The 142,003-nt window shown below is 38.5% G+C and overlaps 2 protein-coding genes across 6 annotated transcripts; both read left to right on the top strand.

Annotated features, from left to right (window-relative positions):
• The first annotated feature begins 44,933 nt into the window (after nucleotides 1-44,933).
• HBS1L (HBS1 like translational GTPase) lies at nucleotides 44,934-103,127 on the top strand. Of its 5 annotated transcripts, XM_041469804.1 has the most exons (18): nucleotides 44,934-45,091; nucleotides 47,687-47,752; nucleotides 49,542-49,682; nucleotides 51,797-51,991; nucleotides 77,759-77,867; nucleotides 85,985-86,241; nucleotides 86,713-86,878; nucleotides 87,836-87,953; nucleotides 90,544-90,690; nucleotides 91,328-91,402; nucleotides 92,165-92,282; nucleotides 92,493-92,561; nucleotides 95,794-95,898; nucleotides 97,899-97,989; nucleotides 99,600-99,708; nucleotides 100,327-100,427; nucleotides 101,350-101,494; nucleotides 102,461-103,127. In XM_041469804.1, exons 1-18 carry the CDS (start codon nucleotides 45,049-45,051, stop codon nucleotides 102,470-102,472), a joined length of 2,067 nt encoding a protein of 688 aa, XP_041325738.1. In that variant the 5' UTR covers nucleotides 44,934-45,048; the 3' UTR covers nucleotides 102,473-103,127. The 5 variants fall into 5 exon arrangements, with proteins under 5 accessions (XP_041325738.1, XP_041325740.1, XP_041325739.1 ...); XM_041469805.1 differs by lacking the exon at nucleotides 47,687-47,752 and having other exon boundaries at nucleotides 44,941-45,091; XM_041469807.1 differs by lacking the exons at nucleotides 44,934-45,091; nucleotides 47,687-47,752; nucleotides 49,542-49,682 and adding an exon at nucleotides 69,882-69,946 and having other exon boundaries at nucleotides 51,854-51,991.
• A 2,435-nt stretch (nucleotides 103,128-105,562) lies between these two features.
• On the top strand, nucleotides 105,563-116,610 carry ALDH8A1 (aldehyde dehydrogenase 8 family member A1). The gene is made up of 7 exons (XM_041469910.1): nucleotides 105,563-105,706; nucleotides 109,729-109,876; nucleotides 110,255-110,410; nucleotides 112,120-112,269; nucleotides 112,883-113,139; nucleotides 113,936-114,097; nucleotides 115,503-116,610. Exons 1-7 carry the CDS (start codon nucleotides 105,569-105,571, stop codon nucleotides 115,953-115,955), a joined length of 1,464 nt encoding a protein of 487 aa, XP_041325844.1. The 5' UTR covers nucleotides 105,563-105,568; the 3' UTR covers nucleotides 115,956-116,610.
• Nucleotides 116,611-142,003: the final 25,393 nt, after the last annotated feature.

Here is a 142,003-nt window from a genome sequence, read left to right as displayed (position 1 = left end):
GGCCTCGACGGCGCGCCCGCAGCCCCCCCTGCCCGCCCCTGCGGCTGCCGCTGCTGGAGCTGTCGGGACGGGGACAGCCCCTCTCCCCCGTGCACGGCGGGTGGGGAAGGCGAGTCTCGCCGTGGGGCGAGAACTCTCGGGCGAGACCCCGCGACCACCCCCGGCCCACGCAGGTGCCTCCCGCCGACGGGGGGAGGGTGGGCCTTGGCGGGTGCACCTGCTCCGCTCCCTGCGTGGCGTGCGGGCTGCGGCGGCTGCAGCCTTCGGGGGCAAACAACCCCCGCTGGCAATAGAAAGGGAACTCGGAGGGGCCCGGGGCTTGACTGCGGTTGCCTGGCCGTGGGGGATTTCTGCTATAGTTCCCCTTGCTGCTGCCCGGCGTGGATGCTGCCTGCCGCCGCCGCGGCGGGAGGGGCGCCGGGTGTCCGATGAGCTCCAGAGAACACGTTTTTTGATACAGAAATGAGTCAGGATGTGAAAAATGGCGAAACATGCAAAGTTCCCAGGCTGCGCTGCTGCTTGAAAAATCATGGCTTTGCAGCGGTTTCGGCGCACTGGCCTTTCCTCAAAGGCCCGCGGCTCATCAATGAGCTGCCGACGGGGCGGACCGGGGCGGGGCCGCTCCCGGAGGGCGGCAGGGGGCTGCGGGGCGGGGCGGGCCCGGCCGTGCGCCGGGCACAGCCCGCGGGCAGCCCGCACCGCCCCTCCCGCGTGACGCCAGTCACCGGCCGGGCAGCGGGGCATGGACACGCAGCCGGGAGTGTTCCCCGAGCGGACGCATCCCTTCTTGGGGTCACCTCCTGCTGAATTAGCCGGAGGGCGCGCGTCGTTGCTGTTTTGCCCTACCCAAGCCTCCGGTAGGAGGTGCCGTGCCTACCGGCCTGTGTTTGCCTACCTGTGAAATGGGTCTGCTGCACCGGGGGCCGGTGTTGGTGCCGAGTGAAGGGGCTTTGTACCGTGCCATGTCTGCAAAGCATTCCTCTGCGAGGAAGTGTGTGTGTGGGGTTAACACTGATCGGGAAAATTGAAGACTAATTCAGCTCTGTTCTACATCTTTCTGTAAAATGCATTTTGGCATCAGCTGAGAACAGGGTTACTCATGTCCACTGGATTTTTAAGTTGTTTTGTAGTTTGGGGGTTTTTTCCCCCAGTAAATATGTCTTTGGGCAACGAAGGAAATCAGGAGGCCAGAGAAAATACAGAAGGATGTCTTAGTGTCCACAGTATTGCCAGGTGTTTGGGATATTACTGTTGCAAAATCAAAACTGATAAGAAGCCACAGGAGTGTAAATTCTGTGTGTGTAAAATGTTCCTGAGCCCTTTACCAAAAGTTATTTAGAAGTAAGAGTGTTTTCTGAGTACTGCTCCAACAGTGGAGGTTGCTTACGTACACAGAAGGCCCAGAGCTGGGCCTGTCACCAGTGCAGCTGTGAGGATATGACAGAATTCACTGTTAAGGATATGTGCTACTTCTCTGTGACTGAAAATGAATGTTTCACTGAAGTGGTGTGGTCATTTTGCCTACTGTATCCCAGAGAGGTACAAACAAAACTGGGCAAGGTTATCTCTTCCTTCTTCTGCAGGAAACACTTTCCCTTATTGATTTTTGCAAATATTTCAGTGTTAACTGAGATAAATCCAACATCTTCCCGATTTGGATGTAAATTTGCTGAATAAATGCAAAGAATGTCTATTATTGCTCTCAAGAGAGTTGTTAATATGCACAATTTTCTTCTGACAGTTTTTTTGCAAGACTACATTTCTTTTCCAGTGACTCTGAAGAAACACATTTTTTTTCTCTGAAGAAAAACGTTTTTTTCATCCCAGATTGAAAAAAAGAATCCACTACATTTGGTTTATAAGATTACATAAAATTGCAAATAAAACATATCTTACTGTGTTCAAAACAGAGAGGGAAATGACGCCTCTGCTCCAGGTTTAAGGTCAATCTTCCACAACTCACTCTGCGTCTATAAACCCCACTAAAATCAGTAAGGTGTGTGCATGCACTCCACCGATGTTGCTTCATTCTTAATGTTTAAAATTTAGCTAGAAACAAGCCACGACTCTACTATTTTGCTTTATTTCCCAAGCATCTGTAGCTTGGGGGACTTGGATGTGTGAGGGTTCTTTATAATATATTTTTGCCAAAGCCCAAAAGAAAAATCACCCTTCTGCATCTCAACTTATGTATCATGCCTTAAATGTGAAGTAGCAGACTTCTTCTTACACTACCCTTCCAACTTTATTAATTAGTGATGTCTCTGAGCCTATTTATAGTAATTGCATCAACTGACAGAGTAATTGTAAACAGTGTAACTGCATGTTCTGGAGGGATTTTTTTCCCTTACATGAATTATATAGATAATTTAATAAAAGTAATTATATAAATGGTAAATACAAGTTAAATTACTTTATTTCCTGCACCTCCACTACAAACATAAACCTCAAGATGAAGTTTAAAAGCCTGTGAATAAAGTTTCAAGAATCCTGGTTAAACATCAAATCTGTTGATGTCAATCAAATCTACGTTGTCTTCTTCCTTACTGTTTTCCTGTTGCGATCTGCTGTTCAGCTGGCATGGCTTGGGCTTGCCAACGTCAGTTAACTAGGCATAACCAGAGAGAAAAGGAATCCTGAAGGAAATTCAGCTGTGAGAAGAGCAGTAAGCCTGAACACCAGGGTTTTCCAAATGTACACGAGATAGTTGCATACTTTTTTTTTAGACTTTGGAAAATCTCAGAAGCAGTCTCTACCTATGTGTTCCTATTTTTTCTGAGTTTGCCACAGAATCTGCAAGGAATACTGTGAAAACAGTGTCTAACAACTTGTATGATCACATGTGGTTTTTTTCCTATCAAAAGCCTTATAAATTGCCACCTTTCCCTCTGGTACAAATATATCTTAGAATTCAAGAAACATTTTTATAAATGTATGCTTATCTGTGCTTTGTTGTTTACTTTCTGCATTTCTTTTAGCCTGTGTATCATAAAACAACAAGGAACTTTCACTTTTTTAGTTTCACTTTTAGACTGTAGTTACGGTAAAGTTTCAAATGCAGTTGTGGTATTTTTATAATTGAAAATCAGGTGATTTTTGGTATTTTGGCCAGAAATGTTTTTAATGAATATTGTTAACACATCTGAAGCAAAATAAAAATATATGTTTTCCTTTGATGTAGACTTCCTCATAAAAGGAGATAAGAAGATTGATTAAAAGTTATGGGGAAGGAGGCAGGAGACTGGGGCTTAGTGCCTCTTTTATCATGTATTGAATTATGTCTCCAACAATGTGCATTAACATTTTTGTTCCAGTAACCTGTTCAGTGTGTGAGGGCCAGGCTGGTGCCTTCCTGAGGGATACCTGCCTCAAAGGTAGCTGGATATGTTAGCACCCAGATTTGCATGTGTGCTGGGACTCCAAGAACAACAAACACTTAGGTGTGAGTGGCAACCACCTCCCCTGCTGAAAATGGACATAGCCTGGTCCTGGGTAAGGCCAAAAACAGATAGTGACAGATGTGGGCCAGCAGGAGATGCAGCTCCCTCCACACCATCATGCTCATGTTTTCTTGCAGCCAGGCAAAAGAAAAAGGAAAGCAAGAGAAAGGGTAGGAAGCTGACTGGAAACTTTTAGCAGCTGGAAACAAGATCTCTCCGAGGGTATGCATCCCTGTGCTTAGAGAGAGAAGGGGTGCTGGGCTGGCTCCTACTCCAGCAATGCAGATGGTGTAGCCTAGATCCTTTAAGTCTGTACCTCTGGTTTCTGCACATGCAGGTTTAGAGTAACCACTGTTACCCTGATTCTAGCACACAACCTACACAGAAAACCCAGTGTGTTCTGGTGTACAACAGAAATGAGGTAGAAAGGGTTCAGACTTACCAGTTGATTGCATTATATCTTTTTCTTTATTTATTTTGAAAGTATAGTTGACCTTAGGTCAGGTAGCAATAAGAATTCAATGATAAGGTGAAACTGAATCAATTGAAATTTTATAGAACTTGATAAAATTAGGATCTTGAGTGAGGGAGCAAAGGTAAACCTTACACTCATCAGCAGAGGCTCTTTTTTGTGGTAAACCCTCTTTGTTTGTGTATGGCTTGAAAGGATAGTAATGCCTGAGGCCTTCCAACTGCAAAAATAGCTTATTATAGGAACTGAACATATGTTGTACAAAAGCTGGTTTTTCATTTGTTCTGAAACAGCACGGTACAGTAGGTGCAAAAGGAGGCTTGGGGGAAGTGACACCAGATCTCTGGACACCAGCAGAACCCCATGTCCAGTTGGCTGCCCAAGCACGGTGGGCTCAGTGGTGTTCCAAGAGCAGGACCTCCTCTGAAAACTAGCCTGTCCATGTAATGCCTTTCCATGTAATTCCTCATCATCACACAGAGCAATCTAATTTCTTTTTAAAACACAGTACTAACAATAAGAAGCATTCATTGCACATATTGCAGCTTCATCTTTTTAACCTGCAGCGGAGCACTGACATTCAAAGTAATAAGAAAATTTGCTGTATGGTGGGTCATTGACACTGTAAGTTACCAGAATACCTGGAGCAATACAGCCTTTCCAACTACTTTCATCACACACAAGACTATGTGATTTATTGACTTTGTTTCACTGCTACCAACTACTACTTGAAAAGCCATAATGATGTTTATTTATTTATTTTTAATATGAAATATGATGTGATAAAAATGTTAGACAAATTTGACTAATAACAGAGGGGAGGACAAATAAGTGAAAACATATGCAAATAAGCTTATTTCCTTAAATGATTTCTTTAAGCATACTAATATGTCAAAGAACAGCAATATGCATTTCCAAATGATAAAGTAAACCTATTCACAAAAGAAGTGATTTGCTCTATGTAGATGTTTACCTACAAGGGTGTGGTTACTATAATGTATGCCTGGCTGGCAAGCAGAGAGGCTTTTGTTCCATGGTTGCTTTCAAAAGTGTCCTCTGAGGGAGGTGCACCTTTGCACCAGTTTAACAGAGAATTCTGTCTGTTCCTTCTCTCCCATTTTTGCTCTTGTAAATGCAAAGCAACTCTGGTGATGTTTCTTGAGGTTCTATAGATAGTCCTTGCTGTACCTGAAAGCAGAGCTTAATCCATAAACTGTAGCAGTGTAGGTGAGAGTAAACACGTGTAAGTGAGTTTGGCCACTTATGTGTGCAATGCACAACACAGCAAGGTCCTTATGGACACCAACAGCTTACATTTAGCCCTTTTTCACTGTCATGCAGCTGGAAAGGCCTGGTTCCCCATTACAGCAGTCTTTCTTCCCTCTTGTTCTATTGACTTGATAAATTGGAAGGAAATACAAGGTGATTTACACCACTTTAAATAAAAGCATGGGCAGACTCCCGTCAAGTCCATTGTCTCTAAAATTCATTAATTTCTCCTATTACTAGAAGATACGTAAAGGAGATTTATCTCCATCTGTGGTTCTAACTCACTGGTTGAAGTCATTACTTAAATACTTTCTTTTAGATGTTAACCATTATTAATCTCATTTTTTAGATTTGTCATGGACACTTACGCTTTTCACACAAAGCCCTATTTCCCATGTAGTCTTTTATTATCTTATTAAAATATTTTGTATTTTATATGCTTAAAACCTTGCTCCTTTCAGACCTTCTCCCATCATTTAACTGACTGAATATTGTGAAGTAGAATCAATCTCTTCTTTTTCCACTCTCCTACACACTTACTCTACTGCTGTGGTAGAGTACTGTAGGCTAGCTACTACAGCTTTTCATTTTCACCATATCTGTTTTACGTCCTCAGGTCCTATGTCACTCTTTTCTGTATTAGTCAGTAGGAGGTGCCAAAATATTGGCAAGAAAAGTAATTTTTTCAGGCCAAGACAGAATTAATCACCTCCATTTCTGTGTCTTGCAACCCTTGTTACTCACTGCTGTTTAAGAGGTAGTCAAATTATGTTTGCAGTAAAGCTGTGTATACAAATACAGCAGTGCTCCTTCCTCTCTTCCTTGTGCCCACAAGGAAGGCCATTCTTTGTGCTGTCTTTTAATTCCATGAAGTTACTCCTGCATCACACTGTTAGCTTTTAAAGAGTTTGCTGGATCTTAGAAGCAAGAACAAGTGGTTGAATAGGTGATTACTATCACTTAGATAACTCTGAAGCAATCACTAGGTTATTACTAAATATTTGTGCCCAACAAAGTTTGGATATGAACTTTGAAAATGTGTTCACCAATTTTTTTTAGCAATAATTCTTCAAATTGCATGTTTGCATGCACTGCTTTTTCAGCGGAAATAACTTCTGTGACCTGCAAAAATATTTCCAAAGGTATCTTGTAAATGTCAATTGACAACATCAGCCAACGTGTGGTTTGAGACCTTAACCAGATAGGAAAAGGACAGTCAAAAATATTGAAAAAGCTGGTGCTCAGCTTCTTGAAGAGAGGGCACCTCAGCAGTACTGGGTGCTTAATTTTCATTAGGGATTTGAGCCTTTATGGAGTTTACATGGCAAACTTGGCTGGAAAATTATCCATGGTGGCTAATTATAAAATGGAGATGGTTTAGTGGGCCCATAAAGAAAGTGAGTAGAGCACCAGGTCTGTGGCCAGAGTGACATGCTGGCAATGCTTGGCTTTGGGTCCTCTGCTGTGCAGTAACTACAAAGATAAAGTATGAAAATGAAATCAGCTTTGAAAGACAGGTGTCAAAGTGGAATTTTCTGTGCTTTCCTTTACTTCTCCCTTTAGTGAAGCCTGGTGAGTTATATAGAAAATGATACTTGGAAGACTCTTTCATACATTGAGATACCCTGTTCTTTTTCTGTGCACTCTCTCACACGTGTAAAAGAAGCCATTAACTTTCACATTCACCCTTCCAGTGCTTTCATTACAGTCATTACTAATGACTGCACTTTCTGGACATGATGGTGTTTGTATCCCTATTCTTTAATGTTTTATTACTTCTGTTTTGTGCTTCCCATATGTTTCCGGGGAGAATTCCCTTCTTTCTTTTACTTGTCTTGTTTCTGCTTGCTCTTTCTATGTATGCCAATTAATAATGAAGGCTCTGCCTGTTCTTCCCCTCCCTATGGCACAATGTGGTTTTCTCTAGCTCTCACTTTTTGTGAAAAGTAGGCCATCTACTGTTGCTTTCTAGTATGGATAGCAGATTCTCCCAGCAAATGGCCATGCCATGCATATAGCTCCAAACTGGACTTCACAAGTGCCTATTCTCCTGTTTATTGGCACTGCGTATTTTGCAGGCAGATTGTGATGTAATAGTTTCAATAGCAAACTGAAATCTTAGTTCTTTTTTTCCTTCTTTTGAATAGTAACCAATATAATTGGTTCATGTTCATCTGCCATAAACCAAGTTTTTAATTTTGTTATCTAGATAGTATTCAGTGTTCTAGTTTGCTAATCTAAAACTTTTCCTAAATGAACATTTTTCATAGTTATACATCAAGCACCTTTCCTCTTTCCCATCCCCAAGGAAGTTAGAGGGCAAGAGATGATCACCTATTGATTTAGGCAGCTATTAGAGACAGTTTTTGTCAGTTTAGCACATCTTTGTTGTGGGATTTTTTTTTTTGTTTTAGTTTGGGGGTTTTTTCTTTTCTTTTTTTTTGTTTTTCAGTGTGGTTTTTGAACAGAAAAGTGACTTTAAAAATTGAATCTTGGTAGTACACATTCTCCATATGTCTTCTGAGTCATATCTGTATAGTACACTAATGAAAACAAGCTCCAGTGTTGTCAGCACTGTAAAACACAAAGAGCTTTGAAAGGGGAGCTGGCCCATCATCTGCCTGTTGTACCACCAGGTCTGCATTTTGGCTCTGCATCTGATTCCTCAGCTCTTTTTGGAGATGCTACAGAAACTGAGCATTGACAGTGCTCAACTTTTTATCAAAGGTGAACTTGCTGTGGGGGCAATTGTTTGGACTTCATTTTGATGGGGATATTATTGCTTGATTAGAATCACATGCAGCCAAATACAGCTTTTCTGGTCTGTACTTTTAGGTCAAAGATTGATATTTCTTCCTTTCCTTCCTATGAAAACTGACTAAGGGGCTTATCATACAACATTAATTTTGTGGGAAAAAAAATCCTTTATTTAGTCCCCTGTTAGTCTTAGTTCTGCAATAAAATATTTACTGCTTGGTTCATTAAGAATAAAGCATGAGTATAATAATTTTATTATGCTCAGTTAAGTTTTTATTCACTTGCAATTACATATTATTTCTCAGTGCCTTGTCTCTCTTTTCACATTAAACTGTCATTAATTTTTTTAAATTTCAGTTTTAGCTAAGTTGCAGTTTTCATGGATGTTCCCTTTTCTCAATTAGAAATATAAGGGATTGCAGTTCCTCTGGGGAGGGTTTTTTTAAATATCCACCTACTTTACATAAGAAAAATTACAGAACTATTTCATCTTCTTGAGTATCTGACTCTTTAAACTGGTCACTAACAGAGAGGCAGCCTTCCACTGGGTGCAATTGCTGTGCAAAAGAAAAGGAAAAATAAAGTAGGTAAAGGCACCTTCAGCAGATCTGAGAACGATAAAATTTGGTAGATCCTTAGTGCTTTGTGGGTAGAAATATAAGACAAGTGGAGACAACTCACTTTTCTTTAATAAGACATTTAGGGAACCAGCTAAATTGCTGAGGGCTTCATATGAATAAATAAAGCATCTGTCCTTACTGATCCATCACTTGTCAGATGTTGTTTTAATTTGATGAAGAGGCCAATATTTGCTTATGGCCCCGCTCTCTACTCAAATATAACTGGAGAGCAGGACTCAGCTCTTAGGGTGGGGCACTAGAACTCAACAATGGCAACACAACGGCCAAGTGCCACCATGGAGCTGTGACAAATGACATTTTGATAGACACGTAGGAGCTATCTGATTACACTGGAAGGGCCATTAAAATTAACCTCAGGTGCCCTAAATCTCAGTGTGGTAAGCTAATACACAGGCACAAATTCTCTCCTGCCAGGAACCAGTGCCTTCTAGAGGCTGAGAATGAATGAAGTTGAAGGCATTTACTCCGGGTTAGAGGAAATCTAAGTCTAGAGGAGTTTGGACAGAACTGAGAAACATTTTTAATATTTCCAATATAAATGGTTAAGTATTCAATGACAATGCCTAAATGGGCCATCTCTAGTTGTCAGGCTTAGTCAAATGAATGTCATGAGCTTATCACAGGAGCTGCTTCTTCACACTGCTTTGAACAGAGGCATAAATCCCATACCAGTTCATGCTGTTCAAATAAAACACATTTGACTGAAGCAAATATGTATTAAACTTATTTTTACTCTGTCAGAGATTGCTTTGGTGTCAAATCACGTGATTTTTTTTCTTTAACCTCAGATACCTCTTTGCAAGAAATACAGAGAATGCTGCTGTTGCTGTTAAAAACACAGTTTCAGGTACTCCTGATAATAACAGACTTCAGCACTTTTTGTAGAAAAGTACTCACATGATTTCGCCTGAAACATATTGTTTTTTCTCCTCACATAAATTCTCATCTAAATGTTTCAGAAACAGCTGGACATTGTCAGCATGGTCTGTACAGCCTCTACGTTCTGTAAGTAGGTAGGTCAATGTACAGAGCTTCTTCTAGTGTCAGTCACGGGGATGGCAAGTGCTGCTCTGTGAAGTCTGGTTTGTTTAGCTGACATAACAGGAGCTGATCTGTACGTAACTGTGCCAAGGAAGGATCATCTTGTCTGCACATTTCTCCCAGTCTCTGCCTTTGCTTCAGGACATTGAGGGCTGGTGATAATGCAGTAGAAATGATATCTTGCCAAAAAAGGTTTGAAACCTTGCCCTATAAACCCTGGCCTTTTTTTTTTTTTTTTTTTTTTTTCCTTTTCCAGTAATAGTTCCTCTGGAATTCCCCAGTATGAAAACATACTCTTAACCTTCCTAGTGACATTTTAGTTGTATTTGACAATCACACAGTTCATAAGTGTTTTGGCTAATATTCTAGCCCAGCTGGCTATTTCTCTCCCTCTAGCGCACAAAGATTGATATCCACCCCGCTAGTCTCCCTCAGACAAAGATGGTATTATCAGAAAATCACCTATTTTTTTTTTACTGCCTTACTAAAGTGTCAGAATTCAGAGATTCTCATGCTTTTTTTACATGCTGTAGGCCACTCTAGAAATAGTGAGGTTTTCAGCAGTTTCTGAAGGCCTCAGGGCCATCCTGTCTTCTATTTTCAGCTTCCTCTCCAGGTTTTAGGGATTACCCTAAACCTACAAAAAATATGTTTTTTTTGCTTGTAGCTAGCAAGTCACTACCTTTTGAAAAGGCAGGCATGAGTGTTTACTCTACTCTGTAAGGTATCGGTCAGGCAAATGTAATTCTGTTGGTTTTGACTTTCTCAAAGTTCAATGACCTGTAGAATTCCTTGACCCTCTTGTCTCTGCTTTCTTCCATGCCATAAATATGTTAACATTTTTTTTTTTTCTGTAACTGGGTGACAGGTTGGGATACTCATAGTTATCAAATATTTCCACAAGAAAAGCTTTGGAGTAATTTACCCCAATGCTGTATTAACAGAAATTTTTGTGTAAGGGATGAGTCACAAAAGCTTCACATGATTTCATAAAAGAGAGGAAGGATGGAAGGATGGGAGGGAGGGAGGGAGGAAGAAAGGCAGGAAGGAAAGGAAAGAAAGAAAAAGAAAAGAAAAGAAAAAGAAAGAAAGAAAGAAAGAAAGAAAGAAAGAAAGAAAGAAAGAAAGAAAGAAAGAAAGAAAGAAAGAAAGAAAGAAAGAAAGAAAGAAAGAAAGAAAGAAAGAAAGAAAGAAAGAAAGAGAAAGAAAGAAAGAAGAGGACCATTTTAATTTTGCATTGAAAGGACCAATACCATTCTTTGTCTTACAAGAAACATTTTCAGGCAATTTACTGCTCTACACAATTTTTAAAATGGGTGTTGGAAAGGCCCCATCATTCTGGATTCCTTTTCTTTCTGATACAGATGAGCTGACTGTGCAGAATGAACTCAGGGTTGCTGTAGTCAGCAGTGAAACTCACAAAAGATTCATTTGTAGAATACATGACTTCCACTGGTCTCATATCACACAACAGCACAAAGCCCACCAGCTACTTCCCTTTGCAGGAGGAAAGTGCTCTCCACTGGCAGCGATCTTGCCATGCTGAGAAATGAGATATGATCACTGCACCACTGCTGCATCACTCTCCAGTTTTTCATCCTTCTTGACACTTTCAAGAGATCCGCATTCTTCAGATGTTGCCTTTACTTTTGTATCAGCTGCATTGCTATGACACTACAGCTTAAAAGACTGCAAACCTCTGTCCTGTGCACAGGGTCTCACCCAACACCCCCAGTGTGCTGTCTCCTCTGTAAACTGCCCTTTCCCTTCCAGTTTTCCTGCTGAGTTTCTGAGGGCAACACTGGCTTGTTTTAGCTTGGACTGGCGATGAAGATAATTGTATACTGGCTCTGACAGTAGAAATACCAAGCCTCTTTTAAAACTCCCGTACTTGCCAGGATGAAACCTGCTTTCCAGGGTTCATCACACTTAGAGACACAAGTAATAGAGCCTGAGAAGAATGGCTCTGCATGCTCCTCCTGGGCGCATTTTGTTCAGCACATAACTGAAAAATGACCTTTCCTCTGTCATTTCCTATGTTTTATATTTCTAGCACATGTCTGATCAAGATCATTCTTTAAGTACTGCCTATTGTTTTGATCACATGTGCTTGCTACACTTTTCTGTGTCCTTTCAGAAGCTGCAAATACTTTTGTAGCGTCTGTCTCAAATACCTTGTTAAATGGCCAACTTCCTATTTCTTAGGATCATCTCAGTTGTCCTTGAGTACCAGCGGCATGTGACTAGAAAGCAACCCACCAATCCTTTCCAGAAATAGCAATTACTAGGTTAGTCTAAAATTTAATTACCTTCACAGAGTTAGATCTTAGCAAGCAATTTGCACTACCTTTTTGTCTCTATTAACATCCCATAAAGCTTTATTTAGACATTAAACTATAGCTAAGTTTCTTGATACTTTCAAGATTTTAATTTTTTTTTTCTTTCCCCCCTCCTTGATTAGGAAAGCTATGACTGGCAAACCAATATTCTCTTCCTACACTAATGCAAACTGATGGATGTCTCCCCTATATCTAACTCTCAGTATAAACTTGGTAGCTACCTATGAGAACTCCTTCTATTTTGGCTATTCTGTGAATTCATCAGCATTTTAGTACTTCAGAGTACTAAGGCCAGACTTAGATTTTCATCTTTAGCAAAGTTAAGGTTGTTCAACTTGAAATCACACTGAATAGCAAGTGAAAATAGGGTGAAATGTGGCATAAAGCATGTTCTTTTTGTTCAGCCTGACTCATATTAATTTAGCTCTAACTATCTATTTGAGATAAAATTTATATAAATGGCACATTTCAATTATTCGTACTTCATCAGTTTAACTAAAAATGTTATTTTTAAACTATACGGTTTTTCATACGGACAAACCTCACTTGTGATACACAAATAATACTATTTACTTTCATTTAAATTTTCTAGCTACATACACTGCTTGATGTACTGAGTTAGTAAAACCTACAATCTGAAGCTCTTGGAGAAGTTACTAGGTAATTATTAGAGATAATACGTGGCTGACCTCAGTGTTTATTGATTAGCTGCTTCATTCCTGTATTGAGGTTTGGGCATAAAAACAACAGTTTTTGGCAAGCTCTCTTAGACTGGCAAAGATGGAAGGTGAGGGTAAGAAATCAGTGAGAGGAAGTAAAAGTGTAAAGTAGTGTAAGGAACAGGTTGTTAGATATTGATAGAAAAAGATGTGTACAAATATAATATATACATCAATTTAGACAGAATTCAGACTTAGATGCAACGCTGAATCTGTCTCTTGAAGAGGCCCCTTGCATGTCATATTCCTGCTCCTGTTCATGGCAGAGTCAAAAGGATTTTTCTATTCATCTACATGAGAAAAGGACAAAGCCCAGAACATAACATGTGAAGGTCAATCCCAGGTGTAATGACTGCAAGATCAATGGCCAGCAGAAATTCACACAGGTACAACTTCCTCAGGTGCTCAGGTGTAATCTTGGGCCTGCTGAGCTCACTTGCCAGAGCTTCAGAGAAAAGGACTGCATGCTGCAATTGATGTGCTGCATGATCCAAAGCATATAATCTGTCTTCAGCAGGTCCAGTTTAAGGACTCTTACTCTCTATTCTTAAGAGGACATTGTAAAAGTCAATCCATTAAAGTTCGTGACAGTGACTGAGATGATTGTGATGTAAATCCAATGGAAAGTTACAGAAGCAAAAGAACTCTGAGAGATAGCCCTCTTTTAAAACAGTTTTTTCTGCTCCGCTTCTTTTTGGTTTTTTTTCCACGCAGTGGAAGTGAACAGATACATTAATTTTTCTGATATTTACAGATTTTTATTACACAGTATTTAGGCAATTTTCTAAAAGAAAAGCAGTATTTATACCTTTTTTTTAAGGTCTTCCACATCTCTGGCCTGAGAAAGTTCAGTTTGGGTTCTTCTGTCAGATACTAAGGTCTGTTTCATTCTGGAACACAATGCAACATGAAGGGTATCACTGTCACCCATACAAGTGAAACCTGATTAAATGTGGTGGGACTTCTTCTTTCACTTTTTCTTGGATCATTCCAAACTATTTTTTTTCTTTAAGGCTTAATCACCACAAATGCCTAGACTATTTGTGAGAAAAACGTCCTTATTGATTTTTAATATTCTTATCTTTCTGCTGAGGCTTGAGAGATTTCAAAACACAGGGAGGACCTCTAACAAGGGCACATCTGGTACATATAAACAGCAAAGAAAACAAAGCAAACAGAAATTTGCATGAAAATAATGTTCTTTTGAAACAGCAGAGACAAACATGCAGTGCCATAGTTGTGTCCTACTCTTAGAAAACATCAGTGCTCAGAGCCTCCGTTACAAATGATAATGGCAATATTAATGTGGGTCCTCCTTATCTGAGACCTGCTGAAGTCAGTTAAAGGCCTTCCATTGATTGCAGGGAATATTAGATCAGGCCCTTTCAGAACATATTTTGGTCAACTCTTGTCCAACCGTTACTTCACGTAGGAGAAATGGGGTTTATCTCTCTTCTGCACTCTGGGCTTCTATCAGCAGAGTGACATCCAAGTGAGGGATCCAAGCACCAGAAAAGTCCAGGCTGTCCCAGTGGTGAAGTACAGAGGGTGTGGAAGTTTTTAAAGAGTCTCAACATGATGACACATAAGAGAGAAAGGGAGAGTGAAAATAAATCATAGAGCAAGACTGGAAGGCAAAGATGTAGAAAAGTATAAAAGCAGTTTTTTCTTCAGTTTTTCTACCAAAAATAGTCCAGTCATGTTAAGACGTGAACAGGTGGGAAAGTACAGCTTTGCAGCTTTAAAATTGTACATTGTTTTTCATCTGTAACACAAAAGGGAGTTTGAAAAAAATGAAAAACGTTCCAGCAGGTTTTGGAGCAGGAAGGAAATCATGCCAAATTATTGCTGATATTCAGTCTTTACAGGTGTGCTTTCTTCTTCACCTTGATGGGAAATCCCCTCGTTTAATCTCATGCAGTGTAGCAGAATGTCTGTAAGCAACTTCCTACCTGGTGTCCTTTTCTTCTGCTTTTCAAACCACAGTGGGGCAACAGGAATTAAGACCCTGCAGGTTATGGCATATGGATGAAATGGTATCAGCTTGCACAGCATCTCTGGCAGTGGGGTTCTGGAGGGATGCTGGCAGCCCTGTGCAAGGAAGCATTTAGCAGAGCAGAGGCCAGCTTCAGCTCTTTGCTATGGTTTGTTCTTCTTGCTCCCATACTTTTCAACAAAATTTGCTTTCCCTTACAGGGTGTTGCATTTCAGTAGGGAAGTGTTGGCCGTAGGTGCAATGAGCATTTATTTTATATTATTTCAAAATAAAGATGATTCATGGGGGAAAAGACCTTTGAAACTGTATCCTACCATATCTTGTCACCATTATGCAAACAGAACTGGGTACTAATACCACTGTTGCACATTTTGTTGTTCAAAAACCAAAATGACGAAAAATAAAAGGAAAGGACAAGCATGACCCAAATGTATAATTTCCTTAAGATCATCAGATTGTTTTAAAATATTGAAAAATCAGAAGACACTGTTAAAATGCAAATATTTCACAAGATTTTATTTCATTTTTAGGTAGCTTGAATCTTATGACCATTATCTGCTTCCACATGTTATTTTTCTTGTGGTATTTAATTTTTATTTAATTTGTGTTTTAAGTTTTTTAAAGCTTCTACATTATTGCTACTACGATTTCTGTATTCTGTTAAACATTAGGAGAAAAATAACATTTTGTTCTTCTGACATCATGTAGCAGAACCATTTCAATGTATAGTCTTTTGATACAGTTGCTTTGATGGTTTTTCCAGAAACCTTTTGGAAGTTTTTTTTTGTTTTGTTTTTTTTGGTTTTTTTTTTTTTGTTTTTGTTTTGTTTTTTGGGTTTTTTTGTGTGTTTTTGGTTTTTTGGGGATTTTTTTTTTAAATGAAACATATTACAATATTTTGACACTTTCCCCAAATTTGGAAAGGCAGTTTCTTCTTACCTGGCACTAAGCTGATCATCAGCACCATTCTCTTCTCAGTTTTCACGGAGTGCATATGAAATCAAATATTCTTGTCCATGCTCATTCCCACCCTGACTGTACAGCCATAAAACCAAGTTCTCTTCCCTGTGCACTCACCCAACCACCTGGGACTAGAGCTGAGACATTTTTCCCTTCCCATAGGAACACAGACTCTGGGACCCTGATAAACCTACAGAGCTGGAAAAAAAACAGGGCCATATCTTATTCCACATCTCTTTTAGTAAGATACTGTCTTTTTTCTTTTTTTGATGATTTTTTAGTACAAAGGACAGAATGGGGTATGAATTAATTTTGTATTAATTTTGCAAACATACCTCAAGAAAATGTGTACCTCAGAATATCTGATAACAATTCACATATACATTGCTACTTCTGTATGTGCAAGGAAAACATAAAGAATGGCACTGTAATTTAGAAAATGTGAATTGCTGAAGAGATTATTATAAATATAAATATTCCATTAATTTTATTTTTAATCATTATTGGTTTTCACTGGTTTTTTTCACTCAATAAAGTGTTATAAATAAAATATTCGACTAGAGCAAATTAAACAACATGTTAGAACAAGCCTTGAGAAAAGGAGTTTATTCATTGCTTTTGATCAATTTCCATATCTTTAGATTTTTAGTGTGATGAGAGATATAATTAAACAATTTTCAACAAAGGCCTCATCCAAAATTTGTGGAAGATAGTAGGTACCAGCACAATTACATTAAAATTAATTAAAATTGCTTAATTAGAAGGAGCAAGATTTTGAGCATGGTAACTTGCCTGAGTTTTGAAAATTCAAGCTTTATGTTTTGAGATTAAAATTCCTGTTCATACAAGTACAGCCTGTAAAAAGTAATGAACGGAAAGTAGGATGGAAATCTTGAAGTACTTGTTCAATTAAACAAGGAAAAAATAATGTGAATTACTGAATTTTGTAACACTTTGGCAAGAAATTACAAAAATCGTTGATCATTTCAATCTTCACATTCTGTATATTGATATACTAAACTGATGTTCAGATTAAATGTTATAAAAATAATTTTTCACTGAAAGAGTGGTCAGGCACAGGAATGAATTGCCCAGGGAGATGGTGGAGTCGCTATCTCTGCAAGTGTTCAAGAGGTGTCTGCATGTGGCACTTGGGGGTATGGTATTGGGATGGTTATGGTGGTGCTGGGTTGATGTTTGAACTAGATGATCTTGAATGTCTCTTCCAACCTTGAGCATTCTGTGACTCTGTAAACTGGCAGGGCATTCTGTACATACTATTGCATCTCTTTCTATCATAGCATTAGCCAAAACCTCAAGGCCTAAAATAAATTTGTCACATACTGAAAGCAAAGTATATTTCAGAATACAACAGAATATTTGAGTTTGAAAAAAAAAAATCAAATATTGAACTTGTCCTGCTGATTTGTGATGAAACGAAGTGTTGGTATCTCAGAGCTGCTCAGGGAGTGACACTGAGTTGCACACTGGTGGCCACTTTCTGCAGTCACTTGCGTGGCTTGCCAGTCCTTTGTCTTGAAGTCAGTGGAAATTTTACCATTGAGTAAAATAGGATGACAGCTTAGACTTTTATTTTCTTTTGGATAAATATCTTTCTCAGCATTTCTCCTCACCTCACCTCCACCTTTTTCGCATCCCCACATCTATCTCTTATTTTATATGGCCTCAGCCATTTCATCTCCGACAGACCGCTGTGGGCTCAGTCCAGCTGGTTATGTGCCGCAGGGACTTCTTGTGATCCAAGTGTCTCCATTTCAGGGAGAGCTGTCTAATTGCAATGCCTCTCACAGCCCCATCTCTCTGTGATCAAAATCTGGTATGTGATTTCAAGCTGATTCTGACCAGCCAGGAGGAAGGAGAAAAGAGGAAGGACGTCGGTGCGGTTATGGTGTTAGCCAGAGCCTCTGGGGATAAAGGTGCATTTCCCTGTTCTGCCACAAATGGCTGTCGTGGCTTCAGGCAAATGACTTCAACTACTATGCAGGTCCCTAAAATATTGCTTAGGCAGCAGAATAATGCTTTAAAAGGCACAGTCCTGCAACCACTGATGGTCGTGGCCTAAGCTTCTGCATCTCTCTGCCTGTGTGAGAAATGCTTCAGTGAGAACACAGCTGAACAGTCTGGGTCTGGCTCGTGCCTGAGCTTGACTGGCCAAAGAGCTTTGGTGCTCTCTGCCTCTCCTCCTGCTGGGACAGGGCTGGCTGGTGAATGTCCCTGCTCCCATCCCACCCGAGCGTGCCCTGGGCAAGGGGACACGCAGGGCTGTCACTGCTCCTCACAGTCACACCTTTCAAGGGAATGCCCTGCTCATCCTGCCCCCCTTGCCCTGTGCCCAGGGAATGCAGAGGCTGGGTGTTCTCTCAGGTGGAAGCAGGCTGGGGATGCCTGACAGGAGCTTTCAGCAGCTGGTGCTGGACTCCAGCTGCTCACAAACTGAAACCTCATGGAACATCCAGCAGGTGGACATTGGGCCATCAACACCAACATGCCATGCAGCGCATCCATGCCTGTTGGGCTGCCCTGCTTGCTCCTGTAGATGCAAGAGTGGGAAGTAAGAGCAGCGATGTTCCATGGCATCGTTTTTGTACCCTACCTCCCAGGGCTCTACAGCACAGATCCCCACCCAGAGGGGAGGATTTCACATTGCTTTAAGTTGGGTATTATCTTGCTTAAGTAAAAATTTAATTTAAAAATACATAAATTCTCTCTTGGAACAAAAAATATTAGGCCAAATCATGTGCTTAGTTAAATACATATAATAACCAATATCCTGGGAATTTTCTTCCTCTATCTTTGTAGAAGAGTTGGGGAACATCTTAATCTGCCCCAATTACCTTTACTAAAAGGCAGACAAATATTGTCCTCTATTATTTTAACAAAATGAGTTGGGAAGGATGGGAGTTCAATAACCTGTTTTCAGCGTCTTACGGACTTTTACATTTCCCTATTTTTTTCTTAAGTGAACTCTTCCCCACACCTACTTTCTCACAGGTGTGAGAAACTGATGTACATTTGACCTCCTTTCTCCCCTCTGTTTGCACTCCACCACTGTCAGGTGATTAGTCTAACTTCTCCAAAACTGTCTTTCTGTCTATTTTGTTAAAATATTTTATTTTCATATCCTGACTCTCCTGGTGGTAACTTGAAAAAAATTAAAATACAGGCTTTATTTCATTAAGTAAAAGGATGCATTTCAAGCCATGTTCATTTATCTTTGACAAAATCTTTAGGAAGACAAGACAACTGAAGTTTTTAAGCCCCATTAGCCGCTGAGGAGGGGTGAACAATTTTGCAAGAGCTGGAAACACATACAAAAAAGGCTAAAATATTTTGACTTTTAAAATCTTGTGCAATCAGTCTTGAAGGAGATGAAAGCTGGAGTAGAAATCTAGAATGGCTGGTAATCCAAGGGATTTTTCAGAAAGTATGAGAAAATTTAAAAAATTAGATACAGTTTCAACATACTAGTCAAAATAAACTACAGTATGTTCCTGGGGCACTCCTTGACTAGATGAGAAAGATTAAAGATTGGGGATTTTCCTTGGTTTCAGAATTGTATCATGATGTATTGGATCATGAATAAAATGGATCAAAACTGACTCTCAGTTTATTTTTCCCTTCTTCATTTTAGAGAAGGCAATGTCTGTATATGGAGCACATACCAGGTGCATACAAAAGCAATGTATAGTTTCAGTATGAAAACTATCACCTCTGTGCCTCAGAATCCTGTAACATACGCATCACTTAATGGGGTGTATGTTATGATTGCCACTCTCAGGAACACAAGGGCACAAGAGTAATACAAGCTGACTGTGTCCTTCGGTCAGTTTTGGATTGGGCCCTTGGTTGTCCTTTCTGAACTGAGCACTGGCTCACTCAAAATCCTTGTACAAGCCACTTGGGGAAATCTTTTCTAAAAAGTCCCCCACATTTTGAGTTCTTCTTTTTTTTTTAATGTAGCCTAAATTAGACACCTGCTGGTAAGTCTTTAAAGCCAGACAACCGTAAACAGAGGCATGCAAAGTCAGTGAATACTTTTGAGTCCCTTCAGCCTTACCTCTGTATGGCTGAATAATTTCTGGTTTGATTTGGGAGGCCCAGATGAATTATATCAGGGCTAAATTGTGAAGTTCATGTTTATATGTATAAAATTTGTTAAGTTTGTTTGTTGGGGTTTTTTGGGGGTATGTTTTTCTACATCTTTTTGTTTTGTTTGTTTGCTTGATTTTTTCCCAAAAAGCTGAACAAGATCTTCATACTGTAAAGACTAAAGGTAAGTCCTCAGTCTACTTGCATACCTGTCTGTGCAATATGGCCTGCTTGACGAGATGTATCTCTCAACCAAAGATGAAAGCAATGTATATTCCATAACTTTAGGCACTTAAGACTGAGCTGAACCTCTCACTCCAGTGTTATTGCCAACAAGAAGTCATGATTTGCGACTTAGCTCAAAAATGAAAAGGAAGGTATGAGGAGAAAGCACATCTAGTGGTGACCTTTTTACTGCTAAACTTACCTCTGTCAGAAGGAATTAAAAGGATAATCAATAAACAAAACATTGAAAACTGAGAAATCCACAATAAAAAAGAATATGACTCATGAAAGGTATGATCTTACTTTCCCTTATTGGTAAAAATGAATCACAACTGTGTGTGAGAGCTAAGTGAAAAGAAGATCAACTGTAAATACTACTTTCGTTTTCCTACCTTTTTATCCTGTTCTTGTACCTATGAAAAAGGTTGCTATGGAAAAGAAGTTACATTTTCTGAAGCAATATTCACAGAGGCAGAGTCTTCACAACACTCAGCCAGCTAACCTGGAAGTTAACCTAGGTTCACTCATTTTCTTCAGGTGCCCAAGCTTTTGGTCAAAGCGAATGAGACCAGTTTTTAAGGTTCATCTGCCATTGGACTTAAAGCCAAGATTTTTGCTTTTTTGGGAAACTCCTGTACTCAGCTAGGATGGAGAGGTGGTGTTTTGTCTGAGCAGACTTTTGAATCTTTGATTCTGAAACCTCATTCCGGCAATTTTAGTTTGTTATGTTTGCATAATTTTTATGTTTGGTCAAACCTTCTTGTGTCTTAGTGCCTGTGAATAAGCTTGGCCTTTTTTCTGGGCAGTCTGTGATTGAAAAATAAGGAGAAGAAGTAAGGGTGATTTGACTTTGAAGTTAACAAAAAGTATAGGTATTATTCAGTAACTAAAAGAAGTCCTGCCCCTAAACTTGACCTTAGTGGTTGATATAAAGCCTTAGTCTTAGCCTTTGATATAAAATCCTGAGTGTATGACATGTACCAATGTTCAGTAAAAACAAAAGTAAACTCAATTCTATTGAATAATCGATTTTTTTTTTACAATAAAAGATGCCTTATAAACCAGAAATGTGTGAGTATGTATATATATATATATATATATATATATATATATATATATATATTCTTTTTTTTTAATTTATTCTTATAAACTCCCATAATACTCCCAGGTAAAATATTCACACAACATGGATGGATATATTAATATTTGAACAGGTAGAGCCAGATCCATGATCTCTTATAAATCAGACAAACTTACTTTTTCCAAGTAGCGCTGCAGCCAGTTTTCCTTCACTGAGTGCTACTGTAAATTAATGATGAAAGTGTGGAGCTACTTCCAGAAGACTACTGCCACTAAAGTAAAAACAAGTGCAGTTGTGAGATTATCGTTCAACCTGATCTTTAAATACTTCAGTCATTCTTCTAGGGAAGAGAGTAAAGTCTTCTAGAAAGTGTCCAAAAGGCTTTTATCACCCATCTGCATAGCACTACCGCTTGTATTATCTGAAGTGGTCTTTCAGTCAAATCCATAGGTCCATTTATCAACTTCACAATACCATATGCCTCTTCAAAACTACTCAGCACAAGCAATATCCTTCCACCTCTGATTTAACAGGAGAACCAGAATGGGTCCCGGGCTTGACAAGAGGGTTGAGAAGCAGAATACATCTAAAATGCAATATAATGTGACCAGAATGCTTTTAGGGGCCCACAGTATTAGCACAGGTGGTGAAGGCACCATCAGAAATGTCCCCAGCTCAGAATAAACCAGTGATTCCTTTTTTTCCCTAGCCATGTAATATGTCATCTCTCTGCCGTACTGGGCAATTTCTACTGTACTGTTCTAGTCACTGTGGAAACATGAAATACAACTGGATTCAGTAGACCCAAGGCAGAATCTCATCCACTTGAGACACCGTTTTTGTTTGGTGGGAAGCCACTGATAAGCAGGTTTGAAACTAATTCAGCCAACCTTATCTACCTGATGGTGACCACATCAAGATTCTGCTTCTCTCCAGGAACACCACGTGGACAATTACAAACATTTACTGCAGTAGAAATACAGACTTCTGCTTCTTCCTTCTGTGCTTCTTATGTCTATTACCTGTCAAAGAAATTAATTAATTTGGTGTGAAGTGAGCTGTTCTTGACACACCCTTGTTGCTTTTTTTAATCACTTTATTATCTTTAAGGCTGTTGACGTGGATTGTTCAGTAATTCATTACAGTATTTTTATAGACTGATTAGTTTATGATGCTGCTTGGCATCTTCACATCTTTCCTTCTCCCTTTGTAAAGACTTCTGCCTTCTCTCATTTAACAGAGCTCCTCTTGTCGTCCCCAGGTTCCCAAATGCAATCACTAATATTTGGGAAATTATCTTGGTTAGTTCCAAAATCAGCTAGTTTGGCTACATCAAACTTTTTGTCGTTTTGTCCAGGGTAAATTTCATCTACCTCTATGGGCTAAAACGTGAATTTAAATTTGTTCTTTAACCTGCTTTTTCTGTATTCTGTCTGGTACTCTTCTGTCCTTCTTAAAACATGTTTTTTTCCATGTTATCTGATTGCAATCTGTCTTTCATGTTTGTGTGTATGGGAAGCCATGCTTGCTTGTTTCCTACATTATGTAATGGACTTATACATTGTTCCCCTCCTCCTTCTAATACATTAATAGCTACTTTTTTCCTTGAAGTTTTATGCCTCATGATAATTTAAATATATTTTCCATCTGAGATTTTTCTGATTTTTCCCCACTCGATCATACTTGGAAATGACGCTTATAAATAATATGCCTTTCAATAATACTTGTTGTAGAAGTAGAAATCCTAACGTAAAGGCCAGGAAATACAAGTATAAGTACTTAGCTTGCAAAATAAAGTTGCCAAAGAATGAGAATTAAAGCAACTGGGAAACAGGCAGCAGTTGTTTTACAAAAAGAAAATTACTTCTTCCTTTCACTCAAAGCTTAAAACCAGTAGCTGCGTATTATATGGCACTATGAACTAACTCAAATATATTGGATAAAATATTTGTAATATCAGGAAAATATGGAAAAACACAACTGATGTTTTTGGGAAAATAGTGTCAAGATTATATAAATACTCTATTTTTAACATAATAATCAATATAAAAAGTCTATTTTTTCCTATAGAAGATTATATTTTAGGTTTGACATACAGGTGCTGTAGCTGTATCATGAGATGTGTTGTGCTTATCATGTAACTGACCTAAAATCTTTGAAAAGTATCATATGTACTTCTCAAATAGCTTCTGTGAGTACACATTGTCTCTTGTATGGTCATGTATCTTTCTTCTGTTTAGAAGCCTAGGCTTTTATAAAGAGTCTGTGTTTTGTTTTAAAAGCTGCTGTGATATGCCTTTAAGCATGTTTCATTTGCTGTTTTGACTGGCTTGACTTTTCACTTCAACAATTCAGCTGAATTACAAGTCTTGCATTAATTTTATTTCATCCTTTTGATAACATTAATAACAAAGAAGTCAGTCTTATCAGGTAAGAATCAAGAAGGATTAAGAAGCTGAAGCACGAAGGACAGAACAGAACATGAATCAGGTCTGCCAGATGGAAAATGAAATGATGAAGAGAGAAGAGTAGGGGCTAGTTTATGAAAGAGAGAAGAATGAAATTGGTGAATTGGGAGTTCACAAACTATCAGACTTGCTTTCAGACATCCCAGCCTTTTCTGAGAGGCACAGTGAGTACAGGCACTGCAGTTCTGGTACTGATGACACAGAGAAAGGTGGCTGTCCGTGTTCCTGTACTGCATGAAACTGGGAGCAGGTCACGCGTGGTTACTATGATGAGATCACATGCTCTGAGCCTTGCTGGAATGCCAAGTGTTCAGGGATGCCTACAGTGAAAGGAGAGGAGGTGCATGACCTACCTCCAAGCCCGTTCCCACCCATTCCATGAGGTAATGGTGCTCCAGATGAAGGAAAAGATGTTCCATCTCCCACCTGTCACCACATCCTCTGCCTGTTCTCTGGAGACACATGCTGACCTTCTTGTCCTTGGCCACATGGACATTTTTTTTTTTGGCCCGGAAGAAATAGAATAGTTGGCTGAGGTAGATGGATATCATACAACCGAGGGCAAAAATTAGCTATAAATTTCTGGGTGCTGTTCTGGCCACATTAACTTAAAACAGAGACTGACTTTTTAGCATGTTATTATTTATAACAGAATTTTCAAAACACTGAAGGACAGTTAGTGACTAGTCCCCAGTGAACATCAGTGAGGACTAGACACTAAACTCTCAGCTGCACCTCCCTTCTGCATCACTTACAGGGCTGGCAGAAGGCTAAATCAGGGAAGAGGTAGACTAAGGAGTGGGGTGAGTAGGAATAAGAAAGGGAGAACAGCAACAGCAGAACATACTTGCACCTCCCTTCTGCATCACTTACAGGGCTGGCAGAAGGCTAAATCAGAGAAGAGGTAGACTAAGGAGTGTTGGTGGGGTGAGTAGGAATAAGAAAAGGAGAACAGCAACAGCAGAACATACGCAGGTCTTTAGGTTAAAGGACTATTATATTGACAAGGATTGGCAATCAGCAGTGGAAGTATGGATGCAGGACAACACTTCTGTGTGGTTCTGAGAATAGAAGTAATTTTTTAAACGAAAGAGTATTTCATGTAATTGCAGGTTTCATGTGTTGAAATCAGTTGTTGCTTCATTTGAGTGTTTGCAGTGTGGCTGGTCAATTTGCAGATATATAGCTATATAACTGTATACAAATATATAGCTCTCTCTATATATTTTTATATATATATATATACATCTCCTTGGGAATCCAAGTAGCTTTTCTCTGACTTCTAGTGTTATGTTTAAAATAGGATGATGGCTGTTACTATAATACAGCTTTATCATGTGCATTATTTAAGTCTGCCAAAATAAATGGGGATGTAAAGGAAAGAGAGGGATGGTGGCTGACTCAGTAATGTTCAAACTGTCAAATTTCTCATGAACAAATTAGCTGATCCTAATCTAGTTGACATTGGGAAGCCATCCAGGTTTTTTTTTATTATTTAGGGTTTTTGATATAACTTTTTATTGGAACTGAAACCACTGCTTCCTTGGCTCTGATTACATCCTTCCTCACCACAGAGTGCTTGGTACGGCAAGCAGAGAGAAGTCTTATTCTTGTGCATCCTGCTTGTGCATCAAGACAAAGGGTTTGAGGAATAAGATAAGAAAAAACTCTTTGGTGAAGGCAGCCTGGAGAAGAAAGCCTATGGTAGGATGATGCAGATGTGAGAATGCTAAAGCTTTGCAAGAAGCTTAGGCTAGAGCTGGGCCATTCCATCATATAAAAACAGTCACAATTTTGCAATGATCTATCTGAAACTGGGCCTTTCCCAGTAGAATGTGCTCTTATTTTGTCCTTGAACATCTTGGAATCAAAACCCTGACAACAAATGCACAGAAGATAAGTTCTGTTGTAAAAGACCTTCTGTTGTTACGTGGGTGAGCTGTGCCAGTTTTAAATTATCATGGGAAATCTCTGGATGTGCATATGATATGCTTAAATGTGGTGCTTGGGAGAGCTCTTCAGAAGTCTGTTCTTCAAGTTTTGTTCCTGTTCCAGTTCCAGCAGGCTGGTCCACCAGCTCAGCTTTCTGGTTGAAGAATGAACAATTTGTTACTTAAATACCTTTGGGTTACAGATTAAAAGTGAGGTTTGGCTAAGTATCAGTGCGTGGTTGCTGGATGCTGGGGAAGTAAAAGACGACAACCAGAGGGAAAAGAAGGAATCTCATGTCTTCTGTTCGGAAACAAAGACAGAGAAAAAAGAAAACCCTTAAAAGGGGAAAATTAAGAGTTACAGCAACCACATATTAGAGCTAATTGCCCGGACACTTTACGAAATTTGATTTCAGTGTGGGGGAACTTAATTTGCTCTTGGCAACAGGGTAGAATGCTTAATTCAACTTAACAAAAATACGTTTTTTGAAAGAGGAAACAAGACTGACAGAATTTTGGCATGTCAACAAAAAGCAAGAGTAAAAAAAGAAAAGGATTAGTGAAAAGAAGATCAAGAAAGGATCAAAAATATATTGGCTAGAGTCCAGGAAACATTTGTTACATTTTATAAGCAAAGCTATTCTTCCAAAGTGTGTAGAACAGAGGAACTAGCTGATCTTTACCTAAAGCAATATTGGCCACCCTGTGTGCTAATGAACAGATGTCCCCATAGGAATCAGAAAAGCGTTGATCTCCGTACGGTAACCGAAATGGCATAAACTGCCAGGTCTACATGCATTTTCCTAAATGGAAAATTCAGTAGGGACTTGGACACTCAGACTGATCTATAAGTAAACAATACTGCCCATACATTTAATATAATACAACAAAATTATTTTACCTTTATTAAAAGCTTTTTTTTTTTTTTTTTTAACTTCTATTTCTTGCAACATAAGGACCTGAGCCAATCCATAAAATGTTCAGTCTAATAGAAAGAGATTATTTTTTCCATGTGATATTCAAGTGTACTGTGGCAAAAAACAGTGCCACAGGACAAGAAAGTCAAAATATAGATTAATTAAAAGACATCAGTCAAATCAACACAGGATGGATTAATCAGGAGGTTTCAAATTGAGACCCCTCATTTGCTAGTGGCCAATGCAGGCGTTGAATACTGAGCTAGATCAGTCTTAGGTCTCACCCAGAACAAATATTTTTTGCAGTCTACTCTTGCACTCCTAAGACCTGATTTTGTGTCTGCCATGTTTTTCTAACAAACTTGGGAAAAATTTACTCTTAGCTGCTATTTCCAGGTGAGGGTTGTTAACTAAATAAAGAAGCATTCTGTTATTAAGTCAAACAGATTAGCTCAAGACAAGATCAGATTGATTCAGTTAGTAGTTAGCCTCTTCAATATTACACTGAAAGGGACTAGGAGTGTTCACAGGGTCAGAAATAATACAAGCCATAAATAATCACAAACCTGATTTTTTTTTTTTCAGGTGGTTGCAATCACTGATGTATGCCTTGAAGTAGAATAAAAATTCAGAGCAGAATTATTGGAAGAATTTTCTGACTGTTGGTGCTGCCCACCCAAAATTTTTATGCTACCTGTGTGTAAGAAGATACAGAATGAACAGAGTTAAAAAATTCTTCCTGCAGTATAAACTAGGAAGGGTATAATTTATTTTCTTCAAATAATTTCTCTGCAAAGCAGATTAAACTTGAATGACTTTCTAAAACTATTCAAAGCTATTTCAAGACTGTATTATGTCAGTTTTCAAAGGTGTTGCCTGCAAAATTTTCTGAATACCTTGATACTGCTAGGATGCATTTTTACCTTGCCTAAATTCAGATCAGCTGGGAAAAAAACATTTAGGACACAAGACAGTAGGAACTGTCAAAATGACTAGTAATTGTAGGCCAGAGTCTTTCACTTCTAAACTGTGTCCACATGGACACTGCTAAATGCATCAAATTACTTTGATTTAGCTAAACTCAAATGACCCAGAACTGTCTCTTTCTGATATGGAAAAAACTTTTTTTTTTTTTTTTTTTTTTTCAGTTTGTATTACCTCATTTGGAAAGGGATTCATGCTTGACTGGGAAGAAATTTCTCATACCTGACAGAAAGTTCAAGCTATTTTTATCTGAGCAGTGATACTGGTGTAAGCGACCGACTCAACCTTCCTGTGTAAGTAAGGCAGGAATCACAACTCAAAGGCCATGGAAGTAACCAAGAGTCATAATCTGATGGCATTCTTGTGGTCTGCTGGCATGGGTTCTGTTCCCTTGGTCCAATTCCTGGGAGATGACCATCACCACCAGAATTCCAAGTAATTTACTTGGATCAGTCAGATAGAGCAGTCAAAATCAATTCTCTGCAGTAGAAATGCCCTTCCAAGGTACGAGGAGCAAGTAATGTAAGCAATCTTACCCACTAGAGCCCACTGGTATGGCTGTTTAGAGGCTTAAAAAGAAGAAGAAAATGAAATCATAGGTTTTTGATATGAAAAGTTACTCAAACTATTTATTCACAAGAGAAAAAAAAATTTGAAACAACTGGAGATTGTTATGATTGTTATCAGAGTTTTAAAAATGGCAGTGAATCATCAGAAGTCACTTGCAGTGACTCACACTGTGGCCAGAGCTTTCATATGTGAAACAGGTATTTTTCTCAAAGAATACCTTTTAATGTTTCTTTGTTTATATTCAGTTATTCAGGATATGTCTTTGTCTTTAGTCTTCCCCACGAGTCCATACTATGAACACATTCTGTTCAGTCTCTCAGACTAGATAATTGTGCAACATTATGTTCTGTGCCTCTTCTGGTTCAGCTGTGGTGAGCTTTGGATAGGCAAAGACAGTTCAACTCGCCTTTGGACTACAGTGTGTAGGTACACAAGAAGAACTCTCTTGCTGATTCCCAGGGGATGGGCTGTGTGGGCTTCTGCCCAAGCGCTGAGAGCACGTTCTCTGCCTCCTGCAATCTGGCCCTAAATCCAGTGCCCACTGAAGCCCACCTATGTTTGACTTCACTGAGCTTTGCACCTGGATACTCCTTTAGAGTGCAGCAGCCATATTGTCATTTGACAGTTTCCTCAGAAACATCATCAGGATGATTTGGGGTGTCTGGAGCGATGCTAAGACACTTTTAGGAAGAAGGATGCAGTTGTGCTCCAGACCTCCTTCTTAGCTCCCGCCTTTACTAATCCCCTGTGCAATGGCAGTTCTTACAGGTTCAACAGCAACTAGGTGGGTAGGATTTCATTCTCCTGTAATGCACTATTTACCGTGGTACCATGCTCCCTGCTTCCTTCAGGATATACACCTAAAACCGTTTCACCCCATTTTCAATAACACCTGTTAATTATTCAGTAGAATTTTTTATTTTGACTGCACTCAGTCTCTGGGGAAGAGTCTTGCTGCTGATTTTAAGCATAATTTTCCATTTGGCTTGAGTTTTAGTATTCTTTTCTGTATTGTATATAAGATGCCTGTCTTTGGAATTTTTCATTATTTTTACTATTAGTGAAGAGTTGTACTGAATAAATGTGATATATTAATGTTATTCCTTACAGACACATTTGGAAGATGTGATCATATATAATGAAAGGACCAGAGCTTCTCTGAATATTTCCTTAAAAATTAAAACCTTTTAAAAAAGCAATTTTTAAAGTTGTTGTATAAATTTTTAAAGGAATTAATTACTGGTTAATTTTAATGGTGTTCATAGTATGGACTCATGGAGAAAACTGAAGACAAAGAAATATCCTGAACAACTGAATATAAACAAAGACACACAAGAAGGTATTCTTTGAGAAAAATGCCTGTTTAATATATGAAAACTCTGACCACAGGTAATTACTTCTTTTTAGAGGAATTTATTGTTGGTTTGGTGATTTGGGGAGGAATATTCGTTACCAGTACAATACAGTCTTTTACATAAGAGGCCTGATTCTTTATAAAGGTTTAGTTTAAAATCAAAAAAATTAAAGCTGTAATGCAGTTTTGCCATAAGTTGCCCCCACACTTCTCCCTCCTGGCATTTTTGGAGAAATCAAGGATTTGCTACAGGTGGAGTAAGTGTGCCTTGGAAACGGTTCCTGGGGCACGCCAGCGTTGCAGCTGGGCAGAGGAGTCAGGAGCCCTGGCTAATCTACAGCAGTGACCAGGCTGACTCCCATGGCCCTTGCTAACGCTAGTCTCGTTTACAGTTCTGTCCTTTGTTCGACTCCCCAAAGCTGGCACAGAGTAGCACTTGAAGAGGTGGCTGGACTTGAGGAACAAGTAATTTTGAGACTTCTCTTCTGGTATGGCAGAAAAAAAACTGTGGAGGCTTGTAACAGTGCGGTCTATGGATGTGTTATCTGTGTTCTGGTGTTTGACAGGCTCTTGATGCCGTGATGACTCATAAAAAAAAGAGTTGGCAGAGAAGCCACGATGGGCCATGTGCCCCACTGGTGATAGCAATGAAAAAACAATGTCTTGGACTAAAAGTTTGTCTCAGCCTTTGTTTCAGAAGATACCTTTTGTTATCACTCTTTGCTTTGAAACATATATTCGTACAATTAATTATGCTCAATTTTGGTCTTTTACTAATATATTAAAATCCTTCTGTGACAGTTATTATTTTTTAATTGGACTTGAGATTTTTGCCAGTAGTCTAGAGAAAAGTAGTAATGCTAATCAAACAGAAATGATAATCAAATTTTCTGTGTGCCTATATTACAAGTGCTTTAATTGTACATTGTATTTGTTTATGCAAGTAAACATTTAAATGTTTAGAACAGATGCATATACAGATCAACATATTCCTTAGCTATTTTGTACACATACTTGATTGCATTTAAAGATGCATTTGGGGTATTTATTCATGCATATGCTTATTGAATAGCTTACTGCATGCTGAATATTTCTGATTGCAGGAAGGTTTTGTATTTGTAATTAATAGGTGGTTCTATAAGTAAAGGAATTGATGGCTTCCTACAGATTTGAATCTTTTGTGCCTTAGCCATTTTTACCTGTCTCAACAATAATTTTTTCACGGCTGACCTGTCAGGATTAATGTGCTCTGTGGTCAGCCAGTATGTGTAGGTTCACTGGACAGCAAAGCAAGTATTTATTGGAACTGCTGAGTTCTTCTTTCTTTTGCTCTTCTGCAGTATTAATGTATGATGGTATTCCACTAAGGATCATAATTATCTTTGAGATACTTGCCATGTTTTGAAATGTCTAGAAACTGGCTGGTGAAGTCAGAAGGTAAGGGGCAGGAGACATGCAAAGGAAGAGATAGACCTCTGGACACAATCAAATGCTTATCACCTTAGAAACTCAAGTTTAAAAAAGAAGAGTAAAATTTATGACATTACTTACAGTATCTACTGTAACTTTTCAACAGCTCCAGGACAGAGTTTGCCCCTGAATCTATGGTTACCCTGGAATCCATGGCCTGAAACTAGGTTCAGCTGAAAAAGCAACAACTAAAACAACAAAGTGTTGTATGGCTTTACTGTTGTAAACAAAACCTTCCAAATAAACAGCAGTAAATCAAAGGTTTTTTCTACTTGGTCCTAGACAAAGCTTGATGTAACAGAGTAGGGAAATCTTCCAGTCACATGATGATGTGGGCTATAAATACATTACTCTCATACGGTAGTTCCTCTGATCCAGCCAGAATGACCTATAATTCTCTTTGCTTTCATTGCTTTTACTTGAAAAAATTTTCAAAATGTCTGGTGCTTTTGTATCTCTAACTTTAGTCTTTTGGCCTAACTTTAGTCTTTTTTTTTTCACTTTTTTTCTTGTTTCTAATATTCAAGGTTTCTTAGCACCTGTTGACTGTCTCATTTCCCACAGTTTGTGTCATCATGTGATAACACCAGCTGAAGGGCTGCTTCTAAAACAACAACCACAAAGGCAGCCTGTGGTTTTGAGAAAGGCACATTTTGCAGAGGGTGACATCCAACACTATCATGATGCCACCTGCATCTATATTTGAAGTAGTCTCAAAAGTAATATGAATCATGTCTGACTTTGTGTGAGTGTCAGGTCCAGTGTAGACATTTGAAAAGAAAATCAGCTGCTTTTATAAAGAAGATAAAGCACTGAAGTCAATTACCTTCACCTGGATAATTTGAGGCCCTAAGCATATCATCACATACCACGACTCCTACTCCTTTGCCTTTTCCTGAATACAACAGCCCCAAACCCTGTACCACATTCCCATCCTACCTTGTGATCCCAGTAGCAGCTGTACCCACAGAAGGGCTTTTTGCTTGGAATTGCCCCTTATTCAAGTAGAGTGAACATCTTCCCTAAGACTTCATTCCCTGCCTTCAGACAATGAGTGAAGCAGGAAGTGACACCTGCTACCTGCCTGAGAAGAAAACTCACCCCCTTCATGGAAGACTTACGATTGGGCAGCAACAGTCAAAAACTCCCTCATTCCTCCCCAAACAGCCAGACAAAACTAGGATGGTATCAGTAGGTGTCTTCCAATGTTCAAGTACTTCAGCTAGAAGGGCTGGGTCTTTCACATCACTGCTTTTTCCTAGAGGATATGATACCTTTTGAAAGAAAGGTACTGCCAGAAAGGCCCCCAAGCCATGAGAAATACTAAAAAAAAACCCCAACCAAAAGATGCATGATAACTAAAAAATACTTTCTATTATCCCCTCACATGAATGGGAACAATGAATGGCCTCCTCTGCCCACCTGAACTGGTGAAGAAATTCAATGCCAAAAAAATTAACACTATACTTGAATTCACGCCGAACAGGCACCTACAAAGTAGGTTTGGATATGCCAACCCCCACCTCATAGTTCAGAAATAGGTTTGATTCTAAGACAGCTTCAGAAAACAACTGTATAGAGCTGTGACCAGAATAATTCAGATCAGAATAATTAATTCTCCTGTAAATGCTCAGTATTTTCAATTCTCAAAATGCTGCTTTGCCATATTATTACAATTACAGTGATCCCACAATCAATTGCACCAATTGAATGTTTCCTCAGATGTTACTTTTCCCTGGGATGGACAACACCTGTCCATTTGCTCAGCAAGGACAGTCAGCCCAGCGAGCTGCTAGCCTGCTTTTAAGGACAGCTGCCACACCCCATATGTACTTGGGAGAATAAACAGGAAACAAAATATGCGAGAATTGGGATGCAGGTTGAAAAGGTGAGAATACACATCTTGGAGATCCTGAGGCTATGGTATATGTGCTATGTTTATTAGATACTCAGTAGTCAAGACAAATAGGTGGGAGGAGTGGAGTATGTGGAGAGGGGGTGTTCCACAAATGGCAGAGAAGTAAACTGTAGATGAAGAAACCTAAGAGAGTGGCTGCAAACTTAGATAAAGGTCACAGAGTTTCTCTTACACATGCAAGTAAAACAGGGTCAGAGCTCACACTCATGCACCCTTCTGCAGTTTCTGGTACTTCTACAGTTGTAGCACACTTTGATCCTTGACAACTAGCCCTACAATCCCAGAAAATGTGTGGGTATCACTAAGTGCTAAGACAGCATGCCTGTCAATTCTGGATAAAACAAATCTGGTTGGGATGGGGTGGTGGGGATTTTTGGATCTTGATTCAAGCCATGTCATGTGTTTTCCAGGTCAATGCACAGTTTCCAGTCTGGTTTACCTATAAATGTAGTCCAAAAGACCTGTTCCAGAACAGAGTGGTCAGGGGTTGTTGGCTGCAGGCCTTGACCTCTTTTTCTGTCTTTCAGGAATTTACTTAAGAGATCAGGATAAAATAGTACATCTAAAAGCCATGAATCAATTCAAATAAGAACTGCTTCAGATAGTTTATGTAGGAAGCCAGGTTATGTGATAACATTAGACAGTTCTTGATTTATAATCTTTAAAATGATCTGTACTCCCGGACAAGACAGAAAAGAATGTTTGTCAGAAAGGAACAATAAACTTGCACAGAAACCAGGTAAATAATTTGTGTGAAGACGAAACCTGTTTCAAGGTTAAAGGTAGTTAGTTCCATTATTACTGAATGCTGGAGCTAAGTTGTAAATCAGCAGGTACTTGTGTGTGGGTTATAAATGAACATAAAGTATTTTCTTCCAGCTCTCACTGCTGATACCAGCAAGCCTTACAATCTTCTCTGGCTGTTGAAAGAAGCATAATGAAGTGCAGTATTTCTAGTTAAACAAATCACATGGTTTTTTTGATAATTACTTGCTGTCTTTTGCACATGGGCCGGAGGTTTCATTCACCTTCTTGTAAATGTTTCCTTGTTTTTGCAGAGATCAATGTTTCATTTTGGGATTTTTTTAAGGGGAGACATTTTGATTTTTCAGAACCAGGTGAGGTTTTGAGAGCAGAGATGGAAATACTGAAATCAACCCATTTTTGTTTCTTAGTGGGAGGCCCACAGGAAAGAACAAAAACAAGTTTCCTCAGCCCAGACAAGTTTAGCAAGATAGTGTGAGCTGAGAGCTCAGACATAGACACTGATCATCTGCAGGCCATGTATTTGATGAGCATAGAGCCCTTATTGTTGATGGTGTACAAATCCCCCCAGGAATTGTCACACTAATATTGCATAACCAACCACTTCGTCCTCAGTAGAAAAAATTTACACTGATGAATGGGGGCACTCTTTGAGAAATATCGTCATGTGAATTCTCATGTCCATGAATCAAACAATGGAAAAAATATTATATATAGCTTTAAAAAAAATTATTTACTGATGCTGGCTTAGTTATAATCCTTTATTAGAAGGGACTGTCCTAAGTTATAATTGCACCATTAAGGTGATGGTGTTAAACAGCTGCCTGTAGATCACCCACATTTGTGTGTGTATGTCCCCGACAAACAGATCCCTGAAGGCCACACTTGCTTCTTCCCGTGATCCCATCTGCCTCTTCTGTTACTGAGTCATGTCAACATTGTTGTTCTACCTCCAACCACGTTGCCACTTGAAAGGCTAAGTGTGGGCTTCACTTCTTGGTTTTCCGGACTAAGTTTAGTTCATGAGAGGCTGCTGAAATACAAACAGGTATCATGGAACTGGAGCTCACTGCAGTTGTTAAGGGTGAAGCCAAGGTCACCGACAAACAGCAGGAAATCAACAGCTGAAGTCACAAACATCATGAATATAAGAGCTTTCCAGCATATGGAATGTACCTGTAGCTGGTTGTACTCACAGAGGATGGATGGATGGATGGATGGATGGATGGATGGATGGATGGATGAATGTACAACATGATCCCCAGAATAAGCAAGGCAGTACAGCTTTCCTTGCTGCTCATGCTTTCCCAGCTCATGCCTTCCCTAACTCCTACCATCAGAAAGCCTAATAAAGAGTAGCTGTAATCTAGCATTTGCACACTCTGGCAACTGAGATCTACATTTTTAAGCACAGGCTTACTTTTCTTCATTCATCTGCTGACCTGTGGTTATAAAAGTCTCTCCATACTTTGTTTTTCATTAGACATTTATCCCTCAAGTAAAGAGTAGAAACAGAGTAAGCAACTATGTCTGTGTTGCATAGAACTGGTAGAAATGATTGATTTTTTAAAGTAATGATTTAATCAATTTGCTTTTAAAAGGTTTTTAAAGATTTGGATTCTTTATTATTACAATTGCCCCTTTTCCTTGAAGATCTGGTTGTGGGGAAAATGTATAGAAGAATCCATTATTCCCTTCTTGCCTGGGGCTGCAATTATACTGCTAGACCAGATAGTACCTATTACCTGCCTGCTTCCTGTTATTTTTGGAATGATCTTAAACAAGGTGAAAGTGCTTATTCAGGGTGCGGGAATAGGAAGGTTTTATTTCACTTATCCAAATATAAACTCTGTATTTAGCCAGTATTTTACATGACAAGCTAAGGACCAAAATCAATTCATCTTTATGTGAAACTTACAATAATGTCAAATAAATTGGATGAGACCCTGAAATAACAAGAATTACACATCCTGTGGGAATCTGCAGATGTTGCATTGTCGTTCTCAGCAAACGCTGTACACCATGTGGCAGTGCCTGCAAGCAGCTCTTTTTTCACTTTCTAACCCTCACAAAGTATTTACTGTTCACAGTCAAGTGTGTTATGTCTGTATTAGGCTCAGACTATAAATAGTCACACTGCTTATAACTGGAACAGATTGTTTGTTTGAGCATCCTCATGAAATAAATCATTTTTTACATCAAAGCAACACATTCACCTTTTCACCAGCTAAAACTTTCTCCTCAATACTGCTGATGCAGAGATCACATTTAAACTATATTGAAAGTCTGTCTGCGTTTTGCTTTTTGTTGCTAGTGCAAAGTACTATAAGAGACAAATTTAGCTTCCAGAGAGACAGGACAGCATAAAAATTAGCTATCTGTTTGGGAAAAACTGAATGTAGACCTAGTTTTACAGATTTTGCCCATGCTGAAAGAATTATATGCAATCATGTTGACTTGCTTCAATTATTATTTTCCTTTCTTCATGTATATACCTTTATTATGGCTATATTTTTGTCCTCCATTCTCAATTGATTGATTTTTCCCTGGATATTTACAATAGAAAAACATCTCAACAAGATTTCAATAGCTCACTTTGTGCCCCGGAAGCTTGGAACCAGTGTGACTAACCATGGGTTCTTTAATTTACTTTGGTAAGTAATACAGTTTTCTACCATTTCACACATAGCTTAGGATTCTTTTCAGAATGAGAGCATGACATAAAAGAGAGAAAAATCAGTTCCTCTGGGTCTATACCTGAACAGAATTTTTTTTTTTTTAGAAAGATATGGTAGTTGCATGCAGGTTATAAAGTGAAAGTTTTAAATCCTGCAAACTTAATGTGTAATCACATTAAAGGTGTCTGCAGAGTAAAGCAATGATGCTCATTTGGACAACATTAATTTATTTCAGGAGCCTACAGAAGCCATGTATTTGTACCAATGGAACTCTGCTGTAAGACTTACAAGTGGACTTCCATACACTGACAGTGTTTTGATTGTTTGGTCATAAATATATGTGTGTTTATTTTCATCTTTGAGATACCAATGTTTTACTGCTATTGCTCTTGTATGTCATTTCTGGAGAAGAATCATACTGTTCCCAGTAGAGTAAAAATACAGGAAAAAATACAGATAATCCTTTCCCCCAAACATTTTACAGCCTGAGACAAGCATTTTTTTTTCTGGTTAAAGAATAGTGACTTTTCAACAAACAAGAAGTTTTCTTGAAAATTTCAAATCAATTGATCACAAAATACCTCCTTTTTGGTCTTTGTTTTGAGAAGTGAGGTTTTCTTAATATTTCTCAAATATAATATGTCAAGTCTGCTTTAAAATACTGGAAATAGTCATGTCTTTATTGCAAGGTGAAGTGCTCATACAAGCACACGGTTGTTGCTAAGTCCCCATATTTTTGTAAACTGTCAGGTTTCCTCTCCTGCCAAGGAAAAAAATCCAGTACCATGCAAACCCTACCAAGCAGCAAAACACAAGATATTTCCCCTGACTAAGGCCCCCACAATCAGGGGTCCATGGACCCAGTTGAGTTTCTTGGTCCTCAGCAGAACTCACTTGATGCCTTCCCCTTTGGTCAAATAAAGGCTCAGGACTGGCTGGTTCCAGTGCTCCTCTCCCACCTCCTCAGGCTCAAAGGGGCCCTTGGTTATTTGCCTCCTCTTGGCTACATTTCACTTTTTTAAAAATATGATCTTGTGTTTCCACAGATAACATCCATTGACATTTTCTCACTGCCTGAGGACATAGATAAGAAATTTGCTATACCTATTATTATTATCTTTTGTTGCTCAGCTTATGGTTTCTCTGGCAGTAATAGGGTGTCTAATACAATCTACTCCACTGGAACTCAATGTAAAATTTCGTGCTTTTGTTCTACCAAAATCCTCTTATTTGTATATTCTGTTGGTTTGGTTAGTGTCAATTTGATTAATGAAAGCAAATTTAATTATCTCTATTGACTTCCTGAAGGTTTGGACCAGGCCCCAAATGAATTTTTATAAAAAGATGACAGTTTCTTGTAGTTGGAAAGTATTAGTAGCATTCTGTTGTAGCTTTTATTGGGAATGAAATGTGGATTTCCTCATGACTACAGATGAACTAAAGTGAAGTAGGGATATTTTTTCTGTCACTATTGCAAAGGATGCCCTTACTCATCCTAATAATAACATTTCCAATCATTCTAAACTTTCCTTTAACAGAATTATGTGACCAATACAGAGGGCTGGCATTGCTTCATAGCTGTAAATGATAACCTCAAATTTTTGAAATCCAGCAAATTACTGATGCTTCTATCTAAAGCTTCACCACAATAAGGGTTTTGAGTGGCAAGTAGACATTTTATTATTAAATTTATTGCTACAGGATTAAAACGTATTCCTGATTAAATTTCACTTAATACACTTTTACAGCTTGCAAAGTAGATAATAGTGACTTAATTCACTCACTCTGAATCCTGCAGAGTGTCAATTATAAACCCTGAATAGAAGAACTTCAGTAAGTCCTGAATATCCTACAGTCAATTGAAGCAATATGGATAGTTTTTGACTATTTCTATTAAATATTTTAGACTACAAGAATAATTTATGTCAAATAAAAGAGTTGTTCCACAAGCAGTGAAGGGATGAAACATGGATTCTTTTGCACTGTATCTGTTGTCCCCTAACTAATCTTCACAGCTGTAACCAGAATTGTCTCTATATCTCTGACCCATCACTGGGCCCGCACTATGATTGATGTGAAACTCTGTGTACACACAGAGTATGTAACACTCACTTTTTTACATGTTTTTTCATCTGAGGGATGAAAAATTTTTAATAATTTGAGTTCCCCTCTTACATCTTGCCAATGAATTTATGACGATTAAATATATATAAAAATTTTTTTTCAAAAGTTTGCAAACCTGTCCCTGCCAAAAGTCTCCACAAAAATTACTAACATAGAAGGGAAATTAAGTTCCAGCTTTATTTCCATGAGTGCAGGGCAAAGAGAGACTCTGTTGCTGCAGGGATCTCCTCTATTCCAAGATGATGTAGTTGATATTGTAAGAGGTGTTAGCCTCTGGTGTTAGACAGGTATTGTCTGCAGGAATGATTGGTGCAAGGTACCTGTATGAAGTACAGTGGGAAAATATTTTATCCATAGCAGAGACAGAAAGAAGCATTGTGTCCTTGCATGGTTTGGGGGGAAAAAATTAACGATAACTGAATTTGGCTTACACTGCAATCCTGTTGTGTCTTTCAGGAAATTCATTCAATGGATACAAACATAAAACACACATGGACTTCAATACAAAGATGAAGTCCACCACATCTGCAATCAGCAACAAAATCACATAAAACAATTATAATTTTAAACACACTAAGCAAATACTTATATAGTTAGCCTGTCCTCAGAGACAGCTTAGAAAGTGAGAAAATGTTATTTTCTGATGAGTTGTTTTGGAGGTAGCATGATGTTTAATTAGAACAGCCACATCAGTTCAGCTTTGGACACCAGTATTAAAATATTGATTCATAAGGCCTAAGTCATGTTTGCTTTTATAAAGCACAGGGGAGATGAGTAAGATATCTCCAGTTAAACTGAAATCATGCTGTCACCCACGAGGTAGCTGCTGCAGCACCCTAAGACCAAAAGCTTACATGCTGCTGTTCATAATAGATGGTGTACAAACTTGGAAATTTTGAGCTGGTAATTTTATTTTTTAATTGGTGTTTCTCCTTTACACTTTGTGGCTAATGTTTTCCTATTATCGAGGTCTAGCATATTTTAAGCACCCACCCAATTCTGTGGTATTATGTATTTTTTCTTAAGGTCTGAGTGACAAGTACATTGATATAAATGAATCATCATTTTGCAGGCATAAATTTTTATCAGATCGGTTTTCTAATAGATTTATACATTTAAGACAGGGCATCTGCCATTAAAGATTAGCTTCTGGAAGATAGGATGTTGTTCTAATAGCAAATGATACAATTTTATACTTTAAACATGTGAAACAAACTAGATAGTAAGTGAGCATCTTGTTAAGTAGTTGTTGGTTATCAGATAAGAAAAAATGGAACTAAAAGGATATTATTGTGCAGGATTTCCATTCTCTGCTAGAGTCACTGCTTTGTGTTGCAGGACTGCATTTGACTCTAGGATACACCAAATAGAGCATCTGAAGTGAATTATATCCTGTGATTGCAGGATGAATTAGCAATACCTTCTATGAGATTCCTCAGTGTGCAGTACGTGAGAATCATTTGAGAGATAAAGAGGGACTTGATAATTTCTTTAAGAATCAGCCTTTGAAAGTGAAATTTTTGGGGGGAGAGGAAACAAAAGACTTTAGTCAAAGACTGACATACAGTATCAGTCTGAATGAAGCCACATTTCTTATTCATCAAATGATGCTCCCTGACACGCTTAATAATACCACATAAATCTCTTCAACCCAATGCAGTTTTACAGATTCAGTACTGAGTCTCATGCGGGAAGAAATGTGACTCAGAATAACCATGGAGGTACTGGATTTCTGAGAGAGGCAAGTACAGGGGGTTTCCCTGACTCAGTGGCCCAAAATATATAGCTGGGTTTGTCAAAGGCAGCTCCCAAAAATGTAAACGTGCAGAACACAGAAAACAAAATCAGAGTAATTCTAACATAATTCTTAGACTTTAACAAGCTGTCTTCCCAACAAGCTAAGTATTACTGTGCCTCCTAGAAGCATACATGTGTCAGCATTTGTTTTTTATTTAAACTCTGTAAGAAGAGATCAGTAGTGGAATGTCCCAGTCAGATTTGTGTAATTAATTACTCTGCACAGGAAAGTGATGGATTTCTCAAACTGTATTTACCCTGCTTTGATTTGCAGACTTCTGTAATGTCTCTCAAACTACATTTTCCAGGATCTCAGTTCACTTTGATGTTTTTTTTTTCCTACAGATGCAGTAAAAAAGGTCTCACTGCTGTTACTGAAAGCTTGATTGCATCTCTATGTCCAATCATTACAGACAAATTGATGAAGTCACAGTTTATGGTAGTAGCCAGGATCCATGACAAACTTTTACAAGTGCTTGATAAATGGATGTATATAATCACACACAACAGAATGCTGCCTATATGCACTATAAATATATGTATGTGTCATTATAAATTGCTCTAGTGTGGACACATGCATCATATTCAACCAAGTCATAATGACAGCCTTCTGTTTTGCCTCTTCCTTAGCTCTGCAGCTCCCTTAATTTATCCTGTCACTCACTTATAACAAGAAAAGTAGATGGAATCTCTAACATGAAAATTTTAATATCTTGCAGAATTTTATACAGACTTTAAATATTTACTGTGATCATGTTTAAGTATTCCTATCATCTACACAAGCATGTAAACTGTTTGAATCTTGTTAATTTTTTTAGCCATGATCATTTAAGTTGCTCATTAACTTTGTAGTCTAAGTCTGTGCTGAATGAAAATTGTCTGCTTTTATCAGTTTAAAATTTGCCTTCTTTCAGTTTCAAGAAAATTGAGAAAAACTGTTACTATGAGAAAAAAAACCTCAATAGTTATTTCTGAGCCACTCCTAGTATAAACTTGGGTCGTGTTCCATTTTATGCATCTTCTCTGTAAGACAAACTCTTTTCATCACTTACCTCTCTCTGTACCAAGAATAAACTTCACAGACCAACTAGAAGTGAATGGCACTCTGTTGTAATAAAATATTGGTTTTAATCAGGGGTAAAACCAACAGATAATAGGTTTTCATTCAGTGCTTCACAGTGGCTTTAGCTACCATGTTCTTAGCAACCATGCTTAAATTTGAACTCCTTCTCTCCCAGCTGTGTGGTTCAAGGCAGTTCCCCTCCTTGCAGAGACCTAACTTCCCTTTCTGTGCCAGTATTTGGGTCACTGCAGATGAGAAGCAGTCAGAGAGCCAGCAGGGAGGGAGCAGGGTGACAGGGGAATTTGGGATTGAAATCAAAGTGTTACAGAAAGTATAGATTCACCTAAAGGCACTGAAATATTTTACTCCTTATTGTAACAGGAAGTTTACATTCTTGTGAGGAACACAATGTCGTCGACCTGGCAGTGTTAGGTTTATTGTTGGATTGGACTCAATAATCTTAAAGGTCTTTTCTAGTTTTAATGATTCTATGTTAAACTATACAAATAGGTCACTTTTCTAGACTGAATTGCCATTACATTGCTGTTTGCCATCAGCTGCCATCTAACTTAGCTGTTAATAGATCCTGTTGAAACTGTGTAAGGTCTTGACTTAACATAAATCACTCATATGTGAAACTTGTTGTTCGGCACTGATCCATTCCCAAAGAAATAATAGATATATTTAACAACCTCATTCATACTGTGAAAAATTGGAGACACTTGCTATTTACCATATGTACAAAATGATAATTTATTAATACTCTTTGTTTTCTGACTTTTAAATCATCTTCTGACTACATGGCATCATTTTAGACAAAAACAGACATGTATTTACTGGCTGCAGTTCTTTTGAGCTAGTCAGATCATTTAGCAGCTGGAAACGCATTTACTGACCTTGACAATCTATATTTTAGAACTTAACAGCCACAGATTGCTGAAAAAAGAGGATTAGCAGAAATGCTGCCACCTGGATTGAGACCGGTGATCTTAGTTCGCTTCTTAAGGCACATGCCTTAAAGTAATATATAATCTCAGTGGACAGGAAGAAATGAATGCCAGAAGTGACCCAGTTAGTCATCCCTCAGTCAGAACTGCTGGAGCCAGACTGACAAGGTTCTCTGATGTGCTTTAATTGCTGCTGAAGGAATAATGTTTAGTTATAGAATACTGCTTTGCCATCAGACTTTTCACGAATGTTGCATTCACATATAAGTAGCACTAACTGAGGAGGTATAGCTAGGGCTTGAGGACTAAAGCTCAGTATTTCTTGAACATCTTTCCCTAAAATATTTACATATATCTCAGAATTAAGAAAAGTCAAGGAATAATCACAGTGTATTTATGACTCTTTGAAGATACTATGTATGAAATAATAATATGAAGTTATTGTGCTCCTGTAAGAAATTTTTGGGTTTGGGTTCTTTTTTCCTTACATCTTGTATGATATAACCTATTACACTTTAAATGAAGAAAAAATTTCAAGTTCACTGTTAATGCCTTAGAAAGACTACAAAGTATACAATCTCCTCCATTTGACTTGCCCTTATATTCACCTTTATATTTTTACAACTGTTACTTATTTTCTTGTTTTGAACTAATTTTGAAATCTCGAAAACAATGTTACATTTGACTACCAAGCAAATAAAATGAGCATCCTATCTGTGGAGGTCACAGTAACTGAAGTAATGAAAAAATATTCAAACATGAAAAACTTATTATTTTATAAGCAGATGGTGATTTATGTAAAAAAAAAAAAGCATCAATAAGAAGGATAAAAGAAATGTCTTCGAAACACAATGTTCAGGTGTGAGAAATGAGAACTGTCACTACCTGAAAGAAAAAAAACCAAAACCTAAATGTACATAATTAATATTTACTAGAGTTTTTAACATTTGAAGAATGGGATCGAAGTAATTTCAGAGGCTTTTTACTTTTCCAAAGTAAAGCTGCTGGAGGCAGACTGGCAGGATGCTCTATAGTTATAGCGATGCAGTGTCTCAAGTTACTTCAATGAAGGCTCAAAAGCAAATGCTGGAATCAGGTTTTGAATTTAGAAGTCTGCTACCCTGGCCATGGTAAGAATGGATGATAGCAAGTCTCCACTTTTGTATCTTTGATGCAAGTCAAGAGATTTGGACAGATAAGGATTAGCACAACTACTGTCAAACCTCTGCTGCAGAGAACATTTGGGACACTAAAGGTCAACAGGACACCAGTATTAATCAGAAATCTTTGTTCCCAATTCCGTTTTAATCCCATCACTGTACGGAAGTCATTTCATAGAGCCTAAGCCTTTTCAGCTGCATGTGCTTCTCTGTAGAAATTAGTTAGAAATATGCAAATAATATAAGGAAACAATCTGCTACTTTGCATACTATTTGTATATGAACACAAACTTTTGGCTTATGGTTAATACTCCCTGCCTCTGGCAGTGACCAGGAAGGATGTGGAGTGGCAGACAGTGACAATTTTGGCATGTGGGTAAGGACAAGACAATAGTTAGGTGGCAGGTACAGAAGCAGGGCATGTGTATTCGTAGGGATGTGTGGCTGTGTGGTGGGGTATCAGAGGACACCTGGAGCATGCAGGTGGCTGGAGCGGGACTCGATTTCTAGTATTCTCAAGACTGGATGAAAAGATGGTAAATAAATTATTGAAGGTCTTAAAGATGAAGACACCTGACTTCAGAAATATTAATGGTGTAATTTGCCTAGCAGCTCCCGAGCCCACAGATGAGTGCAGGTATCTGGGGAAAAACTGGGCGGGCAGATATGGAAACAGATTCTATCAGAGCTGGAGTTCATGAACGGACATCTCTATCCCAATTCCCTTCCTCACCAGAGCTTAAGCTCCTGTCTGCTTGTCCTTCCCTGTCTGCCCCAGCAAGAGGAGCAGCTGCAGGGACATTCCTTGGTTATCCAAACCCTTGGCAGTGCAACTGCTCCTGCAGGCTGAAACTTGGCATTAGGAAGTGCCACAGTAATGTGCCAATGTAGTCAGATCAAGGCTCCATGGGGTCTAATGCTTCGACATTTTGCTTCTTAACACCGCCAACAGCAATGCTAATTATTACAGCTTGTAATTACCTAGAACAGCTCATTTAAGCCTGGCCACCAGTCAGTCCCTGGATTGCAATGGCTACTCGTCACCAAAAAGCCAGGTCAGCTGGAGCTGCTTCAGATCCAGAATTGGGAAAGGCCTTGTACTTAATTTCAAAGCCTTTCAAACCCTGCTCCTGTGGTGCTACACACATCACAGACACTTCAAGTGTGTTTAAATAAGCCTACCCTTAGTGAATGTCAGCCTATACAGAATGCTCCCTTTTCATCAGTGATGCAACTGGTTTTGAATAAACTTTAAAACACTTGCTTATATGTGTGCATGTAGAACTTCCCATTTTTGTCTTGAATAAAACTCATCACTGTCAGAAAATGGGCATCTCCTATCTAGATTTACCTTGTAACTCGCATTACTAAACAGACAGCTACTACAGACAGACTCTACGCTACTACACTCTACAGAATCACAGCAACGTTTATTCAGGTTGGAAGAGGCCTCCAAGATCACGGACACCAAATTCGGGCAGGTTTCCACCAGGACAGCTACACCTCGGCTCCAAGCGCCACCTCCAGCGGCCACCCGAGGGTTCCCCCGCCAGCTCGGGCGCTCCCCGCGCTCCCTCCGCTCCCGGGGCCGCCTCAGCCGAGCCCGGCGCGCGGGCGGGGCGCGAGCCCCTCCGGGAACCGCCCCCGGCCCCGCGCGACCCGCCGGCGCGAGCCAGGCGGGACGGGCCGTGCGCATGCCCAGCGGCGCAAGAGGGCGGAAGCGGCGCCCTGCGCGCCTGCGCAAGAGGGGATTCCGCCGGGCGCCGCCGTACTTCAACATGGCGACCTAGGCCGGCCGCGCCAGCGTCAACGCGGGCGGGCGAGCGAGGCCGTCGCGGCCGCTGTCGCCGTCATGTCCCGGCACAGGAACGTGCGAGGATATAACTACGACGAAGGTAGCGGTTATGGCGAGCAGGCGCCGGTGGCAGAGCTGCGGAGCCCGCCGTAGCTGCCGCTCCCTCCGCGCTCCCCTGGCCCGTGCCCCTGCCACCGGCCGGGCCTCCCGTCCCGGCGGCCGCGGGCAGGAGGGTGTGGCGGGGCTCGCGCGGCGGCAGGGGAGGGCCCGGGGGGCTGTCAGGGGCGGTGGGAGGGGAAAAGCCGCCCCCTCACCTCCCCTCGGCGGGGGTTGGACGGGGCTACGGGCGAGGCCTCTCCCCGCCCCGTTCCCGGCCCGTTTCCCGCCCGAGTGGGGAGGGTCGGGCGCACGTGGCCGCTCTGCCGTCCAGGACCTCCGCCTCCTGCCCTGGAGCTTCCACACGGGGAGAGCCTTGGCCTTGGTACGTGGTCCAAGCCACAGCTGCATGGCCTTGAGCTGCCCAAATTGACTCTGCTTTTTAGTAGCGGCACTGACTTGATAAAAGCCTCAGTAGGGTTGAATCCATCCATCTTTAGTCTTGAAAAACTTAAAAATTTGTATTCACGGCAAAACTCTAGCAAAGTGTTAATAGATAGGAGTTAACAGCTGTTACTTGAGGAAGAAATGTACTTCCTAAAGATGGAGTTGTGCATTTAGGGAATAATCTCTTTTTCAGGCCCTGTCTTATTTTACTTACGCTTCTTGCGTGGAGTGACGGAATTTTTCCATAAGAGCTTGGCTTGTACCTGCAGTACTGCAGCTTACTTTGTGCCCTGGCCCCATTAACTTACACAAACTGTAAATCCAAGTATTTTCTTTTTCCCTCAAAGCCTTTATTTTTGTTGGCTTGGGTTGTGGAGAAATGGACACACTTCAGTTCATACCAATATTTTAAAGAGCCGTTTGGTAGGAGAGCAGGAATTTTGTTGCTTCACTTTGTCAGAATATTAAAATATGCCAGATATGCGTCAGCCTGCCTCTAGTCTTCTGTTGAGTGAACAGACTATGAGGTTTTTATGTATTACAGTAGTACAAATTGGGTTTTGCACTCTGATATTGGAATTTCTTGGAAGTTGTAAATTGATGTGAGCTGTGCTGGCTGTGTGTTCCCACCTTGCAGTTTCTGCTAGTGTAAATGCACCTCATATAGCCAAAATCCTGAACTAGATTGGGAATTTTACTGCTTGATTTTGCATCCTCTAGAGAGCATTTTTCATCACTGATTGGTTGAAATGTTGATTTCAGCTGAGTTGCTGGCTTTTGCAAAGTTGAGTGTGCAATCCCTGGAGTTAATTTCACTATTGATACACTCATCAGACTCTTGTAATGAGTTTACTGAGATACACAGTAGCTGTAGCTATTAAGTTGCTTTTTGCTTTTGAAACATGACTGTGAGGTGATGTGTCAGGGCTTTACCCTTGTGCTATATGTTCCTTTGTAATCACACAGAATCATTTATGACCCAAGTGAAATAAACTTTGTATCTTCTGTATTAAAGGCAACATGTTGTTTTTTTTATGCTGCATGTGGTTCTGTAATGCCCAAATGTGAGTTGCATTTCTGAGCTAAATATTTACAGTATTTTTTGGTTTCCTTTCATAGGAAGACTTCTGAGGCCTTAGATCTTCTGGTCTTTATTTGACCATGTTCCATTTTTTCCTCTCTCCTTTCGGAGATATTGTGATCATAACCAAATGTGATATTCCATCTGCAAATATCTTGACAATACAGCTGGAATGCTTCAGTAGCTTCTACTCTGTTCTCTGTAATTTATGTAATTTTTAAATACTGATTTTTATAGTCAGTGCATGCTGTGGTCTGTCTTTTACAACAATAAATAATAGATGTTACTTGTGAAACTGCCAAGTGCAGTAATGTCTTTAATAACAGTTAGTTAATATTTCATTATTACTTAATGAAAATTATGCTATTCTTTTGAGATTGGCATAATACTAGTGTTCATTTTAGGAGAGAAAGGTGCATAACCTACTCTTTGTATTTCTTGGTACCTTTTTTTTTTTTCCTGAGGAAAGAACATTTTAATCTTTAAGTAACTGTTTAAGATACGTGCTTTTTACCTGAAACAATTTTGCATATTCAAAGGGAATTGTGAATTTTTTTTTTTTTTGCCTTGCTGAACTTCATTTGAAAGGTGGATGGGTGTGAGCATAAAGTAGAGAAGAAAGGTGAGACATGCATAGGAGTGGAGTAGAAATGCTGATCTGAGTTGTTGGGAGTAGAAATTGTAATTGAACTGCCTGTCTGGGGTGAAGACTGAGAGGTCAAGGAAAAATATCAAGAGAAGTGCCATGGGTAAAAATTTGTAGAATGTAGAAAGTTTGATTTAGTCTGTGAGGGCAAAGGAGATACTGAAGGAGGAGGTGTGAAGTATGGTAGCTCTTGAAAATTTTCAGCCTAATGAATAGACTATTAAATGTTAAATTGTATTATTGTAAGAAAATTGTTATTGGAACGTGGAAGGTTGTTTCTCACCTAGGTAAATAAACAGAACCTCACTGTACTTCTGGAATACAGGAAATGCATTATTACATAAAACCTTGTGCAAAATATATGCTTTGGATTATAATATTATTTAGAAATTGTGCAGCTTAATCTTGCTGTTTTTGCTTCATAGACTTTGAAGATGATGATGTGTATGGCCAGTCAGTAGAAGATGATTATTGCATTTCTCCTTCAACAGGTTAGTTCAAATAATTATCAAGTATTGTTCATTGATACCTGTTCTGATATTTATTGCTAAATGAAAACAAATTTTAAAAGCTAGTGACGCTTTTGAAAAGTGCCTAGTGGCCATAATCCTGTTACAGTCAGTTGTGTAGTGTTAGGCATTGGACGTTTGAAAGTCCCATTAAACAACTGGCCACATCTTGAGTCCTACAAGTATATGAGCCTAGATGGTTGGAATGTACTTGTTAATGTAAAAATCTGCTCTGTGGGAATGTGTTGATAACCTTGAAACATTTGGTGTCTTTTCCTGTGGTTAGTAGGATCTACCTGGGCTTAACAGTTGTTGTTGTGCAGCTGGTAGTTGATGTCTTCTATGCATCTTTGAGTGGGCAGGGAGTCTCATTGTGGGTTGCAGTGCTGGTCCTCTCATGCAAGGTCACGTGGAGCTAACCAGCCTTCCAGCATTTGCAGTGTTGCAAAGTAGATTTAAAAACAGCAATGGCTGTGTGCTCAGGTAAGGCATAATAGGAGTGGCTCAGCCCAGCTGAATTCAGCTCGGCTGTAGAACCATTAAGTTGTGTTCTCCAGTCAAGTCTCTGGCAAGATTATCAGTTTAGGGTTTCCCCAGATTTGGTGCCAGTGTTTCTAGAGTTGAGTAGGCCCTGGAAATAGTACAGCTGGTGTTGACGTGAAGCCGTGCTACTGCAGGTAACTGGTTTGGATCTAATCCACTGTGACTGTGATGTAGTGTGTGACCTCTGGCCACAAGAACTTGAGATAATTAAGTCTTTAAAACTCTGGTGTTCTCCTGTGCTGTTGATTTCAGTGATGAAAATGTGCAGTGCGTACCTTTTGCTCAAGTATAGACTGATAAATAGCAAAATTAATTCCTGACTGTGCACAGTAATTTTCCTAAGAACTCTGTGTGTGGAAGCTTCAATTATAAAATAATCTGATGTAGATTGTACAGCAGTCTTAACAGTTGCTTCAGTTATTGGGATTGAACATGAAGCAGTGTGTATGCTTTTGGGAAACAGTTGCTAGGAGTTGCTACTTCTGGATATACACCTGCTTTCAGTATGGATTTCAGAGCTGGGGAGAATATTATCTGGCATAAGGCAATTTGTTTACATTATGCTTTGCACATTTCTGAGAGTGTGCAATGACTGGGGCTCTTGTTCAGTGAGGAGTTTTATCTGTGTATGCTTTAATGTAGCTAAATCAGAGTGAAACCAGGCAGTTGTTTAAAGTTTTGTGTGAACACACATTTTTACTCATGGGCTATATTTCTAATGAAATTCCAAGAAAGAAAGGATGTGTTCATCTCCATTAAATTCTTATCAGTAATTTAACAGTCACATACTATAGTCACATACTTTAAAAGCCGTGCTAATTTCATGCTAACTTTTTAAAATTCAAACTGAAAGCAGTTGAAAATTCAGATTCAAAAATGATGTAAGGTTCTGAAGACATTAAGACATAGACTTGTATAGAAATTACTGTTTCTCAAACCTGGAATATAATCTTTCTTGTAATGTTGAACTTTACAGAATTGTTGCATTTCATTCATACAAGGATATTGCCCAGCCTGTAGTTTCACTGTGATGGCAGCTTATTTATATTCTAGTATGCTCTGTGCAGTCCTCAGTTAGCAGCCATTACACAGTAGTGTCTCACTACCCCCTTGAAACCACTGCAACAGTTCAGCATCCTAAATTATTTTACCTTTAGTTATGTTTTGCTTTTAAAGGAGGAAAACAATTTTACTTTTTTTTTAATACTTTATTTTTTACCTAATGCAGCAGCTCAGTTTATTTACTCCAGACGAGACAAACCAGCCACGTTTGCTGAGCCATTAGAAGAAGAATATGGCTGTGAAGGTACTGATGCTGCTGCTGCTGATTGTTTTACACCCACTCATCAGCTGACTGAAGTTGATAGAGGTAATTATAGACAACAACTATCAGAATAATCTCTTACATGAATTAAAGATTTACTAGAATAGTCTTAAATTAATGTTTCTTACTTGACTGACATTGTTCACAATTTTGGATTCTTGTTATAAAACAATACCCGTCTGGGAGATACCTTCAGTGGTCATTCTTCAAGTTCAAAACTACCTTTTGTGTACTACTTGGTACTTGGTTGCATACATTGAAATGTGTTCTTAGTTTCTTACTAGAAATAATGGGATTTTATGTGGAGACATTAGAGCTCAAATCTTGACTCTTGAATATTATAAAGTGAGTATTAGTATTAGAATTTCTTTCTGCTTTGCATTCCAAATTACAGCAATTAGCAGTATTTAAGAGGTTTTCAAAGTCTCTCATTTCCTTGAAAGAGTAGCCAATATTCTGTACAATCTTTTCTTACCCTTACCTTTTGAGTTTGTAAGACTTTAGTTTCCATTCAGTCTTGCAGTCATGAATTCAATGTTACAAGCTGAGTTCTGAACTGAGTGGTTGGGGAAAAATACTTGCTTTTGTTTTTTAAACTTGCTGCCTAATTGCCTAATTACTTGCTTTGTGAAAAACATTCACAAGTCTCTTTCCTAGGTATTAATAGTTAATATAGTTTTTAATGTTTTGGAAATAATCAGTGGTTTTTTTTTTTTAAATGTTGAAAAGATCGGACTAAAGTGTTTTGAAATCTGGTACTTAAAGAAGTTGCAGAAAATTCAGAACAGTGAATTAGAAAGAATTTTAATTCCATATCAAGTAAGTTGGTAGAAGTTAAGCTAATGCTTGGAGATAGGGTAAAATATGATACATTGGGGAATAATACACATGTTTTTACAGCAGGAAATAAAGCTGTGGAGGGCCATTTGAAAGAATGAGCCAGTATAATGGTACAGGTGATCTAGACAGTGCAGTCCTCTGGTTTTGCAGAATGCTTTTGACGGACTCACTTAAGACCTGGTGTTGGAGCAGGAAGGAAAGTAATATTTTAGACTAAAAAAAGAGGGAAAAGAAACCTCAAAATATCCACTTCTACTGTGAAAACAGTATGGTCTCACAAGACCTATTACGTTTGATACAGTATGTAGTGTTGGCCATTAATACAAAATTATTGATGTAGCCAGGGTGGTTGCAAAGAGTTTCACAAGGCTGGGTAGTAAACTGGCAACCAGCACATTGTGCAGGGCTCTGCCCACACTTGTTTTGCAGGGCAAATGTCTGAGGAAGATTCACTTGCTATTTGAATTACAGGTAAAGGGTGCTAATATAAATAACCTCACGGAGGCAGGAATTCTGTAGTATTGAATTCCCAAACTTCTTTATAAACATCTTCCAGGAAGTGTTCAAATAAAAATATGTAGCTGTCCTCCTGTTCTTCAGTTCCCGTTTTCTAAAATCTGAACTGGCAGAAACTGGGATTTCAGGAGGATTTTCTTCTGCTCTTTAGTGTTTGGTTCTGCTGTTTAGTGTATGGTTTCCAGTGAGGGGCAACCTGATGAATTGTCTGTCTTCTGTTGTGCAACAAATATCTTAGTAAAGGCTTATGGTAGTTGCAGAAGTATACTCCAAAGAAAATTGATTTTATCAACCAAAACATATCTTACAGTTTTAGAAAAGATTACAGGTAGTTTGAAACCTGGCATGTTGTTCCAGGCTTTCAATTGTTAAGGCCTGAGGACCCTGGAAATGCTGTTTTACTTTGGGTGTTAATTGTAGCATCTATAAACACTTAAAATGTGCTGTTCAGTGGAATTCTATGTTTACTTACTCTATTGCTTTGGATAATTTTAAGGTGATTATTTGTATTTCTTATCTGCAGTGAAGATAGTTATTTTACACATCAACATATTTCAGTTCTGAGACTTTCTAGATTAATAGTAATATGTTGTTTATTGCAATATGTGAAGAAGGTCAAATATTCTGCAGGGTGTGGGAACAAAGTTTATCAGGGCAGTACATGAGACTGAAATTTTCTAAAGGTTTTAACCCTTAGTGTAACATTTTTCCCTTCTGTTTGCTAATCAGAGGTGTGGTGCTAGGGGTTAGGCCATTGAAGACGTATTTTTGGGCAGCTTATAACAGTGATGTGTTTCTTTCAGCTCGTCTTAATTCATGCCTTGATCAAATGAGAGAAGTTTTGGCAGAGTCCATACCAGAACAAACAATGGTGCAAGCAGTACTGGATACTAAATTTGATGTACAAAAGGCTTTGGATCTTGTGCTTTCACAAGGCTGTAAGCAAAATGTGAAGACCAAGAATAAGGATGCTGTGATTTTAGCAAAGACTACAAAAGGTATACTTAGATTTAATTGCTTACATTCAAGGTGATTCATTTCTATCTACAGTTTAATTTGGGCTTTACAAACTGTGAAGACACTTATCATTGCAATAGTCATTTCTTGGAAAATGAAAGACGACTGACTTACTATATGTGTGTTCTAAAACATTTCAAGGAAAGAGCTTTTTTTTTGAGTCAAAATAACACCTCAGAGTCAGTTTAAATTTGTGACCATCTGCAGTTCATTATAGATTTCTATTTTATAATATATGACTTAACTGAATTAATGTATTTCTTTAAATTTGGAAAGCATCTTTAAATTTTTAGTGATTGTTATTTATTTGGTAAACTGACATCACCCATCCCTAGTATCTCCCTTTTTGGGCAGTGTCTATACAGTAGCTTTCTTATTCTGATTTGTACTTAAATGTCTGTAGTCTTTATTGACATTCTCTGCTGATTCTTAAAGTTCTTTATGTATTTCAGTAGATACGTGTGATTTACATGTAGAACATTCCTTGCCTTTGGATGACACTTAGTAATTAAATGCCTTTTCATGTTTCTTGATTTTTTTTTTTTGGTTGTGCTGTCAACTTTTAAAAAATGGGATATTTCATTGTGACTGGACTTCCATCTGAAAATCATTGGCTATTGTAAGGTAAGGAGACTTACGTTGTTGTCCAGAAATGTGTGTTGATGCAGACAGTTTCTCTTGCGCAGTAGACAGTTTTGCTGACAAAACCAACAAACCTGGTTTTGGAAACTTGACAGCCAAAAGTGATTCAGCTCTTTATTCTTTAACTACAAATTTTGAAAAATCCAATATACCTTCCTGTGAAAGGAAAGGATTGAAATCCTCTTCACTTGTTCCGTCATCTGCATTCAGTGATGATTTGTGTAAAGGATCATTTTGTGCACCTCTGAATAAACAGGCAGAGAAGCAACTACCAGAAAGTGCTAATGCAGTAAGTTTGGTTCCTGACAGTCAAGATGTTTTCTCTAGCATAGGAAGTAACCCACTGAAGTGCAAGGAAACACAGGACTTGAAATCCTTGCTGATGCAGAATGTGGTTTGTGATTCTCTGAGTCCTGATTGTAATAGTAATGCACATTTTTATAGTCCTCCATGTTTAGCAAGTGCTTTAGGAAACTTGGTTCTTGATAATGAAGTCAGTCATACTATAAATAAAAAGAATGAACTTCTTGAAAATTTATCTTCACTTGAACAAAGTAGAAAGCAAGAAAGCCTCTCTTCAGACATGGCTGCTTTGCCAGTGTTAAGATCTGGAAGTACATCATTGGCTGACTTGCTTCAAGAGCACCAGGAAAGCAGTGCTAGCCACTGTTACTCTTTGGCTGATCTTTACACCCAGTCAACAGCAAATCTCACTGATAGGAGGTTGGGAGCCTCATCATTATCACAACTAGTAAATCAACCCCAAACTTCAGGTGGGATGCCAGAGCTAACAGGATCTTTGTCTTCTCTAGCCCATTCTGAAGTTTGTCCAGTAAAGGAGGTTGAGAATTTATCACTCTCAGATTTAATAGCAGAGACTATTGAAATAGATAAAACTCAGCAAAGGATGGACTTGCCCATGCACAATGTAATTGAATTGAGGCCCTCCCAAGGAACCAACATTGATTTAAGTGTCCTTGTAAAAAATGCAGATGTATCTACAGAGAAAAGTGTGGTAAGACAGTCAAATATCTTTAGTCCCGAAACAAAACTTGTAAAAGAAAAGCAAGGAAAATGTTCTGGTTTTGCCAAAACAAACAGAAAACCCAAAAAAGGGCATGGTCTTAAGAGGCAGGATTTGTCCCTTTCATGGATAAAGGCGCTGCGTGCAAGACCTTCAGCTTTTGCTTTAACCTTGTGCCTCCGTTATCCTCCCAAAGGGTATAAGCGGTGCACAGTTGGGATACACAAAACTTTCCTATACAGTAGACAAGTACAAGATGTAAAACCCAAGGAAACTGGTCCTACAATAGCCATAACACCATTTGACTTCAAATCAGCATCTCCTGATGATATAGTGAAAGCTAACCAAAGAAAAGCTTTTACAAGACAGTAGTGAGGGAAAAAAAAGAGGCATCAGTGTTCATATTGAATTGTATTTTAAAAATCAATATAGGACCTATTTATGATCCAGAACTGATTTTTTTATTATTATTTTTTAAATTTACATATTACAATTCTTGCTGATAGGTAGAAATTTGTATGTGAACTTTTAAAGTGCTGCACTGAATATCCTAATTTTTGCATAATTTTCACTGACAGTTTAACATTTTTAACTTTTGGAAAGTCTTGAACTCTACCATACAGATATTGCATGTACAAAATTCTGTAAACACCATTAGACTTCTTGAAATATTGCTTTAGGTGTTGAAGATACAGTTCATTGGGACGAACAGTGAATTATTATTTTGTAAAGTAATTTACTTTTGCTATATGGTGTATAGTTTGGGGAGCAGGAACCTCAGTTTATATCACAACTGTTTTATTAAATGTTCTTAAAGTTAGATTTTCTGATAAAGGTATGTTATTAAACTATCAGTCTTATAATGGATGTTTCCAGTCAATGTCATTATTCTATCTTGATACTGATCACACTATTACAACAAAAATGCCTTTAGTTTTTAAAAGCCTCAAGGACCTCAGGTTTTGACAGTTCTGGTTGTGGTAGTAGATGTGAAGTTTTTGATAGGACCAAATTTGTAGGGGAGCAAGCAATTAAATTGTTGTTGTGCCCCACGACTCCAGTTAGCTATCAGAATGTGATATCCAGCATTTTAAACCAGCAATTTTATAGGTATGTACATGCTGCATGTATTTCATAAGAAGTTTCCCTAGGATTCTGTTTATCCTCAAGCCTTTCAGAGAAGTGCTGAAGTTTCAGTACTTTCAACTGTAGCATGCAAGTCTTTGCTCATTGAAAAAAAAATAAGGCAAAGCCTAAGTGCTGTTTGTGTCTGCCTCTTGTCTTTTTTGATGAAAACTTCCTTCAAAAATGGAAATGCATTCTCTTCTGCTGTTTGTACACATTGCAGTTACTTTGAATCCTTAGATGAAAGATCCAAATCAGAACATTCTGGACTTACTATGGTGCCCTGTTATTCAAATTAGTAGCTGCATGTATGTTTTAACTTTCCTTTTAGTCCACATTATGACCTCTAATATGTTCCCAGTGTCATTGCCAGTATTTTAGATTCAGAACAGCAATAAGTTCAATAGAGATACTGCTGCAACTAGAAAAACGTGTGTTTGTGAACTAATGCTAAACTTGGCAGCTAGTATGAAACAGCAGATACGACTTTCATCTAGTTTTAATCCAATTTTTTTGAGCATGTTAGATCAAAAAAAAAGACAAAACCTTTAGGTTTATTCCTGACTTCAGATTGCACTACGATTTTGTTTCTAAATAAAATAAAACAAAATGAAACATGTTCCAGTTCTCAGGTACAAATTTAATGGTCTGTATATTTTGCTTGTCTGTATATTTGTTTGTCTAGTTGTTGCATCTGTCACTTAGGACTAAGAGCAGTATGATCTCTGACCTTGTGAATGAAATTAATGTTTCTTACTCTAATTAATAAAAGTTTTATATAATGACAGTGCTGCAGTGTTTATGTTCCAGTTGATGTGTTAATTGATCATAACCCATTTGGAGTTCCTTTAAAGAATTAGATAATACAATCCAGTGTATATACTATGATCTGATAAGTTCATTAGCAGGAGCATAATTGTTTCCTGAGAAGACTTTCTATAGAAGTCTGGTGGATACTGATCGTACTACTGATTGTTTTATTGATTAGTCATAATAGCAAATTCTACTGTGTCAAGAATGTGAAATGCTTTTCAGTGATCTCTTTCTCTGCAGTTAATCCAAGCTTTAACTTCTCCCTTCTTAAAAATCCAAGTCTGTTTTTCCTACTCACCAAAGGGTCCTGTTAGCAGAGTTTGTAATTAAAACTCACTTTTCCCAAAATTTTCTGTATTTTTCTAGTAGAGAAATTCTGATTTTTCAACGTAAAATATGAGTGCAAAGTATGGCATTGTCATGCCTGTTGTATTTGTAGGTGGTTTTGCTTTCCTGTGTTTCAGATACTCCAGAAGACTTCATTAATGTCAGCAGAGATTTCTAATACATGTGGGTCTTTTAAAATTGAATAGCTTTGCTTTCCCATCTAAATATTTTATTTTCTCTGTCTGACTTCTCTTTTGATTCTGGTCTGTTTTCGCATTCCCCTGGCTGCCCTTATTTGCATAAAACTCCATAGCATTTGTTATCATTTTAGAGCATGAACTGGACATACAACTAAATATAGGTCCTGTGGATACCATTGGAACAAGTAGTAGGGGGCAATGTTTAGTACTAGAAGCTCAGTTTTGGCATAGTTTTCATGCTGATTAAAGCTTGAACAAGTGACTGAAGCCAAAGAGCATCAGCACTGTATGTTTATCATTGATTTTGCTGTGGAATTGTTACCTTAGTAAACAACTTTGGATCTTGTTAGGCAGCTAGATTTTCATATATAATTACTTTTTAATTGGCATTTGACTCTGGTGTTAGTGGTCATGAAGGAGCAGTATATGCTGTTTAGTGTGTAAACAGTAGGGGAGGGATTTTTCCTCAGTTTGCAATCCTGAATCCTGAAGTGAGCCTTGAATTAATACAGCCCTGCAGGTTAAACATTGGAGAAGGTACCTAAATGGTGGATTAACCTGAATTCCAATTAATTTTCAGCAGAGATTTATTTTCATGCCTAAACAATTTTATAGTTTTGTTTTTCTAAACAAAAAGTATTGTGTCACTATATTTGCTTTTTAAATTAAACAGATTTGATAATAATTTCCTTAATTATTTCTTTAATTATTTACTGAGAATGAGTTGTATGGTATCAAGGACAGGTTTAATTGTGTTAGAATACTGCATGATATGGTATGTGGTATTTTTGTGTAACAAATGTGTTTGACCTTTGCACTAAAGGGTTTGTGCCTAATGAATGTTAGAATTCTAGTAAACTGAATCTGCCTGTTTTATGCTTGACACGGTAAGCTTATTTTATCAGTTTATGTATATAATTCCCCCCCCCCCCTCTTTTTGCAGCTACTCTCTATCTTTGGCTAGTATGGGTTAATTGTTACTTGTTTTGGAATTCACGTATTAACATTGCAAAATACTTGTCTGTGTTTGCATATAAACAGAAAAAGTTAATATTAAACTGCATAGATGTACTGCTACTGTGTACTCCTAAGGCATTTAGTACATCAAGTCTATTTTGTGCATAATTTTCAGATGGCTGCTGACTATTTTTAATACAAAATTGACTTCTGGATGTTGCTTTATGTATGTAAATAAAATACATATTGTTGAAGGACTGAGTTAATTACATTTTCTTTTTAACTTACCTGATGGAAATAGAGTTAAATGTTCTGTAATGTTTATATCTATTGTCCAGTTCTTGTCCAGGTTTGCATGGGCATTCTTTGCACAGAAGATTCCTTTGGAGAAAGTAAGGCAAAATTTGGACAGTTCTCAAGATCTTAAATTTCACATGCAGCAAACTGCTTGAATTTCTAGAACTGGTGCACAATAGTATTTCAAAATGTTATTTTTAAGAGACTAATTGGTGCAGGGTGGTAGTCTTTGCAGTCTTGTGTTTTGTCCTATTTCCTTACTGTGCCATTCAGAAAAATTTTTCTGTAATCAACAATTTCTGAAAATCTGCACTTATGCAAACTGGTACTGCAAAAATGAGTATCTGGACAAAAGATTTGTATGAAGATACGATATGGCTTGTCTTTTTATGAAGCATACGTACTTTACAGTGCCATTTTACAATGGCAGTAGTTCATACATGAGGTAGGGTTATACAGACAGTCACATCTTTTTCAAATCTAAAGTACTCAACTTCTCAAGTTTTTAAAATGTGTTTGTATTAGGTTTCATTATGGATCAATATTTCAAGCAAATATTTCATCCCATTGTAATTCATGTAGTAAAGGTAAACTTCCTAAAGTGCTGAAAGAGGATGGTTCTCCATTTTTTGGGTTGTTGGTAGTTTTTGGTTTTGTTTTGGTTTTTTCTTTTTTTTTTTTTTTTTTAATAGAATTGAATTTTCATGGTTATCTTACTTTTCTTTTTGTTTCATTTTGTTAAAATGCAGACAGCTGATAAACTTAGATTTTATGTTCAATTTACTTCATCCAGACTTCTAATTAGAAGATAGGAAATGACAGTAGTCCAAGTTACCGATCTGCACTGGAGAACAATGTGAGGAAACAAAAAGCCAATGGTGATTTTTTTTATTTATTTAATCACAGTCTTGTCTTCCCAAATTGCTGTCTCAATGCTGTTCAATGGGAATGGATCTCTGTTTTAGTATTGCTGCATTATGCAGCAGTTGCTCCTTTGTGTGGTCTATTCAAGTACACTATATTACCAAAAAGTAAAAGCTAATTGCAATTTGTGATTTTAGATGATTCTTGAGTTGAACAATCTGTATGAAGCTGCTCATCAGCTTCTAGTGTCATCATGGACATCATGTTCTTTATCTGGTTTGTGGATTTGTTACATTGTATGCTTAAAAATGGCCCATTAGAAACAATTGTCAGTGACTTCTGAGGTGTGTCTAGTTCATTGCTCAAATAATTGATTAGTATGCTTAGTGTTGGTAGGATTCCTTTAGAAAATAACCCATTGTCCTATAAGCTTCTGGTAATAATAAGACCAGCATATGACTCGAACCTATAAAATGGTTGTAGTCTGTAGAGATTAAAATGATATTTGAAAGAGAATCTTTGAACCATTTCTTAAGAATTAGACTTATGAAAGCATAGTGAAAATTATTTTACTCTTTTTATAATGAGATTATGGAGATTTTAGAGAAGAGTCGCTCATGAAGTATTTACTCATCATCAGTGAGGTCCTAGCTGACTGGAAGCTGGTGAACATTGTCCTGATTTTCAAGATGGGCATTAAGGAAGACCCCAGAAATTACAGGCCCATCAATCTCACTTCAGTATCTGATAAAGTTATGGAAAAGATTTTTCTGGGAGGTATTGAAAAACATCTTAAAGACAACACAGTCAGTGGTCACAGCCAGTATGGCTTCATGAAAGTCCTGTCTGATTTTGTTTTATTACAAGGTAACATGCCTAGTTGGCCAAGGGAATCCAGTTGATGTAATCTTTTTGGATTTCAGTAAAGCTTTAGATACTCTCACAGGTCCTTCTGGACAAAATGTCCAGCATGCAGCTGGATAAACACATCATGAGATGGGTGAGCTGCTGGCTCGTGGATCAGGCGCAAAGGTTTATAGTGAGTGATGTGACCTCAGGCATCTCTAGTGAGGCTCAATCCTTGGCTCTGTGCTCTTCAACATCTTTGTAAATGACTTGGACACAGGACTGGAAGGGATAATGAGCAAGTTCACAGATGATGGAAAACTGGGAGGAGCTGTGGACTCCCTTGAGGGCAGAGAGGCCATATAGAGAGACATCAGTAAATTGAAGACTTGGGCAGTCACCAAGTGAAGGTCAACAAGAGCAAGTGTCAGATTCTACACCTGGGATGAGACAACCTAGGGACAGGACCTGAGCGAATGGCCTGAAGTTGTGTCAAGGGAGGTTTAAAGTGGATACAAGAAAAAGGTTTTTCACCTAGAGGGTGTTTAGGCACTGGAACAGGGTCCCCAGGAAAGTGTTCACAGCACCAGCCTGACAGAGTTCAGGAGGTGTTTGGATGATGCTCCTGGGCACATGGTGTGACTCTTGGGGTTGGTGTTCTGCAGGGGCAGGAACTGGACTTGGTCCTTGTGGCTGCCTTGCAACTCAGAATGTACTGTAATTTTGTGAATATGTGGAAGTAATAGCTGATGAAGACTGATATTATTTTGATATTTTGAGTCCTTTTTATCCATAACATGAAGGAATGAAAGCTTAATACAGATTTCTCTTTTTTGACTGGTAGCATATGTTCTTGACATGTGTAGCATTTCTTAGGTGCTCTTTTTTCTGGTATTAGTGATATTCAGATATTGCAATTTGAAACACGGTAAGTTGTTCTCACTCTAGTCAAGACAAGCAAAGATTTTTGTTTCAGGAAATGTAGCTGGTATTTATGGGTTCTCTGAGAAATCTTTCCTAAATCCAGATTTCTAAAAAGTATTTATGTGAAAATGGTACCCTCAGTGAAAAACATTTACATTTTCATTTAATTTCTGCATTTTTTTTCTAGCTAAACTACATTTTCATTTCTTTTTGCTTGTGTTAGTGTTACAGAACAAACAGATACTGGTGATTGAGCAAGGTTCTATTCCATTTTAGGCACCATTAACGGAATTGTTAACCACTTCATGACATTAAGATTTTTGATTTTAGTGATGCTTAAGCAAGAAAGAGGTCAGATGTCTGTAAATGTGCAGTCCTTGCAGGAAATAAAAAGCGATGCAAACTGAGTCTGTTTGGTTTGGTTGTTGTTGGGGCAGCAAGGAATCTAGAGTTGAGCTGTCTTTGTGGTGGCACTGGCTATTTTGTTTTGTGGTAATTTCTCAAGAATAGCACCAAGAATAGGTCTATTCTTATAAATATTTAATAAGAAACAAACTTCACAGTAGAGAGTCAAAGTTGAAAGCAAGGCACAGGAAGCTGAAAAGCCTTACTCATGACATGCCAAATAATTAGGAATAGAGCACGTCTCACATTTAAGTCTAGGTTTGTACGTATTTGGCTTTGCTACTTTCTTTTTCTTATAGAGAAGCAGTTAATAGATATTAACAGAGAAACAGGTATTTCTTCACTGACATGTATCTTTGGTTTATGCTTTTTATTAATTCTGCATTTATTTAGGATTTTGACATAACTGGTGATACAGTGTGGGTAGTTTCAAGAAAAGAACAAATAAAATTGCCAGGTGCTTACTTTGCATTTTGTTAATGTTTCAGTTCATTTTCTGAATTTTTTTTTTTTTTTGCCTCTCCTGCATAAGTATCTTCCTTTATTTTTGCTTTACATCGGTAGCAGTTAAAAATGAAAAAATCACACAAACATCACCACAATGTGACTTGATGTAATTAGCTGTTTCTTTTTGCTCAGTTGAATGCAGCAAGCTTTGGTTTTGGTTCAGAATGATACGAGTTTGTCTTCCCATGGACAAATACTTACTTGTTTTCTGTCTTTTTATGTTGCTGTTGGTCATTGTGATAGTGGTTACTTCTTAGTTCAAAGTGTCAGAATGCAGATTATTGGGCTTTAACAGATAACATTTATCACTTCTGGTTGTGGTTAATGGACAAGTGAAGTTGGGAGCCTTCAGTGACCAAAACAACCCAAGCAAAACCAGGCAAACTGATACTTTTGGATTTTATTTATAGGGAGAATTCCAAAGAAGAGCAAACTTTCTGAAGTTTAATGGTGATGTGCAATATTTTTTCATTAGCTTTAGATTTCCTCAGGTTTTGCTGCCATTTATCATATTAGGCTCTGATGCTTTGATTTAGGTAATTTAAAAATGCATTATTTATACATGGGTAGCTGAGAAGAAATTTTTATTCCCAACTTCAGTTGGATGTGGTAACTTTTCTGTAACATTACAATTCTCAAATGTCTGCTATAGAGATGAGAACCTGTTGTACATTATTATACTCAGATATGTTATGCATTTCGTCTGTGACAAAGAAAATGTGTTCTTTTCTCAATGGAAATGTTTGAAATCTGACATGATATATCTTAAATCATGGAAAGTAAATGAGAATTTAAGACTTCCGTGTTTTGGGTAAGAAAAATATATACACAGACTGCAAAGTACTGCATCTTGACACGGAGGTACTGTGTGGGTTTTAGAAAGGAAGTGGCTTATTTCAGGGAAAAATGTGTCACCAGCAATGAAAAGCTTTTTAAAATCCTTTGAAATACATTTTTGAGATTCTCCTCATACATACTGTACACCTACACTGGAAAAAGTGACACTCCAGGCTTTTTCTGAGTTTTCCTTCATGGTCCTCTTAACACTAGTATGGTTTACATTTGTTAGGATGAAGTGTAAACCAATACAAAGTAATTTCCATAGTTGACTGTATTATGTATGAAAATTGGGTGTTTTGCTTGGAAGCTAAGGGAACTTGGATGAAACTAAAAATGATTGTGTCCTTTTTAGAACTTTGGGATTCCAGAAGAACCAGAGATCCTGGGGAAACTGTAGCTCCACTTGTTCTTACAGTGTTCTATCTCAGTCCATTTAGGTCACGGTAAAGATCAGCTATCACTTGGTTTTCTCAGTGTCTTTAGAAGGTAAAGTGAAGAATTTACTAAATTCTCAGATGGGATTGCTGGATTGTTGGGAATGTATGATTGGAGTCAGATTTTTTTAAAAAATCCTGTTTTAAGGATGAATGTATCACTGCTGCTGTAGTGCTATTGTGTATCAATTTAAAGATTGTAAATTCTACCTGAAGTTGTACTTCAAGTTGTACCAGAAGACTACTCAAAGCAAGGGAATGCTGTTGGGAATGCTGACATGGTAGTGTGTCACAGTTGGAAACTAGTGCATATCAGCTCTAGAAACTAGTAAGACATCTAAACATTAGAAGTGGCATATCCAATCCAAAATAGTGGGAGCAAAAGAAGCCGACTGAAATACATTACCTATTGGTAAAAAGGAGCTTGAGTGCTAACAGGAAACTGGCAAAATTCAGAAAATAAGTTAAAAAGTAAAAGCCAGGATGGTGTAGAAATGCTAGCTTTAAACACAAAACTACTCACTACTTTTCTTCTTGGGTGACAAGATATGACCCATTTTTCATCATCTCAACTTCTGTGTTCACAGCCTTTCAGTCTTCAGCGAGAACACTTACAAATATATGAAGTACCGGTTTCCTCCCTTCTGTTATACTTATGATGATTGAAATGGTCATTAAAATTAAAACTCATGAGTCCACTGTCAGAAATTAATGCTTAAAATGCCAAAAGCTTGGAAAACTAGCTGACTTTATTGTGGAAAATACTCGGGTCTACAGAAGTTGTGATGCTGTATTGTCAAAGACACGCAAGAGCTTTGACTGGTTGTTGCTTCAGTTATTTTTCTATGTTTTTTACTGCCTATAGAAGCTCACCCTTAGTGGAAATTTTGTATCTAATTAATTCCAAAATATGAGTTGAAGTTATTTTGGGTACTCCTTGTTGGAGTCCCTGCTGCAACTTTTTGTGGTTTTAGAATCACATTTTCCTATTTTTAATGTTTTCCTCTTCCCTATTGCTGACCCACATAAACAGGAAAATGACTAACTTTGCTTGTCCACTAGACAAGATAGAGTAACTGTGCTTGAGTTGAAAAAAAGGAAAAAAGTGCTACCCAAAGATCTTAAACACTTTAAATGTGTTTAAGAAAATGTGCTTTAAATTTTATGCTTCTGATGCTATTTTTATGATAACATGTATGCAAACAAACTATTGCAAGATTGTAGATGCTGTCTATGTGCTTACAGGTGCTACTGTAAATGTGTAGAGAAAAACATGAAGCAATGAACTTGAATCCATGTGAGTTCCCTTCTGAAGTCATGACAGTGAAATGCACTGCTTCAGGCTCTCAAATGAAATTTTGAAATGGTGATGATCTGCATCTAATAAATCTTCCAAAGCTTGTCTAAAACTATAGGCTGTACTTTACTATGTTCAATAAGGTCGTTTCCCTGATAAGTACAGTTAGAGCTTAATTCTAGGATTTTGTATCAGTTAGCCACTCAAAGGCCTACTGTTAAATAAATCACCAAATTAATGGTAGGTTCTCTAAATCCTTAGCAATGTTCATTATTGCTGGTAGCACCCATAATATATTCCTTAGGGAAATATGTGTTTCTGGTATGTAATTTGTTGTATCTAGGTGTTTGTACAAACTGCACAGCAATGGTCCAGGAGAACTTTGTGGCTTTTCAGATAACTTAAGATTAGTCTCTAAATTTGTAGTAATAGGTGTGTGAACTTTTCTCAGTTAGATACAATTTTTTTCTGCTAATATGTTGGTTTTGATACTGTGGAAGTTCTGGACTGCAGATAAATTAAGTACCTTTCATCAGCCTACTGCATTGATGCAGCTTAATTTTGTTTTGCAAGTTAGATTCAGAGATCTTTAGCAGTTTCACACCTAGCATTCAAATATTCTTTGGATTACCAGTAAGATCTTTAAATAAGAAAGAATGCTGAAGGATTTTTTTTTCTTTTCATTTTTATTAGCCATTGCTTCCTTTTCATTTCTGCCCTTCCTTAAATGTACTCTGTTTATGAACAGGACAAGATGACAGTGTGGCAAACTAATTCTGTTTATTTAGGAAATTAGTAGGGTGCTTTCCATTAGAATTAAAGGAAGCAGCACAAGTAGATGTTGAATGAAGCCTGTTGATCTTACAGTGAAGGCATACAGAAAATTTCACAAAAAGTAACTAGAAGAAAATTACGTGACAGTAAAGTATGACTTAGTAGTATCAAACTTCTTTATCTTAGAGTTTCTATCTCAGGCTTTGAGAATGTGGTCATCCTCTCCTGTATATGTATTTGGTTTTTACTTGTCTTTTTTTAAAGTTAGCTGCTGTTGAGTAGGCTTGTGTGTGTGATAATTGAGTTTTCATCTGTGTAGTGCTGAGGACAAAACTGAGATTGCACTCTTTCTTTCCAAAAGACCGGAGCTGCTCGAGTTTAGGAGGTACATGCAAAAAAAAAAAAAGTGTCCCTAACAGCACAGGAATATCTGCAAAGTCTGTCAGCAAGAGATACTAGTGGTGGTGTAGCTAGTTATATTAGAAAAGCTGAGCTTGAATGCCAGTAGTAAGATAGAATAAAATACTGGTTCACCAGCATCGTTATGAGCAGTCAAGGTCTCTTCCAGTTGTGAGCAGACACATGTGGGATAGCACAACTTCACATACCCCATTATGTTGTGGACAAATTACCAAGATGAGCATGACTGACTTGAAGCCTCATTTCTCTTTGTTTCTCTTCTGATGTTCACCATGAGTGGCAGATAGTATTGAGAGGAGAAGATGTTTAAAGTAATAAAAAATAGGGACAGCATTCTGCTAAATAATAGCACATTGTGAAATGTAATCTCTAGTAGTGAATTGTAGGTGGTGAGCATATTGTAACATATTGATGGTGCACCTACAACCTTTGGTTTCATGATGTAAGAACACTGAAAAAAAAATTAAGTTGGAAGGAGGAAATCTTAAGTGTTTTCTCCTGGTATTACGTTTTTTAAATTGAATGCCACTAGAGTACTTAAACTGTCCCATCTACATAAAAATAATTTGTAAATCTAATATTAAAAAAATATTTTAGGCTGAATCTGATATAAGAAAAAGTGTTAAATTTTACTTTGCTTTTCTGAAATTTCTAGGGAATAATTGTGATCCTGCAGTTATTTTTTTTAACCCCCCCCCAATATGTTGATGTTGAGTAATGCAAAATTGAATCAATAGCATGACACATCATCCCTTAATCAGAAATCTTGGAACAGTTAAGGTGGGGAAGAGTAGTTTGATCGATATTAGTCTTATTTGGAGAAAAAATGCAAAGGAGAAACAGCATCTTGTTAATTACTTTTCTTTGTTGTCTTAAGTGTTTTTGCTTCACTATTTTATGTTTAATCCTAGTACAAGAAGCACTGTCAAAGGGTGTATGTTCACTCAGAATGTTTCCTTTGAACAGATTGTGTGAAGTGTTTAGCTTGACCTAATTTGCATGTGCAAAGATCAATGTATTTTAATTCCTTTTGTGTCTGATTTGTTGTTTTTTTAACATTTACTCTTTCTGAATTGTATAAATTTGAACACTTATTTTTAGCTTCAGAGTAATTGTTCAGGTGGCTTTTAGATGTATGCATTTAACTGCTAAAGATTCAATTTTTAAAAATAAACTCAGTTAATCTATTACTTAACTTTTTACAAGGTTATACATTTTCAGTAGCTGCCTAAGTTTTGGATATTACTAGATTAGTTGGAATAAGAGATTTTGTATAAGAGATTAGTTGCAATAGCAAAAGAGGTAGGATTTTCAAGTTGCAGTACCTTTGAGCTATTCTGTTTTGTAAAACTCTAAATACCATCTCTCCTACTCTATCATATTTGATTACATCTTTGGTAATTAGGTGCCTGTCAGCTCCTAGGTCTGGGAGTTCTGTAGTGGTACCTGTCACCTATCAGAGGTACCTTTTCCATCATTCATGTGTATTACTAGTTAATGTGAGCTGTTTACAGTAGTTAGATATTTATCTTATGTAAATTCCCATTGAAAATGAAAATTTCATTCATTGAAAATGAAAATTCCGGTTTTCCTGGGGACATATGGGCAGGCCCTGTTCTGCTAGATTGCTTTAAAAAGTGAGAGCAAGTATTAGGTGTAACATCTTAGCTCCTATTTCACTTCTTATTCTTGGGTTCACTGAGCTAGCAGTCTTGCATAGGGCACAGCTGTTTCTGAAGGCGAGCTTGTTAGAATGTCAGTCTTGTGTTTTACTGGGTTTCTCTTCACTGGAGCCTGCCTTCCAGCATCATTACTTCCATTCTGGTTAATACTGTCAGCTTTTTCCTTGTCAGTGTTCTCAACTTATTAAAATTACTCCTGATCAAGAAACCCAAACACTAAACATTGTCTTTTGGCAGTTTGGAAAATGACTGTGACTAATTTATTTGGTCAAAGTAATGGCTTTTAATGATTTTTATTTTGGGATTTAAAATAACACACTTGCTCTCACTGTATAGGAGAGAGATTTTTTGTTGGCAATAACTTTTTTTCTTGTTCTTCTATCTAATTGTAGTTTTCAATATAGTGAACCATAATACTCTTTAGTACATTTTTTTATATTATGACTATTTAGAATATTATTTATGTTTCAGAAGAAAATTTCTGGAACTTTATTAATCTTTATTCCTTAGTATCTCTTTCCTCTGTAGCAGTTTTCTTTCGTAGTGAAAGCAGCACAATGCCCTGAAGCAATTCTTCTTGAGTTCGGATCTCCACTATGGCTATGGACTGTGGAATTCAAGAGGCATTTAAGTATTTGTAGCAAAAATGCAACTTAGGTTTGCTTTGAGTTCTGTATATGAGCAAATACTGAACACAAAGATGGTTTTGAACTGAGGCTCACACCCAAAGCTGGTTAGTAGTTACAATGAAATGCTTTTTAGTGGGAGGGTTGTCTCTTGCTTAAGTAGAAGAAAAAAGCCCCCAAAACATCAGGAGTCTGAACATTTACTGTGCTGTGGGTGATACCCATATCATCCACAGTTTCTGTCTGTTATAGTAAAGACTTTGTAGTTAGTTTTGCCACATCCCTGAGAAGTACCCTAACTACTGGCTTGGGAAGATGTCTCCATCTGTGTTGAGTAGGAGGTGGTGGGCATGGCAAAGACAGTCAGGAAGTCAGTTTCATCAAACCAAAGCAAAACCCCTTGAAATACAAACTGTTCCACATAATATACTTCTATCTATTCAGTTCTATTTCTGCTGGCAATCCTATGCCTCCACTCCTAGTCTCTTTACCTTTAATGAAATTCTAGTAAACACTATTTCTTCCTTTATCTTCATTACAGGTAAAGCTTTCAAAATGGGAGTATTTTGCTGACTTTTTGTAAAATGTGTAAGTAGAATATGTCTATTCTTTTGTCTTTTTAAGGGAAAAAAACCCACAAACTGAAAGGAGGCATCTCTGAGGATTTGCTGTTTGATTACCATAACCTTGCAAGCAGAAATGCAAAAGTCACTGTCAGTCAGTGAGTTTCTCTCTTGTACTCATGAACAACTCCTAGTTTTTTTGATTAAATGCATTTGTATTTCAATTTACAGTAATGGATGGGTGTTTGTGTGTACCTAGTGTTATGAGTAATTGCTGTACTGCTGGACCTTGATTTTTTTTTTTCTTTTAACCTATACTCAACCTGTTGAACACTTGCTTCTTTAAAATCACATCTCACATAAGCCCCTGAACTGCTTTTTTCAGTAACTGAAAAATTTTTGGTATGTGATTAGGCTTTTGGCCTTCTGAAGCCAGTCTTCCCCTCTGAAATGTGCCTTGTGCTGTGGCATTGCGTTATGCTGTCTGCATTGCCATTCCCAAAGTCTGCATTGCCATTCCCAAAGTCTGCATTGCCATTCCCAAAGTGAGAGGGTTGAGAATTCAGAGAACCTAAATTTAAATAAGGCTTTAGCTAGTCCTGCCTAGAAGTTCTCACCACACAAAATTTTTGCATTTTTCTGGAACTTGAAATGCTAGAAATATTTACAGCTTAAACAGTTGTGTAGGGCTAATAAATACATTTTCTTGTACAGCTTTAAAAGGCTATCTCATTACGTTTCTTGAGAAAATTTGCAGAATGGTTGTGGAAAAGTTGAACAAGTGTAAGATGATTTTACACTTTAAATACTGTCAGATTGTTTCTATGTTTTTCATGTTCACTGTTCTTAAACTTCTGTTTCATACTGAAGTAGTTCTAGTGCATAAATAAAAGTTGTGAATCAGGAAAACTTTCTTTTTATAAAATGCCTTGCACTCCTTCAATACAATCAACAGGAATGTACTTGCATAAATAACGTCAACATGTAAAGGGTATGATGTTTCTGAATTATCAGAAGGATGTGCAAATAGCACCATCCTCTGGCATTATAATATCAGTTATGAATTAAACCTGAAATTGCTATTTGTTATTTTTGGAAATTTGATATAATTGTAATAGAATGTACATACTGTACTTTCAGTTTTGCATACTCATTTTGGGCCAAGGTTTAACAGAAATTCTGGTAATTTGCATGGACTCTGGGTTCTGTTCAATTAAGTGACTGGCTAAAGGGGATATCTTTTTAGGGTTATCCTGCCCATAGTGCTTACTCTGCTCTTTGCATGACCATTTATGGTAGGAAGTTGCACTTCAGAAATATTAGACTGAGCTTTTTGTAAATCTCAGTGAAAGACAATTCACAGTCATTTAAGAAAAATTCGTTGAGTTAGAAAACACCACCAACGACTTATGGTTGTGTATCTGGGGGAGGGTAAAGGTGCTGTTACAGAACAACTGCAAATATCTAATAAATTATTTCTACAGGAGATCGTAGCTTCAGTTACGGATTGAGAATGGGTATTGTTGGCATTGCTAGAATGCAGAGCAATACACCTCCCACAAATTAGGTTTCAGTAGTTACAGGATGAGTTGTGCTGAGTTATGGTCATGTGAAGGACTGAATTTTAGTCTATTGAACTATAAGCAGTAGGTATGAGAAATATCACAGGGATATCCTTTTGAAAAACTTGGTGGATGAGAAAGTTGCTGTTTTGATAGTTGAGCTCCTATTGGACCTTTACGTGTCGGAAACATCAAAAGGAGACAGCTGATGTTTGGGTACTCTTGAAAGGAAAACACGCACCACCCCCCAGTCTGCCTTTCTGTACAGATCCCCATTCTTTTACAGGGGAGGTGTTGGCTTAGTGAAACTGGAAATCTTAAGAGTTTTGCTATAGCATCAGTGCCTGTCTTTCCCCTAACAGATGAACCATGAATGCAAACCAGACTAATTATCCATGTTTCTGGAAAGGCTGTACCAATGGTCTACATATGGAACTAATCTGTGCATTTCTTTGCTGTCGTGTGTTGCTTAAACATAATTTCATAAAAATTGAAGTGTTGATTTAAGCATCCAAATATTGTGACATACAAGTTTTAAGTTGTGAAAATGCTGAAAGCTCCCAGTTGTAATAGACATGAGTAAAATCTTTTATATAAAAATATACACTGTTCTCTGAGATGTGTTTCTGGCAACATTGGATATTCTAAATGAAATGTGCACCATTCAAGGGAATGATTGCAGTAAGGAGACACTTGGAAAAAGTAGTTGTAATAGGTAACATTAATTTTGTGCTGCTTTCAGGCTTGACCGTGTGTAAATTAAATAAGTCCTGATGGCCAGAAAATTCTCACAGGAAGATGTTTCAGGTGAGAAGAGCGAGACAATGCAGCTGTAACTGACTGCTGGATTCTGTATCATTTGGCTTCATTTGGGGAGGTAGTATTGATGGCAAGAGACATGGTGAGACTCCAAAAATTTTGGCTATGTTTCAGACAGGAAAGAAAATGCCTTGTTATAATACATTTGTGTTGCCTTGTTATAACACATTCCACTCCATCCTCTTCAACCTGCTTTAACATTCATGTCTGTGTCCTTCTAATCCTCTAATTTAGTTGTGTTCAGTTTTTTTGTTGAATTTGTTTGTGTGCCTTAAACACAGTATTTATTTCCTGATGTCATTCCACATTTTTTATTGCAGTTCCATTTTTTCTACTTGATAATTTCAAACTCCTTATCTAGCAATTCCCAGTTTCCTACCTGTTTTTCTAATAATTGGCCATTATTATTTTCCATGTTTGCTCTTTTCCGGACATACTTTGCATTTGCTTTCAGTTCTGCTCATTTTCTGCTTCCTTTGTTCATGTTAAGCATGTAACTTTTAATTGAGTATGTGGCCTCTTACTTTCTCCTTATACACAGTTTTTCCTCAAGTGAGCTTGTTCACTGTCTTTTTTTTTTTTCATGGTCACTCTGTCACTCTACTCTATTTCATCTTCTCTGCTTGACTGGTTTTCATTCTTCTAATCTTCATCTGTTCTTGATAATATCTGTCTTACTGCTTGCCAGTTCTCACTATATGGTTTTCTTCTCTTGCCTTCCAGTTTTGTTTGTTTTTATGATTTATCCAGGACAAATTCATGCCTCCAGTTTATTGCTGTGGCAGGAAACTATGGAGACCACAGGAGAGGTAGAATTTGAGTTCAGGTGACACTGTTGTGTGCAGCCTGGACAAAAACAGTTGTAGCAGCTGCATGCTGAATGTTGATGAAGTGTTTCAGGGCTTTAGTTTTTAAAACTTAAACCATAAGAGCATGTGCAAACTGTTTACTAAGACAAAATCAGGTGGGTTTTCAGAATGTGGAAAGATCACTTGAAGGATTTATTTTATGCAAATAAACTTTCTTAGGTGCCATTTTCAAAAATCTTCTGTTTTGTCTTTTATCTTCCAGCTTGTTTGTTCTCCCTGTTTGGAAGTTCTGAAAAAAAGAAAAAAGAGAGAAAAAAAAAAAAATCAGCTCTAGGCAGGACCCTCACTTGAACAAATTATTTTTTGGACTAGAGATGTCAACTTGCTGAAAGCTGCAAACCTTGAAAGTAAAGTTAGAGAGGTGAGGAGTGCCAGCTGGCTGTAGCAGGCTGCACCCGGTTGTTGCAGCTGCATGTAGTGAAGCAAACTTTTCTGGAATTTCAGTCTTGGGGTAGTTAGTTGTGCTGTTTGTGTGTGTTGTGGATCCTAGAAAACTGGTCCATGATGGACAGACTCCAGAATATCACCACTCAAGAGCCTGCTGTATCTCTCTTCCCTCTTGTATCAAACCTTAAGAACAAACCAAAATAATTCTTGTAGTTAGGTGCAAGTGAACATTTTTATTTTCAGCATTTTTCAGTGAAAATGCCTACTCCGAGTTACATGAAAAAAAAAAAATCATATTCACCCTCTGAAACTTTGCAGAGAAGGTAATAGTTATAACAATGAGACCAGGTTACCTGGAAAGCCCCTGACTGTGGTTTCTATTAGGAAATAACCTTTCTTTTAAAAAGAAAAAGTTCAGTATTCTTGTTTGGAGAATTGTTTTCAGTAATATCTTTAGAATGGCTGTGTCTCATCACTGGGTGGTGACTTAGCAAGTTGTCTTTTCTATTATTTTGGACTCTTGCATTGTTTTTGGAAGTGCTGTGGATGTTCAGTAGCATCCACTTGTATGATGCAGTTCATAGCAACATAATGTTATACGGTTTTCTAAAAGTGGCTGTTTTGAACACTTAATTTAAGTACTAAAGTTTGCATGTGGAAGGAATTCTGTAAGTTGAAGTTGTCACGCACGCAGACTTTGTCACTGCTGTTGCATCAAAAGACTTGATGACCTATAGGGATGATGCGCAGAAAATTATGTGTAGGCAGAATGTTTTAAAGGTTAGGAAGCTGTCTAAATTTAGGAAATCTAGGATGTTCTGAGTTCCATAGTCATATTATGTACAGGTGGTACATTGTTGAGAGTCTTGGACTTCTGCTTGTGTTCTCAGAGTTGTGATATGGTGATAGTACTAATATACAGTGCCAGTGCCACTGATGATAGTGTACTGCATCCCAGTGCAAACTTAACTAAACTGCAAGTTGCCACTATATCCTACAGCATTTTGTAGAATTCATGAGTGTCAAATAATTCAGTTTAATTTTGAAACCAAAACAAATTATTTTCAGTAGCATATCTCTAATTTGAGAAGTTTTGATATTTCTTTGTTATTTTTTCCCATGTGCTTTGACATTTGAAGAGGTAAAAATAAAATTCTACTGTTTTTAAGGCAAATTAAAAATAAAAATAAAAATTAAAGGCTTAAAGCTCATGAGGTTTGTGGCATAAATAGAAAAATGTTTGAAGTTTTTCAGGTGGGTTATGTGGCAGGATGGATTTATTAGATATTAATATAAACCCAGATATATGTGAACAAACAGGTGATACATGGTTCTGAGCATGAAATTGTGTGTAATTGTGTGGGTGTCTGCATCTGGTTGACTCACTTATGTGTAGTCCATATTTGAAATATTTTCACAATTAAAATTAGTTTAAAATCATAGCAGAGCATATAGGAAGGGAAGTGTATTATTTTGAGAGGCGTCTTGGTTATTAATTCTGCTTTTCAGACAGAACGGTGTCTTCTCATGACACGTGCATCCAGCTCATGACATCGTGCACAACACCAGTGCCCTGTTTTCTTTTATGTAATTGGTGGCTATTGCTGTATAATGAGCAGACAGAGGTGTAAGTGACTTGTTTGTGGTTATATAGAAAGTCTGTAGCAGAGGAAAGGATGCAAACCGTATCTTGTAGATTAGAAAGCATGGTGTTGCATGTGTGTTTTTTTATGGCAGTGCTCGTTTAGACAGCATTAGGAGGACCTGGTTAAGTAACTTTATTCTGTCTGTCAAGTGTCTGTTAAATGTAAGATCCTCAGCCCCATTCAAAATTGAAATAGTATGCAGCTGCCTTCAAGTGCATATCCAGTTTTGAAAAGTGAAGAAACAGTATAACGAATAAAAATGCCAAAATCAAGTGAAAAACTATCTGCAAGCTGCCTACAGTTAATTGGAACATAATTCCCTTGGAGGTGTGATCCCTTGCCAGTGCTTATATACCACTAGTAGTTGGTTTGTGAGTAGACATGGATTTATTTAAATGGGATTGCCACCTGAAAAAGCATAGGCTTGAGACATGCCTGACTTGAAATTTATCTTTGTTTTTCAAGCTGAATTCAGGCACATGAAACATTCTGGTTCATTGTATCAGAAACAGGCTTCTCTGTGCAGTGGGCTTAATTGAGTGTAGAGAACCAATTTAGAGTTTGATGAGTGAAAGACTACTAGGGAGGAGAAACTTCTGTGAATAGGAGTTAAAAGCAGTGGCATTTTGTTTCTGCTGTTAGAAAGACACGGTCATCTGAGCAAAGTCAGTGTGGATTTAAATACCCAGTGCTAGTGTGCATTTTTCCAAATATGGAAATTTGGTATCAATGTGTCTTTCTTGAGAGAGTGGCTCTTTTCATTCACTTCTAAAATACCTAGGGACAGACTAGACTGTCAATCAACTCTTCCATTTATTGAAACCTTCCATACCTCCAAAAGAATTAGAGAAAAGATTAATTTTTACCTTCCTGTTACTTTCAGTGTTAAGTATATATATGAATCAAAATTGAGAAAAGGACTTATCAAGCCTGTTATGTTTGATAATGTAGCCAGAGTAATGTTTTGATTTGTTTGTACAGGTCTTCTACAGGTACTGCTTACAAACTATTTTAGAAAAGAAATCCAGAGGGAGTTGCTCACAGTAAAGGAAGGTGGTTGACTAAATCTATATACTTCTACTATTCCATCCTGAACATCTGGAGAGACTGTGTTAATTTTTAAAGACTGTCCCAATGTTTTACTTCTTCTTCCATATGTATTTGTGTGTGTCATCATCATCATCTATATTTATCAGCCTGCAGGTAGTTTATTGTGCCATCAGATTTTGGGGTTCTCTTGCTAACAATTTTGAAGTTATGTCAGGTGTAATTAGTAATACTTTTTGAGTAAGTCTTAACAGACTTGTGAGTCTGTTAAGTCAGAAGACCAAATGGCAATCACAGGAAAGGTAAAAACACAGCCAAGAATAATAGAAGAGAACTTTGTCAAAGTGTCATGCACTGCAGTTGTACTGGAGTAATGGCAATGCAGGTCTGTCTGTTCCCTTTGGTGTTAGGCTGATCCCAGTTTAATACTGAGACAAGGTTCATCAATACACTTAGTTTTGTAGTAGTGTTTGACTTGTAGCTACAGTGTGCTTTAGTCTAGGTACTCTGATCTCAGTGCAGTCTAAGTACCAAATAGCTCTCTGGAAGCTACTTTGCTTAAAATAGGCTAGAAGTTTGGGGTTCTGAACACTCTGAATTGTGAGAACTATCATACTGATGAGCCTTTAAGATTTTACTTTTTTCAGTTTTAATTTTTATTATTTATAAATGTATACTATGTGTTTCTGTGGAAAGAATTTTTTTACATTTTCCTAGTGTTTTGTCAATCAGTGCATTTACTTGTCAGGATACACACTTAGATTTATTTCTTGCAATGCTTAGAGTAGTGAAATGTAACAAGGTATTGGGACTTCTTTTGAAGTTTGTGAAAGATGTGTCTGTTTTTATTTTATCTGTATTCTTGATTTAGGAAATGTACTGCCATTGAATTACCTAGGTCTGTGTTTGAGAATGTCCAAATGGCAGTGGATATGAAAAACTTTATGAAGGCCTTCTTGGTAAAAATCTGTATACCCTTGTAATCCTTTCCCTTCAGAAGTTGATTTTCCACAGCTGCTCTTGTCCTAATCAGATTGGGATTACTATTTCTGTGTTTTTTCTGGGTTTGTAGTATGCTTCAGCTGCCATAGGGTACCCTGCTTTTAGATTAAGAAGTGTTTTAAGAATTGTATCAGCTTTGTGCATTGACTTCCTTTTAGTTCCAAGGTGCAATTTAAGGATTTGCATGCAATCTGTTAAGTGCCAAATAGCTTTTGCTTTGCCTGCTAGAGCAGATAAGAATTTATCATACAGTTTTCTCCGGTTCCCTATAGATTAGATAGTAAAGTATACTCCTTTCCCAGCCTTCTGTCCTTTGTAATGAAGCCATAATTATTAATCTTTAATGGCGCCTGCAATGCATAAAAGACAGACTTGGTCCTTATCTCAAATGTTCTGCTTGATTTTATTGTACTTGGTTATAAAAACATTGAAGGCTGAAAATTGTATTTGATGCTTCTATCAGTAGTGTTACTAATAATTCTTGCCTTGCCTTTTCATCTGTATGAATGTCGCCATTCTTGGATTATTTCTATGGTTTGATTTGTCTTTATATGATCCCAGTCTGCTTCCTTGCTCCACCTATGCTTTAGTATTTATTTATTTATATAATTATTTATTATTGTTATTGGTACTTATAAAACTGAAGTATATATAAATAAAGAACTAGCCAAACTGTCAGCTTTAATGGACTATTATTTTACTTTCTCTTGTTCTTTGTGATTTTAGTTTTGTATCTTCTTTCAACTTGTAGTGTTTCCTAAATTCTAGTTTTAAGGGTTTTTTTCTTTCTCAAATACTCCATTTGTTGAATGTGTTAAGTCTCCTTGTGCAATTTAACTTCAAGTCTGTGTCAAACATTGCAGCATTGTTTGTACAGAGTGAAGCTTAATTTTGGAATTGATTAGAAAAGATGTTTTGTAAAACCTTTGACTTTCTGACTAATAGATTGCATGTTATTTTCAAGTTATATAATACTAATTTTTGTCTTTTCTTTCAACTAATCTAATTTCAATTTAATTGTGCTATTTGTAATTATTAGTTCCTTGTATCCAGATTTCAAACATGGTGTTTTCTGAGAATTCAGCTTTCAAATGACATGTAAAGCATTCATGTTTACTTGTCAGTTGAAAATGATGTCTGCTTGAAAATGGTTAGAATTGATGCAGAAAATATCATACCAATTGGGCAACAGAAGTAATGTAATTTTTACTGTAACTGAAGTGTTTCCTTATTAAAAAAATGCAGTAAGCCATCTATTTAAGAGCTTGAAGATGAAACACAATCTTTGTGCTTAACTAATAGTCCCTGTCCAGTGAGAATTTTATATTCTGAATGTTTGTATTTATTAGGTACATGATTCGAGATTCTTGTAAGCCATGCTTTCTGTTGTTGCCTTTATTTCTCTCAATTTTGTTTCTTATTTGTATGCAACAATTCATAAACCACATACAGACTACTTCTTGCAGAGATCTGCAGGTGGCATATAAATAAAATGAGTATCAGCAGATAAGACAAATGAGGGAGATGAAGACCAAGTCATCAGATAAATAAGAATGTCTCCATCTGTATTGTGATTGTTTGCTTTTTTGGTTTGCTGTTGTAGACATGTCTGTGGTATTCTGCTTCCTTGCCTGAAATCTTCAGCAGTCTTGACCGCAATCATTTATGTAACCTACAAACCAATTTGATCTTGTGGTTTAAAGGTGTAGCCGTTGTGCTTTAGAAGAAAGCGCAGCATTAACATAAATGAGTAGGGCCAAATGGCTGCAACACTTCATCCTAAAGTAGTGTGTCTAAAATACTTGAAAGAGTAACTTGGTATTCACTTGACTCTTGAGTATCCAAATTGGTCCAATACCGGAAGAGTAGTGGTGTTTTTCTAGTTTTCAGATACACTAGGTAAAGCATGTTTAAAAATTGCAGCTTAATTCTGAATTTGGGTTATTTTTTTGCTTTGTCATGTGTGTAACATCCTTCAGAACACAATGTGCAGCAGCTGTCACAAATGCTGTAATACAGGAAGTTTTTTTCCTTGAAGGAAAAAGGGATCCTAAAATAATAATAAGGGAACTGTGCAAAGAAAATGTCTAGTTTACTTATTTTATATAAACCCCTCCTCTGCAGAGTAAATAATTTATCTTTTTTTTTACAGCTTGATAAGAAACTAATAGCACTGTAGTGCTATTAGTTGTGCAACTAGTTTCACAAAACTAAGAATGAACTTTAATTGTGTTTTCATTTAAGTTATGGTAAAAGTTAATACCTTTAAGTAATTAAGTTACTAAATTCTGGTAATTATTTCTAAATAACCTTGAAATTAGCTAGCTATGGAATATTGCTTGGCTTCTTGATTGTAATTCAGTACGAGACAACTCTGTTTTCAGGTTTCAGGCAAGGCATTATGGCCCACACATAGCCGGTGTTGCTGCTAGCATTCCCTCAATTGGATATATTTTTTTGCTTTACAATGTTAGCACTATTAAGGCAAAAGAAAAACTCTAAAGAAGAATTAATCTAATCATCTAGTGAGTGGCTGCAAACTATTTCTTTATCTCGTGTTGCATGAAATGCTTCTGGCATTCTGCAGAGCTGCTTCTACTAAAGCTCTTGCATAGTGTAGGTGTCATGTGAATGCTTGGAGATAAATGTGAGATTTTCACAATAGATCTAACTGTAGATTATTTTGATTAATTATGTAATATATTCCCATAAGACACTGAAATGTGAGAGTTGGTCATGAAGGACTGGTATTGTTGGGTCAGAGAGAAGTAATGGGACTTGTTAAACTTTATATTTAACACCTGTTAGTCACAACCTTAAGTTCAAACTTACTTTTTGTCTATTACTAGGAAAAACAAGGGATTCCCAGTCAGCCAGAATGGAATCTGAAATTGTGCCAAAAATTGCCAAAATGACAGTGTCTGGAAAGAAACAGTCTATGGGATTTGAAGTTCCATGGTAAGCCAAGCCCTCATACATCAAGGTACATCAGCAGCTCTTCTTTCAGACTGATGCACCTGTAGCAAGTTTTCTTATTATTTTTTTTCTATTTTTCACAGCAGTTTTAGTGTCAGTCTTCATAACTAACCATTTCAGCTTCTTGTTTGACTCAGAATTACTTTCAGAAGATGGTACCTCACGTTTTGAGTTTAACAAATCCTTTCACTATGAATAGTGCATAGAGATATCAGGTAGTCAGATTATTTAAACATCCTCTTCATAGAATACTGAACTTTCTTGGTGTTCGTTTATTTTAAATTTAGTTCTCTAAGTGGAATTATGAAATCAATAAATCTTAACTGTAATTGCTTGTTCTTCAAAGGAAGTAATATATTTAAGAATAGTTGATGGGGAAAACAATCACTTATGGCTAAATCATGCCTTCCTCTGCAGCTTTTATTAACTTTAACAGGTGTCCAGGGTACAACTGTTGTAGAGTTTGGTCCTACGTGTGCTATAGCTAAATTAGTGGTTCTAATTTTATCCTGACTTGGAACTGTTAAGGGGGATGTCTCATGAGAGCAAGAAGACAGACATCTGAATCAGAGTCTACCTACAGCAATGAATAGTTAAAGAAATATATAAGGACAGGGCATGTATATTGGGAATATGGTCCATGACATATTGTGTAGTGTTCTGTGGTTCCCCACAATTTTTATTTATTTTTTGCTTTTGACTATTTCTATTAAGAATGGTTAAAGTATTTTTCTTACTTAGGTACCCTTATTCTGTTTTTGAACCCAGTCTTACAATAGCTATCTAATCTGTGGCAAGAAATTCCACAGTTCATCCTGAGGTCAAAAAATTCTCAAGTGTAAGTGCCAACATCCCAACCTCATCCTGCAGGGTTTGTATTTCTGATCTGGAAAGCATTCTTGGGAGTAAGAGGGCAGCATAGTCTTTATCTTAAAGTATCTTGTGCATGTTTGATAACTGAATGGAAAACAAACAGTTTCATCTACTTAAGCACATTTAATATAAGGTGTGAAACTGATGTCATTATTCCTTTATGCTACTAAATGTCATTGCTAAAAGACATCACTATCATTCAATCTCCTTAGATGCAATAAGTTCCAAATGAAAAATTTCTGGGACTTGCATAATATTTTGTCTGTACTGTTTGAGATTTGCAATATATAAAGGAAGTGTAATTTTTTTTTTCACTTGCTGTCTACTAGTCAGTGACTCTGGGTTTGACAACTGGACTCATGAAGTTCCAGGCACCTTCATCTCTTATGTTCTTACTAAACTTCTGAGAAGCTGGAGTTTTCCATGGGGACTTCTATGTAGTAATTTAATTTGGATAGAAGTTTAGAAAAAGAAAGGAATATTCAGTGAGTGAAGAAGATCTGCTAGCTAATTTTATGTAGTTGTGATTGATTTTTTAAAAGTTTAATCTGTAATAATGGCTATTTAAAATGTTTTTTTTGTAAAAAAGAGCAAATACAGAATTTTGTATCTCTGTTACTTAGCATTTGTGCCTGCTCCACAGGGAAGGAGGAGATAAGAGGAATATTTCCTCATCTGTAGACTTAAGTACTTCTTGGATAGGCTAGTGATGGCTCAGTCTCTGATGAGAGGTGGTTGTCTCCAACATGGTTCTCACCCATTCTGCTTCTTTATAGGGTCACTGACATAGTTTGTATCATGCTTGCTTACAGTTAAGTGGCTGAAAAAAGATTAAGCCTTCAGGAACTGTGAGTAAATCCTCTAGATAAATCCTTAATACTGCTCTTGTGAGACCCCATCTGGAGTGCTGCATTCAGTTCCGGGGTTTTCAGCACAGGAAAGACATGGACCTGTTGGAGTGGGCCCTGAGGAGGCCACCAAGATTGTTAGAGGGATGAAGCACCTCTCCTATGAAGACAGCCTGAGAAAGCTGGAGTTGCTCAACCTGAAGAAGGGAATGCTTTGGAGTGACCTCATTCTAGCTTTCCAGTAGCTAAAGTGAGTGTATAAGAAAGATGGGGACAGACATTTTAGGAGGGCTTGTTCTAACAGGACAAAGGGTGTAATGGTTTTAGACTGCAAGAGAGTCTAGATCGTATGTAAGGAAGTTTTTTTACAGTGAGAGTGTTAAAACACTGGAACAGATTCCCCAAAGAGGTGGTGGATGCTCCACCCATGGAAACTTTTGAAATCAGGATGGACCAGGCTCTGGGCAACCTGATATAGTTGAAGATGTCCCTGCTCGTTGCAGAGGGGTTGGACTAGATGACCTTTAAAGGCCCTTTCTAACCTAAACTATGCTGTCATTCTGTGATTGTGAAGATGGTTTTTAATTCATCTTACCAGTGGTACTGCTGAAATACTAATTGAAAACAAACTTCTTTTTACTGTAGAAATTGGAAATACATTAGGTATTTAGCTTTAAGTGGGAGGAATAGGTAAGAAATTGAATGATTTATAAACGAGCATGAGATTTGGAGCACGGCCAATCAATGAATATGGAAGAAGATACAATTTAAATGGTAGTTACCTGCGTGTCTTGAAGACCCCTCCTTCAAGGAGTCTGATGAGGCCCTCCTTTCTTCTTTTGCCTAACAGACTGCTGTGGAGGCACTGCCAAGGCCTATGACATTGACTTGATAGAAGCAGGGAATCATCTATTTCTAAACATGAACCTCCACCTCAATTTAATGAGTATTAGGGTTGGTTTTTTTCTTCTGCAGTTACCTTCTGGATTAATGGCAGGATAAGGATAACCTGTTAAGAAACAGAAGGAATCTGTGTTTATTAACACCTAAGAAAGACTTGTTCCTTAGACCCTTTTTATAAGTTCTTTATGTTTATTGTTAATTTGCTGCAGGATGTTTATAATAAAACAGGGGTTTTTTTAGGTATATAGCTTATGCCACTGACCAAAAGCACCAGTATAAATTATTCAAAGCATTTTAATGGATTATAAAACATCTAACTGTGCCCCCTACTATTACTCCAAAGTGCTTGTATGGTGCCGGTGCAGATACCATTAGAAGGAAATTGTATAGTACATATGAACTAGTTTTTGTTGTTACCCATATGGGATCTTAAAGGTAATTTTTGGATCATGTTTTTAAAAGCAGTGGCCTTGCATTAGCAAAAAACTCCCATTCTTTGACTAATTATTCAGTCTATGATTCAGTCTTGTTCTGAGGTATAACCTCATATTAATTAGTGAATCTTATTTGAAATGGATGGATTATTAGAAGTCATTAATTGCTTTGAGCATTGATTGCCTTTGTTGCTGGGTATTTTTAGTGGGATTGTCTGCAGAAAATGGAGTTTGCTGGTAAACTGGTGCTCTAGCAAAACTGTTTACTGGGCTTTTTCTTTCTGTTAAGTAATAAAGGAAGCCAGAAGAAGTTGTGACCAAAAAAGGGTTGATTATTTTAACTAGTCTGACCAATATTTTGTAATTAATAATTTTGAAAGGGGAAATAAATGTAGACGTTTTTGTAATGACTGTAAGTACTCCAGAAGAGTCGGTTGTGTAAAAATAATTCACCCAGCATCGAGACTAGAAGATTGAAAATAATGTTTAAAAGCTAAATTCTGAAGAGTTAATATTGAGCAGATGAGCTTTCAGGTTCCTCTTTGAATATGTGGTGGTGTGAACCTTTCAATACTTGTGGGAGATTGAATGCCTTCTAACATGTCTTATAACAACATATGTTGTATTTATTAATATTCCCCAGGAAACAGTAACGTAACCATAACATTCAGTTTACTGTTATGATCCTTGTTGGCAAGACAGCATAGGAAGTTTCTGGCCTGGCAGTTTTAATTTTTACTAAATGTTGGTCCCTGCCAGGCTTTGGTTTGTTTGCTGATTTCCAAAAGAGCTGTGATATGCTGTTTTGAGATTTGTGCCTGAATTGCTGATGGTCAAGCTTTCTTGAGTACATCATCTCAGTGCATGTGCAAGGTTTGTAATAGCTGTCCATTCAAAGAAGTTGAGTTACATAATCAATCAATGGCTCCATGTTACCAGACAGCACTGGTTGACAAACTGAGACTGCTTTTGAGAGTTCCATCAAGTTCTCAAACAATGATGCAAGCAATGGTTTAGGAAATGATCTTCCTCCAATATAAATTTTTCTTCATATCATAGGTCGTCATGGCTCAGACCAAGCTGGAACTTTGCTACCAAAGGTGCTTTCTAGTGCAGTTGGCTTGGTTATATTCTCAACTGCCTGCACTAGTGACACACTAGTACTGCCTTCTGACAGGGTTTTAAATTCAGTAATATAGTAAAACCTTGTGGGAAGAGGCTAGCTGAAGAGCATTTCCAAGGTCATTCATTTTTGTTTATTGACTGTCAGAAATAGATTTCCTTAGCATTTTTCTGAGCCGTTATCAAGCTTTCAGTAAACTGCTCATCTGGTTGCCATGAAGTATAACCAACTGTCAGGGTCTTACTATTGCATTTCTTTCATGTACTTCCATGAGACTGGAATTTAACCTGCTTGCTTTCCTGCTTAGGTACCTAGCAATAAACTTGCTCTCCCTTTCTCTGACACCGGTCAGCAAAAAGCTGCATTGTGTTATTAGGGGTAGTCTGTAAGTAGATCATATGCTCTCTCCATTCTGATGTTTCTTCTCTGAAACGGCAGGTCTAGGTTTATTGTGGCACAAGTTGTTTCCAGGTTTCCAAAACATAGTAATATCTCAAACTTTTAAACTCTGGCAGTGTACTGACTGTTCAAATACTATACCCTTGAAAAAGTAGCAAGGCCTAATGATGGCTGGAGCTTTGTTTCACTAATTTCATTTGTATCTAGCACTTTTTCTTTGCACCACCCAAACCAAAAGCTATTTGGCAGCCTTAAGCAGTCGTGGTTGCAATAAAAGCTACATAGAAATGAGAGAGTACTTGGTCTCTGGCGATAACCATGGTTCTTTCAGGTGCTGTGAGTAGTTTGAATTCGATCACACATAATCCATCCTGTTTTGGGGAATCCTTACTGACATTGGCTTTGGCCTGCAGGAAGATCTTAGCATATGGCATTAGAAAAAGAATCATTACCTAGTTTAATGAAATAAAATTTAGAGGCTTGCAAATAACCTCTCTATGAAAATACATTCTTGTCTGTTAATAGACTGATGTGACAATGTTTGAATATATTTTGGAAAGCTATAGAAAAATAGGAGAGTTATGTTTGTGGGTCGCATTACTTTCAGCTTCATCTAAATAACTGCCTTTTAATTTTTTTTTTTCACTTTTGAAAATTTGGTTTGGGAAGAAATGCATACATTGAAAAGGAGACAAAGCTATTGCCAGCTGTAAAGGCTGTTTTGATATGACTTCTTATACAAATAGTTTTCTCCAGAACTTCAAATATTAGACTTTCAAGGAAGAAAACTTGATACCAATGTAAAATACCATATTTGCATTTCAGTGTGACCTTTGCATATTGGCACTAGTCCTGGTACTTCAATGTGAACATGCTAGTTGTTATGCTGAGACTGAACTGGTTTGCCTGAAGAAAGGGAAAACAGATGGAAGAGTCTTAATCTTGATTAAAGTTGTCTAATGCAAATTAATTGTAAATATATGAGGCTCTCATAAATGATTGAGACAAAAATTATTTGTTATACTTTACATCATTCAGATGATTTTTAATACCTTATTACAATATGTAGAAAACTTTATCACAATTCTCTGTATATTTACCCTCTATCAACTTGATTGTTTCCAGTCTGTTTTCATGAAATAAAATTTCCCTGCAGAGACATTGGAGAAAATAATTGTTTTGCCATTCCAAAGTAGGTTTTTAGATAATATTTAATGTACTATTTAAAGAATTTTAAAGGCAGAGCCTTCTGTTCAGCCTTATAGAAATGCACTTACCTTTTCCAGTAAAAGAAAGCATAGTTGTAGTGACTTTTTTCCCTGTGGAAAAATTTGTGTGTAATCAACTTTCTTCATTGCTACATGTAAAGCAATGATGACCAACTATTGTTTTAGTTTAAAGAATCAAGTGTTATCAAGGTTGTTCAGCTTGTCAAGCTGCAATGCTATCTGTAACATGGGAGTGATAGTTGGTGATACAGAACAGTTGGCTTTGTAGTGTGAATTCTAGAATGTCAAGATTGTGTGACCCAAGGCAGTAGCTTGATAGAAACTTGTCCTTCTCCTACAAGTGGTTTAGAATATTTTGTAGAAAATTTTAGAAAAGACTTAATACAAAAATATAAAAATACTTTATACATCTATATTTTATTTAATATCAAATCGACTTTATACAGAATTGTCTACCCATTCATTATGCAGAAGCACAGGTACCATCTGTACCCCTGCAAACATCATGGCTGGCATAAAACAGGTTGTTTGCTTAGCTAATTTGGGAAGCATGCCTGGGTATCCAGCCTTGAGGCAAGAACCTGACCTTGGGTTTTGGAAAAAAACCCTGGGTATTCAGCCTTGAGACTAGAACCTGATCTTGGATTTTGTAGCCAAAAAAATGAGTGTTGGAATTTTTGTTTTGGTCTCACAATCAAGAGAAAAACTTGGCTTTGGGCCTTATGAAAAGGTGTCAAAATCAATCAGTGTGCTACAGTACTGATAATACAGGTGGGTTCTGAAACTGGGGAAGAAGGGGGAGCCATAAAATGTCACATGTTAGTTATTACTCTAATGAGAGACTAAGTTGCATTTGATCTGAACATTTATAATATTTAAATTTTTAGATCATAACTCTTCAACAGCTTTCTTTAGGAGACTAACGTGTTGAGGCTGTGTTGTTCCATGAGATCTGTGTAATGGAAAGGGACTAATGCAATGCAAATACTCCTACGCAGACAGAAAATGAGAAGTAATGTCAAATAAAAGCTGAGATGTCACAATGTGGGATTCTGAAGTACCAAAACAAATAGTTTTGTTTGTAGAAGTCTAAAAGATTTAAACTGGGTAGTTAATTGTGGCATGTAAACAAAAAGTGGAGAGTGAAAATTTCACTGTGGATGTGGAAACTCTTGACTGAGAGCCTGCATGAACCTGTTCTAGAGAAAGCAGTCTGCAGCATGATTGTACTGAACTTGAAAGGATTTCCAGTTTTCCAGGGGAAGAAGCTTCTTCCCCTTGGATAAAATTTTAAGTATAGTGTTTTGTAGGGATTTTTATTTTCTGTATAAACAGTGGTTTGTATATTGATATTTGCTGTGATAGAATGTTGGCAGGTCTGTAATAACTGCTTCTGTTCCAGTCTTGTTTCTTACATTAATGCCTCACCATGCATCTCTATCAGGCAGTAAGAAAGCTTTTGCTGTCTTTAAAATGTTACTTAGTGTTTGTTTTTAGTGATCATCTTTGCTATGACAAATAAAGAATAATATTGTACATTCTCCAAAAGCTTGTGTCGATCAGGAAAATATGTTCATTTATAAAATGGAGATAAAAAGAGACAGTGTAAGAAAATAATATATTTGAGATTATTTACCATTAGGATTAGTATGGTGATTTGTAGCAGAACAGGGTGTTAGAAAGATGGAGTTTGAGAATCCAAATCTCTTTAGTCCTGGGTCTCTTGTTTGATGCATGAAACAATTTTTTTTCAATATTGATAAATCTTAACTCATCTGTTACAGTTCTGTATAAGCATTGCACTTTAAATTGCAGCTTACATGTGCTTAATATCAACTCTTTATGTTATATTGCTGTTCTCAGAATAAAACATTACTATGTTGAACTGTAGTAAGGGTACTGTACATGGAAACTGTTTCAGGATCTCTGCTTCGAAGTTGACTTGGGCTCCTAGTTCAGAGGAAACCTGCTCTGTGGTTGTTCTGCATAATTGTCCTTTCCCTTCCTGTTAAAGGAAGGGTCTATGGAAAGCTTGTTTATCCTTGTTTATCTGTTTCATGTATTTTACAAGATTTCATCTTATCTTGTTTTTGTAAGCAGTGCTGCTTTTCAGACAAGATGTTCAGAGCTGGTATCTGTGCAGTTTTTATCCAGTGCTTATCAGTTCCACCTTAATGGGCTTATCACATACTCTTTGGGGCTTACATGATAATGAATGGAAAACTCAATGTCTGTCCTCTATTTCTATGTCTTCTTTGCCATTTGCATTCTTTGTATTTTTTTTCCCTAGCGTGATTGCTGAGGAAAATGGCCACACTAATACACCTCAGAAAGGACTGTTACCTGAAGATGCCAGTGTAGCTTCTGGGGCACTTGAAGCTGTCTCAAAATCTACTCCTTCACCCCAAGTAGTACAGGTTTCAGAAGAGCAGAATATGGTGCCTACTCCATCAAAAAAGTCAAGCAAGGCAAAACCACAAATAGATGTGAAAGCAGAGTTGGAGAAGAGACAAGGAGGAAAGCAACTGCTGAATTTGGTGGTAATAGGTAATACTGTTAAATTACATTTCTGACAAACATAAAGTTTAAAAACTGTGTTGATTGAATCTGGAAGTGATACAGAAGCTAAGCTGTCTTCACTCCAGGGAAGAGGATCTCATAATGTTTGCAGTTGCTTCTGCATCTTTTGGAGGGAGTACATTGAGTGTCTTTGACTTGAACAGTGAGGTTGACTTAGAGTCCCTTTGAGCATACAGAACATGTTTGGTTTGGTTTCATTTTTGCAGCATGTTCTTTTTAGCATGAATTTGGAGATGCTTTGTGGCTGTTACAATATGCTAACTTGCTGTTACAATAACCTGTATTCCTGTGTCTCTGTGTCTCACAGGATTGTGAAGTTCTATGGATTACAGAAGCATTATCAGTGCATGTGGTGTTCATATGTTTAGAATATTTCTTGTGCTAGACCTAAATTACATAAATGAATAAAATTACTGTAATATTTATTTTCTTCCACAGGACATGTTGATGCAGGCAAAAGTACTTTAATGGGTCATTTGCTCTACCTTTTGGGAAATGTGAACAAAAGAACGATGCACAAATACGAACAGGAATCTAAAAAGGCTGGTAAAGCTTCATTTGCCTATGCATGGGTCTTGGATGAAACTGGTGAAGAAAGAGAAAGGTAGAAGTACATTTTGATGGGAGTTACCTTTTTTTCTGTGAAAGAACAGCATTTGTCAGAAAATATTAGTCTGATGAACTAAGCATTGAAATGTCAGTTCATCACATGTGACTTACATTACTTTTTAAATAAAATCTACAAATTAATTAAATTAGCAATATTTATATGCTTTATAAAAGGCCTTTATTAATTTGAACTATGAAATTTAAAATTGCATTATTACAATCAATTACAATAATCTGTAAATGTTTGGGATTTTTGGGGGCTTATTTTGTTGTTGGGACTTTTTGGTGATTGGAAGCAGCATACTAAAAGTATCTTCTACTACAAGATGTTTTGTCCCTTGAAAGTTCCTGTCTGTCTTGATTGTCTGTAAAGGGAGATGCAGATGGCTAACCCAGATACAGACATGTGCATGGTAGGTGTTTGCATTTGATGAGATGGATCCTATCCTGTGTGTCATGCAGAACATGTGGAGGGTAGCGAGATGTGGAACTGAGTCCAAGTGTGTTGTGATCCTTCCTTGGTAATCAGGAGCTCTGCCAGTGCGTCTTTGCAAATGTGTAACTGTATCTCTATAGTCTTATACCACCTATTTTTTTAAGCTCAGCTGTGTTTCTCTTAACTTTTTCTGAAGAACTAAATATCAAAAGTATAATTAGTAATGATTTAAATACACAGTTCAATTTTCATGTTTTCGCTGTGCTTGTTGGGACACAATCTAAGGGTGCATGGTAGTACCGGGAATTCTGGGTGTTTTTCTTCACAACTGGATTTACTAAAAGACAGCTCTAGAGGTTTGCTCTTCCAACATACAGGTATCCCTGTGGTGAAGGTGAAATCAGTGAAAGATATGAAGGGTATAATTTCATGGTTGTGTTTTTAATAGCTTACTTTATGTCTCTGTGAAGTTTTAAAGCAGTTTTAATAGTGCATTGCATGTATGTTTTATTTAAGGGGAGTGACAATGGATGTGGGTATGACCAAATTCGAGACACCAACTAAAGTAATTACACTGATGGATGCTCCAGGCCACAAGGACTTCATTCCAAATATGATCACAGGAGCTGCACAGGTAAAGATGGTCTAAAATGCTTTTTCCAATATCAGTATTATTTGTAGCTTCTTCTTAAATTGTTTTTTTTTTTTCTTTTTAAAGATAGAATGGAATCATTGATGGTGTTAACCTCTCTTTGCATTTTCTAAACTTAAAAAATAATGTGTTTGTTAAACATTAAAGGTAGTTACTTTTTTTTTTGATGCTAATGTTTGGGAGAAGGGTTTTATTATGCAAGTAATTTAATAGTAAGTTGCAGTTTGATAAAACCACACTTGGGCTTTGAAAGCTATTCAGATGTGATATATGGCTACTCAATGAGTAGTTCTGTGAAAGTCACATTGTAGGTTAAGATTTTAAGTGATTTTGAGCTTTAAAAAAAAGGATTTGTAGGTCAAGCAAAACACATTTTTCTGTTTTACAGTGTGTTTTGTAGGGGTTGAGAAAACAGATAACAAAGTTTATACAGAATACATTTATCTTGTCAAGAAGATATTTGCAGAGACTGCATGCCACTTGTTTTAGGAACAGTAGGTGAAGTCAGTTGCATTGGACACTACCCACTGAAATCAGTATGGCACTTACCAGCCTCCTATGGATTATTATTTGTGGAAATAATACCTCAGAGGTGGGGGCAAAAATAACATGGTTACATGATATAAAAGGAGTGTTTTGTTGGGGTTTTTTTTCACTTAAAGGCACTCTTTTTTAAAATAATATAATAGATTCTCCAGGGTAGAGATTTAATAATTTTTTCAAAAGCTAAGCTGTGTATAGGTTTTTGCTTTGTCTGTGTCATAACTGTCTGAAATATGGGTTATATCTGAAGATCTTTGTTAAGTACTTGGATGAGTACTGCTAGTATGATCTTAGATAGAGAACTGCACTGTAGGAAGATTGGTTTGTCCTAAGTTCTGCCTTAGCTCTGAAGCAGAGCCTGGGTGAGAATTCAGACCTTGTGACCCTTGTGGTTAGCCTGCAGAGTAGTCAGAAGTTTGCAAATTATGGTATAGTGCTTATACAGCCATCTATATGGCAGAATATGTGTTGTAGCAATTTTATGAGTTTTAAAATTAGAAGTGAATCTTTGGTTTCAGAGCAGTGGAAAATATTTACTCAGATGTGCTATTTTTTTACAATTGTTGTTTAAGTAGTTTTTTTGCTTTTGAGGGAAAAGCAATACATGCAGAAGTATTAAGAGAAGAGTTGCAGATCCCCCAGCAATTGTGTCAGTCCAGCCGAAGGCAAGGCTGACTGAACAAAGCTTGGTATCTCTGTGTTCCAGCTCTCAGGGTGATGAGGGACTGGTCTGTTCTGGAGCCTGTTAAGGAATCACTGAAACTTGGCAACTTTCTGTTGCCTGTTAGAGCAGGCTCAGTGCTGAAGCAATGGCTGGAAATGGCTTTAGTGTCTTTTTATTGTGGAGAATGCTGTTAGGAGGTGAACCACCAGCTGCTCTTACGCAAAATGCAAATCAGCCTTATCAAGGCCAGCATCTGGCCTTTGATACACATTCAATAAGTCCTTGAGGTACTGTTTTTATAATTTAGAAAATGCAGAATGTCTTCTTTTTTTTTTTTTTGAAGAAGTTCAGTGCAATGCACTTCTGAGGCTGGGAGCTCTGAGGAAATTCATCAGTTATCTTTTTCCTGTTCTCACACTCCTGCTGTCTCTGAGCTCTGGGGATTTCATGCCTAAGATGAGGCCAGGGTAGTTCAGAATCAGGACTCTCTTCCTTTTCCTGGAATTCTGAAGCATAAGCATTTAAGGAAAAAGTACCACTTTTTCTTCTCTCTTTCCATTATGTCCATCTCCTCAGTCCTCTGAAATTGTCTTACGCCTGCCTGTTGACACCAGTACTTTGTTCACATCTGTTGCCATCACTTAGTACATGATGATGACCTAACTGGCAATTACTTACCAAAGCAGGAAAAGTACAAGAAATATTAGCAGCATTTAAGGCTAACAGCAAGATCTGTGTCTTTCCTAGTGCTTACATGCTGACTTTTGTGCAGTGCTATAGACTGTTTGCTCTTAATGCTTTGGCAGATGATTTGACTAGCTGATAAATAGGCTACTTTGTCTTCCGTCACTTTGTGATTTTGGCATGCTCCAGTGTGTTGAGTGGACTGTGAAGCATTCACATCCAGCGTACAGTACAACTGGTTGTCCCAGTTGTAGTGTGGTGATTTGTTTGTAGTTTTTGCAGCTTCTCACTAAGAGGGCAGTGTACAGACTATGGCAGAGAGAACTGGACATTGTGCTCATACATTGTGTTCTAAAGCTTCTGAGCATAGGCTGCTTTTGTTTAGATCTGTGCAGCATCTGCAGTGGGTAGATTGAAGGGGACAGGTTCCCCAAACCAGCTGTGAGTCCTGTGTTTAACCAGGAGGTGCTGGTTTGTGACGTAAGATGACATAGTGCCATAGTATCTCACCAAAGTGGGTATGATACAGATGGGACTGAGCAGTTTCGATTGCATTTGGAGCACATCAGGATTCCTTTTGTGTGAAGTACATTTTGTGTGAAATGTTACTGATTGAGGTATTTACCCAGATTATTTCCACCTCTTAACCACTTTTCTTGTTTGTTTTTCTTTATAATGTAGGCTGATGTGGCAATTTTGGTTGTGGATGCCAGCAGAGGAGAGTTTGAGGCAGGGTTTGAGACGGGTGGACAAACTCGAGAACACGGATTATTAGTGCGCTCTCTTGGAGTGACACAGTTGGCTGTTGCTGTCAATAAAATGGACCAGGTACACGTTTAGTTTCTTCATTTAAGTGAGGGGCATCTGTCTGGATTTGTAGATATTAAGTTTAAGGATCAGTATTGTGTAACTTATAATAAAGCGTTGTTTCTTTGCTTTCCAGCTCTGTTCTTTATGTTTAGACTTTATGATGCCATTCTTTTTATTTATGGGTGTATTTTCAAAATACACCCATAATACAGAAGGTTAATTTTGGTACTAAAATGAGCAGGGGTCCCTTTTGTACTTGTGGAAGTCTCACATAATAGTTGATCTCAGTGGAATCTGTAAGATCATCTTGGTGGTCATTTAGGTCAAGACCTCAATAGTTTTATTTAAATGTGCAAAGTGTGTTAAAGATTACTATTTATGTCTTAAGTTACTACTGTAGTGAATATATCTTACTGAATCTGAATTTTGTGTAAACTTAAAAAAAAGTTACTGTTGAAATTAAAAGGGCTTGTTGCGATCAGTAATTGCTAATGTGTATGCTTTTATATATTCAAGTATGAATGCACCTGGAAATCTCATGTTTATAAACACACATCTGTTTCTACTACAGAATTGATGACATGCAGCTGTATGTTCAAGTCATGGTTAAAATCTATAATTTTATTATCATATCATAATCTGTGTTTTATTTTAGGTCAGTTGGCAACAGGAAAGATTTCAGGAAATTACAAGTAAGCTTGGCCAATTTCTTAAGCAAGCTGGCTTTAAGGTAATATATTTGTGAGGCCTTTGTTGCTTTGTTCAAGCATTTGGGTGGGAAGAGCTTTTCCTAGAGTCAGGTTATTTTGTGTCACTTTCCTGCTGCTGCTACATGCACATAATGTAGCAGATGCCTTTTCTTCCTGGTAGGGTGATTTTGAGTCCTGCGTAAGGGTAGTCAGCTCTTTAATGCTCTTTGTGTCATCATCTTTGTTTAGGTCTGTTGAATCTTTGGGGTACTCAGATCACTTGTAGTTTCTTGGGATTTTTGTCTACAGAGCAGAAGAGACCAAGAATTGTCTATCTTAACATTCAGGATTTCATGAATCACAGTAGAGAGTTTTATACTGGAGCAGGTATCAGTTTGGATTATGAGCTCATGAGAACCCTCGTCTCATGTTTTCTGAGTTCCAACTACTATTCATTTGGACTGGCTGTGGTCTTCCTGCAATCCCTTTGCATAAAGCAGCAATTCAAACCCAAGTTTTCCTGTCAAACCTGGAGGAGTTTATTACCTGAACTCAGTTTCTAGTTGTCAGCATTGATACCATCATATTTAATTACCTCCAACTCTTTGTTGGAGCAGAGTGATCGGGCAAGAGTTAACTACAAAGGAAATGGATCCACTGAGTAACCTGCTTTCTCCAGGGGAAATAGGAAGGTGATAACTATTCTTTAAACGTTTAGATGCATAACGTTGAAAAAATGCACCTCTAACTTCTGCTAGGAGATTCTGTTGTTAATGTATGCTTCTGTTTGTTTTCTTTATTAGGAATCAGATGTGGCTTATATCCCAACAAGTGGCCTTGGTGGTGAAAATCTAGTCACAAGGGGTCAGTCAAGTGACCTCACCCAATGGTATAAAGGAAAGTGTTTGTTGGAGCAAATTGGTAAGTGCAATTTTCCTCATTTAAAATAATACCTCTTAGTCCTGTGTGTGTTAAAACTTCTATTTTGGGGAAAACATGAGACAAAGTCAATGAATGCAACATAAATTAATTTCTCTTAATGCAACATAAATTAATTTCTCTTAACAGAGAAGTTGCTGAGATAGCTATTACATACAGACATTCTAAAAGATCTTATCAATTTATTTGCAGATTCTTTCAAGCCACCACAGAGATCAGTGGATAAACCATTTAGACTGTGTGTTGCTGATGTTTTCAAAGGTTGGTTGTTTTTATAATGTTCTTACCATCATTTCACTGATATTTAACACAAGTGTTAAAAAATGCTGTCAAAGTAAGAATTAAAGTTGGAGCTTCATGTGTACTCCTAGACCAGAATAGGAGTATTTTGTGTTCTATTCCTTGCCAAATTTTAAATAGTACTGCTGAAGGTGAAACACCCTTCAGAAAAGAAATTAAGGAAGCTAATCTGCATGACCAATTATTTGTCTGTGTAATGAGTTCATGGTTCTGTGGGACAGAATGTGGGACTTTCCCAAACTGGTTCTGCTGGACTAAATCAATATTTCTCAAACTTTTTATGAGTGTGGCTTTGGGCTCTTTTGCTTTCCAGTCCTAGATTTTAAACAAGTTTGTCAAGTTCCTTTTCTGTTCATTGTTGTAGTTGTGAATAATGATATGTTTTTTAATTTTTGTGTAAAAATTTGGGCAGGTGAGGTGGAAGAAGGTGGTGGTGGTGAGACTTACAACCAGCCAAGGATTTAAGTCAGTGAGCTATTCCCTAGCATTAATAAAGATAGGAACAGCAAGAACTATAACCAGTTCTTACTTTGATTGTCTGGTGGAAATAGAGTGCCTTGAGCCTGTAAGATTTTCATAGTAAACTTGATTTTTTTTTCCATTTAGTTATTTACAATTGCAGGTAACTTAGAAGAAATAAGGCTTCTAGACTCAGCCCATTTGAAACATTGTGTAGGTCCCTTGAGAAATGTTGCAAACCAAATGACAGCATGATTTGAACTGTTGTAAATATTTGTAATCAAATATTATTATTGAAATTAATATTTTTAAGAAATTTTGCTTTCTATTTAGGATGTTTATAGGGGAAGTACAAAAAAATCAGATCGAAATACTGATTGTAAGTAGTATAAACCTGAAAATACCAGGTTTGTGCAATTTTCATGTGGGCCTTAGAGAAAACACTAGGTATTGTGTATGCCCTTAGTTAGCTGATTTAACTGAAGCCATAATGCTAAATATTGAAGAGTTGCATGGAAAATTACCCTAGTGTGATATCACTGGTTTTGTCATCTATGCCATCTCTGTGTTTATTTTTCCCTCTTTAATTTCATGAGCTGTGGGAAAGTGTGTTGGGATTCTTGATTGAGATCTTTCAAAATTATATATCACAGCTTTTCAGCTGCAATAATCATTTTTGGGTTGAGAAAATTTCACAAAATGAACAATTTTGACTACATTTATTTTGCTAAAGTATGCAAAAAAAATAATGACTTTGGAAGGGGCACAATTTACATATAGAGGGTTTATCACTAAATGTGGTCTTTTAGGTGGTTTTTTAGGCTATTTTTTCTTATGTTATAATCTCAAAACTTAATCAACTTTGATGCCACCAGAGGAAGTAGCTGCAGATACAAGTACATGAAGCAACAGTTGTTCTCAGCTCTGTTCCAGTACCTGTGCATGCTCAGGAGGAGCTGTCCATAGAAGTGTGTAAAAAGTGAGAGTGCTGAGTGTACTCCCACATAGTTTGGAAAACCCCTTTCTCTATTAAGGTTGCTCAGAGCCAGCTGCCTCAGCCACCTTTTAGCTGTTATCCTCCACAGTCCTAATATTCATTCTCTCCAGGCTAACTGTCTCTTGATCTGAGATGTCCCTGTAAATCGCTTCGCTGCTGCATCAGTCCCCACTTACCATATTACAATTCTGTCTAGGGTGTGAGTGGTCTGACCCTAAAATGCCTTGTCCACCAACCAAATCCTGAGTACAAAGGGCATGTTCTGGAAGAACCCAAATACCATGATGCACAGAAACTGGGCCATTTTTTATGCCCTGATTCTATCCCCCACAGTCCATTTTGCACTTGCACTGATTTCAGAGGAATCTGAAAGAACTGAAGGAACTTGACACTTTTCAGGAAGCAATCAGCATAGGAGTTGGTGAAGCTTCAAAGACCACATTGGTTTACCAAGCCAAACCTGGTGATGATGTGAACAAAAGATAAATGGTTTTCAGTTGTGCTTGGAAGTGGCTGAGAACCTGGAATCAGATCATGTTTCTGGTTGCCACACGTGCTTGCAAGGCCAGCTGCAGGTTGTTTTGTGTACCATATTGAGGTGGTGTCTGTAACGTGACTTGAGTATTCTTTTTCTAGCCAGTATCAGCTTTGACAGTTTTCTGTTTGACATCTGATGTCATCTGTTAATTGTCTGTGTTTCGTCTAATTTGCTGGAATGAATAGAGGAAAACTAGCATGCAGGCATACTGGTAATATTTTTCCAGATAGAAAGATGGAAGCTGTCACTACACAGAAGCATTTATCAGTATCTGTGGTAAATGCAAAGAGCAAGTCAGTAGTAAGTGACCTCAAGATTGGAGATCTATTTGTTCTTTTAAATTCAGCTCTAAGTTCAGCTTTTAATTTAATGTGAGACACAAAATACTAAGATGCTTGCTTGTATTGCTGAATTCTGATGTTCAGCAAAAGATTATTTGTTGTTTGGATACTGAAAATGTCATTGTAGAATCAGTTCAGAGAGTTGTTTTTAAACACACCTGCAAACACATGCTAAGAAGATGAGGCATTTGTTAAGGTGTATGTGCATAAATATCCATGTGTAGCATATCTTTGGAAAGTAACTGGCATATCATTCAAATGATGAACAGGCTCTTAGGACATTGAAGATGAAAATTTTGCAGATCTTTTATTCAGAAATACTTAATCGTCTCCAGTTATAATAGTTTCTCATATTAAGTAGTACTGAATCATTCTTTCACTTTTCCAGGAGTAAAAGTAATATGTAGACAGAGTATGTAGGATTCTGACTCAGTTAAAGAGTAAATGGCATAGGAATTTGCACCTGTATGCATGAGAATTATTATGAGAGTGTGTCATATTCCTTTTATCTGTAATTATAGTGAGAAAGTGCTGAATTAAATAATATTGCTAGAAATTAAGGGGCTTAGTCTAATACTGAAAAAGCTAAAAAATATTTCTTTATGTACCTACATTTGTTTAAAGAAGAATATTTCTTCCTTAGTTCTGAAAAACATAAGATCTAGAGGTTTTGAATTTAATGTTTCATTTTCATTATGATGCACAGCTGGCTAACTTGCAAGTACTGAACACTGCTGAGAAGGGGAAAAAATCTTCACTATATTAAAAACTTGTCTGTGCATTGGTGAAGGACTAACTTCTGATAGGAAACTGACTGTATTATGAAGTTTTTTGAAATTGTTGCTGTGTTTATTACAGACCAAGGTTCAGGATTTTGTGTGACTGGTAAAATAGAAGCAGGCTATATTCAGGTTGGAGAACGACTTCTGGCAATGCCTCCCAATGAAACTTGCACTGCAAAAGGTACAGTCTTCAGAAGCGTGTTTACTTTCAGGTCAATAGTGGGCTAGAAACAGTTACTGAAATGGTAACAGACTGTCAAACTGATACTAACTGTCAAACATAAATTGTGAAAGCATAAAACGAATTTCTTTAGATGTGACTGTGTCTGTATAAATATGTCTGTGAAGAGTATGTGAAATCTTGCATGCTTTTTTTTTAGATAATCCAAATGTTATAGCCTTGTGGCTTTTGACATGGCTTTATGAAGAGCCTGTAAAAGTATCTGAATTCCAGCAATGTCTATAAAGATATTCAGTACAGGAATCATTAGTGTTCAGCTTTACTGTGGAGTGTTTCTGCTTTTAGGAAGTGTGAGGGTGTTGAACAACCTTTAGAAATTAATCTTATGAATTGGTTGTGAAAAAGCTTGAGAATAAAGTCATTGTTCCTGTTTGATGTTGTAAGATTTGTCACTGATCCTTTCATAGTATCAAACTTTCAGGATATAGTTGTCTTGAACAGCTAGGAAGTAGAAGAAAATTGGATTTAAATTTCAATGTATTTGATTTCTGGAAAGAAATAGCTAGACATTAAGTGCTTAGCTGTTTCCTGATTAAGCTTGCTTTCTTGGTACTGCTGAGTTGGTTTTGCTTCATATGCAAATAGAAAGATAAAATTATGATTTTCCTACATTGGCCAGTGAATAAAAAATTGAGTCCTTGAGATATGAGTAGGTTTTTTTATCTAAGTATTTAGCCTGAATACATCAATGTGTTGGTTTGGTTGTCTGTTCTGTTCCAAACCCGGCTTGTTTGGTGCTAATTTGGGAAGCTCTTCAGTCTATCAACACACACAGTTCTATGCACATTATTCACATTCACAGGAATGTTACAATAATGTGGATGAATTTGGGTAGCAGACCACTGTAGTCGCTCCTCTGTGTGGGGAGTGGAAGAAGTACCATGGAAACAGATGTATTTTGTCTGAGAATCTCCTGCAGCACGATTTTATGTTTTTTCTTTTGTATTGCCTCTCCTATGACTGAAATGCAAATGAATGTTGGGCATATAATTTCATTAAGCATTTACTATTAATATTCAATGTAAAGAAGTCATAATTTAATTTAGCATACAGTATTTACTTTAGGCAGTGTGCACATTAGGATTCAAGTTGTTATTTCAAGAGGCTGAATTTCTTTCATTCTGTGATGATGACAGATATATCAATAATTATCAGCACTGTTTAAAAATGGTGCTTAACACAATTATAGTCGAATCATGCTTTCTGGCATGTTTTTGGCAAGTGGTTTTGGGAACAAATCTGCAAGTCACGAGGTACAATCTACAGCAAAATAGAACTAGAGCCTATAAATATATGCAGTATTTCTAAAAAACCAGTTTTCTTCTTTCTCTCTTGGTGTCCACCAGAAACCTCAGGATGTTCAATCAGAGCTAATTAGTCTTGCCCTCACCCATCAGGCAGGTTGTCTTTTAAAGAAATTAAAATATATAAAAATCAGAATTAAATTGCTTGTAAAGGTGCTTTCTAATAGACATGATGTTGCGAACGGAAGGCTTCAGTTACGCTTTTTTATGAAAGAGTCAGCAAACCCACTCAAGGTAAATGAAAGTTGACACAGTACCATTAAAGTACATGAAAGATGCGGTCTAGGGTGTGCGTGTGCCTCAAAGGATGGGTGGGGCAGATATGGAGATATTAGTACTGCAGCATTTTCAGGATTGCGTCATCTGTGCTGGTGGCAAGGGCCAGGTCCCCTCCTCTGGCTCGAATAAGGCCATGTTATGGTGCAGGGTGCGGTGAGAGAGAATAGTGAATCCTCACCAAGGGGAAAGAAAGGCTTCCTCAGTCTTCTCAGTTAAAAAGCTTTTACTCTCAACCCATTCATAGTGAAAATTGATGAGTAATGGTTGATGAAGCACAAATGGCCCAAACAGAGCTGTTTGTTTGTAGCTCAGAACCTAGGTACTTCACTGTGAGGTTCTGTTCTTACTCATTTCCAGGAATCACACTGCACGATGAACCAGTTGATTGGGCTGCAGCAGGAGATCACGTTAGTCTCACTTTGACCGGCATGGATATCATCAAAATCAAGTGAGCAAAACTGGGTTTCAGTCTAAGTAACGGTTTGTTTTTAATGAAAAGCTGTATAACTATTACACTGGGCTATATTACAGTGGTTTACTTGAAGAATGATGTGGCTACCAGGATATTTAAAACCAAAGTGATGCATATCACCTGGCTTGCATGTACAAACGTTGGAAACATCTGCTGCATGTGCAACGGCAGCCTCAGAAGAATACTGTCAGTTTTCCTTTGCCCTAGTGCTGACACCAGTAACCTTCCAAGCCCTTTTCTTTTAGACTACCCCTTGGACATTTTAATTGCCAAATAAATGCAACCTATGTTGCTAAATAAACCAGAAAATTTTTAAAGAACTTCTCAAATTATCAATCATTCTAACAGGACACGTGCAAACTGTCATTTTGTACTAATAAGTAAATCTGTACAAGTGGAATTGATGGAACCTGTTTATTCAACACATTTAGCTACTTGTAAGATTTATTTTCCTAAATGTTTTGCTAAGGGGTGGTGTAATACTGACATGCAGCAAATCTCTTTGTGTCTTCTCCAGTCTGTAGGATTCATGCTGAGCATTAGCCTCAAGCTTTTAAGTGTAAGTTGTTGTTTAGGCCACATAACTGGATCCACAATTTGTTCACCTTTTTTACATTTCAGTTGGACTTCAGACAGCAAACTTTCAAGCTACTCTTGGAAAATTTCCTTGCATTGATAGTTTTTCAAATCTATGCTCTGATTTAAGGGAAAAGTACAGGTATTCTGTGTTGCCATTTCAGAGTGGGGTGGCATTCTCAGTGGTGAAAGGTTGAGGGAAGTCTTGTTCTAGTTGTTGAATGAAGTCTTGAGTCAGTTTGTTACATTGATGTCTTCATCTTTTGGAGATAGGGTTGTCAAAAAAAGCTATGAATTTTCAAGTCCCCTTGATATTGGTCAAATTTGATGTATATGTTTAATCATGCTGTTTTTATCTCTTCCGTCATGTTTTCCTGTGTGGGATTAATTTTCCTTTCATTTCAGATGGCTAAAACTAGCCCCTGTGAAAAAGCTGTGTCTAGCCTACTTACCAACTTGTAACAAGCAGCAGCTTTCTTGTGACTCCAAGTAGAATGTTTTGGAAATGAGAGTTGCTGAAAGCTCAGGTTTTGAGTCCTGATCCTGATGTTCCCTTATTATCCTGAAAATATTTGGGCCACAGGCAGCAGTACCGCAATTTTGGGCACCCTGCAGTATCTTATGCTGTTGAACGGAAACCCTGAATCTCTGAATGAAAGTCTAATTTTTAAAAATATCTACGCACAGGAAACAATGACATTTTCAGAAACTGATTAGCAATGGAGGTAATTGTTCACTGAACTAGACAGAGCCCTTCATGCATACACACAAAACAAGGTAGACATTGTCTAGGAACACATTTTGTTACAGGCTTCAATAAAGTGTTCCTGGAGATCCACACACCTACACTGCCCCGCCACCCTGCTTATATTAAAGTAGTGCTTCTCCTTTGCTTGTCTTAATCACTGCACTGGAAAAGGATACTTATTGAAAACTTTGATGTCAAGAGATTTTGATTTTTTTTTTTTGGTTTTTGTTTTTGTTTTTTTTTTTTTTTCCCTCTCTTCTAGTGTGGGCTGTGTATTTTGTGATCCCAAGGAACCCATTAAAGTTTGCACTCGGTTCAGAGCTCGGATTCTCATCTTTAATATTGAGATTCCAATCACTAAAGGATTTCCTGTAAGTCTCCATGAAAACTGTGTTCTTGGCAGGCTGCTCAGGGCTTTTCCTCTCTGTGTTTGACCTCCTGAATATGAGACACAGTCAGAATCCAGAAATGGTTCTGTCTCTCCAGAGGAAACAGGTTATTCTGTAATTTGAAGTGGATAGAAGGGGCTACTGTGCCTGTTTATGCATATTCTTACTGGCTTTTAGTACATAGCTGAGCCATTTCAGAGAATGTGAGTTCCACCACAGCTAGACTTTAGAAGCTTACGTCTTGTGGAGATATAGTGATGCACTTAAGTGTAAGATACCTTTTAAGATACTTTTTAAAATAAATAAAATATCAATTCATGCTACAGAATGGCATTGAGGTGGCAAAAGCCAAACACTAAAGGATGAAAAATGTATTTATGATGACATAAAATATGGCCTTTGTGTCATATCGATTGTGATCACAAAGTTTAGGAACTAGGAACAGTTACTGGGTGTGAGGCACACACTCCTGTGAGAGAAGTTTTATAAGTATGTTAAAAAAAAAAAAAGAGTCTTAAAGCAAGTTGCTGTTTTCAGCTATTAACACGTAGGATTTCTGATTATTGTAGAATGTTTAATAACTGCAAAAAATATTTTCAGGTGCTTTTACACTATCAAACAGTAAGTGAACCTGCTACTATTACAAGGCTGTTGAGTGTCCTGCACAAAAGTACTGGTGAAGTGATAAAGAAAAAACCTAAGTAAGTGTTATGAATAGTTAATTATTACTCAAGAAATGGGTTGATGTTTAATACACAGTATATCAAACAGGTTCTACTATGAATCAATTGTATGTTATAAGAATACGCTTTTATTGTTTTAGTTGGTTTCATGTTTGGATTTCAATGTGCTTTGCAAACTGAAAAACCTCCTGCCCTCTTGATAACTGCAGAGCACCTGAGAAGTACAGTGATTTAGACCTAAGGTCACTTGCATAATTGGGAATGGATCCTAGATCAGCAGTGCCTAAATTAAAGGATTTTTTTCTCTCTCTCTCTCTCTCTCTCTCTTTTTTTTTTTTTTAAACAGTATTTCTTCTTTTACTGTTAAAGCATGGGATCCTTATATAATTCTGGAGATTTCTAACTGCCTAAAACACATTTAACTAGACAATGTGTCAGTGCAAAAGAAATTTAGGGTATCTTCCCATACAATTACAGTAACTGTGCTCTAGTTATTTAAAATAATATTTTAAAATTAATATAGAAATGCAATTTAAGACATACAACATTTTCAGAATAATCTTTTTCCAGAAATTTCATGGCTGAAACTTGCAGAGTTCTGCAAAGTAATGAATGGGCTCTTTAGCTGTGGGGTTGAAATAAGAATTGATTTCCACTTGACATGAAAAAAACAGATGCTAATGAGATAATTAGCTTCAAAACAATTTGTTAAATGCTGTGGTGAGTGCCAAAAAGTTTTTGAAGAAAACTTAGATGCCTTATTAAAATGTATACTCCAGGCAAATGAGTTTTCAGTCTCATGGCTTGGGTTATACCTGAAATCAAGTTTGATAGTTGTACTCTGGCCTTTCTAAAATCATTTTTCCATTTATTCAGTGTTCTTTTCTTTATTGATCCATGCATACATTTCTAATAGAGTTTTCTGCTTTTTTACCTGCAGGTTCTTGGCTAAAGGCCAGAATGCTCTAATAGAACTACAAACTCAAAGACCTGTTGCTCTAGAGTTGTACAAAGATTTTAAAGAGCTGGGGAGGTTTATGTTACGCTACAGTGGTTCCACTATTGCTGCAGGAGTTGTTACAGAGGTATGGCATTTTTGTAATAGACTTTCTGTACTGCAGAGGAATGATGCTATGGTTAAGACCTGTTTTACACCCTCTAGCTCGAAGAGTGAATTTTTCCTGCCAAAAAAGAGACGGTGCTTCAGCAAGATGTGAGAAAAACCTGTCATGATTCTGTCTCATTTATTAGGAGTAAAAATTACTGTGTTTAGAATTTCCCCTCTTTCCCCTTGAGTTGAAATACGTCAGTGTTTTTGAAATCTGTCTGCATGAATATTCTGGAAGCAGTTTGTAAATAAGAAGTGTTGGCCATTTTAACTTTGTCTAGGTTGGGTCCAACTTTTTTTTCTGTTAAAATTAAAGAAAATTATACATTTTATTCTTACTGATGCCAAAAAACACTTCCTGATTCTGCGGAGAGGAAGCAAAGACTGTAGGGCTAAACATAAATGTTTTATCTTCTACTAGAAGCAAAAAATGTGAATGTCCCTCTAGCTGTCCCTTTAAAAAAATCTTGTGCATTAACCAAGTTCTGGTGCTGAGAACTTAAGCCTGAGTCATTTAATGTCAAAACTTAGAATTAGAGCATGAGCTTTTCTGGTTTCTCCATGTATGCGTAGGAATGATGTGCTAGGTCAGTCAGAGCTCTTACGGGTGTAGAATGCTCCTAAAAATCTGTCTGGTCTTAAATAAGTTCCAGAAATAGGATGGATTGAACCCATTTTTCATTAAATTTGAGGTGAGTGGGATTCTATTTAGATCTGCAATGTTTAGAGCTAGACTAATGTTTGTAGAATTGGGACTAAGTAACATCTTCGATATGTTATTTGGGAATTGCTATTTTAGTACTTGTCTTCTTGTTCTGAGAATTTAAGTGGAAAAAGGATTGTTTTTTCCACAACTATGTAATACTGAAAAACACTGAGATCATTTTACACTTAGTACTTAATTTTTCACCATAGGGTTTTTTCCGTTTGCTTACATTTTTAGATTAAGGAATGACAGTGGTGACAGAATTTCCACCGTCCAAGCAAAACTCAATCAGATATCCAAACTTCTGAGTAAGAATCCAGTTATTTCAGTTGAAGGAACAAGTGCAATTAACTGGGGAGAAGATGATGGTGACAAAAGTCGAATTGTGTGAGACATCTGGGGATCCCTTCATCAGTCTCTCCTGCTGCAGAAGAAGATGCCAACTGACAAGGAACTGCAAGTGTTGCACTTCTTGATCTCAAGAATCTCATGAGTTTCTCCATGTAGAACTTAGCTCTTAAAGAAGTTGATGGAAAAATATTAGAAAGCTGAATTAGAGAAAAAGATGATGAATTATCATGAAACAAACTTCTTACTTCCAGACATAAATTGTTTACATATTTCTTTGATTGCTTTTTTGCTGCACATTAATTCAGTAAAGTAACTTTATTGGTCTAAAATATTTTTGGGTTTGAGTTGAATGCATATTCAGGGGAAAAAAACCAACCTATTTACCTTGTTTTCAAGAGAATGGCATGTAGTATTATCATGGGATTGCTTTCCCTGTCCCAAAATTTATTTAAGAAAAAAGAGATTTTCTTTTGCTGTGTAGTGGAAGCTGTGCCAACTTTGGCTAATTTTATTTTTTAAACAGTGAGAATAATAAAATAAATTTGTCTGAGCATTTTTGTCTCCCTCATCTTTTGTTATTTAAACACTCCTAAATTGTGTTAAATCATTCTTTACTTACCATAACTGAGAAGTTTCAGAGTAAACTTATGAGTTAAAATGCGAAACTGGCATCCAATTTGGCTTTCTGAAGAAATAATTTCAGTTTTTCTCATGTTACTCAGGGTAGCCACTGTGCATACACGTCTCTCTCATCCAGACTTAGTGCTCTTTTGAACAAAGGCTGACAGTTTAATCTTGTGGTGTCTGCTAAAGCCAAATTGTGCTGACTTATACCTGTAACTCCTTCCTGCTTTTCAGTAATGGGGCTGATGAAACCTTCCAGCTGAAAGGAGGGTCATTCTGCCACCTCCAGCTCAGGACAGACACACTTTACTACAACTTGGAAGTTATGTTGGTAGGAATTTTGAGAGGACCTTGGTAGGTATTTCAGGACCTGTATGTGAGTGCAGAGTGGAGACAGTTCACCTTTGCCCAGAGTTAGTAGTGGGAGGCAGGAACTGAAGCACTCACTCCAAAGCATTGGTCTATGGGGTTAACTGAAGTAAAGCTGTGTCCAGAGTAGTGAAGAACACTAAAATGCTGTAGTTGTTATTTAGTTCACAGTCCTGTATGGTCTGTGAACCTTATACTACTCTTCTCACATGATTTTTTTTTGGTAGATAACTTCTTTTGTACTTAGGTGCTTTAGCCCCAATTCAGCAGCTACCTGCACTTGACCACATTGAATTGTACTGTTGACTGCATGGATATTTGTAGAAGTATCAGCAATGCTTTATGTGGAAATAACCTTTGTAAAAGCTTATGAATCTGAAATACCTGAACACTGTTACTGCCAAGTTTATGAATTAACACTATTTGTTATGTCTTTTTATAGCCCAAAAATTGCACTTAAATATTTACCAGTTTCAACATGCCATTGTGAAGGTTTAGGTGCCCGTGTTGGGTTCCAGAGACTTGTACTGCCAAGCTCTTGCATTGAACTGGTTCCACTTGAGCTTGCCTTCAAGCTTTAAAAATGTTTAGGTTGCCCTTAAGTCAGGGGGCAGTTACAGTCTTCGGTTCTAAGACTTGCGCATAAATTCCTTACTGTTTATGGACAAGGAAGTGTAATACAGGATGAACCTCTGATAACTCTTCTTACACATGTTTGCATTAAATTTTGAGGCTCACTTTTCTGTGATGACTGAAAAGCTACTGCATGCTAGCTTTCCCAGTTTGCAGCTTGGGAGAAGCAGAGGTATTACATAATCCAGTTTCAATGTGACTGCACTGCCTTTCAGCATGGATTTGAACTCTGCCCAGAGGTGCCACTTGGTTGAAGCATGAATGATCTGTTGTGCAATAGAAGCATATCACCTTTCTTCAATCAAAATATGATTGCATGTTGATCCACGTGAAACTTGATAGCTTGCCAGTTGTCTAGGATGCAAAACCTTCCTAAACTCCTGTATGAGATATTCACAATCTCCTGGTTAGAACATACTGCTCTCTGGGTGTAGTGTTTTGAATGTCTCTGGAGAACAAGGAGGTGGCATGCAATCTTAAAGCGATTTGATAATCCTCAGCATTGTCTTGGGGAAAATGTCTTTTACACAGCTCTTACTGGGCAGTTTAGGTTCTCGGGAAGCTAATTTTAAAAAATGGAAAAACTAATTATATGGAACAGGCTTCTCTGTAGTAAGGCAGCTTCCACTGGAATATCTATGGAAGGGAAAGCATGACAGCCAGTCTTGCTTTTTTTTGGGAGAAAAAACTGATGAATTTCTGACAACATATAAGAGTGTACCAGGTAGGATGGTGCTTCTCAACTATTTGAATTGAGGGGTCACTCAGCTGTTTGTATTTGATGTTTGGTGATATTGGTGGAAAAGAGTTTCTTATTGCTTAAAATTTTTTGGTTTGATAGGTGCATTGGTTTTGGGGATACAAGGAAAAGTATTGATAGAACAGTGAACATGAGCTGCAGATGTGCTGGTCTTGTGTCTTTTGTCTGCTGACACTTAGAAGCAGGTTCCTGGCCAGATGTTTGAGTGTTGAATTATTTTGTTTAGTTGTTGCAAAATGTCTTCAAACTGTAATTTCAAAAACTGTTACAGGTAGAAATTCGTCTGTTAAACCATTCTTTTTCTCTCTTTTTTTCAGTCTTTCATTTCCTACAGACAGAGAAAAACTGGTTTCCAGCAGCTGTCCTGTTCTTCCCTCCTTGCTTCAACTCCTAGAAAAGAACCAAGGGTCACAGTAATAGTAATTTTTTTTCTCCTTTGGTCTTTCCTGCTGTTGTTGCCAGGGTTTGTTCTCAGTTGTAAACAAGTGGTGCAGGGAAGACAGAGAGACGGGGGAGGAGTTCGGACTCACTGTGCAAATACGTACAGACATACTAATCTGAATTGATGCCTCGTTGAAAAAAATCACAGGTGAAGCAAGCAGCCAACAATGGCTCACTCAAAGGCTCTCTTAGTACTGGAAAACTTCATAGGTGGCAAATTTGTTCCTTGTTCCTCCTACATAGACTCCTATAATCCGTCCACCGGAGATGTCTATTGCAGGGTTCCAGACAGTGGCAAAGAAGAGGTGAGTACTATCCACATGTACAAAAAAAGTGAAAAATGTTAAATGCATGTAACAATAACCTTTTGAGTGAGAGAGGCTGGAGGTGAGAGAACAGAAAAATGATGACGTCAATGCCTAAACAAGTAAATTCTTGATTATATTGTAGTATTGTGTAATCTACTGCTGCAGCAGCAAATGCTGTCATTTTTTTTACATTTTGCTATTAGAAAGTTATGGTCTGGATTCTAAGCTGATGTGATCCAATAAAGCTTCAGTAACTTGCATGGAGCTCCTTCAGCCCACATGGTGGGAGATGTCTTGTGCAAAAGTTCACAATAACACCCAGACAGGCTGTAAATACAAACAGTCTGTGAGAACAGTGTTTATTATCTCTTCTGTAAATAAACTTAGAGGCACCATATGCAACTGTGTTCTCCGTTAGTGTCTCGATGATTTGCAGCTTTCATTTAAAAAGGGTTTTTGGCTTGCTGTCTCTTCTCTGAAAATGGTAAAAAGCTTTCAGACCTCTCTGGTTTTGATGTTAGCAGTTGGATATTCAGTGGTTGTGATGAGTGTGTTTCCTTATAACATACCCTCTCCTCTGCATATATAGGGTTTCCTGGTCTTGTGCTCCCTACTGGGGTGAATGTTTCCTGGAACATTGTACATATTCAGGTGTGGATGGGCAATGATGTTCACTGGGGGAGCTGCAGTTTCATTGATGCTGCTTTATAGGGGACCTTCAAGTCTGTGTCCAAAACAGTGTTTCAGACTTACTGAAGAGGAAAGTGACTGGACAAGCTTGGATAGCACAGAGGGCTTGGGAAATATTGTCAAATAGTGGACAGCATTTTGAAAATGTTTTTTAAAACAGAATACTGCAGCATGTACCTGTTCCCTTTGCTTGCATTTCAGCCTTATTGACAGCTTCTCTCAGCAGAAACCTTTGCACTGTAATTTCAACTGGGTAAATATTTGTTAGATGCTGATGACCAAGGGTTAAATAGTAACAGGTTGGGTTTGTTGGAATATATCTGTGTAAGTTCATTCCAATCCTAATTATGCCTGAAAACTTTGCTCTTTGATGTGCGGGAGCAAATCTTCCTGTCCATTCATATTTGCAAAATCATTACAACCAGAGAGATCTGAGAATGCCAGAGACTGCCGGTCACTTTAGAGATAAAGTTCAAGCATCCTAAGAGCAATGCTTTTCTCTTTCAGCTTTCTCAGTCAGTGTTTGTGTGTAGCAATGGGAACCCTGTTTAAAGACCTGTAAATTTGGTGAGTGCTTCAGTTCTGTTTTAGATAACTGCACAAGAAGGTTGTGCTCTGCAGAGCTGGCATCCACTGGGGACTGGTGGAATATGCTGAAGAAAATGCAATCACTACTTGAGGTTATCTAGAGATATCAAATAAGCATCTAGACAGAGTTCAACAAAGGACTCAGGATGCTGGTTTCTAGCAAGGTTCAATGTCCAGTTGCATATTATCTTGGTAAATTTTTCTGGGAAGTTAGGTGAAGCAAGGGGAGACAGTGAGTTTGTTGCTGAACCTGGAGTTTAATACCAGGTCAGCTGTTGTAGCCATTTTAGCCACTTTCTGCCAAAAACACTGAATGTATTTTTTTTCTAGGAGTCAGTTTGTTCCCCAGATAGGTATCTTAAATTCTACATGGCAGTACCACAGCAAGGCGAGCAGGTGCCGTGTATATCCAAAAGACAGGCTGATGAGGACTAATTAGTGCTGGCAAATATCTACTTCAAAAACACTTCTCTTTGAAGTACCTGGCTGCTGCACATCATCCTCTGCAAAAGCAAACATCTTGTCCTGAGGGCAGTTCAGCATTTTGATAGCAACCTTTTATGATGGGTCTGGATTGTGTGTTGTTTCTCTGTGTCTGTCTCATGCAGAAGAGGAAAGCAGAAGGAAGTGTTTCAGACACAGGAGTTCATAGTTGAATTCTTATGCATGCTTTCTTTGTGGCTTGACTTTCTTTGCTGGTTTTTGCTAATCAAACTAAGTAACTGTTTAACCTTTGTATGCTTAGTTCTTCTCTACAGATCTCTCTCCTTTTTTTCTCTTACATTTTCTTAATGTCTCCACTGCCACTTAATTCCTTCCTTTGCTAGTTTTTATTTCTGCTGTTTGTGAAAAAGCAATATTTTTGTCCTTCTTAACCCACTGAAGGGTTAAATGCAGACAGTATTGATGGTCTCCTCTCCTGGCAGCATCTGGTGGAAGAGGCCACAGAGGAGAGGACAGATCAGCAGCAGCAGAAGCACAGGATGGGAGCGTGGAAGAACAAGTTAATTAGTGAAGGTGGTATGGTTTCACAGAGGGTGAACATTTCAGGGTAGTGTGGCATCTGCACTGGACTCAGGAAGCTGCAGTTCCCCTTTCCCAGGCCTGGTTTGGTCCTGCTTCAGCTATTCAGTGGCTGACAGCCTGCTGCCATCGGTACTTGAGCAGGAGGTTGTGGAACTACAGTCGAAAGAGAAGAGTCTAGGTTTCTGAGCTTGGCCAGTGATCCATGTGACTCTCTGCATGTTGGTTTATTTCCCACCTTGCCCCCTGCACTGGTGGTGTTCTTGCTTTCAAAATCTGGGTGTTATTTTTACAGGGCCCATAAATTCTGATGTGTGTGGGAGGAGGAAGGAGAAGGGGTAGATAGATTTTATTTTTTTGCTTGTTTGAACTTTTGTGCCCTCATTACTTAAAAAGTCTTTGGAGTATCTGTAAATTATTTTGTGTTGGTTTTTACATGATCTGTCACAATCTAAAGGAACAAATTCAGAACTCAGTTTTGTGGAACTGGTGGAAAGGAGCCTTCAGTGGCTTCATGGGGGCTAGCAATATGGCAACATTCAGAGAGGTCATAATGGTGTGATCAATATTACATCAGCATCCTCCTAGTTATTGATTTCTGCAGATTTCCCAAACTGGAGAAATTGTATGAGCAAAATTTTAGGAACTCAGCTTTGACTAAACCACCACTTTGATGCATATATTAGACATTGGGAGGATGGCATAACTGTTGCATAGGAAGCAAATCTGGGAAATAGGGCAGTTAGTTAGAATATGGAAGGATATCGATCACCATCTTTAGTTAGTGTGAGACTGGTAAACATGAAGAAGAAATTGCTTATAAATCAACAGAGAGACGCAAGTAACTTCCATTTAAGAGTCCAGAGGAAATGATTGATGGGACAGAAAGCCTTCTGCTGAATTTTAATCCTTTGAAGATGGGTCTGCTTCAGAAAAGTGCTGGTAATCTGCCACTGTTCAGAAATGTCATGCTGAAGGACCATGCATCAGTCATGTACATCTCAAGCAAAATACTGATAGGAGTGGTGTGTATCTGTATAAATGCATATAATGATTCTGGCCTGTAGGCTTTGTTAGATGTCTGGTAAGAGAACTGACTAAACTCCCAGAGTTGAAAAAGGAACATTTTTTTTTCTGTGAGGGCATTAATGAATTTCTAGCTGTGATCAGGTAAGACAAAATTTTCCTCTGAGTGTCCATTCTCTAAATATATTCTTAGTCCTTGCTTGAACCAAATGATAGAAATCAAGAGCTAACTGAGCATCCAGCCCCTTACTTTCATCATTGCCTGTTGTGACTGAAGTCTTGTGTTGCAAGGGTTGTGCATGTTGAGACTGAAGCTGCATTTGCTCTAGGGAGATTCTTGCTCTTTCCTCCATGAGAAAAAAGATTTTTTTTGTTTTGGCCAGTGGCACCTGCTGATGCCAGTTGACCATTCCAGAATTTCTTCCAGGCCTGGAAGGTGGCCCACAAGTTGCTGTATTTGGAGAAAAACAAGAATTCCAGTGGAAGTTTCTTTTCTAGGTATTCTGTTTCAGTAACACTTCTTGAGTTATGGGGTAGTGTCTTGATAACAATGGAGAAGCTCTAAGGAATTGTCATCTCCCCAGCAATGTGGTCTGGATTATTAGTCTCTGAAAAATAAATTTATCTGCTGAGTGTTTAATATTTTCTTAAGCCTTTCATTAGCATTCACCATCCCTCTTTTGCTTTTTTAGGTGGAATCTGCTGTCAAAGCTGCCAAAGATGCCTTCCCAATTTGGTCCTCAAAAAGTCCATTGGAAAGATCTCAGATCCTGAACAAGCTGGCAGACCTGATTGAACATGATCTGGAAGCATTTGCACAAGCAGAGTCAAAAGATCAGGGTAAGAACTGGAACAGTTGTTCTCAAATAATTGTGCCTTGCTGAATACTGAAGTGGAGGATTTGGATGAATTTTTTTTTTATGGTATGAACTGTTGGAGCAAATTGGAGTAGATGTGCATGAACCTTGAGGAGGTTTTGGATTTGGGATTCCTGGGTGATTCTTGATTTTCAGAATTACTGACTTTGACTTCAGTTGTCAGATATTTGGAATTGCTGGAGAGGAGCTGTTGTCATTGACTACATTTGTGCTGTGCTGGCGATTACTTGGGCACAGGACAAAAGACATTTCCCAAAAGATACACCAATCAACTTTGAGAGCAGGCTATAAAGCAGTGTTTCTGTTCATGATGACAGCAGCATGTTTGTTTTTGTTTCAGGAAAAACTATTACATTTGCCAGAACAGTGGACATCCCTCGGGCTGTGCACAACTTCCGATTCTTCGCCTCTTCCATCCTTCATCACGTCACAGAGTGCACCGAAATGCCAACCATGGGCTGTGTCCACTACACCTCGAGGGCACCTGTGGGAGTTGGTATGCTGAAAAGCTTGGCAAAATGTCTGCCTCCGTAAGGGCTCAGCAAAGAGTTTTTGAAAGCATTTATTATCTCTGAGTCATGTGCTAAACATGGGCTTGCCTGCTAAAGCATCAGCAACTCCGTGTAAAGTCAGTTGCGCGACTTCATGGCAAAAAAAAGAAAAAAAGACTCCATACCTAAAAAGCTTCATCTACTGCTCTCACCTTCACAGTCTCTCTTGTGTGTGTCTGTGGGTGAGCATTACAGCTGTGGATCAGTGCGATGTGCAGAGCACTGAGCTCCTGCTCCAGTGGGCAGAGTGGGATGCCCCTCTCCTTTGGGAATGCAGTAGTAGTCCGTGACCCGGGTGCACGTGGGTGAATAAACCACTCTAGCTGGGGAACTGCTGAACTCAGCCACTAGATGCTGCTGCTGCTTCAGAAGATAAAGTGGTTGTCCTAAGCTGACAAGTTGCCGCGTTGTAATGATTTCATTATTAGGTTATGTTATACATATAGTACAAATAACATATGACATTAAATATTTGTGAGTTCTCCACATTACACTTGAATTACTTAAAAGGTAAAATTGGCTAACTTAGAGGACCCTGTTAAAACTTTTCTTGAGCAGTGAAGAACGTGACTTTCTGGTAAAATTATTCTCATAAGGAAAAGTCCCTCACTGAATCTGCTCCATCAAACAGAAAGAAATCCTGTGGCTTTTGTAAGGAGTAACACATGACAATTACAGATTTTTTTTCATAATTTCCTATTAATATGTAAATTGAAAATATTTCTAAAGGCAATTACCGAAAATAATTCTGATCTTTCAGCAATTCATGGGAGCAACAGTTTATATAGTGATAAATTTTGGCACTCATAAGTTAGACTAAAATTTATCTGGAAAATGCATACTGTATATTATACAGAGTTTGTTTAATATTAAAATTGAAAAATAAAAAACAGCTTTAAAGAGCAAGAGAAAGCAGGAATATGATCTGAGCTGGCACATTCAGCTTGGAGAAGAGAAAGCTCTTGGGAGAGGTGTAAGAGAGCTTAAGAGAGAGAAACTTTTTACAAGGACATGTGGTGATAGGATAAGGGAAAATGGCTTCAATGTGAATAAGTGTAGGTTTAGATTAGATGTTAGGAAGAAATTCTTTACTGTGAGGGTGATGAGACACTGGTACAAGTTGCCTGAAGAAATGGACAATGCACCAACCCTGGCAGTGTTCAAGGCTAGGTTAGATGTGGCTTTGAACAACGTGGTCTAGTGAACAGTGTCCCTGGGGGGTTGGAACCAGATGATCTTTAAGGACCCTCTCAATCCAAACCATTCTATAATTATTTTCACTTGTTCTTTGCTAACACAAAGTATTACCACAGACAAGTTGTTGCAAATTATTGTTATGGCTAACCTTGCATTAATGTTCGTGCAAAACATTAAAAAACTCATTGAGACTATAAGATTCTGCCCTGAAGAAGCAGCAAAACTTATTCAGAGAACTCAGCTGATCACTTTTAGAACCATTTGCACAGGTCTTTTAAGACGTTATCTCCCTGTTTGCAGAGAAATGCTGCAAATTTATTGTACATATTGTCTGGAAATAAAAAGCCATGGCCAAATTCTCTTCATAGATCTGAATTGGTGTATATAATTCTTGAGGTCAGAGAAATGAGTTTTGTATCCCAGCAGACTGACCTGTCTTTGTGGTTTTGTTTTGTAGCTGGTTTAATCAGTCCTTGGAATTTGCCACTCTATTTGTTGACTTGGAAAATAGCTCCTGCCATTGCATGTGGAAATACTGTGGTTGCCAAGCCAAGTGAGATGACATCTGTCACAGCCTGGATGATGTGCAAGCTCTTGGAGAAAGCAGGTAAGTCCTGCAGCATGCAAAGGAACAGGAATAGAATGGAAATGCTTGTCTGTTCACCAGGTGTTTTTTAGTTGAAATCAGAAGGGGCTCAAAGGCTTTGGGAAAGACTGCTGTAGCTGAATGTTCCACTGGAGAACAAAAGGCTTTCTCTGTCCTCATACTATCCTGTTTCCCATATCCAGCTATTGCTCATTTTTCCCACTATCTTCTGATGAAAAGTTTTGCCCTCATCTCCTAAGTCTGTGGTGCAAGAAAAGGAGCCATGAGGGAATAAAGGAGTGAGAATCAGCTCTTGGTAACTCTGTCACAGCTGTATTTGGTGCACTATTAATTAAAACTGGGAGAACAATTTCTTGTTCCCTGAATGACTGTACTCTGCATCTCTGGTGATGCACGTCGGATAAGTTTGATTAGTGGGACTGCTTTTATCATTTAACCCATGACCCATAGAGCTGTCTAACATTGTGCATTTCAGCTGCTACTGAAGTTGAGGGTTAGTATTTTTTGCCCTCGAGCTGCTGGTAACTTTCTAACTTCAAGGACAAAGCAAAGTGAAGTGACAGCCTCGGAGAGACAGGAGGGTACAATGACCGTGTGCCTTTGTTCCCATCAGGGGTGCCTCCTGGGGTGGTGAATGTCGTGTTTGGAACTGGGGCCAAGGCAGGAGAGGCCCTGGTGTGCCACCCTGATGTGCCTCTGATCTCCTTCACGGGCAGCACGCTGACGGCCCAGCGGATCACGGAGAAAAGCGCTCCACACTGCAAGCGCCTCTCGCTGGAGCTGGGAGGCAAAAACCCTGCCATCATCTTTGATGATGCCGACTTGAGCCAGTGCATTCCCACCACCGTGAGGTCCAGCTTTGCCAACCAGGTACTTCCTGCCCCTGTAACACACAAACCCCGTTGGCAGCAGGATGGGACCATGTCTGAGGGTTTGTGTGCATGCTGCACCTACCTTTGGATCTGAATCTCAAATTGTCAAGGTCTATTTCAAGATCGTGTTTGAGAAAATCCTAAGTAGAAAAATATGAAAAAGTTTTCATTATTCCACAGGGAGGGACACAGAGTAATAAAAGGCTCTTCTTTGTGCTCTCCATCAGAAGATAACAAGGTGTTATTACTCCTCTCAAAGTACATACATTTCTTATCTCTCAGGGAAGTAGCTGCTTTAAGTTCCACTGAGTAAGAAAGTGGAAGCATGTTGATTTGTTAGAATTAAATTAGGGGACTTCCCCCAAAATTTTACCAACATTATTCTTCCCCCATCACCCCCCTCAGGAGAGAGCACCAAAGCCAGGAAATTATATCTGGGCAAATATTAGAAAAATAGCTTGGTATCAGAGAGAGATTATCAGGAAATGGAGAGAGATCGTTCAGAGTTGGAAATCATGTTTCCTATAAAAGATGTTGGAGAAGATAACATGTAATTTATAAAATTAAATTACTTATGGTAGTGATTGCATGATACTGATACAGTTTTGCCTTTTCCTTCTTTTGTTTTTTATCTGGAAAAAAATCCCACTTTGCAGTGCTGGTTAATGTAGTTTGTGCTCCCGAGGATGCAGGGACACAAGTGAACTGGGTTGTAATTCCTAATATATGTCAATAGTGCAATGTATTATGAACCAATATTATTGATTTCTAATTTGTTTCTTTCTTTTTGGTAGGGTGAGATCTGTCTCTGCACCTCCAGGATCTTTGTTCAGAGGGGAATTTACAGTGAGTTTTTGAAGAGGTTTGTGGCAGAGGCCAAGAAGTGGAAGACTGGGAATCCCTCAGATCCTACAATCGATGTGGGAGCACTAATAAGTAAAGAGCATCTAGAAAAGGTGATGCTACATGGAGTTTATGTGATTTCATCTCATCTTTTAGAGGGCTATAAGGTAGTTTCAGGACTATGTGGGAAAGGATCTTGTCATCTCCAGGATCAGCTCTGAGGGATGATAACTCAAAGCCATTATAAGGTGTATTTTTAATGAGGTTTCTGTTACCTGTGGCTTGGGATCATGTGATTACTCTGAAAAAAAAATCAAACCCTGAGGAAAATAATTTAAAATGGCAAAAGAAATTTCCCCCTGCTTGAATGAGATAATTCTAAGTCCTGAATTTATACTCACAAATCTTAGAGTTCAACAATATTTTCTTGGATTTTAGTAGTGCATTTGCTAAGATCACTGATTTACCTAATAAGTTAGTTGACGAGGTAAGAGTTTTATTTTTACATCACTGGCAAATTCTGTCTTGTACAAAACAGTTTCCTAGAACTGCTTGCAGTAATTTGTAATGCTCTATGTGGGGAGAGCAGCTGAGATGGTGCGCAGTTAGACACCGACTGCTTTAGTGGCTTATATGAAATGAAAGTTGTGTCAGAGTTCAGGGAGAGCAAATGCTTATATCCCAGAACTCTCTGATGCAAGAAGCAGACTGAAAAACCACAGAGTGAGAGAAAACCAGACCTTTGATATGCTTCCCTGATGCCTCAGAAGGTTCTCCAGGTTCTTTTTTTCTGAAGTAGAGTGGTAGCAACACCCACTTCCTGAGGTCCTTAGTCTGTAGCACCACAGAGAACTTCCAAGTTTTACCTACCAAGGCGCCTAAAAGAAGAAAAAGATAAGGAAGTCCTGTGGTATCTCTGTGGTCTTTCCCTAAGGAGAGAAACCAGGCAGAGACTGCAGAACAGCAGAAGCAGATCAACAGTACATCCTATGTGTTCAAGGTAGCAAGCATATGGTAGCAGCAGCCATGGAAACATCTTTAATCATTTATTCATGAGATTTTCTGTACCATTCATAGCTTCATCATCCTAGTGGCATGTAAACATTGAAAAGCCTTGCCTGTGAGGCAGGAAAATACTACTGATTCCTTGGAGTAAATGCGTGAACCATGGCAAACTGGGATACATGGCAAACTGCTTCTGGGAGAGGGGAGGGAGGCTCTGGAACCACTTGTATTTTCACCAAGGATCCTACCCTTTTGACAATACTTAGTGGGAAGGGCCAGCAGTGTTGTTTGCTAGGCTAGTAAGTGTTAGGAAAGAGAAAACAATTACTTTTTCAGCAAGAAATACACAGCTTTGCATACAAAGAAGCATAACAGCAAAATTTAGGGAATGCTGCCCTCTGTTGTAAGAGGGCAGCATGTTCCAGCTGGAATTGTTCAGGGGCTTCTGCTGATTTGTGAACTCTTGGGATTTGGTGTCCTTTAGCAGTGATGTTTTTATTGCTGCTTCCCCAGGTAAGGACCTACGTGAAGAAAGCCCAGGCTGAAGGAGCCAGGGTCCTCTGTGGAGAGGGAGTGGATCCTTTGGCCCTCCCACCTGGCAACCAGAAAGGCTATTTCATGTTGCCCACAGTTATTGCTGAAGTCAAGGATGAATCTTGTTGCATGCAAGAAGAGATCTTTGGTCCTGTGACATGTGTGGTAGCATTTGATACAGAAGAGGAAGTGATCAGAAGAGCCAACGGTGTGAAATACGGCTTGGCAGCCACGGTGTGGTCCAGCAACGTGGGACGCGTTCACAGGGTGGCACGCAGGCTGCAGTCTGGATTGGTGTGGACCAACTGCTGGCTTGTGAGAGATCTGAACTTGCCATTTGGTGGGATGAAAGCCTCAGGCATAGGCAGGGAGGGAGCAAAGGATTCCTACGAGTTCTTCACTGAGGTCAAAACCATCACAATAAAGCACTGACATATGTCAACGGCAGTATTTTAGAGTGAAATAAATGACAGCAATTTGAGTTACCAAAAATGGCTCCTTAGAATATAGACTGCTATTGTGGCCATTCCTTTCTTGAACTTTGGTCAAGTAATATCAATGACAGCTGAAAATGATCATCCCAAATGCTAATGTTAAAGTCAGTTTTTCATGTTGGATGAGAAGGTCAGTGTGGATTCCACAGTCAAGCCATCCCAAGCCAGATGACTTGCCTGTCTTACAGGTCCTAAATATTTTTGATATTTTTGATATTTCTGCCTCAAAAATCTGTCCCTTTAAGGCAGATTGGAGAAAGAGTAATATATTATAGTAGCTCTGGTTTGCGAATTACCTTGAGGGACAAAGTAGCAAGTACTACATGGTGAGACTGATATTGTAAAGGGGAATCAGCTCATTTTCACTCTAAACAGTGTGGTCCACACATCCACCCATGTTGCACTTCACTGATATCAGACAAGGTTTGATACTACACTACACTGAAAGCCTGAGAAACTCTCTTCAACCTGCTAAGTGGTTTTAAACTGTAGGGTCATGACATTCTCTTGATAGTCATGGAGACAATAAATGTTTTCATTATAACCTTCTTTATGGTAGGGAGTTGAATCATCCTAATACCTGTTCTCTGACTATTTTGAAATTAAAGCCTTTTGTCACTTCAAGACCTCAGTGATAGTGGTTTTTACATCCCTGCACAAAAATATTGGCTGCATCACAAACAGCGTCACTCCTCTTTAATAGAACCCAGAATTTACTCCTGAGAGAACGAACTGTTGGAAATGTTTGTCACCAAAATATAAAACCACTTCCAACTCTTCCTCTTCCTTTTGTTTGCAGGGATTTTTTTTAATCGGGTATCTCACAAACTTGTTTGCTTTGAACAAAAAGAGAAATAGAGTTGGATACACCTGCAGAGGATGCCACCTGGTTGCAGATTTTTTTAATCGGGTATCTCACAAACTTGTTTGCTTTGAACAAAAAGAGAAATAGATACACCTGCAGATGATGCCACCTGGTTGCAGGGCAGACCTAGCAACCAGGCTGGAACTGTGGGCATTTGATGGATTTCGTACAAGAATCCCCAGCCAAAGGCATGTTAAGGAAATACGTAAAAATTATGGGCTTAGTGAATTGATGCATTCTGAGGAAGCACTTTATTTTAAAAATGCCTAGGACTATTCAAGACCATGTGGTGGCAGCAGAACACCTGCTTTGGTGTTTTTAATCCCAGTCAGTCAGCTGGGAGGGGAATAAACAGCTATCAGAGCATGTTTCATTCTGCTAATTTCCTTTCTATTTACACATCCTGTTTGGAAGAGCACAAGAGCCCAAAAGCTGTGAAACGGTTTATTAGTTGGGGGGTGACGAGGGCATGTGGGGGGCAGACATTTTCAGCAACAGCAGATGGGATATTGCACAATTAGTAGAAATGGATGGATACCTTCCCCCATCTGGATCTGGTCTAGGTTCAGGTTTAATGAGGTGAATTTGCTTCCAGGGGTTGATTTTATCATCAGTGTGATGGGTGATTTCTATGTGTATTTCACATGCTGGAGACAAAGGTCTGTGTGTCATCTATGTGATTCTAGCCCAAGACATCAGAGGTGGAATCGTGGGTGGGGTGGAAAAAGAGCTCTGCAGGACCCCCAGGTGTGGGATATGGAGATGGTGGCCCTGTGTCCAGCACGACTGTGAAGATTTCTCAGAGGTGAAGTTCTGGGAAGCCCCATTCTGTCATCCTTGTCTCCAGCACCTCAGAGAGGTAAGGGAAGTCTGCTGATGCTAATGATGCTGCTGACTTTTGGGCAGGAGGGAGAGACCATGTGAAAATACAAAATATTGTCCCTTTCTGCATTTTCCATCTCTAATTGGTGGACTCCTCAATTCTACAGTTAATGTGCAGTTCAAGTACCTTGCTTATTCTACTATTTCGTGTCCTTTTATGTCACTAGACATTCACACATGTACAGATGTGAGGGTGTTACCCAGTGGGGACAGTTCCTGCCAGTAGTAATGGGTAATCCTTGCATTTCCCATGACTACCTCCAGCCTCAGGTCCTAGCCCCAAAGGGAGCTGCTGGTGCTTGTGGCAGTGAAGCAGGTGCCATGGGACAGGTTACCTGCTTGTACCAGGAGCACTCTGTAGGCTCACAGAATTTTCCTATATAACAAGAGCTATAAGCTTTCCCATGTTTTTTATTCAGACTGACTTCCAGTGTAGCAACATGTATGGATAACTGTCTCATCTTACAGATGGAGCAGTCCAAGGACTTCTTCCTACAGTTAATGAAGGTGCCTATTACAGCTGCTTTGTTCCTGAGTTTTCTGCTCTCACTCTAAGTGGACAGTGAAGAGGATATCCTGGAGGATGAGGCAGGCTGATCCATGTGATGAGCCTGATGGGTCTTTAGGCTACGTGTTCTGGAATTTTCCAACATGATAGTAAAGCTTTTTTTTTTTTTTTTTTGTAGACTGCCCTGGCTTGAGCATGAAATCATGTGGCCATTGTGAGGATTTATTTAATTACTGTTATGTAAATCTCAAAGAGTTGCTCCATCTGTTAATTCTTACTGATGGAGTGAGTACAGTTCAGTTTAACACTAGAAGATTATCTCACTGGTGTGAGATGATTACTTTACATGGGGAACTATTAATATATTTGCCATCCTCTACAGCTCTCAGTTAGCACAGGGTTATTTCTGTTCTATTTCAGATCTTTTCTCAGCCTATTTATGTCTGTACCCAGTTATTGTATAATGCTGAAAGCAGCTTTGCCTAGGGAGACTCTGCATGTAGTTTGGAGAGGGGACACATCAGCAGTGATGTTTATGTTCAAATCAAGCTATGTCTATGTTCCCACAGTGTTTGTAACTCAAGCAAAGCAAGACCTTTGTAAAACTCTCAGGGATGAAAACAGACTTGATTTTTGTGTCAGAGAAAGTTTCCTGTGTAACTTAAATGTGCAGAACAAAAATGTAAACCAGTCTAGTAAGCTAGACTGACTTTAAAACCCAAGCTTTGAATTTCTGAACTTCAGAAGAAAGCTACACCTTAAGATTCAACTTCACACGTAGAGTCAGATACTTAAGACTTTCCTCTTATGAACAACAACAAATAAAGGAAAAGGGGGAAAGAAAGAGAGTGGGATTGTGAGGGAACAGTGAGGAGTTTCTTTCCAGGCTTGTCTTCAGGGCTTAGGTTTAAGTTTTTGCTCAGCCTTGAAGCTTGAGCTCAACACCTGTCTCAGCTCTAAAAAGGATACTGGCTGATGTGTCCAAGTACTTGTCCTCAAGCTTCTTATTAAACTAGAGGATTTTCTGTGTGGTGGGAGAGTGAAAAATGAGAATGGAATGAAATTTTCTTAGTCTTAGAGTAAGACCAGGGTCTCACTTTCCACCCTTGATGGTCATTAAATATGCTATAGAAAGCTAAATATAATGAATAAAGGAAACCAACAACAGTTGCAGGAAATTCTGGAACTTTTTCTTAATTGAATTCTGTTCCCCTCCTTTCCAAGCATTTGTTTTTGCGCTTGGAGGGTGATGTTTGTACTTAAGGGACAACAATGCACAAGGTTTTTTTCTAGAATACCTCAAATCTCTGTTGATAACAGTTGTAATTTAGGTGAAGATTGGGGTATAATGAGAAAAAGAGGGAAGCCCTGCAGTACTGTAACTGGTTAAATAGGATGCATCTTAATGCAGCTGAAGGCTAGTTATGCAGCCAGAAACGATGTGTATGGTGCTGCCTCCTGAAAAGGAGCAGCTGAAACGGATTTGGAGATTATGAGGGAAAGTGCAATCAGTGTGAGAATACCAGTTCAGCCAAAGCAGCCCAACAGTGTAGAACTCAGCCTGAGCTCTGCCACATCATTGCAATTAACAGGAGAGCCAGCATGATGCTGTAGAGAATAAGAACTGTGCTAAATCTGCAAGTAATCTTTACCTTTGTATGTAACATTACTGTCATGTTGTGCATCTATTTCTGTTCTTTTTATCAGAGAGATTTGGAGGGAGGAAAATAACTCCAAATTCTAAAGAAAGTCCTTCTAGTGTGGGACTTGGATGATGTGTTGCAACACCTTTTGGTTTCATAAGCACCAGTTTTGCCAAGACAACTGTTGTGTGTGTGTTCATATGCAAGGAAGCAATTGCAGGGGTCGGTGATGAGTCCACAGGGACAGATGCACACTCCTGGGCTTCTGTGTTGAAGAGCAAGTTTTGCCTCTTAAAACACAGGAGGTGGAGCAGCACACCTGACTGGTGTGTTCTCTGGTGGGTGAATTAACCACAGCACAGCCTGCCTTCTGTCATCTCTCTCTGGCACCAGGTGTCCTTAACAATATCCTAGAAAATGCAGATGCTCCCACAGGAGGGAGCACAAGGGTCCTGGATGGGCAGTTGTTTAAGGTGGAAAGAGGAAGATGGAAGTTGTGACCTGCCAGGTGGATCAGGCCAAGGTTTCTCACCTGGATGCTACCACTCCGTTTTTGTCCTGTGCTTTGGGAAGGTGTGCTGGACCTTGCAGCTTGGCAAGGAGTGCCTGGTCCAAGGAGCCCACTGGGCCATGAGGAGGTGACAGACAGATGCTGGGCTGCAGTGAGGCTGAGGGAAAAGCACTTGTGCATCTTCCCCATAGGCATGTGGGGCCTTTGGGCAGTTACATGAAAGATGAAATAAGAACATTTCTCTGTGTGTAACAGCTTCTGTGGGGTGCCCAGATATGATAATGATGAGGTTTGTAATATTACTCAAACCCACAAAAGGCTTCTTCCAGGGTATTGCTAATGAGAGCTATCTCCTGGTTTCAGAGAAATGGAAATAATTACAGACTATTTATTGTGAAATGAGGACACACATTCATTCACAGGGAGCTAAACTTGTCCAATTAACTCTGAGCTCCTGAAATAATAATGAAAAGATTATGCTACCATTTTAGTAATTGGATTTTCTCTTCCTTTGGGAGCAGTGCCTATTAAAGTAGTGGTCTATCCTTGGTTACAGAGAGATTTCATGTTTTTCTTCAAGTTTGGCTGACCCAACAAAAAAGTCAGGCAAAGTCACATTTTCTGCAGCTGTAAAATGACATTTTTCAGAGGTTGACTTATTAAAAAAAAAAAAAAAGAAAAAAGAAAAAAAAAAGAAAGAACATTTCCTAATGTTGCCTTACTTTTTTTTAAACTGATTTGTTTACACTTACTTGGCTGCAGTGAATTGACTGTGTTTCGCTGATGAAAATATGAGTTCTTGTCCTCAGGATGAACGCCAAAATGTTTGTTGGTGGAAGCAGCAAAATGACTGTCTGGGGTTCTCTTTGGGATTCTTGCGGTGAAATATCCATGTTTTCACATGAGTACTTATTAGTTGAAAGTAGGTAATTTCAGTCCTGCTGAATGGCTGTATTTCAGTCGCTCTTTTCCAAGGAGACACTGGAGCCAGTTTTCCAAGTAAAGGACATTGAGTAGGTTTGATAAGATAACCTTAGAAGTTTGATTAGGAAATTACCTCCTTCCTGTGCTGGTTTGCTTCCAGAGCTGCACAAAGCTTTTTGAGGATGGAAAGGATACTTTTGTAACCCATAATTATATTCCTACAGTTCATCATTTTTTCCTGAGTTGTCAGTTTTGCCTACTCAAATGCGCAGTGTGGAGAGTTTTTTTGGACGGTCAAATGTATCCCTGTCCTTTGTGGCTTTGAGTCATATGGGACAGGGGTGAAAACCAAAATTCAACAAGAGCCACATGCACTAGAATTTGTTGGTGATTCAGGGAGAAATTTGCTGTTACAGCGCTGTGAGATTCTTCTAATCAGTTGACCCCTGCAAGGAGCTTCAGGCTGCTTCCTCTGTTGGTGATATGTTTTGAAACCTCTGCTTTATGTTTAAAAAATAAGTATGTGTATATGCATAACTGTTTAGATATGCAGTTTCCACAGTGTGGTGCTTCAGTCAGAAGGGCAAGCTGAGGTATTGATCCAAGTACTTCCAAAGAAACTCTCACTCATGTTCTGAGACCTTACTTCCCTGTTCAGTTTCTTTCCATGAGCAGCCCGAAGGAAAACAAGTTTTTTAGATTCCCGAGCTCTCTGTTCTTGTACACCATGCTATGTATTTGTCATGCTTAACACCATTCACTCACCGAAATAATAAAACTACCTTATTTTGAGAACAAGGGTTCAGGGGAGGTCACATTCCCCTCAGCTGATACAAATCAATGTCTACCTTTGATAGTCAGCTGGTGGTTTGATTGTGCTTTTGCTGTCATCCTGCCTAAGACTCACTTTTCCTCCCAGGGTCCAACTAATGCCTCTTTTCCACAGTGGAACTAGAGCATTGTTTACCAAAGCAAACTGTGCTTCTTTGCCTGAGAGATGTAGCTGTTCACCACTGGGGAGGGAAGTAATTCCTCCCATTATTCTTCCTGAGGTTTGGCTAAGTTATTGCAGTTCATGCAGTTTGGATGTAAGGACAATAATGTTCTGTCTAAGGACAAAATACAGGTACATTCCAGTTTGATTTTTAAATATGCTCATTCTTTCCTTCCTAATTAATATTTAGAACTATGCTGCCATGTACTCAGAGTCACTTGCTGTTTTGCTACTACGTACCACTTCTCACCAGTGTTAGTCAGTGATATGAATTATTTAATGGGCATACTGTGCGACAGAAACAGCATTTTTAGCTGGGCTGTTACATATTTGGACAGACACAGAAATAATTGCTTTTTGAGGGAGCTGTCAGAAATCAGCTTTTTAAAACTATGAGCCCTGAATGCTGAAGAAAATGTTGTAATGTTCCAGCCATATTGACTCCATTTGTGTTACCTGTCAAAAATAGGCAATGAAATCACAGCTCTGACTGAGATACAGCTGGGAAACACCAGTTTCTAAGCAACCCTTAGGCTCTAAGTAAAACTTAGATGAATAATCCTACAATTGGACAATTTCTCTTTGTGCACATTCTATGCAGCATTGATCTGCTTTTTATGAGGTTGGAAAAGATAGATTCTGGTTATCTGTTCTTAACACTTCCTTTGAAGGTATTTCCACCTTCAAAGCATTATATGAACTTTAGTTAATTAACCTTCTTTAGACATCTTACATCTGGAAATGTGAACCATTTTTCTTCTTGCTGCTGAGGCTATTTAAGGACAGACTGTACTGTAATGCCTGCAAGACATTTCTTCAAAGTGAGTTGAGGGTAGTTTTTTCCCTCACGCAGTCATGTTCTGAATGGTTTGACTGATCTCAGCAGAGAAGAAAGTTGCTTTGTACAGATGAGGCAGAATATTCCTGCCTGAAATTTTCTTGCTTAGTCCTTTCTTTGGTGGTAATATGATCTATGTTGTCGCCAGGCATCCTGGAAAACTAACTGCTGGAACTCAAGGGAAAAGGTGTCAGCTGGTGTGTACTCTGGCTGCTGGGTCTGCTAGGGATGAGTTAAAGCAGAGCTGAGGTAGAAAGAGTGAAAGATTTCGGTGTGCATCACTGGGAGGTCAGACACTAATTCAGGAAGGCTGGTTAGTTCTTGTTTCACTGTAGATGAATATTGTAAATCAATTTATATACCTCTAAATAATAAAGATACTTAAAGTAACAGCAGATGTAAAGAAGGAGAATAAGTGAGGACTGGACTCCAGTAAAACTCAGGAAAAAAAAAAAAACCAACAAACTTTTATAGGGGGGTTGTTGACTTTTGCCTTTGAGATCATTCAAATCATGCAGAAAGAGAAAAAGCAACTGCTGACAATCATCTGTGCGCAGGAAAATAATAAATCTATGGCAATATTCTGAACAATACAAAATGTTCCTTTGGATTTCACTGCCATGAAATAATAGAAGAGCTTAACTTATTTTGGTTTTAGGAATCATTAAGGGCTGGAGTTGTACTCCATGGACTTGTCACTGGGATGCTGTCAGATTTTGAGTGCTCTTGAAAGAGCTCTGTTCCTTGAAACTAAGTCAGGTAATTTTTATGATTAATTCACAGCACTCTTTCTCTTTCCACATGTGGCTACTTAGCTATCCTCTGAGTTAAATTTAAGAAATGTGAACACTCACAGTAGTGATTGTGCATGAACTAAGCCCTGCATGATCAGAGCAGCAGGTGCATTAGATGTGCCAAATCAGGGTCATTTAATTCTTAACTAAACTGGAAGTTTCCTGGGGTTTCATGAATGAAATTCATGTGAATTTTGGTTTGGTTTTATTCTATGTGGTCCTGAACAATTTATCGTGCTTTGAATAGATATGATTTCTGGTCCTGTAGTTCTCCATGAAGAACACTTGGTATCAGAAACATCAGAATGGTAATAACTCTTATTTCTCTGTAGGGGAGACTGATAGCTACTTTGTGGATGGAAAAATGTGAATGAGGACAGTGCTTTCTAGTCCTAGGAAAGATGCTGAATGCAGCATTTTGTTCTTCCAACATCAGTGGATGCCTTTTTCCCATCAGGGACAGTTTTGCTGTGGACAGGTAAGTGTGGGGGTGAGCTCAGACCAGCCCTGCAGAGCTGGGAGGACTCAGCCCATTCTCAGTACTTGGCTTCTGGTCATCACAATAGGAAGTTTGGTCAAGCACAGCTCCAGCTCTTAACTTTCCACTTAGAGCAGCAATTCTGCCTGGAGTGGGATGGAGCAACAGTAAAGAGACAGTCAGGCTGTGTGACCAAAGTGTTGTTTATAGATGACTGTATATCTCAGATCAGGGGCAATGCAGTCAAATCTTTGTAAAGACCACATCCTGACCTGAGAGGTGAGGGTCACGTTGCCACATCTGGAAATGAGAAACCTTTTCTTACAATTCTTGTAAACGTCAAGACTAAGTGATGAGCCTTGGGAAAAGGTGAGGGGAATCTCCCCACCCTATCCACGGACCTTTTGGCACGGCATTGTGCATTGTGAAACCCTGGGTGATAAAAGGAGTGCTGCTATTTCTGTCCTTTGGCACTGCTGGTTCCCTGCTGCAGGTTCACAGTGACAAACTGGCCGTGAGCTGCTTCTGTGGAATAGTTATGGTGGTGGCTGTGCTTTGCCCCTTGGTGGCAAGGCAGAGCTTGCCATGCAGGAACGAGGAGTGGCTCGGGTTGGTAACAGCGATTCGTGACACATCCCCACCTATTCGGGAGGATAAATATGGGCAGGGTCACACCGTCTTTCCTCAACATCCTCATTACCTTGAAACGACACTTTCCAAAGGGGCATTACTCTTGCCCTGTGTAATTTTAAATGATGGCTCTGTGCCATTTTTAGGGTGGTGCATTTTCTACTGTAAAATGTTTGCATTGTGGTTATTCAGAGTTGTTCCTCCACCACCCCTAATTCTGAGAAAACCATAGGTAAAATACGCAGAAATGCTGGTAGAATTTACAGCCCAAGAGGCCAACATTCACTCCTCCCCAAGTGGAGGTAGACCAAGCAATGTTTTCTGCCGTAGTGCCTCAGCTCTGCCTTGTTAGGACTAAGAAAAATTCTGTGTGCCCAGAAACTACCAGCAAAGGTGCTGGCAGCCCTATTAATGCCAAGGCTTGGATCAAGCTCATTCACTTTGTGCTGCTCCTCAAAGATGCACTGGGCAGCACAGGCTTTGAGCTACGGCACTAACTTCAATCAGGACTGCAGTGACAGCCCAGCTAACAGAAAGCTCTGCAATTTACAGCTGCTCTAAGGTCCCTGGGAACATTCAAGGCCAGGTTGAAAGGGGTTCTGAGCAACCTGATCTAAATGCAGGTATACCTGCTTGTGACAGAGGGGTTGGACCAGATGACCTTTAACGGTCCCTTCCAATCCAAACTGCTCTATGATTCTTTGATTCTGTAATCTGGGAAAGTGAATAAAAATATTGTTGCTGTGAGCAGAAGAAGGTGTGTGTGCACTCACCACCCTCCTCCTTGTCCTGCACAGTGGGATTGTACCAGGGTCTTGTAGCCTCCCTTCTAATTTTGAATCTGTTTTAACCCTTTAAGTGGCAGCATGTCTTTTGCGTAATACAGTGGTTAACTGCTGAGGGATGTGCATAAACAGGTTTACTCTTCCATAAATCCCATTATCTGGCAATTCTTCACAGTAGCTGGGCCTCATTTCATGCTGCTTTTGCTCCTATTAGAGGTCAGAGAGAGTGACTGAGCATGTAAATAAACTTCCCAACAATTTTACGCCCTGCTGTGGACCACCCTGAGAGCACAAGCCTGCCATTCAAGCACTCTTCTTGCAAGGCAGCTGGAAAGCAGTAAAAATCCATTCCCCCCCTATAAGCCCATCACATTTTTTTTTCTGTTCTCTCCCTATACACCTCCAGTCATGCGTCTGCAAGTTCTTGTGCAGCTGAGTAGACTGACAGAGCCAGCTTTGGATGGCCAAGGCAAGATGTTGTGTAACTTTCCCAGGCCTCTGCTTAGCCACCATACAAACTTGCCATCCTCCCTGCATTTAGCATCTAAATGTTCCAGGCTTCTCAGTCCTTTCCCATGAGTGTCTAGAAGCATTATGACTTCTGCCTCATGCCAGCCTCACTTCCAGCTGGCAGGGAGGGGACATGGAAGTTCTGATAAAGATTTATTTTTCTTACATTCCTTTAAGGTAAACTGTGTCATGCTGGGAGAGCTAGGTACACAAAATTCCTGTTTTCTTGGTCTCAGAACAGCATGTCAAACTGATTTGATGAAACATGAAGCCACTTTTTAATAGAAATGTCTGTAGCTGGTGGAGTAACAACCCAGAATGGCTCTTCCCTGGAGTTGTTGGTCACACTCACCTTCTCTGGCCCAATATCTATACCCAGCACTATGGATTTTCTTTTGCACCTAAAAATTTGGAATTATTACATCTAGATTGCATTGAGGGTTGTGAGTTTTCACACAGCTTCTTGAATGTTTTTAAAAGGTTAAAGCTGAGGGAGAAAATGGTATCAATATGGAGGGAAAGGAAGGTCACACTTTTCCTATCGCTCTGTATCTGATTGCCTGCTCTCTCCTTCCTCTGCCCTTCCCAGACTATGAATAGGGAGTTCAGGGGTGTTTCCTGCAGGCCAGCTGTGGTATCGCTGCTGGAAAGTCTCTGTTACAAGTGAAGAGCACGGGCTGGATGAGAAGTGATGAGTTACTGGTGACTGATCTCAGCTGATGGGGGAAAAAATGACTCCTCGGTGAACTGGGCTTGTTCCCAAGAAAAGAAATCCATCACTTTGAGAAAGAGATTAATGGAATACATCCAGCAGCTCTGCTGTCTCCTGGACAGCGGCTTGCACTGAAGCCGCCGGATGAGGCGTTTCGTTGTGTCATCGTGCCATTATTTATATCTTCCGTTGACTAGCACATTTGTTTCCCCAAAGCCGAGTGGGTGTATGATTTGCTATTTTTTATTCTTTATTAATTTCTAAATATAAACCAGCCCTGAAGGGTGTGTAGAGCTGTCCTGCTGATTGATTTGGATGGGATGGGAGGAGGCTGAGGAACTACCCCTGCCCTTCTCTCCTTCTCAGCATTCACAAACTTCTGAGCCAATAAAGGAATTTTCCTTTCTGCCTGCTCTTTACTGGAGGAATGGTTTGGCTTAGTTTGCAGGATTAAGGTGGTTTTATATCTCTTACCTTAAGCACAACAAAAATTTTATGAAAATAATAATGTGCAGGGAATGGTGGTGCTGTATGTGTTTTCATTATTTTTTTCTTGAGCAAGACTAAATTCTGACAGTTGTAAGCTTCTGTGGAAATACATAGCAAGGAGGACTAAGTTTAGGGGCATTTTAATAGTGATGAACTGCAAATGAAATGTTCTTGTAGCAAATTTGTTGCTTCAAATTTGTAGCAAAAAGAAAACTTATCTGACTTATCATATATATTAAGAAAGTATTCTCAGTTCTTTCCCTTCTGCTTTTGTTATTATTTTTTTTCAAGTATTGTATGAAGTTAATTTTCAGGTTTGTAGTAATTTAAATTTTAGAAGTGCAAAGTGATTTTTTATGTATTTGCAAATCTAATATTTATATAAATTGAAAAGAGAATGAATGAAACTGCTCTGCTATTTCTGCAAAAGCTGATTAATGTTTAAACAAAAGGAACACCAAGTTCTCATACTGAGTCACATATACTCATTTCAAACTGTGGAAGGTATATGGCTGAAGGGCCTCCCTACTTTTGAGTTTGTGAAGAACATTTTCACAAGGCTTTCCTCTGTGCCTGTCACAGATGATTTCCCAGCAAGTTGTTCTCAGGCATTTCTCTGGACAAGGAGAAGATATTGGTTTCCATCTCAAAGCTTATTTGTCTTTATCACTGGGGTCAGTGTCCAGTGTTAAAGACAGTGAAAGTCTTAAAAAATATTTTAAAATCATAATTAAGATTTTTGTTTTTTTAAATAGTTATCGAAGCTCACCAACTTCTAGAAATTAAATTTTGTTCTGATTATTAAAATCCCCCTTTGTTCTCATCTTTTTACAGTGATGTTTTTCTTGTCTGATTTCAAAGCCTCTGCAAGTTTCAACTACAGAACAGCAAAAGGACAAAGCAGTAAAAAGGTAGCAGGAAGGTTTTTCCTGTGAGGAACCTGTGTACCTAAGGCTTCAGGTTCAGGTACTAGACCAGATCCAGATGTGATATACTTTGAAATAACAAATCTTTGGATATTTGCCTGAAGTTGATGTCAACCTATGCCTGTGAAAAGCTCCAGCCACTTCTAGTGGCAGGTTCTGTTGGGGTTTTTCTCCAGCTTCCACTTTCTATGCTGAGACTTTAGTGTAGTGTGTAAATGGAAGGGTGTTGGACATTTACAGTTGTGTAAGAGCTGACTCTAATGTTATGAAATGGACCATAGACATCAGGATTTATAAAACAGGGTTTAACTGAGGTAAGGGAAGCTCAGTTACTGTGTATGAAAAAGCTTAACAGTATGAAAGTATATAGGGAAAAGCAACAAGCATTGTATCAGCTGAAAACTGGAAAAATCTAGGTGGTATGTTTTTGACAAGTCCAAAAATAGGTAGCAGAAGCAAAAAAATTTTCCACTGATGTGTTCCCATTTTAGAGACAGCCGAGTTAAGCAGAGATAAAGTGACTTTTTGGATCCACTGTGAAGTAGCTCTTACTAACGCCGTTCAGTCTTTTTACTTATTTACTTTCCTGTATTAACATGTGACCATCCTTTTAGATGAAAACTGTCAGAATAAATACAGATTCCCTAGGAACAGGCTAAGGAAAGTACCTACCTTTTTTTTTTTTTTTTCCCCAGCTATAATCTCAAAGGCTTCATGTGTGTTTCTTTCTATCAGAGAAGTATTTGCATTGAATTTCAGGGATGTTGTGTGTGCTTTACTTTTGAAAGAGAGTATCAGAGCCTCCTTGATCCCAGGGCACTCTTGGGACCTCACTGTTTGTGGGGATCTTGTCTTTTGTAGCAGCTTCTATTCAGATTGCTTATAAAGGTCATGAGCCTTTCTGGTAGGTGGCAGCAAGACACTGGGTCCTTAATTATCCTGCAGTGACCTCAAGGAAGGATATCCGACTTCTTTATGCTGGGCATGGTCACTGAAAGGGTGGAGGGAATATCTGGAAGCTGCAAAAGCCCAACAGTGCTTCAAGTGAGTCATGAGGACACTGTTGGGGAACTGAGGTTTCCTCCTAAAATTCCCAAGAAGTAGCTCAGGGCCAGCCTCAAGAGCACCTTATAAAAGCAGGTAGTTTAAGAGGTCTCAGGTTTTTCAACATAGCAAATAGTTTCAGAAATTGTTATGAACTTGCCTGTGACCTTAAGGCTAAACAGCATCTTCTGTCTTGCTGTTCTGTCTGCTTTGATACTTTTTCATTTATTTTTCCCACATATCTATTTTTCTGTCTGACTAGTTGGGGATGTTTTTCTGTTCTTGGTGAACAAGTTGGTATTATATTTGTTCTTTGCTCCATAAAACTCTGATAAAAATTGAATACATATTGTGCACACACAAGAAGACTATAGACTTGTGATCAGGGGTTGGATATCCCTTCTTATAACTGCTTTGATCATGATTAGCATTTGCGTAATAGAGTCCATCAGGTGTTCTTTATAGAGGAAGCGAATGAAAAGCTTTCCTTACCAAGGAAAAGGAAGTTTCCTTGTGGATTAAACACCTGTTCTGTAGTACATCTTTGGGGTGTTTGTTTGTACTCCCTAAGGAGTGAATGCCTTGTTCATTCTTCAGTGCTAAGTGGCCTTTCAGAGCAAGCTGGACAATCATTGTCTTGGTGCTGCTTGTCTGAGCTAATAAAGACTCACTGCAGTCTGCTGAGCCCGCAGGAGGAACAGCAGCAGCTAGTGAAAGAATTGAATTCTGAAGGTGTGAATCTTCACATGACAATCAAAACGTTCTGCCTTTCACCGCAAGTGCTCTGCTACTGATTATTGCCATAGCAACTATGCTGTATTGAGTAAAAGAAAACAGTCTGTGATTTATTTTTAAACAGAATTCTGACTGACATCAGAGGACAACTTGCATGCTTAAATTTAAATATATGTTTAAATACTTATTAGAACTGAGCAGCTCCCAGAGATATTATTATGCCTGAAGACAAAATCTTGCATTTAGCTGGGTGGAGATGCCTCTTTAATAGTCTGTTCTGGTAATAAATAATGGAAATAATAATCTGGCATTCAAAGTTAATAACGCAAAGTTAAGGCTTCCTTATTACAGAATTATATTTTGAAACAGTGGAAACTAAGGAGCTTTGCTGCAGCAAAACTATAGGACAAATTACCAAATAATGTGAGAAACAGCAAAGGTATTGCACTGCTCAAGCAAGAGCATTGCTGTAGTGTTCAGTGGAAGCTGTCCTTACTTGGTACCCTCTCAGCTATGGGGAAGTGAACACCCATGACAAATCAAGCTGTCTGGGGTCAATGGCATCAAGAGTTGGAAGTGAGGACACTTTGTCCCAGATACCCTTGGCAAGTTAGTGGCCATTGCCTCACGCTTCCAAATACCTGTTTCCTGGTTTGCAGGCTACTTGTGTGTGGTCACATGTTTTAAGGTGATTTGTTCATGCCTGGAACATGGGCTTTTGATATCCACAGCTTCAGGTGTGTCTTGCTTTGTCTTTGTGCTAAGTCTGATAAACTTTGCTTTATCAGCTCCTGGCATATGAGTGTCTTCTTCCTGCTTGGTTTGCTCACACTCAGCATTTATCTTCAGAAGTGGATTAAACATGAAAATGCACTTGCTACTCCTAGGATAAAAGTGTCCACACATGGACAGTTAAATATTATCACAACTACAACGGATGGTGCTCTTCATGCAGCCAGGCAGACTGTGCAGCCCTTTACTCCAAAGAGAACTTATTTCCACCCAGCAATAAGTGATATTAGGCTGATCCTTGTCAATAAGTAAATTACCTCAAAACCGAAGTTGTACTGACTGCTCACCCTTCATGCTAAATAGAAAGGACATTTAAATACTCCTGTGTGCAATAAAAGCTGTTTGTCCATGTACAAAGGGGCAGATCAGCTTTTTGGGAGGTGCTAGTGAGGGAGATCCACTGGTACGTGGAGACGATGCAAATGCAGAAGTAGAGGTACTTCTTGGAGGGTGCTCATTGTGTGGGCAAGGTGTCAGGCTTCCTGTAGAAAAAATGGGGAAATTATGAGCTGATCCCATTCCCACTGAGGCTGCTGAGAGATTTATTTGCTGGGCTCAGCATGGGCAGTCACACTGGCTGACTGTAAGGCTTGGAAGAAAAACCACAGAACTTCCAGTAATTTTCTGCATTCTGTCAAAAGTCCAGTAGAGGGAAATTAATTTCTAATGTAGTGTTTGGATTATCTCCTGTGATCTCTTTTAGTAACTTGGGAATGTGCAAACCACCCTACAAATCTTAATTAATCATACAGCACATGTCTGGGCTGAGAAAACTATGATCTCTCTGTTACAGATGAGCAACTGGGGCACAGAGAAAATCAAAGATTTACCTTAGCCCTTTGGTTTACTTTTTAATTAACACTTTTCCTGTACAAAATTAGCCAGTTTAAAAAGAAAGTTGTGTGAAACTGTTAGCCACAGAAGGCAGAGAAACTGGTTTACTAAGTAGAGTTTAATAAAAAGAATGTATTCATCTCCATTCTTCTGTTGGTAGGTGCAGGGGCATCAAATCAATTTATCTTGCTCCTGGCTAATATTTTTTTCCACCTGCTACACTACTTAGATACCAGACCAATGAGGTGATGATATCATTATTGCTATAAAACCCAGAATAGAACATAACAAAGAAACTAGAATAGGTACAAAAATATCTAGAAATTGCCTTTTGTTACAGTAAAACACACTAGCTTAATGATCTTAAAGGTCCTCTTTTTGGGCTTTAAAGCAGAGTAATTCTAGTACCTCCTGATTTACACCAGTATGTGTGAAATCAGGCTGTCCTTGTATTTTGATCCTGTGTTAGGGGCTGTAAGGAAGCTCATTTTTTCCCTAGGTTAGAATTTTAACATCAGAGGTTCATGGAGCAAGGAGGGTTTGAAGAACCTCATGAACTTGTTTCAGGCTTTGCTTCTGGCCAGAGTAATTATAGCTGTATTTCCATTAAACTTGTTAGTAAGGACCTCTGGCTGAAGTGAATCCACAGCCTCTCAGGCACCCTGTTCCCCTATCTCTGCCTCTGCTGCTGAAGTGCTTTTTGCTAGCATGCAACCTGAATTCTCCTAATGTGAATGAAGGTCATTGCATCTTCCTCCTATTCATGATGGGCAGGAAAATTTTATGACTTCTCTTTTCAGTAGCTTTTAAGGATATTTTTAAGCGATGTTACCTCATGCAAGTCTTCCTTGTAAGCCATGCTTTCCATACCTCCTGTTGTTCTCTTCTTTTCCACTGGATCTCTTCACACACATTGTGAAGGTGGCATCAAATCCTGGATGTGTATCCAAGTGACAGCTTTCCAGGACAGAACAGGGCAAAAGGACTACTTCTACATGCCATGTAAATTGGAAATTATGTGTTAGTGGTGAATATAGATCAGCTTTCAGCTATGAAAGCTCTCAGGATCTGCTCTTCTGCTATTCTAGAAGCTTGCTCACCACTGTTTTTAATACACCATCTCAGACTCTGTATGTTCATGGTGTTGTTATGGCCCAACATGCAAACAGTATTTTTCAGGAAAGTATTTCGAGTTGAAGAAAAAAAATATGTTATCTTTAAGAAAAGGTAAATGCTGCACCAGTGCACAAAAACTTGTTCAATCAAAAATGTGCAAAAGTTTCTCTTTGGTTTTGCATTAGGAATTGCTCTTTCTCACTGAAAATATATGGAAAAAACCCCCATCTGTGGGAAGCAATGAGGTGTATTTGACACTTCTAAATCCCAGACTTGTTGTCTTGTCTTCCTCTCACTCGTCTTCCTCTCAGTTAGGAATAAAGAAGACAAAACATAGATTTGCTGATGAGGATAGCAGTCCCATATAGTACCCAGTGAAGCTGGGGACACACATGGTGGTCATGCGCCAAAGTCACAACCATGCAGCTGCATCCCACTGCCCTCATTTTTGTGCAGCCTGCAGCTGCTCCTGGCCAAGGGCAGCTACACAGCAGTACAAAGGGATGGGTGTCTTCAGGCCAAATGGGAGCAGAAATGAAATATGTGGAATTTCCTGGCATGTAGCCCAGCACTTAGCTCATGGGAATGTGTGGCTTCTGGAAGGCACCTGCACCTGAACCTCAACTCACAGGATGGGGATAAATCAGATTTAGAGTAACTGCCAGCATCCAGAGATCACTGTATGTCATGAAGACTTCTGTGATGAGAAATTCTGGGTTTATTTTATTTTTAAAAAAAGTTTCCTTCCCATTTTTGTGATTTTTCACACCTGTGAAATAAATGTTTTGGGTTTATCTGTAGTTAACTATGGGTAGTTGAGATAGGTAAGCTGCAGAGCTGCAAAGCTCACAGTAAGAATCAGGACAGCTGTCATTGGATGCTGCAGTCACTGATAACACCTGCCCTACCGCTAGGGGTAGTTTAGCCTGGTTTGGGTTTTTTGCCTTTTTTCCTTAAATAAAGGAATCAGTAGATGGCACTGCGTTACCGCAGGACAAGCTGCCTCCCTCTGTCTCTAAGATGGATGAAACACATTGCCTACCTCTGAGTTTTCAGCTGTCTGCTTTAATCTTTACCAGGAAACAAAATGAAAAAAACTACCAAACCCAAACCCTCACAAACCCACAGCCTGGATCTGTGTCACTCAAATGTGCTTTAGCACAATTTCCCCTCCTCTGTCTTCAGGGTTGCTAGCCCTGAATCATTTCCCTGTGGGACACTCTGGTTAGAATAATAGATTTTATATGCCTTGATTTTTGTACTCTGTTCTTTTAACGTGTTTGTCTCTCTCTGCTATCACAAATGCAAACTAATCAGAAGGCTCAGTGGAAAAAAAAGTGGGATCAGATCTCTAGTATGAGACTAAGCTCCTCCAAATGCAGGTGATGTTTGGGAATGCTGATTCCCAGCTAGGCTTCTAAATTGTTTAAACAAATGAAAGTAAAAACTAATGAATGTGCCTAGCTACATGGACATAAATGGCTAATCAAGGACCATCCACCAACACGTGAGTGTAGATAGCATTGTCCACTGAGCCATAGTTTCAATAAATTATTGCTATTATGTACTGCAAATATCCTTAACTTGAGGCTTGACCAAAATTACCTTCAGCTACCAAGCTTGCAAAATTGAGCTGTCTCATGATTGCAGAGTTCCTTGCAATAGCTTAACATTTTTATACATCCTTGAAATTCATAAATTCATAGTTTAGCAGAAAAAGAGAATAAATTAATGAAAAAATCATTAAGATGTATAAAATGTTTACTGAGGCCTAAATCAAACATTTTTGGTCATTTCTTATCAACTCAATGAACCTTTATATAGTAGTGTTTCTTTCTTTAAGAAACCTTGCTGAGTAGTAGCACTTGGAAGGAGCTCTTCTTTGCAATCTCAGAGAATCAGTCTCACTGTGCTGTTCTCTTTAGTAGCTGCTGTAGCTGCAACACAATTACAGAGGGAAGAAATCTATTTGTTAGGAAGGAGACCAACCTATTCAAGGAATTTGCAAGAAATTACACTGCACACAAAAATGTGATTTCTGGCTTAATGCTGCTTTAATCCTTTTTTGTGTTACAAGACCATTAAGATGAAAAGTATTTCAGTTTTGAATGTGAAAGTCTTGAAAGGAAAGGTGCCACCACTGTGCCCAATTTACTCTCTTTTCTTGTGAAGAGGTTTGGTTTGGGTAGAGCTGCAGCCTGCTGATAACAAAGGATGATAGATTAGCTTTGTCAAATAATGCATGTTTTTCAGCAGTCACTGGACATAGATTTTCATAAATATTTTGTTGTATTTCCACATTTGTGTATTTAAATTCACAAATGAATATTTATTTCCGTGAGATCTCATTGCATTTGGAGGAGTGATAATTCCATACGCTTCATTCTCTCCATGGCAACTGTAAATGGGTCAAGCACGGGTGCAGCCTGGCACACAGCAGCTGTGGGAAGGCAGCTGCAGTCTGCCCCCACAATGCCCTGCATTATCCTCACCTGGAGCTCCCAGGGATGATACTTCCTAGGGCTGCAGCCAAGAATTATCATGGAAGAGGGCTTTTTCAGTGGTCACTAAACCTTGAGCGTCCCCTGGATCTGCTGCAGGTTGTGCTGGAGACCATGTGCTTGGACCCTGGTGCTGCAGAGACCTGTGCTTTGTGTCTGTGTGATTGCTGCAGGTGCATTGCGGTGCTTTCCCATTCCAGTGCAGAGCCTTTCTCAACCTGTGTCCCAAACCCACGACCAAGATAGTGTGGGGGAAGTATTCGGGGAATAATGGAAAATTATGAGACTGCCATGTTGAGCACAAGAAAGGAAGGAGAGCTCTGGGCACAAGGAATTCAGGCTTTGCTCAGTTGTAAAGTATAGTCATATTCAGCACATTGGGATGCAGGGAGAACTCAGGATAGAGGCACACAGAGAAGCAGCAGCAAGGAGGGGTGTCCTAATACTTTGGTGCTGGGGTACCTTGGCATTAGGTAGCCCTGTTTGGATCTTGCATTATGTGCTTTGTGAGGCGGCTTACCTTGCATGTGGATAACCAGTTACATGGTCTGAAGGTGGCATGAGTCAGTGCTGCAGCTGAAATGGGCAAGAGGAAGCAACTTTGCAATAATGCGAGAGTAATTCTAGACTGATTGTTGAGGGAGAAAACCCAGACATGTTTAGCTATAAAATTATAGTAGCACTAGGAAGATGAGATGGAGACATCCATTAGAGTTTTGTAATAGGAACACTGAGACTTATTCCCAAAGCCGAAATGCGACTTACATTACTGAACATCTGCCTGTGCAAACTGGGCTGGGTAACTCAAGCCTGGTCTCTAGTCCCTGCAAGTTTTTATACCATATCTTTTAATTCTCACAGCAGTCTTGATCATTCAGTAGTTTGAGGCTGTGTGAAGGACTAAGTAATCGATTTAGCCACTTATTGTCTCCATTACAGACTGGGGTAAATATGGTGCATGTGTGGATGGAGAACAGCTTTTGGATGGGTTTCTTGCTCAGATAATCTAGTTTGAATATGCTAAAACCACACTGCAAATCCAACTGACAGATGGTGAATTAGGACAGTCAAGGTTTCACTTCAACACTGAACCAGAAGGGCAGTATGGGCACAACCTAGTGAGCACAGCAACAGTGGGTTGTGAGGGTCAAGTGTTTCTGGTGTCTAAATGGAGATGCTTTTGTTCTCAAGTCATTAAAAACTCAGCAGGGCAGTGGTTCTTTGGTCTGCAAATGTCTAAATGATCACTTAGCTCACCGTGGCAGTTAATATTTTTTCTTACTAAAATACATGTCATGACACAATTGTTAGATCATTTGCCCTCAGGATGTTCTTCATACTGTTTTTCAAACCTGTTAATTCAAAACCTCTTCTCTTTTGAGTCTCAAAATACTTACATGAACTTATCTGAGCCATACATACTCTTGTTTTTCAGCAACATGCAGTGGTTAGAATTATTCATTGATTTAAGGGCCATTATTTCAAATGCTTACAGTTCCCTTCAGGTGCAGAACCTGAGACACAGAGAAGCTGATTTTGGAGGAGAGCAGAGCAGTCACAATTGCATCTACACCAGTGCAGGCATGTGTATGGGTAACAAACAGGAGGAACCAGAGGCCATCCTGCAGCAGGAAAGCCGTGACGTAGTTGCCATCAGGGAAATGTGGTGGGGTGACTGCCATGACTGGAGTGCTGCAGAGGGTGGCCACAAGCTCCTCGAGGAGACAGGCAAGGAAGAAGAGGCAGTGGGGTGTCTCTGTAGCTCAGGGAGTGCTTTGACTGCACAGAGCTTGAGGATAGGGGTGGAAAGATTGAGTGCCTAGGGCTGAGAATCAGGGCAAAGGCTGGTAAATCAGATATCCTGGTGGGAATCTATTACAGACCATCCAACCAGGATAAAGAGGCAGATGGAATATTCTGTAGGCAGCTGGCTGGTGTTTCACCATCACTAGACCTTGTTCTTGTGGGGGACTTTAACCTGCCAGTGTCTGCTGGAGACCCAGCACAGTGGGAAGGAGTCAGTCTAGGAGGTTCCTGGAGCATCTGGAAGATAACTTCCTGACACCACTCCTGGCTGGTGAGGGAGCCTACAGGGGCAGTGTCCTGCTAGACCTGCTCTTTATGAACAGAGAAGGGCTGGTGGGAGATGTGGTGGTCAGAGGCTACTTCGGGCAGAACGACCACAAAATTGCAGGACTTTTTTGTTATTGATGGATTAAGGAAGTGGTCAACAAAGCCTCTACCTTGGACTTATGGAAGGTGGACTTTGGCCTGTTCAGGACACTGGTTCAGAGAGTCACTTAAGAAACAGTTCTTAATAGTGAAGGCGTCCAGGAAGGCCAGGCATATTTTAAGAAGGAAATCTTAGAGATGCACAGGCAGCCCATCCTTTTGCGCTGAAAGAGAAGATATCAGGGAAGATTGGCCTGGCTGAACAGGGAGTTTTCACAGGAACTCAAGGAAAAAGAAAATTTTGACCTTTAGAAGAAAGGGCTGGCAACTCAGGAAAAATACAAAGGTGTTTTTAGATCACAGAAAAAGAAAATGAGAAAGGCTAAAGCTCAGCTAGAACACAATCTGTCCACTCTATAAAAGACAATAAAAACTTTTTTATAAATACATTAGCAACAAAAGGAAGGCCAAAGGAAATTTCCATTGTTTATTGGATGCGGGGGATGGGACATTGTTGCCATGGAAGAAGAAAAGGCTGAAGTACTTAATATCTTCTTTCCCTCAGTCTTTAACAGAAAGACCAGTTATTCTCAGGGCAACTGGCCCCTGAGTGGGTAGGCAGAGATGGAGAGCAGAATGGACCTCCTGTGATCAGGAGGCGGCAGTCAGTGACATGCTGGGCCACTTAGACTCTCAAAAGTCTGTGGGGCTGGATGAGATCCATGTGAGGGTATTGAGGGAAGTGGTGGAAGAGCTTGCCAAGCTTGGCAAGAGCTTGCCACTGTCCATCATTTATCATCAGTTCTGGCTAACTAGGGAGGTCCCAGATGACTGGAATCTGGCCAGTGTGACACCCATCCACAAGAAGGGCTGGAACAGATATGGAAGGTTATGGAATAGATTAACTGCTCTCATGTAGGACATCCAGGACAACCAGGGGATCAGACCCCGCCAGGATGAGTTTAGGAAAGCAAATCCTTCTTGACCAACCTGATCTTCTTTTATGACCAGGTGACCCATCTGGTGGATGAAAGAAAGGCTGTGGTTGTCTACCTGGAATTCAGTACTGTCATAGGTTCATAGGATTGTTAGAGGAAGAAATTTGTATTGATGGGCAGAAGTGAATTCAAGGATGATATAGTTGCATCAGGTCTGTGGAATATGGTTCAGCTGATAAGCTATAGGGACTTTCTGGAATTTTTTTTTGCCCAGTATTATGAGCAATACTATTATATGAAAAGCTTTTTAAGCTTGGAACTTAGCTTCCTAATCCTTACCTTTAGAAATGGTATTGTTTCCAAGAAGAAGGAGTGTAGTTTCCCTCTAGAAGGAGTTTGCAGTGTATAATATGTATAGTGGGAGAGTGCATGAAAACACAAAACCTTCCTGTAGCTTCTCTACACTTATTTTCATTCCACATAAAAGGCTTTGAAATAGATATCAAGAAAACGCAATATCTATTGTCTGCTTGGGGAAATTTAACATAAAAGCATCTGTAAGTAGGAAATTACATAAAAGTGAGATGACAGAAGTAATGGAGATTTAAATGAGAAGAAATCATTATCAGATGAGAAGACTGCTTATCTGGCTGTGTATTAGAATAGAGTTCATCTATGAGATTTCTGTTGGTGAATCTAGATAATGGAATGAACATAATTTTCTTGCCTTTGGAGCTGGTAATTTCTATTGTGAGTGAGTGTATTGTTTGTGTGTTTCTAAACATTATGCATATCACAAATAAAACAGATATGGAATTCAGTAAACATGACTGATGTAAGCATTACAAAAAATCAAAGAACATTTAAATCAGTTTAATTAATCACATCTTGACAAAAAATAAAGCAGATTATGAGGAAAACTGGGAGTCAGAAAAGAAAATCTTCAACAATATTTTGTGGAAATTATCTGAGATGCACAACTTACCAGCTAAATAGGCTGGATATACTAAGATACAATCTTAAATATTATTCTCTGGCAGTGCTGTGAACTGTACTGGAAAAGCTGACTATGGGGACACAGTCTCTTCTCCTACAGATGCTTATGAATGGGTTTAACTTTAATCACTGATTTCTGTTGAAGTCAGGGCTATGAACCGCCTGCTCAACTAGGCCAAATTACATTGGCATTTGTGGGGGAGCTTTTCTTCAGTAATATAAAATTTTTGCAGTGTGCATTAGTGGTTAATGGAAAAAAAAAAAAAGAAAAAAATGATGACTGCCATTCCCTGGCATTATTTCCAGTGGACATGTGTTGTGGGTTTGGTTTTTTTTACTGCAAATGTTATCTGTGCTTTCATAGACCTGGAAGCTGCTCCACAGTACTCTCCCAGTAGTCCAGTCTCAATGGAAAAGCATCATGTCAGTAGGCAACATACCTGAGAGGGAATATGGGATAGATACCCTGCCCTCAGAGCTGTTCTGGCTCCCTGTAGTCCTGTGGGTGCACTTTGGGGTGTTGGTTCTGACACTGGTTGGACTGGGAGTGGAGCCATGTTTCCAAAGCTGAGCCCTTCTCTTGATTTCTCTTCCGATAAAAGAAAATGGGCAGGGGTTTCTCTGCCATAAACTCTTTGCTCTGAAATTCACTTTCTACTCTGTTTGGGAAGCACTACTCAAGGCAGAAGCAGTTGCTAACTTTCAGGGCAAGTTGCATGTCCATGCTTGCTTTCCAAAACAGGACTTCACTCCCACTCATCTTCCCTTCCCAATTTTAAGCTCCTTGCTTCCTTTTACACACCCTTAAGCAGCAGTTCACTCTCTGGCTTCTTCCTTCCCTTCTTTTCCTGTCTGCCAAAATGAGGAATCCAATTCTATCCTTCTTCTTTCTTAATTGCTCTTCTTCTTTCACCTCAGGGGTAAATATGATCTAGCCTTGCTTCCCTCCTAATCCAATGATCCCTATCTCATTCTGCCAAGTTCTTGGCATTTGCATCGTCATTAAAGGTTGTGTTGGTTGCTAATTGTTTCAACTCCCAGTTGCTCTGTGAGAAACATGGGGGATTTATCCAGCAGCTCCTGGGGAAGCATCCGTGCAGCCAGTGTCAAGAGCCGCTGCTGCTGCCACCTGCCCCATATTCACCATGGAAGAGTTTTCAACACCACTTGTGGCATGCAGACCATGGATGGCAAACCCCAGATCTTGACATCTGTTGTGTGGGAGTGCCAGGAACACTGAAGGACTGGAGCTTTAGGTGGGACAAGTACATGCTGTGGAGTGTCTGCATACGCTGAAAAAGAGTATATGCTCGGTTAGAGAGATGGAAAGGAGGGTTTGTACTTAAGTTGCAGGAATTTGAACTGGTCCATAGTACTGTAGTTGTACCTCTCAATTTCCAGCATTATAGTAAGTTCTATGAAGCATGATTGTCCATTTAAAACTAACTGTCTGGTACCAAAAAAAAGAACCAAAAAAACCCAAAAAATCCAACAAACCAAAAAACAGCCATTGTAACCTTTTATAGGTGCATTAATCCATAGCTTGAAATGATCACTTTCAGCATCAAGATTTACAATAGCTCAATAGCTACCCTTCAAGCTTCATAATGCACTTTTTTTCCCCTTTCTGACATATTTGAAGAAGAATGGTCTTTCTAAAGGATGCAAACTAGCTGGCTCCTCATTCCAGTGGCAGTTGCACCTTTAACTCACTGCTTTGAGAATATCAAATGCACTGGAGAAAAACCCCCAAGAAGAAAGTATCTAGATGTTTAGTAGAGTCTCATTCACATTTGAAAAACTCCATGTGCTTTGTGTTTAGGCAATGCTTAGAATGGCTCAAGCAAACAATCATAGGACATTTACATAATCAGTTCATGGATTGTGAGATCCCTGTTGACTCTGTTCCATTAGTCTGCTGTTTACAGCCATTGCCTATGCCTGCATGGAAAATTTACTGCTAATGTGCTTCTCTGGTTCAGGAGGCACACTTGTCTTATCAGTCAAGCTTTTATAAAGAAAGCAGTGTGTGTTATGTAGGAAACTGGTTGAAACCTGGGGCCCGTTGTGCTGTGTGTGATGAGCTGCAGTCAATAGAAAAGCTTTCTGATGCAGTAGTAAAACCTGTCCAAATAGAAAGGAAACAATTTTTTAAAAATTTTTTTCAGATCAATCTCTGTGAAAACTCCATCAGTATGTGCTCACAGAACTATTCATAAAAATGTTGTGTCTGTGACTTGAATGTTTGTTTACAGCCATAATTCATAGGTAAGCACTATTATTTTTAACAGCCTTGAAAGAAAGGTATTTTGGGAAAGGCTGGATTATCAGTTTTTCAAACTGGATGATCCAGGCACCTCAAGTCAAGG

This window comes from Pyrgilauda ruficollis, unplaced genomic scaffold (genome assembly GCF_017590135.1).
Source record: "Pyrgilauda ruficollis isolate IOZ18807 unplaced genomic scaffold, ASM1759013v1 scaffold24, whole genome shotgun sequence".
Lineage (NCBI taxonomy): Eukaryota > Metazoa > Chordata > Aves > Passeriformes > Passeridae > Pyrgilauda > Pyrgilauda ruficollis.
The sequence above is the reverse complement of the archived record's forward strand: the minus strand, read 5'-3'. Positions and strand labels throughout refer to the sequence as shown.

Coding starts and splice junctions, on each gene's coding strand:
- ALDH8A1 (XM_041469910.1), top strand. CDS start 105,569: ATGGCTCACTCAAAGGCTCTCTTAGTACTGGAAAACTTCATAGGTGGC. Junction 105,707..109,728: donor CAGACAGTGGCAAAGAAGAG/GTGAGTACTATC, acceptor TTGCTTTTTTAG/GTGGAATCTGCTGTCAAAGC. Junction 110,411..112,119: donor GAGGGCACCTGTGGGAGTTG/GTATGCTGAAAA, acceptor TTTGTTTTGTAG/CTGGTTTAATCAGTCCTTGG.
- HBS1L (XM_041469804.1), top strand. CDS start 45,049: ATGTCCCGGCACAGGAACGTGCGAGGATATAACTACGACGAAG. Junction 47,753..49,541: donor TTGCATTTCTCCTTCAACAG/GTTAGTTCAAAT, acceptor TACCTAATGCAG/CAGCTCAGTTTATTTACTCC. Junction 100,428..101,349: donor GTGATAAAGAAAAAACCTAA/GTAAGTGTTATG, acceptor TTTTACCTGCAG/GTTCTTGGCTAAAGGCCAGA.